We start from the raw sequence: 134,163 nt of genomic DNA, 5'->3' as shown, positions 1-134,163 counted from the left end.
CCAGGCACGTTCAAAGCCACAATGAACACAATAGAGAACTGAATGCTACGAGAAGACGAAGCTGAGTTGTATCTGTTGATTTGGTTTACACTAAAATCCGGGCGGTTCAAGACATCATGTTCACTTCCTGGAGAGTAAATCCGACATATATTAACAATGAGTGGTTCAAGGCTGAAAAAACGCTACTTCCTCAGACACAGTTAGTTTTCGCTTATACTCTCGAAAAGTCCGTCTGTCGATTCTGTAGTCTAGTTTGAGTCTAGTCTGCATAGTCTATTGAGTCTGCATATGTATAGATTCATTTCTATTCATGTGGAGGATTGTTGGAACCCAATATTAATAAGCATTTGGACTTGTAATATTGAGTTTGTGTGTGAATAAGAAATGAATTTTAATAAGCAAATGGGCCTTATAAATTTATTTGAGATTTGGGTTTAAGCCTATGGAAATGAAATGTTCCTATTAGGTATAACTAAAAGTGGAAGTTTAGTGGAAGTGTATTTGTCTCACATTGCTCACCAAGGAGAAAAATCTCTTGTATATATATGACTTTCTCACAATAAGGATCAACAACATTGTGGAAGTAAAAGATCATTGTGCAAAAACACCTACGCGCGCCGCCGTCGCCGGTGCCGATGCCGGTGCCGGGCTCGGGCTCGGACTCGGGCTCGTTGCATTTTTAGCTGGCTCTTAGGGCTCTTGGGCTCTTGGGCTCTATATAGCTGGGTGTTGGTCGTGGGCTTCTTAGTTCATGCGAAATATTTTTTGCATATTGAAAGGATAAATCTTAGGAAATAAAAGATTGCGTCCAGATACTAACGGAAGATATCCCGAATCCTTTTACTTGCGGGAAAATGAGAATATCTCGTGAATATTCCTTTTCGCCAAAGCTTATTCTTTGCGGATCAAGCTGAACCTTCCAGTATAAATAGACGCCATCTTCTCTCATTCTAAATGATCGAATAATCGAATTCTCGAATACACCAAACACACAACAAATAATTCTTTCCAGCAAATCCTTCTCGTCTTAATATCGTAAGTGTCTCGAGAGCTATAGCGTAGTAGTTTTAGTTAGCAGATTCTATTACGGGTGTTGCGTAATAGTCTCATCACGGTTGTATCCTGGATTCAAAATCGCATCATACGGTCACACATTACCGGCGATTTATTGAGTTAAGAAAAGAGATCATATCTCGACTCCGTGTTTTCGTCTGTTCTTATTTGGTTTTCAAACTCTCGTTTTAATCTCTTACTTTAACATATCGTTTATTATATTGCTATTTTCTATTCGTGATTTCAATTGGATTTTCGCGGTCCTACATTACTTTACAAAAAAATTCTGGTATTTTTGGTTGCTAGTTATATTAGGTTGTTTGGATATGATTAGTTGGAGACTATGAGTGGAAGAAGACTTATGATTACGGTGGCAAAGGCGCGATCGGGAAGGTTTGCCAGGTCATTGGTGCCATTGTTGATGTAAGATTCGAGGATCAGGAGGGATTGCCTCCGATCATGACATCACTCGAGGTGCAAGACCATCCCACGAGGTTGGTGCTCGAGGTGTCTCATCATTTGGGTCAGAATGTCGTCAGAACCATTGCTATGGATGGTACCGAGGGTCTCGTTCGTGGTCGATGCGTTCTCAACACTAGCGCTCCAATCACTGTAAGTGGTTTCTGTGAATGGATCCGTCCATCTGAGTCGTTGATCCGGGATTTCATAGGTTTTATGTTGCCATTACTAGGTCTAGATCTGTGAATTCGTTGATGGTATTTTGCTTCACCTTGTACTTTTTATCCTCAACGTTGACTTTGCTCAGATACAATTTTTTCTTCAAAAGTTTATTCATTTGTAAGAAACTCTATGTCCAAATGTAATGTGGATATTACTAATCATTTCCTTGATGCTGCCTTATTTTCTTCCATGTAATCTGACTAAGATTTGAAAGAAAAATATGACTTTTGGTTTGCTCTTATTTTTAAGGTCCCTGTTGGAAGAGCTACCCTTGGACGTATCATGAATGTTCTTGGTGAACCCATCGACGAGAGAGGCGAAATTAGTAAGTAGTCTAAGCCACACCTATTTGATGCCTCACTCTCTGCAAGCCTGTCATGACAATGTGTTTTTGCTGTTAGATCAAAATGGGTATATATAGTACGATGGATACGCTAGGTAGCAGTGTCAATTGGGCTGTTCATGTCCAAATGGGCTTGTCCAAATGGGCATTTTTATTTTCTGGACATTAATGGTCCACACCCAAATAGAACCATATCCAAATAAGACCAAATCCATTTTGGACCATGACCAATTGGACTGTCCATAAGTCCAAATAAAACCATTTTCAAAATTACTTAATTATACCAAAAAAAAAAAAGAGATTCAAAACATGAGTTTAACGTAATTGCAGCAAAAAAAAGAGATTCAGCTTACAAGATACAAGTTCAACTAAAACATTGTCATAAAAAAGATAGAAGGGAGATAGAGACATTAGACCATGTGCAACGGCGTATACACGTTGCGTCTCCAGCCATTTTTTAGCAATTAAATAAAACAAAAACACATAAAAAAAAGAGAGACGTCGCCAAATTAGAGACTGGAGAAACGTTTTTGGCGACCACGTGGCGTGTTGTTATTGGAACCAAAAAATAAGATGGAAGAAAATGCATTCTCTTTTTTTTACCCGATAACTTTGTTTTTTTTTGCAGTCTTCGTTCTCTCCGTCGGTGATTGTTCGTCAATTTATCTGGATTCTTCGTCGGCGATTTATCCGGATTCTCGTTGCGTATTGTTTCAGACAGAGGCGTCGATGTCCTCGCAACATCTGCTTGGCGGAATGAAGGATCAATTGAAGCTTCTGTCGGCGAAGGTAAGCAAAGCGTCAAGTTGAAATTGTTTTGATTTTTGTATTTAGATTCTATGTTTGGGATGAAATGGTTTAATAAAAGGGTGTAGATTTATCGGGTTTAGGTTGTGATTGGATCTATGCCGATTTAGTCTAGGATGATATGGTCTTCGACTTTGGCTTTGATATCGCCTTAATGTGGAATTTTGTTTTTGATTTGTCTGTTCTTGTATTGAGTTGTAATTCGACAAGATAGACAAGAGGAGAATTCATGCTCGACATAAAAGTCCATTGGTGTTTCAGTTAATCTCACGATTACATTTGGATCAGTTTTGGTTTGTTTAAGTTTGTCTTCCATCTTTGTATCAGTTTGCATATGTTTAAGTTTGTTTATAGTTTGACACGTTCATTAACTCTGCTTGTTTTGTTTAAGAAATAAGTTCTGAGCATTGGTACTTTATGGTTCCGGTTGTAAGCTAACCTGAACGTTGGTATTAGTTTGTCAAGTTCTTTATATTTGTTTGTTTTCTTTATAGTTGAACTTCATTAACTGTGATCGTCTTATCCATGTCTTGTTTGTGTAGTTGTAGTTCATTAACTGTTGTTTGTATAGGTTCTGTTTGCTAACTCTTATTTATTGTCGCCTTTGTTCTATGCACGACGAGTGAATGTTGCGGAATGACAGGAAGAGGAGAGAAGAAGCACATCTGCATAAAGGTAAGGTACAATCACTTACTAGGTAGTTGTATTAAATGGGTTTAGGTAGTGTTAGATAATAAATGGAATAAGGGATTAGTTAATGTAGAAGGTAGATATCTGTCTAGTCAAGTCTAAACCCTTGTGATGAATGCTTCTTGTATATGGTTGTGTTTAAGGTAGGCGTAGAATGATGAATGCTTCTTGTTTGTGGTTATTCATGCTTTTATAAATTCTTCTCTTTTTTGCATTTCTTTCATCTTAGTCAAATTGTCTTCAAAGCTCACAACCTGTTCTCTCTTTCTATTCTCTCTTTCTGTTCTCTCATTCTCATCACTTTCTATTCATCTTAGTCAAATTCTCTTCAAAGCTCACAACCTGTTCTCTCTTTCTATTCTATCTTTCTGTTCTCTCGTTGTTAACACTTTCTATTCAACCATTATGTCTTCTCGCTTCCCATTTAACAACCCCTCAAACTTTGTTGATCTTTTACAAAGTCAACAAGAGAGTGTAAACCCTTACCCAAATCCATACCCTTCATTCGAAAACCATGCCTTTGGTACCCAAGCTTCCATCGATGAAGAAGAAGAGGTTGGAGTGACGAGCAAGGTGATAAGACGACCTTGGAGCCCTGCGGAAGATACCCTTCTCATCAGCGCGTGGTTAAACACCTCGAAGGACCCGGTTGTAGCAAATGAACAGAAAAATGGAACTTTCTGGAGTCGCATAGCTTTGTATTTCGCAGCGAGTCAAAACGGAGGAGAAGTCCGAGAGGCAGGACAATGCAAACAAAGATGGCACAAGATTAATGATCTTGTGTGCAAGTTCTGTGGGGCTTATGAGGCTGCAACAAGAGAAAAAACTAGCGGTCAAAACGAGAATGACATTCTCAAAAATGCCCATGCTATTTTCTTCAATATCCATAAGAAAAAATTCAGTATGGAACACGCTTGGAAGGAGCTGAAGAACGATCAAAAATGGTGTGATTTGTCAGCCATTAAAACCAATGCAAGCTGTAAAAGGAGGAGACCCGATGATGGAAATGCAGAGGGGAATGAAGATGGAAACAAGAATGGTGCAGCTAATCAGGGAACGGTCAGACCTCCTGGTGTTAAAGCCGCAAAGGCTAAAGGCAAAAAGGTCGACGTGGTTGAGGCTGTTAATGTGTTCAGAAACATGTGGGGTATGAAAAGAGAAGAACTGGTTTTGAAAAAAGAAACCCAAAAGATGGCTCTTCTTGATTCCCTTATTGCGAAGGGACCCCTTTGTGAAGAAGAAGAAGCTCTGAAGATGCAGCTAATCTCCGAAATGATGCAGAATCAGTGACTTGGAACTTGTTAGATGGTCATGTTTGTAACCGTTATGTGTCTGTTAGGTGTCTGTTATTTTTATGATTTTCAAAATCATGTTTGTGTCTGTTATGTTTCAGTTTTAGAATTGTCTGTTATGTGTTAGATGTGTTTGTTATGTGTAATGTTCTAATGTTTTTTGGAGATGGTTTAGAAGTAACCGTTATGTGTAATGTTCTAATGTTTGAGGAGAATCTTTATTGACCTGGCTTTTAAACTTATGTCTTTGTATTTCAGTGTTCAAAGTGTGTTGTGGAGACATAAAGTGAAAAGATAGTCACGGGTGAAAAATTCAAAGCTTCATCAAAGTAAAGATGCAGCTTACACAAAGAGACAACAACATGTGGGTGAAAAATTCAAAGAGAATTATTGTTCTTTTGGGTCCATATTTGGCTTTGTCTTTGTATTATTGTTCTTTGTATTATTGTCCATCTTTCTAAGAGAAAATGATTCTCCATCTTTCTATATATATGTACGTCGTTTTTAATATACACAATGACCACAAACTCGGTTTCTCAATACAATCTATACTTTCATCTAATCTATACTCTCATTTTCATTCTCATTCTGCCTTCTCAATTCCAACCTCTCTAAATTACCAAATTCTCGTACTCACTTAAACCAAATTCTGTCATCTCTTCTATTTTCTTATGGCTTCTTCTTCCCAAAATCCCTTTGATGAAACTTATGATCAGATTTATGATCAGTTTTACGAAGACACATTCCAAAACCTCATAATTGATTTAGCTGATCAAGCAGAGGCAACCTCATCCAAGAAGAAAAGAGCTTTCATAGAAAGAAACCGAGAGGAAGGCCATATAAGATTGTGGAATGATTACTTCAGCGAAAACGCAATTTACCCCGATCACCTTTTCCGGCGACGTTTTAGGATGAACAAGGCATTGTTTTTGCGTATTGTTCATCGGCTCTCCAACGAAGTCACTTTCTTTAAACAGAAGCAAGATGCTCGGGGTAGACTTGGTCTATCGGCACTTCAGAAGTGTACAGCCGCAATTCGTCTATTAGCTTATGGCACGGCACTTGATACCGTTGACGAATACCTACGTCTTGGTGCAAGTACAGCCCGTTCATGTCTGGAAAATTTTGTTGACGGAATTATAAATCTCTTTGGCGACGAGTACCTCAGAAGACCCACAGCAGACGATCTTCAACGTCTACTTTATATGGGAGAGGAGCGCGGATTTCCCGGGATGATAGGAAGCATTGACTGTATGCACTGGGAGTGGAAGAATTGTCCAACCGCTTGGAAAGGCCAGTATACACGAGGTTCTGGGAAACCCACAATAGTCTTAGAAGCGGTCGCTTCATACGATCTCTGGATTTGGCATGCCTTTTTCGGACCGCCAGGTACCCTAAATGATATAAACGTTTTGGATCGGTCACCCGTTTTTGATGACATTATAAATGGTCAAGCTCCGAGAGTTAATTTTTTTGTCAATGGAACGGAGTACAATTTGGCGTACTATCTGACAGATGGTATATATCCTAAATGGGCAGCTTTTGTCCAATCTATACCTAAACCACAAGGTCCAAAAGCATGTTTATTTGCTGAACGCCAAGAATCTGCCCGTAAAGATGTCGAGAGGGCTTTTGGAGTTTTGCAAGCTCGTTTCGCCATTGTCAAAAATCCGGCTTTTTTTTGGGATAAAGAAAAACTTGGAAAGATTATGAGAGCTTGTATCATACTCCACAATATGATAGTTGAAGACGAACGAGAAGGATACCGACACTTTAATGTTCAAGAATTCCAACAAGGAGAAGGAGGCGGAAGTTCTAATGTGGATTACTCGTACTCCACAAACATGGCAACAAATATTATAAATATGATGGATACCCGAAGAAAAATTTGAGCACCAGATGTGCATCACAAATTAAAAGCTGATTTGGTTGAACATATCTGGCAAAAATTTGGTTAAGCTCAAAAATCAATCACAAGTTTAATGTATAATATTTTATGTTCTATTTGTTGTAATGTTTTAGTATTTCTTCTAATGTTGTAATGTAAAATAAAAACTGAAGTTTAATGTAAAATTTATGTTTTTATGTCAAATTGAAGTTTAATAAGAAATATAATGTAAACTTTATTTAAAACAGAAGTTTAAAGTAAAATAAAAACTAGATTTTTTAAAAAAGATTTTTAAGAAACCATTAGGATTTCTCCCATTGGATCATACAAAAATATAAAGTCTCTCTCTTAGGTTTCTACTACTAAAACCTGACATTTTATTAATAAAAAAAGGGATAGAGACTCTAAATGGTCTCTCCCATTGCACATGCTCTTAATAGCTTCTATGTTGTTCGGAAAAGATAGACATTAATTAATAGAAAAAAATAGACATTAATAGAAAAAGATCTAGAGAAAGTTACATCAGCTACTCAGAGTTACGATGATTATGCAGCTACCTTTCAAAGTGAAACCCTTTTTTCGAAGCTGAAGATGATTTCACCGACATGAAATACCAAATATCGACATTTTTTAATCAAAGGTAAACCCAGAATTTTTGTTCTGTATAACAAAAAGCCGACAAGTAATCAAGTAAATTAAACTTGGAACTTTGAATTGATGCATAAACAAGTAAACCCAAAATACTAAAATCCACAAAAATTTGAAATTCAACTTCAATCCATTTCTGTAAAAGCTAAGAGCTAAAAGAAATTTGAAGAAAATCGTCGCTAGGGTTTAAGTTAGTATCGACTTCTACATCGGTAAATTGGTGCCTAAGACGAGCTTTAAGATCGATGGCCCATTAACAAAATCGCTGTCTCATAACTGAAGAAATAGTCATGTCATGAGTATTTACACGTAAGATTAAAGATCGATCTATCAAAACTAATTAAAATGACACATTATTTCTTTTATTAATGACACGTAGAATAATCACCGTGGTGATAACACATCAGATTTTGGACCTCACAAATAATAGTATAGATAATAGATAATATATTACAGAGGCAAATTCGCAATGAATCAGATAACTGTAAAAACACTCGTACACACGAGAGAACACTCGTACACGCGAGAGAAGCACTTTTGAGTAGATGTAGCAGAGAGTAAATTACTGAGAGGAAGCAGGTAACATTGGGAGTATTAATCGAGGGTGGGTGATTAAGAACCAATTTTCATGAGGTAAGAGCAGGTCACCTTGCTGATGTGAAGATGATGGAGTGGAAGCTGCTTCACGGTCTAGACCAGCCAGCTTTGCCCTCATGATCTGATCGGATATCAATAAACTTTGTGATTGCAAGTTATATAATCTGCTTCACGGTCTACACCAGCCAGATATTGATCAAGAAACGTACTTCTTTTTACTAGTGCAACATTTGTTTAAAAATTTTTGTAAAATAACACATTTGCAATATTTTTGTTGTGTCTTATATTTTTGGTTTCGTTTGATTTTGGTGGTAGCTATAATTTGTAAGGTTTTTATGGTTCGATTTTATTGGCTAACCTTGCTTTCAGCCAGAGAATTTATATTGGTTTATGTTTGTCTTTAAATTTAGCTAAAAACCCATAAAAAATTGTTTGGTAAATAAATCAAAAAAACATTTAATTACCACACAGTAATTTTTAGAAGGTTGAAGTAGACAAATTTCTTTCATTTCCTCTTCTTACTTTGAGCTTTGTACTTTGTTTCATATAACCATTCTACATAACATCATCGATCGCAGTTGGCATATTTTAGTTATTAGTATTCAGACGTTAAAAAAAACAAAAAAAAAACTATCTGATTTTATTAATTAAAAATTTACATGTTCACGCTTTTGGGTGATCAAAGAAAATTAAAAGATGCATACATATAATCTGCATGAAATGAGAAACCTGGTAGTGCAATCAAATACATGAATCCTAAACACATATATTGACAATCTATACATATGCAATTATACATTTTATTTTCATATAAATTACTTCAACCTTCTAAAACACATAAGTTACGTCAACCTTCTAAAACATATGCAAACATACATTTTTGCTCAACATATTCGTTTATTTCTATTGGATACGACATCTTAGCATATATCTATGTGTGTGTTTCATAACATAACCTAGATAGGGGAATCGTCTCGTTATAAAAGTATATGAGCCATCTACATTTTCTTCAAAAATAATTAACTTGTGACAGCCGGACAGGATACCTCGTTTGCAGGGATATCGTCGCCGACCTAATAATTTCTCTATCACAAAATCTCATTTGCATTAGTTGTTATCCTATGTTCTTTTTCTTCTCTTTCTCATAAGCTCTCTCTCTCTTCCTTTTATTTAGGCAGCTTAGAAAACAAGCACACATTTGTAAATGGTGGTGATTTTTGGATAATTATACCATTAACAGAAAAGAAAAAAACCTTCGGACAGAAAAGGCATGACACAAAAAGATTTCATTATATTATAATGATAAATTGATGAGATAAGTAAGAACATAAAGGTGTTTAGGACGAATTATAATAGACTCTCATAAAAATAATATTACAAAATACATTTTTTATATAAGGTTAAACTAAATGTAAGTTTCTTAATTTAAGATAAAAAAAATAAAAATAATATATTTAGGATTAAAAGGTAATTAAGATTTTTCATAATCTTCCAGTTCCTTCTTGATCTTTATGATTTTCATAATTTTGATATGGTTGATCTTATGGATCTCTTAATACTTTCCCACATGCTCATATATTGTAACACATGTGAGATTGGATAAATTTTCAAAATATCAACGTTATACTCAGTCATTCAGTCATCATCACTGTGTTATACACAGCCGTTAGGTCAATCGGCAACATCCGACCATCAGGTAATTAATATTTATACCCGATCGTAGGGTTTAGTAAAAAAGACAAACTCGCAATTGCGATGTTCAGAAGTAATTCGCGTTGCAAAATAAACAACAACTCACGAGGGCGAGAAGTTGAATTAAAATAAGATGTCTTCGAGAGGGTAAAAACATCATCACCACCAAAAAAAATTAAACGAACCTACCAGCTGGTTCATATTCATAATACCACATTGTGGTCATCAATCTCCATTACGGTTGAGTAAAAAAAACCGGTGAAATCAATTCACCTCCACCAATAAATAAAATCCCAGCACAAACGTGTGCTTCGTCATATTTGTGCTCCAAGAAACGAACAATCATGTAGCCAATAGAGTATCAGAATTAGAGACTATCAGAATTAGGTTGACCAAGAAACGAACAATTAAAGTTTATCTTAATCTTCTTAGGGGTTGCTTGGTCTTACTTATAGCTTTGACTTTAAAATTAAACTATAAAAAAATGCTGCTGTTAAAGTAAAAACTATGAAACTGATAGTTAATAAGAAAAGGGAGAGAAACATGCAGTTAAGAAGTATGTTGAACTTGCATGATTAGGCGTTTTTTTTGTATTGTAGGTGTGGTGAGAAATACGTCAGTTATTGACCTAATTAAAGAAGCGAATAAGGCAGTCCACTGCAAAATATTTAAGATACAATTTCAGATCTTGTCAAATTTTTATTATTATTTTAAACTATGTAGTTTATAATTTGTTTTGTTGTATTGGTAAAAATACTTGATATTATAAGTAGTAAATATTTGTTTAATATTGTTAAAAGGAAAAAAAAAACACACTTGTAAGTAATATTTTTGTTGTATTTTAGACTTTTGGTTTGGTTTGATTTTCGTGATTAGCTACTAGCTATATACTTTGTACGGTTAAAATACATGGTTCGGTTTTATAGGTCAACCTTACTTTTCAAAACTAAATTTTTTTTCAGCCAGAGAATTAATTGGGTTATATTTAGCCAGCCCCATAAAATAAGAAATAAACTAAAAAATATATACCACATAATTTTTTATATATAAACACTACAATAGTATGATGTCTTTAGATTCATAATAATAATAATCCAAAAACAAAAAAAAATTGTTAAATATTTTTGCTTCAAGAAATGAATAATCTCATGATTTTTGTGTTAGTTATTGCTATGTTTTTTGGGTTGAGCCAGAGCCAAGATCCACAATTGTGCAACTTAAGAAAGTTGGAAATTCAAAACAAACTGGGTGATCATGGTCAGATTCTTATTGTTGGGTGCAATGATAAGTTTGAGAGTGGAAACAGACCCCAAAACGTCACCTTGAAATTCAATGAAAAACGTGTACTTACAAAAGACGGTCCTATTTTGGGAAAGGAAATGTGGCAGTGTTGGTTGTTAAAAGGATCGCCTCGGTTAACTCCAACGGATGTTTATGTTTATAAAGTAAAGGCTCAGTTATCACCTCGAACAACTCCATGTAAACATGGATTGCGCTCATGGATTGCTAAAAGTGATGGAGTTTACTTGGAGGAACATACAGTAAAACCTACATCGACACTTGCAGGTAGATGGATAAAAAATGTGCCCCCATATGAATTTAAAGAAAATTAATGAGATCTATGGAAAATCAACATGCATTTTCTTGTATTTTCTTTCCGTAAAACTAATTAATATTTTTATGAAATTAAGAGGTATTATATTATCCTAAAGTTTTTTTTTTCAACCAAACTATCAGTCTAGCTTGGTATTAGAAGATACACCAGAATAAAATATATGAATTAATTTGATAAGTATCTTATTTGTATAGTATATCAAATTTTTAATAAAATCTTAAGAATAATATTTATTTGAGAAATCAGGATATTGTAATAGCGATCGTTCTTCAACTCTTGTTTTTTTTTCTTTTTTTTCGATTGCTTTGTGTTTCAATGGTCAGGACTATGACTATCCCTCGATTTTGTACTTGTTGGAACCCAATATTAATAAGCATTTGGACTTGTAATATGGAGTTTGTATGTGAATAAAAAATGAAGTTTAATAAGCAAATATGTCTTATAATATCATTTGAGATTTGAGTTTGAGCCTATGGAAATGAAATATTCCTATTGGCTATAACTAAAAGTGGAAGTTTAGTGGAAGTGTATTTGTCCCATATTGCTCACTAAAAAGAAAAATCTCTTGTATATATATGGCTTTCTCACAATAAGGGTCAACAGCATTGTGGAAGTAAAAAGGCATTATGCAAAAACACCTACGTGCGCCGTCGCCGCCGCCGCTGCCGCCGCCGGTTTTTATAAACGGTTTTTTAGATAACGAGTTTTTAAAATCGATCTACAAAGTGTCTGCAAAAGTTTCTTAGCTATTTCGTAGAACTTTTGATCTGTTAAAGACGAATCTTCTGAAATAGTTTATGCGGCAGTCATAGACAGGTCCGCAAAACGTGTTAGGGTTTAAGAACGTCTTCAAAAGACGATTCTGGGAACACCTATTTTCGAGTTCTAAGAATACCTATTGGTAATATCTGTGGAAACTCAAAGCGAATCCTTTTCGGAAAATGCTGTTCATAGCGACTTAAACGTTTTAATCGCTGATTTGAATCTTGGTTCTCAATACTAAATTCAGTTATTTTCTGTGAACAGATTCAACTATGACTAACGGTGATGTCAACATGACTACCAATGGAAGCTCAGGTGAAGCCAGGATGCCAGCGTTGATAACCGCATGACTTCAGCCCGACAAGTTCGATGGTTCGAACTTCAAGCAGTGGCAAGAAAGGATGCACTTCTTTCTGTCGTCAATGCAGCTGAGCAAGTACCTCACAGAGGAAATCCCCCAACAGTGCCAGAAGGAAACAAAGATGCTACGATTCTGGCTACCGTTGAAGCATGGAAGCACTCAGACTTCCTATGCAAAGGGCACATCAAGAATCGCCTGGTGGACCAGCTGTTCGATGTATACAGTGAGGTCAAAACTTCCAAAGAACTTTGGGATGCTTTGGAAAAGAAGTACAAGTCGTACAATGTTGGCTCTGGGAAATTCGCTACAGCGAAACTCCTCAAGTTTGAGATGGTGGATTCTCGTCCCATCATGCCACAAGTGCACGAGCTGGAACTAATCTTTCAAGAGATTAGGACTGAAGGAATGAAGCTATGTGAGACATTCACATGAAGCTTCAAGAAGCAAGGTCAAGCACCCATGAAGAACAAGTTCCATGGGAAGTGCAACTACTGCAACAAGCTTAGACATAAGTCTTTAGAGTGTCGCCGAAAGGCTAAGTCTGAGAACAACCAAGCTCACTTGACTGAAGCTGACATGTGTGCAATGGTTACAGAGGCTAACTTGGTGGAAGAGAACCTCAAGGTGTGGTGGTATGACACAGGTGCTACCACACACATCTGTATTGACAGAGAAATGTTCAGTACCTATCAGAAGTGCAAGACTGATAATCAACTGAAGATGGGAAACATCTCCCAATCCAAGATTGAAGGTACTGGAAAAGTTGTGTTGAAGATGACTTCAGGCATTGAGGTTACTCTCAACAACGTGAAGCATGTTCCAGACATGAGGACGAGCCTGATCTCTGGTACTCTAATGAGCAAGCATAGTTTTTGCAATCAACTTTGAGTCTGATCAGCTGATACTTAGGAAGAATGGTGTTTTCATAGGAAAAGGTTATGTTAAGTCAGGATTGATCAAAATGTCTGTAATGACAATCCTGAAAAAAAAAAAAGTTGTACATGATTCCAAAGATTTAATTAATAAGAATCCAGTTGCTTATGTGGTTGAGTCTTATAATATTTGGCATGAACGTTTAGGACATGTTAATTACAAGTCTATTCAAAGACTGATGAATTTGAATATGATTCCAAAATGCAAAATTAGCAAAGACAAATGTGAAATTTGTGTCCAAGCAAAGCTCACAAAAATACCATCATCTCATGTTGAAAGAACTACTGAACCTCTTGGATTAATCCACACTGATCTGTGTAATCTAAAATATCTACCATCAAGAGGTGGTAAAAAGTATTTTGTGACTTTCATTGATGATTGTACAAGTTATGCTGCGTAGTAAAGATGAAGTCTTGGAAAAATTCAAATAGTACAAACTCGAAGTTGAAAAGCAATAGGCAAAGACCATCAAAATGGTCAGAACTGATAGGGGTGGAGAATATGATGGACCTTTCAATGAGTTTTGCCAGATAAACGGTATTATCCATCAAACTACAGCCCCTATTCACCTGAATCCAATGGAGTTGCGGAAAGAAAGAACCGAACTCTGAAGGAGATGATGAACGCAATGTTGCAGGAATCTGGGACACCCCATAATCTGTGGGGGGAAGCACTGCTCACCACAAATTATATCCTCAACAAAATACTTCATAAGGTAACTGGCAAAAGAAGGTATGAACTTTGGAAAGGTAATGTACCTTCGTACAAATACCTGAAAGTGTGGGGGTGCTTAGAAAAAGTCGCAGTGCCACCTCCAAAGAAGGTCACAATTGGACCTAAGACTGTGGACTGTATCTTTATCGGATATGCTCACAATAGTAGTGCTTATCGATTTCTGGTACATAAGTCAGATGTATCAGATGTCCAAGTGAATACTATCATGGAATCAAAGAATGCTTCTTTCTTTGAACACATATTTCCATATAAAGATAAGCAAACTACTAAACGCACTCGTGAAGAAAGAGATGCGACTACTTCTATAAATGAGACAGAAGTAGAACAGGTTGAAGATGAACCTAGACGAAGCAAAAAAGCTCGTAAGGAAAAATCTTTTGGTGAAGATTTCATGATGGTCTTTCTTGTCGAGAATGAACCGAGATCTTACACTGAAGCCATGTCTACACCAGAAGCTCCTTATTGGAAGGATGCTGTCAATAGTGATATGAGTTCTATAATGCATAATCATACCTATGAGATAACTGACTTACCCCAATGGTTCAAAGCACTAAGGTGTAAATGGATTTTCAAGACCAAGCTGAAAGCTGATGGTTCTATAGATAAGTACAAGGCACGCCTTGTGGTGCAAGGATTCAGACAAAAAGGAGGTTTAGATTTCTTTGACACCTATTCTCCAGTTACGAGAATAACTTCGATCAGAATATTGATTGGTGTAGCAGCCTTGTGAGGCTTGGAAATCCATCAGATGGATATTAAAACTGCCTTTCTAAATGTAGATTTAGAAGAAGAAATATACATAAAACAACCCGAACGTTTCGAGGTTAAGGATCAAGAGCGCAAAGTGTGTAGACTCGTGAAATCATTGTATGGACTGAAACAAGCTCCAAAACAATGGCACAAAAATTTTGACAATGTGATGATGTCAAATGGTTTCAGTATTAATGAATGTGACAAATGCATCTACTACAAATGTACTCTAAACGGATACATCTTACTATGTCTGTATGTAGATGACATGCTGATTATTGGCAGTAACAAAGATATCATTCAACAAACCAAGAACATGCTCAATGGAAAAATTTGACATGAAAGACATGGGACTTGCAGATGTCATTCTTGGGATTAAGATCATTCGGACTTCAGATGGAATTATTCTGTCTCAAGATCACTATGCTGAAAAGATCCTAGAGAGGTTTAAGACCTACTCGAATGGAACCGCAAAAACTCTAATGGATAAGCAAGCTCATCTAACCAAAAACACAGGTGAACCAGTATCACAGGTGGAGTATGCACAGGTAATTGGAAGTCTGATGTACTTCACCAATTGTACAAGACCCGATCTAGTGCATACGGTAAACGTGTTAAGTCGCTACACAAGTAATCCAGGTCATACTCATTGGAAAGCAATAACTAGGGTGTTGAACTATTTGCAGTACACTAAGAGTTATGGACTACACTTTGGTAAAGAACCAGCAGTGTTAAAAGGGTACAGTGATGCCAATTGGATTTTAGATTCTAGAAATTCCAAATCCACAAGTGGATATGTCTTTACACTCGCTGGAGCAGCAGTATCCTGGAAATCTTCCAAACAGACACTCCTGGCCCGATCAACCATGGAGTCAGAGTTCATAGCTTTAGACAAAGCAGCCGAAGAAGAAGAGTGGCTTCAGAACTTCCTTGAAGACATCCCGATGTGGGAAAAAACAGTGCCAGCATTACGTGTACACTGTGATAGTCAGTCAGCTATTTCTCGGGCACTGAATAATCTGTATAATGGCAAGTCTCGTCACATACGAAGATGACATAAGACCATTAGGCATCTGATCTCAAGTGGTGTACTCACAGTTGATTACATCAAGTCAGCGGAAAATTTAGTGGATCCGTTCACTAAAAGCTTGCCGCGAGATCAAATCATTAAATCATCTAAGGGAATGAGCTTTTTGCCTATCACGAAAGAGGATTTTTGATGGAAACCCCACCTACGCGATTGGAGATCCCAAGAGGTTGGTTCAAAGGGACAACTAAATCGAGAAGAATCTGAGAAAATCATTGTAAAATGCTCAATTTCCATGATGATAAACAGTGTTTCCTGTAATTATGTAAGGTTAAGCTTTATGGCTTTTAATGAGATAAGACCATAGCTTTCTTATACATGTATATAGAGTATAACAGGATACTTTCTATGTATATGACAGGTACTTGGCAATCACCTAGTGAGTGTGAAATGAGGCTGTTTCTAGGAGAACGAAGACAAGGCTATACTCTCCAAGTTCACTCATGATAAACCAGGCACGTTCAAAGCCACAATGAACACAATAGAGAACTGAATGCTACGAGAAAACGAAGCTGAGTTGTATCTGTTGATTTGGTTTACACTAAAATCCGGGCGGTTCAAGACATCATGTTCACTTCCTGGAGAGTAAATCCGACATATATTAACAATGAGTGGTTCAAGGCTGAAAAAACGCTACTTCCTCAGACACAGTTAGTTTTCGCTTATACTCTCGAAAAGTCCGTCTGTCGATTATGTAGTCTAGTTTGAGTCTAGTCTGCATAGTCTATTGAGTCTGCATATGTATAGAGTCATTTCTATTCATGTGGAGGATTGTTGGAACCCAATATTAATAAGCATTTGGACTTGTAATATTGAGTTTGTGTGTGAATAAGAAATGAATTTTAATAAGCAAATGGGCCTTATAAATTCATTTGAGATTTGGGTTTAAGCCTATGGAAATGAAATGTTCCTATTAGGTATAACTAAAAGTGGAAGTTTAGTGGAAGTGTATTTGTCCCACATTGCTCACCAAGGAGAAAAATCTCTTGTATATATATGACTTTCTCACAATAAGGATCAACAGCATTGTGGAAGTAAAAGATCATTGTGCAAAAACACCTACGCGCGCCGCCGTCGCCAGTGCTGGTGCTGGTGCCGGGCTCGGGCTCGGACTCGGGCTCGTTGCATTTTTAGCTGGCTCTTAGGGCTCTTGGGCTCTTGGGCTCTATATAGCTGGGTGTTGGTCGTGGGCTTCTTAGTTCATGCGAAATATTTTTTGCATATTGAAAGGATAAATATTAGGAAATAAAAGATTGCGTCCAGATACTAACGGAAGATATCCCGAATCCTTTTACTTGCGGGAAAATGAGAATATCTCGTGAATATTCCTTTTCGCCAAAGCTTATTCTTTGCGGATCAAGCTGAACCTTCCAGTATAAATAGACGCCATCTTCTCTCATTCTAAATGATCGAATAATCGAATTCTCGAATACACCAAACACACAACAAATAATTCTTTCCAGCAAATCCTTCTCGTCTTAATATCGTAAGTGTCTCGAGAGCTATAGCGTAGTAGTTTTAGTTAGCAGATTCTATTACGGGTGTTGCGTAATAGTCTCATCACGGTTGTATCCTGGATTCAAAATCGCATCATACAGTCACACATTACCGGCGATTTATTGAGTTAAGGAAAGAGATCATATCTCGACTCCGTGTTTTCGTCTGTTCTTATTTGGTTTTCAAACTTTCGTTTTAATCTCTTACTTTAACATATCGTTTATTATATTGCTATTTTCTATTCGTGATTTCAATCGGATTTTCGCGGTCCTACACTACTTTACAAAAAAATTCTGGTATTTTTGGTTGCTAGTTATATTAGGTTGTTTGGATATGATTAGTTGGAGACTATGAGTGGAAGAAGACTTATGATTACGGTGGCAAAGGCGCGATCGGGAAGGTTTGCCAGGTCATTGGTGCCATTGTTGATGTAAGATTCGAGGATCAGGAGGGATTGCCTCCGATCATGACATCACTCGAGGTGCAAGACCATCCCACGAGGTTGGTGCTCGAGGTGTCTCATCATTTGGGTCAGAATGTCGTCAGAACCATTGCTATGGATGGTACCGAGGGTCTCGTTCGTGGTCGATGCGTTCTCAACACTAGCGCTCTAATCACTGTAAGTGGTTTCTGTGAATGGATCCGTCCATCTGAGTCGTTGATCCAGGATTTCATAGGTTTTATGTTGCCATTACTAGGTCTAGATCTGTGAATTCGTTGATGGTATTTTGCTTCACCTTGTACTTCTTATCCTCAACGTTGACTTTGCTCAGATACAATTTTTTCTTCAAAAGTTTATTCATTTGTAAGAAACTCTATGTCCAAATGTAATGTGGATATTACTAATCATTTCCTTGATGCTGCCTTATTTTCTTCCATGTAATCTGACTAAGATTTGAAAGCAAAATATGACTTTTGGTTTGCTCTTATTTTTAAGGTCCCTGTTGGAAGAGCTACCCTTGGACGTATCATGAATGTTCTTGGTGAACCCATCGACGAGAGAGGCGAAATTAGTAAGTAGTCTAAGCCACACCAAATTGATGCCTCACTCTCTGCAAGCCTGTCATGACAATGTGTTTTTGCTGTTAGATCAAAATGGGTATATATAGTACGATGGATACGCTAGGTAGCAGTGTCAATTGGGCTATCGATGTCCAAATGGGCTTGTCCAAATGGGCTTGTTCAAATGGGCATTTTTATTTTCTGGACATTAATGGTCCACACCCAAATAGAACCATGTCCAAATAAGACCAAATCCATTTTGGACCATGACCAATTGGACTGTCCATAAGTCCAAATAAAACCATTTTCAAAATTACTTAATTATAGCAAAAAATAAAGAGATTCAAAACATGAGTTTAACGTAATTGCAGCAAAAAAAGAGATTCAGCTTACAAGATACAAGTTCAACTAAAACATTGTCATAAAAAAGATAGAAGGGAGATAGAGACATTAATAGCTTCTATGTTGTTCGGAAAAGATAGACATTAATTAATAGAAAAAAAATAGACATTAATAGAAAAAGATATAGAGAAAGTTACATCAGCTACTCAGAGTTACGATGATTATGCAGCTACCTTTCAAAGTGAAACCCTTTTTTTCGAAGCTGAAGATGATTTCACCGACATGAAATACCAAAAATCGACATTTTTTAATCAAAGGTAAACCCAGAATTTTTGTTCTGTATAACAAAAAGCCGACAAGTAATCAAGTAAATTAAACTTGGAACTTTGAATTGATGCATAAACAAGTAAACCCAAAATACTAAAATCCACAAAAATTTGAAATTCAACTTCAATCCATGTCTGTAAAAGCTAAGAGCTAAAAGAAATTTGAAGAAAATCGTCGCTAGGGTTTAAGTTAGTATCGACTTCTACATCGGTAAATTGGTGCCTAAGACGAGCTTTAAGATCGATGGCCCATTAACAAAATCGCTGTCTCATAATTGAAGAAATAGTCATGTCATGAGTATTTACACGTAAGATTAATGATCGATCTATCAAAACTAATTAAAATAACACATTATTTCTTTTATTAATGACACGTAGAATAATCACCGTGGTGATAACACATCAGATTTTGGACCTCACAAATAATAGTATAGATAATAGATAATATATTACAGAGGCAAATTCGCAATGAATCAGATAACTGTAAAAACACTCGTACACACGAGAGAACACTCGTACACGCGAGAGAAGCACTTTTGAGTAGATGTATCAGAGAGTAAATTACTGAGAGGAAGCAGGTAACATTGGGAGTATTAATCGAGGGTGGGTGATTAAGAACCAATTTTCATGAGGTAAGAGCAGGTCACCTTGCTGATGTGAAGATGATGGAGTGGAAGCTGCTTCACGGTCTAGACCAGCCAGCTTTGCCCTCATGATCTGATCGGATATCAATAAACTTTGTGATTGCAAGTTATATCATCTGCTTCACGGTCTACACCAGCCAGATATTGATCAAGAAACGTACTTCTTATTACTAGTGCAACATTTGTTTAAAATTTTTTGTAAAATAACACATTTGCAATATTTTTGTTGTGTCTTATATTTTTGGCTTCGTTTGATTTTGGTGGTAGCTATAATTTGTAAGGTTTTTATGGTTCGATTTTATTGGCTAACCTTGCTTTCAGCCAGAGAATTTATATTGGTTTATGTTTGTCTTTAAATTTAGCTAAAAACCCATAAAAAAATTGTTTGGTAAATAAATCAAAAAAACATTTAATTACCACACAGTAATTTTTAGAAGGTTGAAGTAGACAAATTTCTTTCATTTCCTCTTCTTACTTTGAGCTTTGTACTTTGTTTCATATAACCATTCTACATAACATCATCGATCGCAGTTGGCATATTTTAGTTATTAGTATTTCAGACGTTAAAAAAAAACAAAAAAAAACTATCTGATTTTATTAATTAAAAATTTACATGTTCACGCTTTTGGGTGATCAAAGAAAATTAAAAGATGCATACATATAATCTGCATGAAATGAGAAACCTGGTAGTGCAATCAAATACATGAATCCTAAACACATATATTGACAATCTATACATATGCAATTATACATTTTATTTTCATATAAATTACTTCAACCTTCTAAAACACATAAGTTACGTCAACCTTCTAAAACATATGCAAACATACATTTTTGCTCAACATATTCGTTTATTTCTATTGGATACGACATCTTAGCATATATCTCTGTGTGTGTTTCATAACATAACCTAGATAGGGGAATCGTCTCGTTATAAAAGTATATGAACCATCTACATTTTCTTCAAAAATAATTAACTTGTGACAGCCGGACAGGATACCTCGTTTGCAGGGATATCGTCGCCGACCTAATAATTTCTCTATCACAAAATCTCATTTGCATTAGTTGTTATCCTATGTTCTTTTTCTTCTCTTTCTCATAAGCTCTCTCTCTTCCTTTTATTTAGGCAGCTTAGAAAACAAGCACACATTTGTAAATGGTGGTGATTTTTGGATAATTATACCATTAACAGAAAAGAAAAAAACCTTCGGACAGAAAAGGCATGACACAAAAAGATTTCATTATATTATAATGATAAATTGATGAGATAAGTAAGAACATAAAGGTGTTTAGGAAGAATTATAATAGACTCTCATAAAAATAATATTACAAAATACATTTTTTATATAAAGTTAAACTAAATGTAAGTTTCTTAATTTAAGATAAAATAAAAATAAAAATAATATATTTAGGATTAAAAGGTAATTAAGATTTTTCATAATCTTCCAGTTCCTTCTTGATCTTTATGATTTCCATAATTTTGATATGGTTGATCTTATGGATCTCTTAATACTTTCCCACATGCTCATATATTGTAACACATGTGAGATTGCATAAATTTTCAAAATATCAACGTTATACTCAGTCATTCAGTCATCATCACTGTGTTATACACAGCCGTTAGGTCAATCGGCAACATCCGACCATCAGGTAATTAATATTTATACCCGATCGTAGGGTTTAGTAAAACAGACAAACTCGCAATTACGATGTTCAGAAGTAATTCGCGTTGCAAAATAAACAACAACTCACGAGGGCGAGAAGTTGAATTAAAATAAGATGTCTTCGAGAGGGTAAAAACATCATCACCACCAAAAAAAATTAAACGAACCTACCAGCTGGTTCATATTCATAATACCACATTGTAGTCATCAATCTCCATTACGGTTGAGTAAAAAAAACCGGTGAAATCAATTCACCTCCACCAATAAATAAAATCCCAGCACAAACGTGTGCTTCGTCATATTTGTGCTCCAAGAAACGAACAATCATGTAGCCAATAGAGTATCAGAATTAGAGACTATCAGAATTAGGTTGACCAAGAAACGAACAATTAAAGTTTATCTTAATCTTCTTAGGGGTTGCTTGGTCTTACTTATAGCTTTGACTTTAAAATTAAATTAACTATAAAAAAATGCTGCTGTTAAAGTAAAAACTATGAAACTGATAGTTAATAAGAAAAGGGAGAGAAACATGCAGTTAAGAAGTATGTTGAACTTGCATGATTAGGCGTTTTTTTTGTATTGTAGGTGTGGTGAGAAATACGTCAGTTATTGACCAAATTAAAGAAGCGAATAAGGCAGTCCACTGCAAAATATTTAAGATACAATTTCAGATCTTGTCAAATTTTTATTATTATTTTAAACTATGTAGTTTATAATTTTTTTTGTTGTATTGGTAAAAATACTTGATATTATAAGTAGTAAATATTTGTTTAATATTTTTAAAAGGAAAAAAAAACACACTTGTAAGTAATATTTTTGTTGTATTTTAGACTTTTGGTTTGGTTTGATTTTCGTGATTAGCTACTAGCTATATATTTTGTAAGGTTAAAATACATGGTTCGGTTTTATAGGTCAACCTTACTTCTCGAAACTAAATTTTTTTTCAGCCAGAGAATTAATTGGGTTATATTTAGCCCAGCCCCATAAAATAAGAAATAAACTAAAAAACATATACCACATAATTTTTTATATATAAACACTACAATAGTATGATATCTTTAGATTCATAATAATAATAATCCAAAAACAAAAAAAAAATTGTGAAATATTTTTGCTTCAAGAAATGAATAATCTCATGATTTTTGTGTTAGTTATTGCTATGTTTTTTGGGTTGAGCCAGAGCAGAGATCCACAATTGTGCAACTTAAGAAAGTTGGAAATTCAAAACAAACTGGGTGATCATGGTCAGATTCTTATTGTTGCGTGCAATGATAAGTTTGAGAGTGGAAACAGACCCCAAAACGTCACCTTGAAATTCAATGAAAAACGCGTACTTACAAAAGACGCTATTTGGGGAAAGGAAAGGTGGGAGTGTTGGTTGTTAAAAGGACCGCCTCGGTTAACACCTCCAACGGATCTTTATATTTATAAAGTAAAGGCTCAGTTATCACCTCGAACAACTCCATGTAAACATGGATTGCGCTCATGGATTGCTAAAAGTGATGGAGTTTACTTGGAGGAACATACAGTAAAACCTACATCGACACTTGCAGGTAGATGGGTTAAAAATGATCCCCTTATATATCATAAAAGAATTTAATGACATCTATGGAAAATCAACATGCCTTTTCTTGTATTTTCTTTTCGTAAAACTAACTAATATTTTTATGAAACTAATTAAGAGGTATTATATTATCCTAAAGTTTCTTCTTCTTTTCAACCAAGCTATCAGTCTAGCTTGGCAATAGAAGATACACCAGAATAAATTAGTATATGAGTTACTTTGATAAGTATCTTATTTGTATACTACTATATCAAACTTTTTTAATAAAATCTTAACAATAATATTTATTTGAGAAATAGGATATTGTAATAGCGATCGTTCTTTAACTCTTGTTTTTTTTTCGATTGCTTTGTGTTTCAATGGGTGAGGACTATGACTATCCCTCGATTTTGTACTTTACAAAAAATTTCTGGTAATTTTGGTTGCTAGTTATATTAGGTTGTTTGGATCTGATTAGTTGGAGACTATGAGTGATGATGAACTTTGTGACTGCCTAATTGGATCTGGTGGCATGTGTGTGCACTCTCTATTCCCTTTTGTTTTAAGTTTTAAGAGGATGTTTCGTATTTACGACCAGCGATTTGGTCGTCTCGAGCATGAAAAGACTTGTCAAAAATTTTGCATTTTGATACCTAAGTTTTATTGGAATCAAAACTCCGCCGATAATATAGAGAGGTAAAAAATACGCTAATAAAAACAAAAGACGATTAATGAAATAAAAATAATATACGAGGACCAAAATGAAATAAGACTAGACAAAAGAAAATTAGAGAGAGTCGTCCGTCGTCTCTCCAAACCAAACCCAGAAACTCCGTCCAGACGTGTTCCGGTGCAGCCAAGAACCAGTTACAGAGAGAGAGAGAGAGAGAGAGAGAGAGAGAGAGAGAGATGCGGAAGATCAGTTCCCTGTGCGGAAGAATTACGAGATTACCCCCCGAAAAACCAACGAAGCAATCTCATTCATTTTTTCTCGCCTCTCACTCTTTCGGTTTCCTTAGCGACGGTGGTTATGGCGGTGGCGCTGAGCCTCAGCAGAATAGCTCCAGGGTCAAGATCTTCGATCGAGACCTCAAGCGCATACATGTGCACTTTTCGAATTCATCTTTCATTTTTCCTTTCTCGTTCCCGATTCTTTTGTTTCTGATTTATTACTTTTCCTTCTTTTTTTTTGTGTGTGTGTTTTCGATTTGACTCCTGGATTGAAGCGTGACCGAGCGGCGTGGCTGTCTCGACATAGAAATGACACTTTTGTCGACGCTGTTGCAGAGAATCTGCTTGACCGCTTAGAGGTAAGTTACTCGAGCTCCGTTTTTTATATCATCGCTTTAAGACAAGTTAGAGAGCTACTAGTATTAGCAAAAAAAATGCCATAGGTGAGTAATGAATCATGTTTCTCGTCTTTAATTATAATCAAGATTAGTGATCTTCTTTTCTTTTTTTTTTTTCTTGCTATGCTCTTTCTCTAAGGATTGTAAGAAGCGTTTTCCCACTGCATTGTGTTTGGGAGGATCTCTTGGTGCTGTTCAGCGATTGCTACGTGGTCGCGGTTTGTTAGCTCTCTCTCTCTCTCTGTCTGTCTTTTGACTGTTCTGATTTGGATCAACATTTTTTTCTATTCCGATGCTGAATTTGGCTTTGTTGCGCAGGTGGGATTGAAAAGCTTATCATGATGGATACCTCATATGACATGATTCAGTCATGTAGAGATGCTCAACAAGATTCGCTCCTTGAATCCATCGAGACATCTTATTTGGTCGGTGATGAAGAGTTTCTTCCAATCAAAGAGAGGTAACAACAACACTAGTTTTTTTTTTTTTTTTTTCTTGCCTTTTGCCGCCTGAGTTATATACCTTACTAACATCTGCTCAATGGCTTTCTTCTGCAAAGTTCGGCTGATTTGATCATAAGTTCGTTGGGGCTTCACTGGACAAATGATCTTCCAGGATCCATGATCCAGGTTTTCCCCTTATTTATTATTTTTTTTTTTTTGGGGTTTTTTTGCTGGTGCAATGTGTATCCTCTGAGCGATGTTAATTGATGTGTGCTGGTTTTGGATTGAAATAACTGGCAGTGCAAACTGGCGCTGAAGCCTGATGGCCTATTCTTAGCAGCAATTCTTGGCGGAGAAACCTTAAAGTTTGTCCTGTCTTTCCATTTCGTATCAACAAGACTCAACATACTAAAAACATAATGTGTCCTTTCTTGTTATCCTTTATAAATTGAAAATTTTCTCTTTTATCAGGGAGCTGAGAATAGCATGCACTTTGGCTCACATGGAGCGCGAAGGTGGCATTAGTCCCCGGTTATCGCCTTTGGCACAGGTGTGTCTGTGTGTGCGTGAGTCTTAGCTTGAAAATGACGCCGATTGCAATTTTTGTGTAGATGACAGATTGGTTTCTAGTACTGAGCTCAGGAACATTGGCTTTCTCTCTCTCTCTTTTTTTTTTCTTCTTCTTTCAGGTTAGGGACGCAGGGAATCTCTTAACGAGGGCGGGTTTTAGTCTTCCTGGGGTTGACGTTGACGAATATGTTGTTAAGTACAAGTGTGGTATAAACTATTCCACTTTTTGTTCCTTCATCACTGGTGTGTGTATCTTGTAAGAAATTCTTCATCAAAGTTTGCCTCTTGTTTGATGTCTTTCTACTCAGCGCTGGATCTTATAGAGCATCTTCGTGCTATGGGTGAAACAAATGCTCTTCTTCAAAGAAACAAGGCTGGTTTCTTCTTCCTGCCAGAATTTATTTTGCAATTCTGACTACTCCATACATTTTCCTTAACCAAGATTCCTCTTCTTGACTACAAAAAAAAAAAACAGATTTTGAACCGCGAAACTGCACTTGCCACAGCAGCCATATATGACTCCATGTTCGCCACAGAAGATGGCACTGTCCCTGCTACTTTTCAGGTCTGTTGCTTGAACTTTAGAGCTATCTCAATAGCAGAAGAACCATTAACCCAGCTCCCTTATTTAAGTTGTTTTCCTATACAATCCTATATATAGCCATAGATATTATATAGCCGTATAGGCTTTTACCTGCACGGTACGCAATCTATAAAGTTTTGAGGAGCATTTCTATGTAGGTGATTTACATGACGGGATGGAGAGAACACTCGTCTCATCCGCAGGCCAAGCGGAGAGGCTCAGCCACGGTATCCTTCACGGATATCCAGAAGCAATTTGGCGGTGATAACCTTGAATCTTGATTGGTTGATTGATGAGGAGATCAGGGCCGTGCCCATGTTAAAGAGAAAAATAAACACTTCGCCTACGAGCTTTGTGAATATACATATTTTTTTGGGATACATTTTGATATTAAAAAGATTGGGACAATGATAAACTTATTCTAAACTATTAAACATAATAAATCGTATTCAACATATTTAAAACATGCTTTGGTTTTTTTATATTTTTGTTTTGTTATGATATCTATTTTGACTTAATTTTAGTTAATTAGAAAACATTTGTGACTCTATACCTGAAGTATACTATCATAATTTATTCTATTATATCATTCAAAAACCAAAAAAAAAAAATATTATTTGTATAAATTCAAAATGAATTTTATAAAAAGAAAAATTAAAAATATCTCATCGTTGAGTAAAATGTTGTATTGATAATATTTTTTTTCAGTTAAGAAATCTTTTTTACACATATTATGTTATATGCTTAGAAAGAAATACATGATTAACTTTCATTTTTTTTAAAGAGAGTTTGTGTGTCGAAATAATTTGTTTTATATACAATATTAAATACTACTTCCATTGTTTCAATTTATAGATCATTTTAGAATTAATTTTTTATTATTTCAAATTAAGTGTTGTTTTTGATTTTTAATGCAGAATTTTTAGATAAATTTTCATTTTTAACCTTATTGTAATGTATTAATAATAGAGAAAATTATATAGTGTATTAATTAAGAGTGTTATATAAATTTTAATATGTCATTTTTAATAATTTGTGCGGAACAATTTTAAACAATCTATAAACTGAAATGAAGAGAGGAAGTACTAATTAAAATAATATTAATCTGATAATACTAAATTATTTTTTGCATTAAAAATGTATAAAAATATTTAAATTATAATGGATTAATAAAATAATTATTTTAACTAAAATGCTATGATAGTTGCGAAATCTTAGAAAGGGCTCTGGATAAATGATAAATCAAGACTTTACGAATGAGACTGAGAGAATTAGTGACTTAACTATAGAGTACTTTGTGAGAAACTCTTCTAAGTTTGTCTCCAAAAATATGACCTTTGTCTGAGTTGTTCATTGCGCGAAAGCATCCCAATCATGTTGCTTAATGCTTAATGTATCTTGCATCGAATAATAATGGTGGACTAATTGACCAGATACATGTTCGACAATGGTAAATTCGTACAACTAACCAAAGTTTCTTGAATTGGCCCGACAGTGAAACATACTTGTATATATATTCACAACATTTTTTGTTTGCTTACTAGGATCCAACGATGCTTTCTTTTTTTTTTTTTTGTAGCTATATATATATATATATATATCTAAAAAAATCAAAAAGAAGATCAAACGTGATCGTGACCGTCCAGATAATCATACACTGATATGTTCAACGGCTCCAGTACTTCACCTCCATTCTCACAATACGCCGTCGTACCACCGTACACAGAGTTCCCGGACATGAGATCACCGCCGCCGTTACGGTGGACGATTAAGCCGGCGTCAACGGCCATTCCGGCATTGGAAGCAGCTTGCTGGATAGATCTCGGAGAAGTTTTGGAAGCGATCGAAGGAGGAAGCAATTGCGGGAAATTGAGAGTCTCGAGTGAATTGGGTTGGTGTAAACAGAAGAATGCCACGTCGTGTGCTACGGCGGCGCCTTCTGCGGTGGAGAATGAGCCTAACCAGAGACGCTCGCGAGTTCCCGGAACTCGTATCTCCGATACCCATTTTCCCCATTTCCGGCGACGGATTCCTTTGTACTTTGATTGAGTTTCACCGGCGTCGTCTCTGTTATCCATTTCTTGTATGTTTTGTTTGAGTTTTTGAATCTCTGAGGATACGGTGACTATTTATACGTTGAACTTTGAAAGTCAAAAAGGATTAAATAATATATGTACCATAATATTAGTTACGTTGACCAATCTAATCAAATTTTATATAATAATAATATTTTTTAATTCAACTGAAAAAATCAACGGGTCAAAGTATGACCCCTCTAGTGGTGGTATCAATTTGACATGCGGTGGATATTTGCTGGTTTCAAGTTTTATGAGAGTGAATATATTTTATTAATGTAATTAAAAAATGAATCAATTTTTTTTCTTCACAATTTAAACTATACGCATAAAATGCTTTTTAGGTTTTATTGCTTAAATAACATTTAAATTGTTTTACTTTTTTAGTCAAAACTAATTTTTTAACATTCAGATACTTTTGGCATCTATTTATTTTCAAAAAGATGTAGCTACGACTTCGTAAATAAATAAAAATTGGTCGTATAATTATTATTTTTTACAAATAAGTGTCTCTATTATTTATCGCTGTTGTTCAAATAATTTATTATTACAACATAGGGATGTTAGGTGAATTTGTGATTTTCTTTTTATATCATTGTTCATTTAGACCAAAACATTATTAAGACTAAAACATGATATTAAGGGGAAAGCAGTTAAAAACCCACAAAAAGTCGATTCAAACTTGAGAATCCAGATGAAGAGAACGTGAAATGTTGTCGTGTGTTGTTAACCACGTGGGGATAAGAAAACAACGAAGACTTTCTTTGCTTTTTTTTTGGTTTTGTTTTGTGTGTACATTTGCATCATGCGTGACGTGAGCAGCAGCGTCTAAACCGGGTCCCTTTATTTTTTTTTTTTTGGCATTTGACCAAAATCTATCAATGACTGACTCTCCACGGACTGACTACACACAGCCAGACCAAAACTAATTGCAAAAAGTTGTTTTTTGTATTGTTATGTAATTAATATATGCAGAGACAAATTGATATGGTGTCGAAATTAGTTCACACACAGCCACGCCCTCACACGGAATCACCCACGGAGGAAGGAACTAGTCTCGTCATGTAATCAATGTGGTTCACAATCAGATTAGTTGATTAGTGTACTTCTGGTCTATACACACATTTTTGGATCATTCTATTCTATTACACACCGACTCATTTTGATGATGTTGACATTTAGAACTAAGATATAATTTAGAAAGGTTTTACTATGAGTTTTGTCCGTGTTTATTTATAAAAATAAAACATTTTACTAGTATTATATTATTATATCATATATATTAGCATCATTTATAAACAGTATACACTATAATATTTGATGTTTCATTTTATAAGTTTAAAGAAAGAAAGAAAATAGCTTAGTGGGCTAAAATGGGTTAGAAATATAATTGGGTCATGAAGTGAATGATCTTAAACAAGAGGCCCAATTTCATCTGATTACATTTCACCAAACGAACAAAATTCAAAGGCATCTCTTTTCTTTTCTACAAAACCTTTGCCACCACTTCACGCGCGGCTTCTCCTTCTTTGATTCGTCCCTTCGCTCGGTGCTGTCTCCGGAACATCTGTCTTTTGTTTTTCTTCTTCCTACATGAGTTCTGTCTCCTCTCTTCTATGCTTCTATAGTTTTACCTCGTACTTCTGTGTTTCGACTGTGTACGGTATGTTTTGAGCACCACTTGTTTGATGATATTCCTCAATAAATCTATTTTCTTTTTTTTCTTTCTCACCTTTATTTTCTGCTTTGATTTTTTCAGACGGAGAAGCTAAATTGGTTGAATTTTTGCTTTCATGGATCAAACTAACATTGGAACAATAAACAAAACCGATTCTTTTCGCGAAACTCTTCTGGGTTTCTTGGGTAGACGTTGCGATCATATGCCCGCTTACTGTATATGCCGTCTTCTCCTTCCCGCTATCTTCCCAGAGGTCTCACCGTAACCGAAATTCGCAAGTTTATTCCCCAATCGTGGAAACACCCACCAAGAGAAGAAGAAACCCACGATGAATCAGTTCCGGATGCTCTTTTCAAATCACTCGGACATTTCATCTCCCATGGTGATTTGCACGAAGCTTTCAGAGCTTTCTCCCTCCTTCTCCGTCAGTCTTCTTTGCCTGGTTCTCATGAATTCTTTTTGCAATCAGCTGCTTCCCTTTTATCGTCCTGCGTGGAGTTCAACGAGTTCGTCCCGGGGCAGCAAATTCACGCTCATTGTATCTCCTCGGGTCTGGAGTTTGACCCCGTTTTGGTCCCAAAGCTGGTTACTTTCTACTCTGCCTTTAATCTCCTTGACGAGGCTCAGAGCATCACTGAGAGCTCCGACATTTCGCATCCCTTGCCGTGGAATGTGCTCATCGGTTCGTATGTCAGGAACAAACGGTTTGATGAGGCGGTTGCTGCTTACAAGCGGATGGTGAGTAATGGGATTCGACCAGATGCTTTTACTTACCCGTCGGTTCTCAAGGCCTGTGGAGCATTGCTGGATTTTGCATCCGGAAGAGTTGTTCATGGCTCCATCGAGGTTAGCTCTCACAGGTGCAGCTTGTATGTCTGCAATGCCTTGATATCTATGTATAAAAGATTTGGTAAAGTCGATATCGCTCGGAAATTGTTTGACGGGATGTCTGAAAGGGATGCCGTCTCATGGAACACAGTGATTAACTGTTATGCCTCTCCAGGCAAGTGGGAGGAAGCTCTTAAGCTTTTTGATAGAATGGGTCTCTCTGGTGTAGAAGCGTCTGTTGTAACTTGGAACACATTTGCTGGACGTTATTTGCAGGCAGGAGACTACGCAGGGGCTTTGCATCATGTCGCTAAGATGAGAAATCACAAAGGAAGTTTAGATCCTGTAGCTGTGATTAATGGTTTGAAGGCATGCTCCCAGCTTGGAGCGATACGGTGGGGAAAAGAATTTCATTGCCTTGCAATCCGTTGTTGTTACACTCGAATTGACAATGTTGGAAGTTCGCTGATCACAATGTACTCAAGATGTGGCGATCTTAGGAACGCCTTAATAGCGTTTCTGGAGATTGAAACAAATAGTTTGAGTACATGGAATTCTATCATTTCCGGTTATGCCTACAACGAGAGATCAGAAGAAACATCTTTCCTGCTTAAGGAGATGTTGCTCGCTGGCTTTCACCCAAATCATGTTACGCTTGCAAGCATTCTAGCACTTTGTGCTCGGGTGGCAAACCTGCAGCATGGGAAAGAGATTAACTGCTACGTCCTGAGGCGGCAAAGCTTCAAAGACTGTTTAATCCTGTGGAACTCCCTCGTTGATATGTATGCGAAATGTGGGAAAATCGTCGCTGCAAATCGGGTATATGATTCGATGACCAAAAGGGACAAAGTGACATACACGTCCTTGATATATGGATATGGCATACTTGGTGAAGGAGAAGTCGCATTGGCATGGTTCAACGATATGATCAGATCCGGTATCAACCCTGATCATGTAACTATGGTTGCAGTTTTATCAGCTTGTAGCCATTCCAATTTATTGCGTAAAGGACAAAGCATGTTTGAGAAGATGCAGCATGTGCTTGGTATACCCCCTCGCCTTGAACACTATTCTTGTATGGTTGATCTCTATTGCAGAGCAGGTGACCTGGCTAGAGCGAGAAATATAATCCGTAGAATACCTGAGGAGCCATCTCGTGCTATGTGTGCTACTCTAATAATAGCTTGCTTGAACCACGGGAACAAAGACATTGGTGAATGGGCTGCAGATAAGCTACTCCTGGAGATGAAGCCAGAGAACTTTAGGCACTATCTGTTGATTGCAGAGATGTGTAGAGTTAGTGGTTCTTGGAGCAATCTTGCAAAGGTGAAGGAGACTTTGATGAGTTTGCAAAAGGCTCATGAGTTTGCTTTGGTGGATACAGATAGTGGGTCAGATGGATTGAATAAGCCAATGATCGATACTGTTGGTTTGTCTTGCATCAGTCAAGAGCAAAGTTCAGATGAGGAACGTCTTGTAGAAATAGGATAAATATGTTATTTGACCCCTTCTTTTTCTGAGGATACAGCATCATCAATTTGTTGATTGTATACATAATCTCTATCAAAAAGAAGTTTTACATTTGCTTTATTTCCCCCACCGGATGCTAATCTCTTATTTACATACAAACTTTTGTTCTCAGGGAAACAGAATAAAGTTTTAGAACCTTGAAATCGCTGTTCAAAATAAAACAAAAAATTAACGAAAAGAACCTTGAAATCAATATGCAGGAAGCTAATTTTCAGTTTCTTTCTTTGGAGTATATAACCAAAAAAATAATAAGTAACTGATAATTGAAGTTCAAATTTTGCTCTGGATGCCTTTGAAAAATTATTCTGATCTATAAGCAAAAACAGCTTTTACATGAAAATAAAATTGAGCCCAGTAAAAAACCCATTTGATTATTGGCCCATTATTACTGATTTGGTTTAAGAGGGCTCTCTTTCCCCACACACAAACCCTAAAGAATCTTTCCAAATTCCTAAAAGCTCCAAAGAAGCGAGATCCGTGTTCATTTTCTCTTGTTGTTTCCCGTTCCGTTGCCGGCGAAAATGGCGTCGTTTGACGAAGCACCACCAGGGAACCCCACGGCCGGTGATAAGATCTTCAGGCTCAAGTGTGCTCAGTGCCACACCGTCGAAAAAGGCGCCGGTCACAAACAAGGTTACACGCAAATCCATCTCTGATCTCGTGGCTTGTTTTTATCTATGTTGGATTTAGAGTTTATCTGGATTTCGTATCATGTCGCTTCGGGACCGATCTGTTCATGCGTTAGCTTATAGATCTCCGATTGCGAATCCGTCGGTCGATCAAATAATCATAGATCCGATCCATGAACATTGATATCGCGTTGTTGTTTATCCTTGAAACATTTCAATGTTTCTGTGACGATTACGAATTTTCTGGCCTTGTCTCACTTGTCTTAGTATTTGATTTCGAATCCTAGATAGTGAAATAATATAACAATTGATCTTTGGCTAGCTGGATCATCATTACCCATTGTTGATCTTACGTTTTGTGAAAATGGTTTATAGGACCGAATCTAAACGGTCTCTTTGGAAGACAATCGGGCACAACCGCTGGTTACTCTTACTCTGCTGCTAACAAGAACAAAGCTGTGGAATGGGAAGAGAAGACCTTGTACGATTACTTGCTTAACCCTAAGAAGGTATCCCTCTGTTATCATGATACATGCCTGCTTGTTTCATGATTCGTCGTGAATAACATTTGAGATTGATATTTTCTGATTTGGTGTTGTGATATGCAGTACATTCCCGGAACGAAGATGGTCTTCCCTGGGCTGAAGAAGCCACAAGACCGCGCTGATCTCATCGCCTACTTGAAGAATGCTACTGCCTAGTGAATCAATGGTGTGGGACGTGACGATTTCGATTCCCGAAGATTGGATATTCTTTTGACAAATAAAAATCTCAAAACTTTTGTTTTTGTTTTTTTGGAAATGCCCTCATCTTCAATTACGTTTTGGTGAGAATTTGGCTGTCGAGTTCCAAACGCACTCGAGTACTTCCGTTTTTATTTGAAACCATTGTATCGCATATTCTTGTTTCTTTTTGTCGAGAAAAAATATTATATTATCAACTATGAACAATAAGAAGGCAATATTAATGTCATCCTAGATAAACATTCAACTTTGGTACATTGTTCTCCTTACAAGTCCTAGAGTGTTTAATCTTTACCCAATGGATCCAAATCCAATCACTGGCCTGTTTCATTTTCTTAGTTTGCAGTTCTCTACTTATCATCATCAATATCTTTTATAGCATCCTGCAACACCCGACAAGCATGGGATCAGTATTGGGAGGTTAGAGTCAGTTGTTCTTCTGACATTAGAAGAGTTTGCACTATGCTGCTTACTGGTATGGTGACAGTGAAAAGGCAGGCCAGAGAAAAAGGAAAACAATTACTAACAAGTACGAGTTACCTTTGCAAGGCGTGTCACATATGTTGCAGCCAATGCAGTTACCAACAGACCCAACCCGAGTGTTAAAAGCTGGCCGTTTCCTCCAGGCAAGCCAACATTAGATTCTTCTTGCTGAAACAACATCGATAGAAGATAGCCATTTGATGAATTAATGATGCTTGACAGAATCACAATATATTCACAGCCCATCACATTCATGAAAGCCACACAACACAAGTCGAGCAGACACATAATTTCTTCGATTTAAGTTAAATTGCATAAGTAATGACTGTCTTCCTATTGTCGAGTATTTTTGTCTTTTATTCGATATCAGTCCCCTTTTTCATTACGTCAAAGACAATAAAATTTTGATGTGATCCCACAGGTTGATGATCTGTAACCTTCTTAACCCCCTGCTTTTCTAAGTTAGCTTTCACTGGTAGTTCTACATAGACTACTGCTGATCAACATGGACCTATTGTACACCTAGCAAAAGAAAAAGCTTGGTGGATCCTAATGTACCCTTACACTTGACATGAGAAGAAATGCATGTTTCTGTGCAGTTACATTTTTTTTTTTTTTGGTCCTAGTGTCTACACTTTGGAGGGATAAAAAGAAATAGATTATAAAAAGACAACAAAACTCACAATAATTGCTCGTCCAAAAGCGCCAGCGCTGACATAAGCCCAAGATCCTGGAAGCATACCCAACCAGCTGCAAAAATAGTATGATCCATGAATATGTATGTAAACTCAGAGTCACCTTATCAAGTTGAACTCTTGTTCTTAAATGCAAAACAAATTGACCATAGGGCAATAGTATAAGAAGTTGCACTAACACAAACCTTCCAAACACGTAAGGCACAAACTTCACAGATGTTAACCCGTAAAGGTAATTTCCAAGAGAGAAAGGAAGCAGAGGGCTTAGCCGAAGGAGAGTAACAACCCTAAACCCATTTTCACCAATCGCTTTATCAATGGCGAGGAACTTCTTGTTGCCTTCAACTAACTTAAGGATGCGCTCTCGGGCAAAGTATCTGGCAATTAGGAAAGCAACACTAGCAGCCATCTAACCAGAAGTAAAAACCAAAAAAAAAAATCAGACAACCAAAGATATATAGAACTTGGTAAAGGTGACTTGATGAAATGGATATTGAGTTTTCTGTGTTCTGGTAGAACAACTTACTGTTCCACTGATAGAAACTATGATAGTGCCAACAACAGAACCGAAGAGAAGACCAGCCGACATCGTCAGTGGGAGAGCCGGAATGGCTAGTATCTAAGCAGAAGACAAAACAAAAACAAAAACAAAAGCTTGAAGCTGAGGCTACAGAGTCTCAGTGGAAAATCAAAGTTGGATTCAAGCAATGGAGCAAAAACATCAAAAAGAAAAAGCTTGCCTCAAGACCAGCATACACGGCAATGAACAGTGCATACCCAGCCGGACCATAACCTGTTATTGATTCGAGAACACAGGTCAACTTCTGAAAATTGATCAAAACTTATCCTAAATGCATCGGTTAACTAGAGGTCTATTGTCATTGAGCTCAACATACAACCAGAAGGCTAAACCATACAATCAATCAACCCTATTGCAGACCATATGCACATAAAATCGAATCGGCCAAGTAGTAGAAACCTTCGATTAGAGTTGAGAACTGAGTGAGAAACGTATTGATCTGGTCTCTGTAGACGTAGCCAACGCCGGCGAATCCACCAACAGAACCAATCAACAAAACGCCGGCCAAAATCGTGCCCTTGATAGCAGCATCCCCTTCCGATCCGCCATCGTCATCGCTCTCAGCCGCGGAGGATTTAGCATCGTCGTCGTTGTCGTCGTCACTGGATTTGGGATTGAAGAACCACCGGAGACTCTGGGGAGGTGGAGCGGTGGACGGAGGGCGAAGAGACTGTTGCTGCTTCTTCTTCTTCGTCTGCTTGAGAGAAGAACATGGCTTGAGGAAATGGAATCGCCTGCAGAGCCTGAAGGAGGAGTTGCAGATGAAAGGAAGAGAAGAGGATCTGAGACCCAGAGTGAGGCTGCGCATCTTAAAGCAGCTTTTTAACCAAGATTGGAATTGAAGCTGTTGTTGTTGTATCTGTGTGCCATCCAATTTTTTTTCTTCACAGTTTCTTTCTCTGTTGGCGCGGCATTTTTCCTACCGAAGAAGACGCATTTCGGATGGGGCTTCTGGCGATCTCGAGTGCCACGTGTCCTTCGCTCTAAGGATCACGAAATTAAATTCATTTCCTCCATAACCATTTTTTTTTCGTGGTATATTGCCTCGTAATACATTGAAAAAATGATAATACAGTAATTCGATCGTTTATTCGCATCCAAAGTCGAAACAAACAAATTCAATTTATTTGATATTTCGTCATATAAACATACTCTATGTTTTTTTTTTAATACAGTTTATACGTTTGAATTAAGGCAAAAAAAAAAAGAATTAAGGCCAGAAATCATTTCGACAATGCTTATGGTGGAACAAGAATATCAAAACATGTAACAAAACCGAAGAAATCGAATGTAGAATCAAAGAAAAACACGAAATTGGAAGCAAATCAAAACGGAATAAAGATGATTTCCGCTCTGTTAATGAACTGAGTTAGTCTCTTAGTTACAACTTTCAATTATTTATGCTATCGGTTAGTCCGGTTTAATAACAAGGATAAACATCATTGCTAAAACGGCCCCGTTTCATAGCTTTGAGAAACAAGGATAGTAAAGTGTAAAAATTCTAAAAGTGTTGTTGTTATTAAGAAGTCAAAATGGGAATTCGACGTGTCTGATGACTCTTTGGTCTTACCGGCATTCGTGACTGATCGCCGGAGTTTCCAATCGCCATTACTCTTCTGCTCAAAAATTCCGGTCACTGCCACTGTCTTCCTATTCCTGTTTTAGGTCAGATGGCCAAATCTCGGGCAGTTGTGGAGCTTACTGCCCGTTTCGATCTCGGCGGCGACGATAAGATCCGAGCCCTGTCTCTCTCCCCTCACTCCGATTCCCAAACCCTAGTATACGTCGGCACTTTCTCCGGATCCCTTCTTCTCCTCTCCATCGACACTTCAACCAATATTGTCGCGCGTCTCGGAAGTGTGTCGCTGAGCGCTTCTCCAGTGGAGTCTGTCTTCGTGCTCGGCCAGGAAAGAGGGAAAGTTCTAGCACTCTGTAATGGGTGCTTGCACTTGGTGGATTCGCTTCTATCTCAACCCGCTAAGAGATTGGGTGGTTTATTAAAAGGGATCAATGTTGTTGCTAGGAGAGTGAGAGGACGCGACTCGTCGAGTACTGACTTATTGCCTTCCGATGTTTCAGCTGATTCCAGCTCGAGCAAGAAGTTTCTTCAGATGCTTGGCGCTGGGAATCGGGTGAGTGACATCAAAGGTAAGGATTCCCGACATGAGCGAGTCCACCAAGGTCATTATGTTTTCGCTGTTGCAATTAGTGAGAGAATGTTGCTGATCGAACTTCAATGTGATGAGAAAGATGGGACAAGTGCTTCCTTTGTTGTCTTGAAAGAGGTTATGGGAATTGGTGGGATTAAAACTTTGGTTTGGCTTGATGATTATGTTATTGCGGGAACCGTTAAAGGGTATAGCTTGATCTCGTGCGTTACTGGTCAAAGTGGGGTGATTTTCACGTTGCCTGATGTGTCTGCTCCGCCACTGCTCAAATTGCTATGCAAAGAGTGGAAGGTGTTGTTGTTGGTGGACAATGTTGGAGTTGTTGTGGACACAAATGGTCAGCCTATTGGAGGGAGCCTTGTGTTTCGGAGGAGGCCTGATTCTGTTGGAGAGTTGTCTTTCTATTTGGTGACGGTTGGAGATGGAAAGATGGAAATTCATCAGAAGAAGTCGGGTGCTTGTGTTCAGTCAGTTAGTTTTGGTCCTGAAGGGTGCGGGCCTTCATTTTTGGCCGTAGATGAGGCAGGAGATGGAAACCTTTTGGCTGTTACTACCTTGTCTAAGGTGTTTATCCCGATAATGGCTATCTTCACTTCTCTCGAGTATATCGTGTTGATCATGAATTTTCTTTCAACTCTTTCATTGTGATGTTTCAGCTTCTTTTTTACCGGAGAGTGCCTTATGAAGAACAGATTAAAGACCTTATGAGAAAAAAGAGATATAGAGAAGCCATCTCCCTGGTGGAGGAGCTTGATTCAGAGGGGGAAATTTCGAAAGAAATGCTTTCTTTTCTTCATGCTCAGATAGGGTATCTACTACTATTCGATTTGCGCTTTGAGGAAGCGGTGGATCAGTTTTTAAAGTCAGAAAAAATGGAACCTTCTGAAGTTTTCCCTTTTATCATGCGGGATCCTAATCGGTGGTCTTTGCTGGTATGTTTTTTTATTTCCTGGCAGCTGGAATTTTATGATGTACTCTAAAGTTGTTTCTAACAGCTCACTATTTCCCTTGCCAAAAGGCATTTCCTAACATGTAGTGAACCTGATTTATGATGCCTCAAGCCTTGTCCAACTGCTCTCTGCTTCACTAATATTCTTACTTGCTTTCAGGTTCCAAGAAACAGGTACTGGGGACTGCATCCTCCCCCTGCTCCATTCGAAGATGTTGTAGATAATGGGTTGATGGCCATCCAGAGAGCCATTTTTTTAAGAAAAGCGGGGATGGACACTCCGGTTGACGAAGAGTTTCTCTCAAATCCTCCAAGTAGAGCTGATTTATTGGAGTCAGCAATTAAAAACATCACCAGGTGATATAACTGCTCTTTTTATGCATTTTGCTCTCCTCTACAGAGGTATATTATTGCTTTCTATGGTTCAAATTGGCATATAACGAGGTAATGTTACCCTTTGCAAAAGGTACCTCGAGCTATCACGTGAGAAGGACTTAAGTCACCCAGTAAGAGAAGGAATAGACACGCTTCTAATGCTTCTGTACAGAGCTTTAAACCGTACTGAAGATATGGAGAATCTTGCATCTTCTGATAATAACTGCGTCGTGGTATGTCTTTCTAGTGAATATATTATACACATGCGCATATTTGCATAGCCAAATCGATAAGTGGCACCACAAATTAAGAGCTGAAAGATGTAAGAAATCTGTAATTTGGACCTAATAATCTATTTCTTTGACAGAGCTAGTTGAGTAAGATAGTTATGGCTTGGGTAAATAGGAGAAGAAATCAAGTTTCCAGTGCCTAGGAGACTCTGCGTTTTTATATTGTTGTACTTATAATAGTTTGGCAGTTTTGTAGCTGAGAGCTAGTTTAGTAAACTACTATGGCACTGGACCAGTGATAACCATTGTGTGCTATAGTATGACTTCCCTAAGAAGAGAAGCTACACTGAACCGCTGTTAGCTGGAAATTACGAACAGTGGACTGTAGTACTCTAGGATTTTATGTTAATGTACCATGAGGAGATTAAAATTTAATGGATCCTTAAATTACAATTGAGAGTTTGTTGTCAGAAGGCTGCTTGAGGAATGACTTTACAACTTGCGTGGGCGGTGCAGGAGGAGTTGGAGACTGCTTTAAATGAATCTGGACATTTACGGACACTGGCATTCCTCTATGCAAGTAAGGGGATGAGTGCAAAGGCTCTTGCTATTTGGCGTCTCTTTACAAAGAATTATTCATCTGGTCTATGGCAAGACTCAGATGACTTGGTGCCCTATTTACACGACAACGAGCTCATTAGGTTATCAGGTAAAGAAGCTGCTGCCGCAGAAGCAGCCAGAATTCTTGAGGAACCCTGTGATACAGAACTGACATTGCAGCATCTTAGTTGGGTATGACATTTAATATATTATAATCCCCAAGTTGTTTTGGCTTTGTACATTAAAGATTTGCATCTTGTGAATATAATTGATGATTGCTATATCATTTTTCAGATTTCAGATATAAACCCATTGTTTGCGATCCAAGTCTTGACGTCTGATAAAAGGACAGAAGAGCTTTCGCCAGGTGGGAATCAGGGTTAACAGGACATTTGTATTTGATTGTGAGTCGGATGTTGATCTCTTTTCGTTATTCTCAGAAAAAATTTGCCAAGTGTTTCTTAGGTTTACAATTGTTATCTATTCTGGATTTGTTTTGATGAACAATGGCTTAGTTGAAGTCTGGGATGACTAAAGTAATGCAAGAAGCTCAAGGCTGCTTTGGGTTTAGGGTAACATCCATGCTTATATTCTCATGTCTCTAGTGTGTTTTACATCATTACAGTTAAGAATAAAATTAGAATAGACACTATCCCATAACTGCTGTAAAAAACTACAGTATCCAAATTGTTTTTTTCCTTAATTTGGCTGGATTTTGAGTGTCTTGCATATGAAATTAGATACACAATGGTGGATAAGCACTAAACTTTTCTTATTGATGTAAGGGTATGTGTTTCGTAATATTGCAGAGAAAGTAATTCAAGCTATTGATCCCAAAAAGGTGGAAATCATACAGAGGTATAGTTAGTTACAGCATACATAAATTTCATAAAATTGAGTTTACTAAAACCGTACTAGTAAATACTAGGAGGAAGGTCCACGGGAGTTTTTTTGTAGCAAAGTTGGGAAGTTTATAAACTACTATTTTATTGCCGAATTTACATATACTGGTTAGGTACCTCCAATGGTTGATTGAAGAAAGAGACTACAATGATCCGCAACTGCATACATCCTATGCTCTCTCACTTGCCAAATCAACACTTGAATGTGTTGAAGTTCAAAATGGTATCCAAGAAGCTGATTCTGGAGGCAGAGAGGCACACGATTATAATGTTGGAAGTATTTCTTTGTTTGAAAGTGATGTACGGGAAAGATTGCAGACTTTTTTGCAATCTTCAGACCTATATGATCCTGAAGAAATCTTGGATTTGATTGAAGGATCAGAACTGTGGTTGGAAAAGGTTTGTCTGTCACATTTGTTACCTTCTGTTTATGAATGGTGCTAAAAAGTGACATTTTGTTGTGTATGAGAATTTATTATGTTGGTACACCGATGGTTGTTCGATAAATTTTCTACTGTCAATATTTTTGTGCTGTTTTACCCAATTGACATATGTATACATTTTTTTTGATAGGCAATCCTATACCGAAGGATAGGGCAGGAGACATTGGTCCTCCAAATTCTAGCACTGTAAGCTCACATTTATAGTGATTAGAAGTGATAAAGAACGGACCGGAATTGTCTATATGATTGTTCTGGAAACCGAAGATTTTGAGAGCTTATGAAGTGAGCAGATACAGTTTATGGTGAATTTGAATGTGTGGTTACTGATAACATTTTCTGTGGTGGGCGCAGGAAGCTTGAGGATTGTGCAGCTGCAGAGCAATATTGTGTAGAGATTGGAAGACCAGATGCATTTATGCAGTAGGTTCTTTTCCTTTATTTCATCACTTTATTGTGAATGCCATCGCATGGTTGCACTTTTCCTTATTCAATTCTTATAACAGAAAAATTATCTTAGGTTACTTGATATGTACCTGGATCCTCAAAATGGTAAAGGGCCTATGTTCAAGGCTGCTGTCCGTCTTCTCCACAACCACGGGGAATCACTTGATCCTTTGCAAGTTTTGGAAGTAAGAAACCCCAGTCCTTCATATGAAGCTGATGTTGCTTCTTATCCTAGAGCTTTTTCATTTGCTAGTTATTTGATGATGGAGCTGATATCATGTTTTATTTGGCAGAAATTGTCTCCTGACATGCCCTTAAAACTGGCATCGGATACTATTTTGAGAATGTTGAGGGCTCGGGTTCATCATCATCGTCAAGGCCAAGTAAAAATTCACAATCCCTTTGCTCTCTAATCAGTGTATTCTATATCTGCTACTGTTGTGAATATCTCTGTTTTGAGAAGGGAAAGGAGTGGGGGAGGAATATTGTGTGTTTTAGTTGTCAAATCTGCCATGGGTAACAGTAATATGCACAGTTAAATGCCAAGAGGAGATCATTACCGGAAGTAACATTGATAAAGTTATTAATACTTGGAACAGTGCTTTATCTTCTTGAATCTATAATGTGGTGTGGGTTGTTGAGCTTTAGTGTCTGAATGTTCTTAAGTCAATGGTTACAGACGGTACACAATATATCTCGTGCATTGGATGTGGACTCAAGGTTGGCAAGATTAGAAGAAAGATCACGACACGTGCAGATAAATGACGAGAGTCTCTGCGATTCCTGCTATGCTCGCCTAGGAACCAAGCTATTTGCTATGTACCCTGATGATACCATTGTGTGTTACAAGGTTAGTCCACCGCCTACTACATCTCTTGCAACAAAGCAATGATGCATGCCTTGTGTGTTTTTTTTTTACAACGAGCATGAATTCATTGCATGTTTCCTTTCCCTGAGGCTACTTTTGTTCTTCTTCTTGTTCCCAGTGTTACCGACGCCTGGGTGAATCAAAGTCAGTGACGGGCCGTGACTTCAAGCGAGATGTTCTGATAAAACCCGGTTGGTTAGTGAACCGGTAGCAGAAACCTCTTGTTCGGTAACAATGGCGTCTTTCACCTGATCTCTAACCTCTCACAAATACAGAGAAGCCCGTACAGTACACAGATGATGAAGAACGTAATGAACAGCATAAGAATCTGAATTCGGATTGCCATAGCTTCATGAAGTTCGTCTCTTAGGCTTGTGGAGACATATTCAGTCGGAAACATTTCAAAGGTTCTTGACGTTACCGCAATGGTGGAGGGCATCGAGTAGTTTTCTTTGTGACAGACAGTTATGGGCAAAATGATCTATTAAATTTATCTAATGCCTTGTAATCTACTTTTTACTCAAGACGGAGGACCTGTTTGGGTAATAAATGGAAATAATAAATCCTGTAATAAAAACCAGAAGAAAAAGGTAACGAGTGAGAAAAAGATAAAAAAAAAAGGGAAGAAAAATCAAACAGACAAGTCCGTCGCTGGAAAGAGGGTCTCAGGGGAAGAAGACGATCTTCGAATAATATCATTTCAGGTTTCTGCTTCTTTCTGATCCATCACCTTCCTCTTCGACACTCAGATTTTCGTTTTCCTTTCTTCGTCGAAATTCGGAAAAAACGTTTGGGAGAAAAATAAAAAATGTCGATTAATATGAGAACGTTAACCCAAGCTCTGGCCAAGACGGCTGCGGTGATCGAGAAGACGGTTCAAACCACAGTCCAGGAGGTTACAGGTCCCAAGGCTCTTCAGGACTACGAGCTCCTCGATCAGATCGGCTCCGGTGGTCCTGGCCTCGCCTGGAAGCTCTTCTCCGCCAAGGCACGCGACTCCACGCGGCCACAGCAGTATCCCACCGTCTGCGTCTGGGTACTTGATAAGCGAGCCTTGTCGGAGGCTCGTGCCAGGGCCGGTTTATCCAGGGCTGCCGAAGACTCGTTCCTCGATCTGATTCGCGCTGATGCTGGGAAGCTGGTCCGGCTTAGACACCCTGGTGTGGTCCACGTGGTTCAGGCGCTTGACGAGAACAAGAATGCTATGGCTATGGTTACGGAACCGCTTTTCGCCTCCGTGGCTAACGCCCTCGGGAATGTGGAGAATGTGGATAACGTGCCGAAAGATCTCAAGGCCATGGTGCGCTTTTTTCCATAGTAATCTCTGAAGCTCAAGTGAGAATTTGACTGAGAAAATGGAAGATAGTTGGTTTACTATTTCATATAATTGTGTTGCAGGAGATGAGCTTGTTGGAGGTGAAGCACGGTCTCCTTCAAATTGCCGAGACATTGAACTTTCTCCATAATAACGCCCATCTCATCCACCGTGCTGTTTCCCCGGAGGTTGCTTTTCCGAATCTATAATCATACTTGTTGGAAGCTGTCGTGCTTTCTAAACCTGTGGATCTGAAAACGTTATTGCAGAATGTTCTTATTACTTCGACTGGTTCCTGGAAGCTTGCCGGATTTGGATTTGCTGTTTCAGAAGCACAGGCTGGGAATTTGGATAACATGCAATCGTTCCACTACTCTGTGGGTACTTAAACTCATATGATCGATTACAAGATTGACGTACAATATATTTTCTGTTCAACTATGGCATCTAGATTGATTTCCTATGCATGATATGATGACTGTTTTTTTTTTTTCTTCATATGGATGGACCTGTGCAGGAATATGATGTTGAGGACTCAATTCTACCACTCCAGCCATCTTTAAATTATACAGCACCTGAATTGGTGCGGAGCAAAACTCCTTCAGCTGGAGTTTCTTCAGATATATTTAGCTTTGGATGCCTCGCCTATCATTTAGTTGCACGGAAACCATTGTTTGATTGCCACAACAATGTCAAGATGGTAATTCTAAAACCCAAGCCCGTTAGTTTAATCTTCAGGCATAGACACACTGTCTGATCTTTTTTTTCCTGTAAGATGAAACAACCTCAGAGGTGTAGTTTCTATTGTAGATGTATTTTCAGATTATCCTGTAAAAAAAGTAGTATAATATCTGTCTGCCCCATAGCTGATAATGGTTACCTTGCAATTTTCTTGCAGTACATGAATACGTTGAACTATTTAACAAATGAAACTTTCTCTTCTATACCCTCGGAATTGGTATCTGATTTGCAACGGATGCTGTCAACGAATGAGTCCTTTAGACCAACAGCATTAGATTTCACAGGTTGGAATACTGAATTCTTTCTGTTTTTTGTGTTAAGTTTTACCTCAATAATTTTTGCACTTACATCTTGGACTTGGACTTCACCTACAGGATCTATTTTTTTTCGAAGCGACACAAGGTTACGTGCCCTCCGTTTCCTTGATCATATGCTTGTATGCGTCTACACTTCCAATCATCGTTTCAGACAAATGTCTTTTAGATAGTGGGAAATAGATATAATTTTTTTTTATTGCAGGAAAGAGACAACATGCAAAAGTCTGAGTTTTTAAAAGCATTATCAGATATGTGGAAAGATTTTGATTCCCGTGTATTACGGTATAAGGTAGTCACTTTCTGGCTTCTTTCCATTATTCTGTTAATAGAAGAAAAAAAATCAGTTGGTCAAGTGATTTGCCTTGTAACAACTAATCAAACCAGATTTTGTCACGCAGGTGCTTCCGCCTCTTTGTGCTGAACTTAGAAATTTGGTTATGCAGCCAATGATTCTTCCGATGGTTCTAACTATAGCAGAGTCTCAGGTGCCTTTTCTAATCTGGGGTAGTTGCATTCGGTCAATCAGATTTCCATGTGTTTTTGCCCTCCTCTTTTGTTTGAGATATAGATACCAGCGGTTTCTATAGAAAAATTGTCTTTTTATTACTTGTGTCTTATGACCTATCACAGGCACATATACTTAGACTTACTCAGTAGTACTAGTTACTCTTTTCAACTGTACAAATCGTAATTGCACAAATAGATACCGGCTTTATATTAAATTGTCATCTGTATAATCACAATGACCTTTGACAAGGAATTCTTTTAAATCTTTATCATGTTTTAATGAACGCTGTCATAAATTAAAATTTGCAATTTGCAGGATAAGAATGACTTTGAGTTGATAACGCTCCCAGCTCTTGTTCCTGTTTTGAGTTCTGCTACGGGTGATACTTTACTGTTGCTTGTAAAGCGTGCAGAGCTTATAATTAACAAGGTACATCTCTAACCTATATGTATGCATATTTAGTGTCTGCGAAGTTCTACGATTTGACACAATGGAAAAGGGTTAAGGAATTAATGTGTAAAGTATTGTTACCTATGACATTTCTAGTGCCATTACTTCAAATTTTAAATAAATGGCAGTGCCAAAACTAGTCATTCTTTCTTATGCTGCCGTAAACCAATACAAGACCTTCATTTTCAATAAGCTGGCTCATGTTTCTCTCTTGACTTCTATTCCTAACTGATTTGTTTCTTTACTCCATTCTAGATATGCTTAAATTTTCCCTTATTTTGTTTATCATCTTATGCCTGCGGATCTTTTACTAGCGTATTTTTGTTTAAATTTGCAGACTAATGCAGAGCATCTTGTATCACATGTCCTCCCTTTGCTTCTCCGAGCCTACAACGACAACGATGTCCGGATACAGGAGGAGGTTTTGAAAAGATCCACATCTGTTGCTAAACAACTCGATGGTCAGGTGATGATTGATGCTTTGTGTTTTATATATTATTGGATGAGTTTCATCTGAATGGACGATATAAGCTTCAGGATTTATGTGTGGCTTACACAAGCTTAGTGTCACATGCGTTTTAGTTTTTGTTCTGCGAAGTTACCTCAGTCAGATGCATGGCTAAGTTTGTTCAGTTCTTAATAATTTTTTCAACTTGTTTTTGCAGGTTGTAAGGCAAGCAATTTTGCCTCGCGTTCATGGCTTGGCTCTCAAAACCACAGTTGCTGCCGTATGTTAGCCTTGATTAGTTCAATCTTTGTGTCTTTTAAAAAACAGAGAGATTAAATGAAGAGCACGATCTTCTTAACCAAATTTTTGATTAGAACGTTCCTGTGGTGCAGGTCAGAGTGAATGCTTTGCTCTGCTTAGCAGAGCTAGTTCGAACGCTTGATAAACTCGCTGTTACTGAAATTCTTCAAACAATTCAACGCTGTACTGCCGTTGATCGCTCTGCACCTACCCTTATGTGTACTCTTGCAGTCGCAAACGCAATTCTCAAGCAGGTGTACTTTTATTAGAAACATTTATACTTTCTCGCTTTATATTTGTGTACTAGCTTATAACATGACTACTTGTCTCATAATGCGCTCTCCATAATTTTTTCTGTAGTATGGAGTCGAATTCACTGCTGAACACGTGCTTCCGCTGATTATACCGCTTCTCACTGCCCAACAATTGAATGTCCAACAGTTTGCCAAATATATGCTATTTGTCAAGGATATTCTCAGGTATGCCTCCAATCAGTTATGTCCCTGTTTCCAAAGCCCTTATTCCCTTTACAACTGCACACCATTGTTGTTGTTTTCAACATCTGGTTTGTCTATCCTCTTGTCTCGGAACAGGAAAATAGAGGAAAAAAGAGGAGTTACACTGAATGATTCTGGAGTCCCTGAAGTGAAACCAGGCTCTGTCGCAGATGGGATCCAGTTTCAAACACCAACCCCAAAAACTGAGACGGTTGCTTCTGCAGCAAAGAACAGTCCTGCATGGGATGAAGACTGGGCTCTACCGACCAAAAGTTCTGCTTCGAAAGATCCTGGACCCGCAAACGCTCAGTTCAACAAATCTACAGTTCAGTCACAGCCATTGAACCGGACAACATTACCAACAACCTGTCCTGCAGTGGACATAGAGTGGCCACCAAGACAATCTTCCAATGTCACTGCTCAGCCAGCTAATGATGAGACACGGCTAAACGCTGCAGGAACATCGTCAACTCCAAGTTTTGATGAACTAGACCCTTTTGCTAATTGGCCACCACGGCCCAACGGTGCTTCCATTGCTTCTGGGGGTTTCTACAACAGTACTGCCACTCGACCTCCACTGAACAACAGTGGTTCTGGTTTGAGCAACAATTTAACAGACAGTACGCAGTTTCAGACAGCAAACAACGACTTCTGGGCCTCTGGCAATGCCTCCCTATCTTCTTTGAAATCACAGCAGCAAGATGGTTCAGGTATCAGCGCAAGTAACCCAGATCCTATGAACTCTTTCGGGATTCAGAATCAGAACCAAGGAATGCCGTCTTTCGGAAGCAGTTCACTCAGTAACCAAAAGCCGGCAGCAGACATCAGTTCCATATTCGGTTCAAGCAAAACCGAGCAAGGTGCAATGAAACTGGCACCACCGCCTTCAATAGCAGTGGGAAGAGGAAGGGGAAGGGGAAAAAGTGGGACATCTAACTCAAGGTCAAGTGGTTCGAAGCAGCAACACACCGAGCAGCCATCGCTGTTGGATCTATTGTGATCTCGGTCGAGACATTGTGCAGTACATAATATATTAATGTCTCTCGCCAGTTTGATATAAGTTCCATGGGAAAAAAACATTCCTGTCTTTTGTTGTACATAAATATCTTCCTTTTTTATAACATTCGTTACAAGAGATTAAATGATTTGATTTTAGGGTTATTAAATTATTCACGATAAATATTCATTCGATCTACTGGTAAAATCAAAAAGATCAAGAATGGTAAACAATGGTTGATCTTGTCAAGTAAATTGGTTTACTCGAAAACCGGATTGTTACCAACAAATTAGAAAATGGTTTGTTTTTTTTTTTTTGGGATTTCAAGTAATTATAATACTTATTCAACGTATCATAAGAAGGGAACAATCCAAGCTGGCTATCACGTTAACGTGCCGCAGCCGCACAAATCACAGCTCATCGATGACCTCGTGGGCCCATTTTCCCGTATATCTGCCTTCCTTCCTTCTCCTTCTTTCCAGTTTCCACTTTACTAACCTTTTTTTTTTTGGCTTCTTCCCTTATTTCCCACCAAATCAATTAACATTATTTATTGTTGTCATCTCGTGGCATTCCCCAATCAGAGTAGTTCACACTCTTCCCACGCAAAAGAAATGTTTTTGTTACAAAGGAATTTAATACTACTTTATTATATGCTACAAAACTTGTTTCACAAATTGAGAAATGCCCTGAAAAGATCATCTGGTTTTGTTAAAGCTTTTTTTTCCAATCAGGCCTGTTTCCAATATAGTATCCATCGTTCGTTGTGTAGTTCTGGATGTTAAAGTTGGTAGAAAATTAGAAAAAAATCTAGGCAACTGGGCAAGAAAAAATATTACATTAATGAACATAGTATAGCATAAGCTCAAAGTTTTGGGAATTGCAAATTTTCAGGGAAAAAAAATGTTACTAGTGTACTTTGTTTTGGAAAAAAAAAAGAATAAACCTCAATAAATTGCAAAATTCTAAACTATGGACCAATAATCAATCCATCTTCCTCGACTCGCTCGCCGATTTCAATTTGAAGTCTCTTTGACTCTTCTTCTCCCCTTTTACGGTTTAAACTTGGTGTAATTCTGCGTGGCTTCCCTAAACGTATTGTTTCCCAGAAACAGAGACAGAGTTTGTTTTTTCCTTGCTACGACTCTTCTCGCTGATGCGGAAACCGGATATGCTACCGGAAAAACATTCGCCTGGGTTTAGTCGATCGGATACTAATCGGCGGCGGCGACGACGTTAAAAAGTGATAAGCGTACCGAATCCTCTTCTGGGTTTGTCTTCTTCCTCAATATTTCTTTGAGGAAAAAGTCGTCGTTTTTTTTTTGCTGATCATATCTCCTCTAAGGTGATTCTTTACTCCGATCAATTCTCCGGTCAATTGTAGTCGTCTTTCTGCGTATTCCGCGCACCCGAAATTACAATTACTCTGTTTCTCTCTTGAACGCGGGATTTGAGCTCTGGCTCGTCGAAATGATCGGTGTATATACTTGATTACCTTCAAATACTCATCAGATCTTGCTTCGTTGCCCTTCTCGTTATCGAACAAACCCTCATTTTTTTCCAGCTTGAGATATGCTGTTTCACAGTAGTTACGTATTATTGTCTTTGCTTGAGCTTAATACAGGCCTTTTTCCGTATTAGAAGTCGATTTTTACTTGCACATCTAATAGGTATTGGCTAATAACAGGGCGTGTGATCTGTCCAATCGTGTTAGTGGTCCTCTCTTGGCTGGATGTGCAATGCAAAGGCCGTGTCTTCGGGTTAGAAGAAGAGTTTCTGAGAGCAGCAATTGTAATGGAAGGAACAGCTTCTACAAAGTATCTCTGTCTCTGGTTTTTCTCCTTTGGCTACTTCTCTTCCTATCCACCTTGTTGATTAGCCATGGAGATGGTGGCAAAGGTAACTTTTTTATGGAATGCAAACAATAGTTTAACAAAACCCCACTTTTAACGGTGGTTACTGTGAATGATCATTGTGTTCTCTACTCATAAATAAATTTACCTTTTAGCATCTTATGAACCAGCGCTTGTGTACTTGCAGATGCGGCTTTGATTGACTCTGTAGGAATAGCTGATCCGTATGATGGTCGGACAGATGAGACAGCTGTGCCCTTGGATGCACCGCCATTAGTAGAGCCTGATTCTGTTCATCGTGTTACTTCTGATTTGAGCCGGAATGATGGTATAACCCCGTCTGAGGAAAGTGAAGACAAAGAAAAGTCTGTGAAGCAAGCAGAGATCAATAGCACAGTTTTAGGGAATGATACGGAAAGCAAAGACGATCACTTTTTGAAACAAAGTGAGATAAACAAGACAGATGCAGGGAATGACGCAGAAAGCAAAGAGGATGATTTTTCGAAGCAAATAGAGATGAACAAGACAGGTACATGGAATGACGCAGAAAGCAAGGAGAATGAGTTTTTGAGGCAAAGTCAGATGAACGTGAACGAGACAGGCACAGGGAATTATACAGAAAGCAAAAAAAATGAGTCTTTGAAGAAAAATCAGATGAACAAAACAGATCCAGGGAATGATACAGAGATCAATGCTTCAAAGGTTGATCAACTCTCTCGTGCTGTGCCGATTGGCCTTGATGAGTTCAAGAGCAGAGCGTCAAATTCTAGAAACAAATCGTTATCAGGTCAGGTCAGTGGTGTGACTCACAGGCTGGAGCCTGGAGGGAAAGAGTACAATTATGCATCTGCTTCAAAAGGCGCAAAGGTCCTGTCTTCGAACAAGGAAGCAAAAGGGGCTACAAGCATCCTAAGCCGGGACAATGACAAGTATCTCAGAAATCCGTGTTCTACTGAAGGTAAATATGTCGTCATAGAACTTTCAGAGGAAACGTTGGTTAATACCATCAAGATCGCGAATTTTGAGCATTACTCTTCCAATCTGAAAGAGTTTGAGCTTCAGGGCACCTTGGTTTATCCAACTGATACATGGGTTCATATGGGAAACTTCACAGCTGCAAACGTGAAGCACGGTCAAAACTTCACACTCGTGGAGCCAAAGTGGGTGAGATACTTGAAGCTAAACTTTCTAAGCCATTATGGTTCGGAATTCTACTGCACCTTGAGTTTAGTAGAAGTCTACGGAGTGGATGCCGTAGAACGAATGCTGGAGGATTTGATATCCGTGGAAGATAACAAAAAAATATTCAACACCCGAGAGGGAGATTTTGAGCAGAAGGAGAAGCCAGTAAAGCAGCAAACAGAGTCCACTGAAGGCGATGAAGGAGCTGATAGGAGCACGCAGAGAGGGAACGAGCGGGAAACCGCAGCAGAGAATATGGTAGCAAAAGCTGAAGCATCAATGGCGAAGAGTAGTAATAAGCTTACAGAGCCAGTGGAAGATGTAAGGCGTCATCAGCCAGGAAGCAGAATGCCAGGGGACACAGTGCTGAAGATACTGATGCAGAAGTTAAGGTCATTGGACTTGAACCTATCGGTTCTAGAGAGATACCTGGAGGAAGTGAACACGAGATACGGGAACATATTCAAGGAGATGGACGGTGAAAGCGTTGTGAGAGAGAAGGCGATTGTGACTTTGAGACTTGACGTGGAAGGTATGAAGGAGAGGCAAGAGAGGATGGTGAGTGAAGCAGAGGAGATGGAAAAGTGGCGAAAGAGAGTTGAGACAGAGATGGAGAGAGCTGAGAAAGAGAAGGAAAACGTGAGTGAGAGGCTTGAAGAAGTTTGGCAAAGACTGGAGTGGATGGAGAAGAAAGGCTTGATGGTGTTCACAGTGTGTCTAGGTTTTGGGACTATGGCTGTTATTGCAGTTGTGGTCGGTATGGGGACAGGTCGAGCAGAGAAAACCGGTGGTGGGGCTTGGCTCTTGTTACTGATTAGCTCAACATTCATTATGTTCGTTTTGTCTCTTTGATGAGAGTTTTGATCTTTCTTTTCCTTCTGTTTTTTTTTTGTACACTGTAGAGTCCATGTTTACTAATTTAAAGTCAAGTTCGCCTTGAGGTTCAATAACCGGATAGACACTGGCGCGACTCAATCTTGAACCGGTATATGGAAATGAACCATGAAACTAGAAAACAGTACGTAAAGACACACAATACGTAACCTCGAAGAAAGGAAAAGGAAAACTGTTTGTATCTCTCTCGATACAAGTCTTCCTATAGTGAAAAGAAAAAATTAAAAATGGCATAGAAGTCCTATTTTGCGGACGTACATAAAAAAGTGAAAGTAAATGCGTTTGAGTGGAAATGTAGTAGGTGAGTATTTCAAGTTTTCAACGATGCTTCATTTTTATTTTTTATCTATATAATGAGGGTAGATGTTAAACCTAATCACTGAGATTTGTAGAAAACCGAGTATTTTAGTCATTTAATTTATAATAGCTAAGAAAAAACCACATTACGAATCATCTACCCACTCGAAGAGACCACTGAATCACGTTATATATAACATGAGTTCGCCTTAATTATTATGTATGGAATTGAGTGAGAGCCGAAAGTTTGCTTTAACTTATAATGGCTATAAAAGCAACACATGTATTTGGTTTTCTTGTCTCTCTGCTTCTTCTGCTCTTATTGATCTCCTTTCAAGTTGGAGTCTCCGAAGCTGCCAACCGTAACCAACGTTAGTACACATTCAATCTCTTGCTTTGCTATTTAGAGGGTTTTTTTTTTTTCTGAAAGATCATACATATATAATATGAAACTTACCTCCCAATAATTCACTATGATTGAAGTTTCTCTTGGATTACAGTTTCTATTCTTCATTAAAATCTCTCAATTCTGAAGATTAATATATTTTCCAGTTTTTCTTATAAATATCTTTGTGCGGGTTTGTAGATTAGTATTTATTTTAGCTCGTGGCTATATCAAAGTTATAAAAAAAAAAATTCCGAGTAAAATTTATGGTAAATATAATATATATAATGTCAATTATTGGCAGGTCAAGGACCGGGCTCGCAGTCGCCTCTCCCTCCTACTGCCCCTATATATCTGCCGCCCTCTAAATCGCGCAGAGGAAAGGGTCCATAAGCAGAAAGAAACTGTAATGGTCAAGACGATCAAGACTATTGTTGTTATGATCTTATATATTCTTTTATAAGTAACCTTTTCGGATCATATCAGAAATTTTTATAAGATCATCTAATAGTGTTTGGTAATATATATGACCATATTGTACGCTATATAATGAAGCTTATTTTTGTCTGGTCAGAAACTTATTATATATTTTTATAGGACTCGTGGTGCAGTCGTTTTTTAAGTTATCTACACACCTTGACACAACAACAACAGTTTTTAACAAATTAATTATTCTCAAATTACAATAAATAAAATCCAAAATAGTTAATGCAAAATGAAAACGTTGTACTCGACGACGGCATCTAAACCATCAAGCTTATAATTCTTGGCCTGTGCATAGCCTCTAGCGAACCTGAAGGCACCGGTGCCTCCAATGATGGGCATCTCTCTCACCTCCAACATAACCGAGTTCCGTCCATACATCGCGACGGTGCTGCCGTTAAACTCTCCTTCCGTGAACACCAAGTTAAAGACCATCGTGAAGGTTAAGGCATTCATGTCGGTCGATGCGTACATACCCTGACCTCTCCCCACTTCCTTCGAGGTCCGGTCGGGTCCCTCGGTCAACAGGTTGTCGGCGATCACAACCACACCAAATGATGAGACGGCTGAAGAGTTTGTGACGGTGGGTTTGGTGACTCTGATGGCGGTGGGTTTGTCACCGGAGATGACGTCATGGAAGTAGAAGTGGAGGTGGGTGTGTTTCTCCGGCTTATGTCTTTGAAACGGCGTCGTTGTGGAGTAAGCTTCGGATTCTGTAACGGTGACGGCAAGAAGAAGAATAGCCAAGAAGAGAGGACGAAGAAGAATAAGAAGAAGGAGACGTTTAGCCATGTTCGTTAGTTGTGTTTTTAAGCTACAAAGTCAAAAATATGATATATACTTTAGGCTATTGTATGGAAATGAAGAGATGTGATTCACTTATTTATACACAAAACAGTACGTAACGACATGAAAGCATGAATTTGTTAGTTTATACTATAATATTTGTATATATCGTTAGTTGATTAGTCAGTGACAACAACATGTCCGTTGACGAGGATGTAAACTAGGGATCAGATAGAATTGTATAAACAAACAACTACAAAAAAAAAAAAAAAAAACTTTATATTCCCACCCGTACGAATACTTGTGATATATAAAATATGTAAATCATAAGGTCTAACAAGACACCATGAGAATATATATATATTGCGATGACTCTATATATTTATAGATGGGATTGTAAAGACTGATCCAAATGCAATAACAGTAGTGTTCTCTAATGAGTGATAATTACAATATTCTTTTTGTAGACCATGAATGAGCCATCCACTTTACAAAGAATCGCGATGGCCTAGATTCCTGATTGATGAGAGAAATCTTCCGACTCCTCTCAAGAATTGGGCTGGAATATACCATGCGTGGATCTGTGCTACTTCGTTACATTACGTCTTGGTTGAGTAATAATAGGTGCAAGTGATTCCTCCCATGGAGATGATTTATATATGATCTATTGAACCAAGCGAGCTTTCAAGGCTCAATTTACCCAATGGGTTTCCAAGATTTATTGGTCAGTTCCAAACCTTTTTCTTTAGGTACATTTTATGAAATGTTCTAGAAATTTAATGCAAAATGGCTTTCAATAGAGAGTGTAAAAAAAAAGTTTGAGAGGATTTAAAAAATCAATTCCTACCGTTAGATCGATTCTCCCATCTCTACCAATCATTTTGGTGATGAAGTTGTAACAAAAACAAAACTGTGGGTCGTTCAAAAACAAAAGAGCAACTAAACATTTTTATAACAAAATTTAACTTCTATTTTTTTTTTTCTCCTTAACTCCCTTAAAATATAATTGAACGTAACGCAGGAGATGATGCTACTGATACAATAAACAAGAATAAGCAAATGCCTCTATTCTCACGCGCATCTATCGCACGTCAAGTCGCCAACACCACATAACCTTTGTGTAGAGGCTGCGTGAGAGACACGAGCAATATCGGAAGAAGGATAGAGAGGATGTGGGGGGAGTGGGGGGCAATACTGTCTAATACAGAATTCACGTCCAATATCTTTTTCCCTATGTAACTTTTTAATTATTTTTATTTTCGCTTTTTTTTCTCTCTTACATCTTCTTCTTCTTGTTCTCATTACATATCAATCAACCCTAAGAAGAAAAAAAAAACTTTATCCTATGAATCTTACTAAGTAGATCTCTAATCTCTTTCCTACTATTTATATAGACTCCTTTGTAGCCTATTTCTAACTTTTTCATCTCTCTCAAGTGAAACATAGAGATAGTAGCTAAAGATAAGATAATTGTGTTGTAACTCTAAACATACACATACTCTAGAGAGAGAGAGAGAGAGAGAGAGAGAGAGAGAGAGAGAGAGAGAGAGGGGTTTGATCGGAGAAAAGAAATGGCGGGAGGAATAATAGGGATGGGAGACACGACGTACACGAAGGTGTTTGTGGGAGGATTAGCTTGGGAGACGCACAAGGAGACGATGAAGAAGCACTTTGAGCAGTTTGGAGATATTTTTGAAGCCGTAGTCATCACCGACAAGGCCTCCGGCAGATCCAAGGGCTACGGATTCGTATATACTACTCCTTGTTTTTATATATAGAGAGTGATATAGATATATACTAAAAAAAAAGGGAACTGATTAGTAAAGTGGTGGTGATCGATCAGGTGACATTCAAGGAGGCAGAGGCGGCGAGGAGGGCTTGTGTGGACGCTACTCCGATGATCGACGGCAGAAGAGCAAATTGCAACCTTGCCTCTCTCGGTCTTCAAAGATCCAAACCCTCCACTCCTAATCATGGTTAATATAGCATTTGTATCTCTTTCTCTAGATAATATTATTCTGTGTGTGTATACTTATGCAATTAATTAGATGAAGAAACAAAAGGGACAATTCTTAGTGAATATATGGTTGGTGTCCATACAAAGCTGGTTTTATTGGTTAGAAATTTGTGGCCAATTTAAGTATTGGAATTACATTATATATAGTTGGTGATTTGACGTTAATGGACCATATATAGAGATGTATATCAGTATATATAGCTTTGTGTTGATAATCAAAATGATGTTGTTGTTGATGATGGAGGATCGATGAATGTGTTAGGAGGAGGAGGAGGAAGAATTAACAATATGAGAGTGATGATGAGTACAATGCAGACTGGTTTTGGACCACCTCATCCACCACCCACTTTCCCTCACTATCCCCACCTCCCTCTCAATCTCTTCGGGTAATTTACTCTCTCTCTCTTTTTCCTCTCTCTCTTTTTTATTTTCCATGTAATGATCATGATGATAGTACCTGCATGTATACATGCATCAACATAACATGCATGCATGATACCATACAACTCATATATATTGTCAATTCAATGGAACAAAACAATTTTGCATATAACATAGCTGGCTGTCCTCTAATGTTTCCATTTTGATTGTGGACCGACACTATTAATATTCATTCATAGTATAATAGATCAACTCTTTTGTTTTTGTTTTTTTAATTAAATTTTCACAGTCTTTCGATAGACTAAATTGACTGACAAAGTAGTCAACGGACAGCTTGTAAAAACGAACTGATTCCCTCTTTCACCAATCATTTTACTCTCTCTCTCTCTCTCTCTCTCTCTCTCTCTCTCTCTCTCTCTCTCTCTCTCTCCTCACATGCTTTCCTTCTGTCTTGTGTCTCATGCTCATGTGGTGCCACGTGCATGCATATTTGTTGTCACTCTTAAAGTGTAAAAGAAAAACAATGATTTGATATTCGCAGGTACGCTCCATACTCGTCAGATTACTCTCCATTCCCTACGGTCCGTAACTTTTATTTCTCTGACATTAAGATAAAAAGTACTTGTATAACGAATCCAAGATTCTTTTCTGTCTCAAGAATCTAACAGTTATATAGTAATTCAAGGTCTAAGATAATTAATGTGTTACACATGATACAGAGCTTATACGGCGTGTACGGCTGCAATTCAGGGCCAGCAGGGCAATACGGAGTATATGGAAATGGAAACGGTGGAGGCGGTGGACTAACCGCAGCAGCCGCATCCGCCGCTCCTTTTTATCCTTGCGGTGGTGGTGGTGGAGTCCAATTCTCTCAACCACAACCATTTTATCATCATCACTTCTCTTCTTATAACAACCCTCACCATTACTCTCCTCCTACCATTTCTCTTCAACAAGGTTCATCTATGAACTATGATATTAGATAATATACAACAAAGCCCAAAAAAAAAAAAAAAAAGAGAGATACATTATTATAGATGACTAATATTGTTGACAGTATGTTTTGCTTTGTCACAGGCGTAACCGGCTTTCCACTTCAAGCACCTCTCATTCCTTACCGTTGAAAAGAAGCTTAGAGTCTTTGGTAGCTATCAAGTTTCACATCATCATCATCATCATCTTTCCTTTCTTCTACTCAAGTCCAGAGTCATCTATGGTTAATTGGAGGCTCTCTGGCTATCTCAACACTTTTTTTTTTCACTCCCTCTGTTCTAAAAGCCACCCCATGTTATGGAATTTGAGGTGGCTTTTATTTGCAGATCCCCCTCCCCAATGGGATCTTCAATATCAGATGGTGATCATGTCGTATTGTCATCTCTCACCTTCTTGCAATTGCATCTTCTCGAGAGATAATGGTTCTCTCTTGAGAGATAGTGATATTGCTAATGGAGCAGGATCATCAATCACTCATCATGTGCCAAACTTAAAGCTGATGCCTGTATCGGCTTATATTTGTTATCTTGTTTAGCCTAGGGATGGCTAATCAACAAGACAAACAAAAATGTCTGTTAGGATTAATGTAAAAAGAAAAATGAAGCACCCAAAACCATGTGCTGTTTTAATGACTGGAAAAATGTTTAAGCAAAATATCAGCATAACAACCCTGCCAGCCTTTTTGTTGCATGTTTCATGTACTTAGTCTTTGTAGCTTTAGTCATTCGGCAGATCAGTGACCACTGTAGTCACAATGTACTCCGTTATCCCAATGTATGCTTTTCAGTTCAGTTTTCACACAACCTTCTATTGCTGTCTTGACATAACCTTAATGACAATAGAGGGCTGAACAAATCTAGCGAGAAAACATGGTGTATCCCCATCCACGTTCATCTAAGGTTGTTTCAATATTTCACTTTTTAATTAAATGTCTTATGAAAAAATAATTTAAAACGCGAACTACAAATATAATATATTTTAGGAAAAAAAATAAGCTTTTTTGAAAACAGCCCTTTTGAAAGCATACCCAAGAAGGCTGAAAAAAAAAGAAAAAAAAAAAGAAGCTTTTTAGAAGTATTTTATTAAAGTCAGCCCCTAAGCCAATGTTTGCCAATCCATAACATACATACTGCCTCATAAACCGGGTCAAAAGGGAAGTCAATTGCGCAGACAAAAACAAAAGAATATCAACTTCACGATGTAATCATGGGCTCTGGATCCGATGGTTCGCTTGGAGGTTTGTTGGACTCACGAGGGGAATTGAACAAGATGTCTTTGATCACCTGTGCACATTGATGGGTGAAAAAATCGAGAGTGAATCACATGGATTCATGAACCAAAACGGAATAAATTACAGATTGTGTTTACTCACCTGTGACATTAGTCCATGGACCTGCTCGACAGTTATCTTTGCACTATCTCGAGTTATCTTAGCAAGTGGAGACTCGTCCTGAAAGTGATCATCCACAACACACACACATATATGTTAGGCTTTGAAATCTCCCAAACAGGTGACTCTAGAAAGTAAACAAGATTGAAACAACACAACTCTAGAAAACCAACGCAGACTATTGACAGCGACTTGTTGACGAATTGACACATCAAAGTCTTTCAATTTTTACTTGTTCAAACTTTAACAATTCTGTAATATGTAGACTAAACAAACACGCAACTGTGAAATCCTACAAACAGAAAAGGTGAACCATATTGATGTGCAGGTAAACTATTAGTATATATCTAAGCATCATACAGCCTAATAAGAATAAAGAGAGGTTGCAAATTCTGATAGGCAAACAAGATTTTCTACAAACTATCAATCCAAGTAGCTAGATGTTGATAGTAGCACTTAATTTCTAGATAAGAAAAAGCTTGACAAGTGGCATGTGGAAGAGCTCAAAATCATGGTCCTCTGTCTCAGACAGCCAGGAAACAATAAGAACATAAAAGCCACCACTTAGACAAACCTCTTTTTTCCTCTGAAGAGTGGCCGGTATCCCTCCAAACCGGGAGTGAGCCAGTTGACTCTCGGCTTGCTCAAGCTTCTCAGCTTCATTGGTAAAGGATTAAAATGATAAGAAAAGGGAAATTATTAAACTAGTAAAAAAAATTAACTTGGTCTTGCATATCCTAGAATTTACCCAAATCTGATATTTGTCCGGCAACATAGTCTCCATTGCCCAGCAGCGGGGAAGAAGAAAGAGTGTTCACCCAGTACTTGTTCCAAAGGAGATCCAGAAGGTGGCTATCAAGAGATGACTTGAAGTAAGTGATGTCCAATGAATAGTACTGCAACATCAAAAAGACTAATCATAAGAGCGATGATGGAAAAAAGCCTCCAAGATCAAAAATTAAGAAATGAGGATCCTAACAATTACCTGTTTGCAATGAACACCAAAGTCCTCGATCTTGTTTAGAGGGATAGTCTGGTACTCTGAAACATGATCATCTGAGATCTTATGTCCCTCTGGATATGTTCTGAATGCTCCGATCTCAACCTTACCAGCCGAAACAGTCCTTGTTGGATCAATAACAACAGCCAAGAAGGGTTCCTGATACTGCTGGTTAAGCATCTGTGTTGAAACATCGATACCCGAGAGCCAGCATCCATACCCAGGATGAGAGTGATACCATCCAACAACATTCTCCAACCGCCCAGCCTATCGTTCAAGATTATACAAATCACCAATCAAACAGTTTGAATTCTTGAATAACAGAGTTTAAAGAAAGCTTGAAGCTTCTGCAGAAATATGATAACACCAGCAAAAATTTGCATAAAGATCAGAGCAAGTAGCAACTGATTGTGATAGCCATCAAAGGTCACTAAACAAGAATAACTAAGAGGGCATTCCTAAAACCCAGAATGTCACAAAGATAGACACAAGGAGCATAAGAATCTCGCAAAGACGCAGCTTTGTGAGAGATAAGGAGCTACAGAAAGAGATACATTACCAGCTTGTTGGTCTGTGAGTATTCAACCATGTACTCGTACGCATCGGCCTGAGCATTAACCCTAGTCTCGGTACCTTCGACAGGCAAAGCAAAAGCGTCCATAACGATGATTGTATCACCATCGGTTTTCCCCTGCATAAGACCCATAATCTCGATTGTGCCACCAGAGCGCGCGTGTACAACCATCTTGAGAAGAGCGAGCGCCGAGATTTGAACGCGCTTGAAGTAGTTAGGATCGGAAGCCCATGGCTTATCCTGCTGGACCTTGGCCTGCGCGGTGTCGTCGTAGTAGAATATGCCGTCGGAGGATGAATCCGGAGGATCCACGGTTAGAATGTTGTTCTCGAGCTCCCATGTCTTCCTCGCGATGGTCGACGAACCCTCCATTCTTCACTCAGCTTAGCAGCGGAAATCTAGGGTTTTGCTGAATCGCAAGAGAATCGGTATTTAGGGTTTTTTGAGTAACGAAGAAGAGCCGATCAAAATGTCGAATTGATTGTTGAGGACTCGTGTGTGTGTATATACTGAAGCGAATTTTGGGCTCTGTGCGTTAAACCCAACGATATGCGGCACCGAGATTCGGAGGATTTACACCGAAAATTTATAAATCCGAAACATTTACCATTTTTATATTTAAAGTTTTTGATTTTATTTTATCTCTTTAAATATCAAATTTTGATTCTTTAACTTTTTTTGGTAAGAAATTTATGTTAATTCATTCCGGAAGAAAATATCTTCATTCATATTAAGGAAACTAATCTTTATAAATGCTACATAAATAAAAAATGTAATCTCAAAAAATAAAATAAAAATATATAAGACTATAGAAGATAAGAAAAAGAGATCACTAAAAATTTCACCAAGCAAGAAGAAAATTGAAAAGCCACAATTTTGGTGATGTACTATGTGAAGATTCGATTAAGAAAGCTCTAAGAAAATGAACTATAGTTTAAGAGTGAACATAACTCAACGGTAAATGGGCTATTAGCCTATTACTAAATAGTCTAGTACTGTTCTCAGGCTTTGATTAAAGTTTAAAACCTATAAAGAATTTGCTTATGGGTGAGAAAAAAAAATAAGTATACAGTGCGGGCATCATTGTAATGCTTTCATAATTTGCACTGGTTTAAAAGATTCAACAGGTGCTATCTGCCTTCCTCTTGGCTATATACATGGAATCGCCTCATAACCCAACCCATCATACATGAATGCATCAACTTTCTTTCTTTAACATCAAAATTACCAATAAACTTTCTTCTAGAGAGAGCCTCTTTGCTTAATCAATCAGAATGGATTTAGCATGACAAAAATTATCAATATATTGAGTTTAATATTATTTATAGCCTCTTTGTTTTTCGTTATACAATTTATCGTATATGGGTGTATAGTGAAGAATACTACCATCGAGTTGTTTCTCGTGTTCATTTGCATTTAACTATTTAAGAATACTGTATTTAATCCTAGATTGATAGATTAGAGTAAGTTTATCCATAATTCATATATTTTTATTGATCAATTTATACATATGCTAAGAAACTACACTTGTTAACTTCTACGTAATTAGAGATAATTTATGCTTTTATAAAGTTGGTCTATTTTATTTTCTCAAAAAGTCTAGAAAAGTCTTTGAAATTGAAGCGTTACAATCTTTATACCACGTGCTTCCAATCAAAGGGAGAGACTAAGGTGTTACTCAAAGGCTCAAAGTAGTGTCTTTAGATAGTGTCAATTGTTGGAATAACCTTTAAAGCCAAGTTGCTGAATAATTTCCTTTCTTTTTCAAAACATTATTAGAGTTTTGGTTGTGTTCCCGTTCATAAATTGAGTGAATGGTATAGATCAGAGGTCCAAAGAATTAATAGGACCACTTTAGTATTTTCTTCGTCGACATTGAAGGTTACAAGTTTATGGCTACTCTAGTTATCTTAATATCAAGTAAGTTGCTAATCTTAATCTATCTCAAATTTTCTCTAGGTCTTCGACATTTTGATGGTGATATCAATTCAATGGCGTACACTGCTCATTTAGAATGCAACTGTCTATTAGAAATTCAACTTCATCATATTAATTTGTAATCCTAAAAGAGACTTTTTGTTTTGTATTTCTTCTTGATTGAATGGAACTAGATGTTGTGCTAACATTAAATAAACAAAATTATTGATGACAATAAAATAATAATAAACAAAATTATTCGTATAAATCATAAATGCAATCGGGTTAGTTGTTAGCTTAGCGATTCTACCCTAGTTTCAAATTTTCATTTTCCACAAAATACACCTTTTGTTTGATTGTAGATGAAACCTTTTCAAAAACTGTAATATAAGTAATTCTAAATATGCGTTACGATCAGTAGATTATTATAATATGTTAAGATCTTCTTATAAATGATCGTATTGATAAAAGACGGCACTAATAAAAAAAAAATTCCGAATATTAACGTAAATGGTATGTTACATGCCATTAGAAGTTTATCCAACGACTTTTCTGGTTTACTTGGTTTGGTTTTTTTTTTGGTGTGTCGCATATCTTATAACTATGTTTTAAAATGCAACACTTTTTTTGTCGTAAACGAAAGGAGTGGAACTTGATCCACGTTGATATATCATCTCTCAATCTGAGTCTAGCTGTCGATTATTTACTTTTTAATTTCATTCTATTGCGATTTTAAGATCATGCGAGAATGTGGGTAAAATAATACTACTATTTATATTCGAAAACTTTCTACAGAATTATTTATTTGGCTGCCTGAAAGAAGGAACCAAAATAAATAAAAATAAAAATCATACGAGAGAGTAGGTAGCGTCAGGAAATTCCGCTGCAACAAAAAGGGTACTATCGTCAATTTAATTAAACAAACACGGTTAGGTTCCTCGCTGACGTGTCAAGTTCTCAGATAACCTTAGAATGAAAAAAATACGCTTTTAAGTTTTTCGATCCACAAGGCAACGCTTTGTGACCAAACAAACAGTCTTTTTTTTTTTTTCCTCTTATTAAAACCAAAAAACGAGAAAAACAAAACCGAATTTCTTTGGCACACAATAAAGAAGAGAAGAAAGAAAAACACAAAGCAACTCCAATATCTCTTCTTCCTTCTTCAACTTTCATCTCTGAAAATCACTTTTTCTCTTTGTTTGTTGAATCCATAAGATTTCAGACCGAGATTGTTTACTGATTTGATCGGAAAACGATGGAGAATGATCGAGGGGAAGCGATCGCTCTCGAAATCGCGACGGAGATTCCACCGTCGGTGACGAGAGTTCCTCGGAGGATTCGTGAGAGGCTTTTGCCTGACTGTAGTAAGAAGAAGACAGTACCTTCTGTTCAAGATATTGAAGACAAGCTTCTCCATGCGCATCTTCGAAGACAGGTTCTTTCACTTTTCTTACCCGATTTATCCCTTTACCCTGAAATAAAACGACCAAGTCTTTGAATTCTCCAATTTTCCATATTTAATTTGCGAAAGCTTTTGTCTTTTCTCCGGTGAAAAATCTGTAAACTGCAGCAATTCTATCACAACGTTTCGAGAAAGGCTCGTGCGAAACCCAGAAGCCCATCACGATCGTCCGATGAAGAGCTTGGCCAACGAATCGAGGCAAGGCTCCTTGCTGCTGAACAGAAAAGGTAAGTTAAAGTCAGAGACTTTCACTGATCTCTCTCTCTCTCTCTCTGATTGTATGCTTGAATTGTAGGTTGGAGATTCTTTCAAAGGCGCAGATGCGTCTAGCGAAACTGGATGAGTTGAGACAAGCAGCGAGGACGAGCGTGGAGATTCGGTCTGAGAGGGAACGCGTGAAGCTTGGAACTCAAGTGGAGTCTCGTGTCCAAAAGGCTGAAGCCAATAGGATGAGGATTCTCAAGGCTTCGCATCAGAAAAGGGCGTCGGCGAAAGAGAGAACATCTCAGTCGATGATGAGGAGGATGGCGAGGGAGAGCAAGTACAAGGAGCGAGTTCGTGCTTCGATCAATCAGAAGCGTGTAGCTGCTGAGAAGAAACGGCTCGGGTTGCTTGAAGCTGAGAAGAAGAAAGCACGTGCTCGCGTCCAGCAAGTACGCCACGTTGCCAACTCTGTTTCTAACCAGCGTGAGATGGAGAGAAGTAAAATGAGGGACAAACTTGAAGACAAATTGCAAAGGGTAATAAATATATATGTAGATGCAGAAGCTTTGATCTTTGTTTTCTCTTGTTCTGTTCTGTTTCTTGATCGTAAGTTTTTTGTATTTGACAATTCAGGCAAAAAGACATAGGTCGGAGTTTCTTCGTCAGAGAAGAAGACAGCGTGATTCCATTAGTCTCTATTGCGATATGATGCAGGAAGATGCTGATCTTCTCTCTAGGAAGCTGTCTAGGTAATAAGAAAGCATTACACAATTTTTCTTTTCTTTATTGGCCTTAAGTTTCACAGATTTTGTTCTTGGGTTGTTTATTAGGTGTTGGAGGTGCTTTGTGAGACAGAAGAGGACAACTTTGGACTTGGCCAAAGATTATGATGGTTTGAAGATTAACGAGTTACTGCCGTTTGAGCAGCTTGCTGTGCTAATCGAGTCTCCTGTTACTATCAAAGCTGTTAAAGCTTTGCTCGATCGCCTTGAAACTCGCTTAGAAGCTTCTAAGAATGTTACCGCCGCTTCTAAACCGTCCATATTGGACAACATTGATCACCTTCTTAGAAGAGTTGCCACCCCAAGGAGAAAGGCTACGCCAAGTACTCTGAGGATGAGAAAAGGAAAGAAAGTCTCTCCCGGTAGGAGTGTGGCCGGGACATCTGTGAAGATGTCTAGGTATCCTGTCAGAGTTGTTCTTTCTGCCTTTATGATACTCGGTCACCCGGACGCTGTTTTTAACGGACGAGGTGATCAAGAGGCTGCTCTCAATAACTCAGCGAAAGGGTTCGTGAGGGAGTTTAAGTTGTTGATAAAAGTTATTCAAGAAGGCCCTGTTAAGTGCTCTGGTGGAGAATCAAAACTTAGGACCTTGAGATCTCAGCTGGAGTTATTCGATAAGGCATGGTGCTCCTTTTTGAATTCATTTGTGATTTGGAAAGTTAAGGATGCTCGGTTGTTGGAAGATGACTTGGTGAGAGCAGCGTGTCAGCTTGAGCTCTCTATGATTCAAAAATGCAAGATTACTCCAGAAGGGGATGACACTATCCTCACTCATGATAAGAAAGCAATTCAGATGCAGGTTTGCTTACTCAGCTCTCTGTAATTCCCCTTTTTTTTAATCTTTGGCATTTTATATCTCTTTGATCTTCCACCTTTTCCATTTAAGACGAATTTTTTGATAATTTGCAATGTAACGTGAATTCTTGTTGTAGGTAACACAAGATCAAGAACTTCTAACTGAAAAAGTACGGCACCTGAGTGGAAATGCAGGAGTTGAGCGCATGGAAAGTGCGTTGTCGGAAACACGGTCAAAGTACTTTCAGGCCAAGGAGAATGGAAGCCCTTTGGCTCATCAGCTCGCCTGTTTCTTTTCTCCAAGCCCAGCTTCATCTCCAGTTCAGTCTGTGTCTAGTTCAAGCAGCAGAAGTAAAGATAGCGTAGGTGTTGGAGGGTCAAAACCCGTAATGCGTTCTTTATTTAAGGATGATATGCCACCCTCATCTGGACTCTCTAGGGTCAGTAATGACACTGTGGAGGAGGTTTCAAAAGAGAATGAGTTGATTGTGAACGAGCTCCTGCATGATTGGAATTTCAAGTTTTCGGGTGGATCCAGTGTCAAGGATGAGGAGGACAATCTTAAGGTTTGTTTTCTTTGCATTGAGCTTAAGTACTTTTGATGATATTTGACTTCTGCAGTTCTGCACTTTGTCGTAATTACTACGAATTTCTAAGCATTGATACAGTGATAGCAATTATAGGAGAATGTATTAAGCATTGGTTTTTAAATGTGTGCTGCAGAGAAAGATAAAGGAGACTATGGAGAAAGCTTTTTGGGACAGTGTCATGGAATCCATGAAACTGGAGGAGCCAGACTATAGTTGCATATCTAACCTCATGAGAGAAGTGAGGGACGAACTTTGCCAAATGGCGCCAGATAGCTGGAAAGTAGAAATAACTGAAACTATTGATCTGGATATTCTCTCACAGGTTTGGCTCATCTCTTCTGGTCCTATATTAAGTGACTAATCGTTTCTATGTATTTCAGTTCGTAAAAAAGATGTGGTTCTCATTTCTTCTTTTATTGGTAGTTGCTTAACTCCGGCACCTTGGATATCGATTACCTCGGAAAGATGCTTGAGTTTTCGTTGGTTACTCTGCGCAAACTCTCTGCTCCAGCTAATGACCGTGAGAATGAAAGCACCCACCAGAATCTGCTCGAGGAACTTCACAGGTTGTGTCAAGCTAAAGATGAATCTGGTAACCTCCGCGCCGTTGCAATAGTCAAGGGCATCCGCTTCATTCTTGAGCAGATTCAGGTCTGTATCCACCAGCTTCTTCTTTTTAAATCTCATCCTCTTCATCAGCAATGGCTTGTCCCTTATCAGCTTCTTCATATTTTTTTTCTTTTCAATATCCAACAGGAGCTTAAGCGAGAAATAGGCATAGGTCGCATAACAATAATGAAACCCTTTTTGCAAGGGCAAGCAGGCTTTGATTACCTTACACAAGCTTTTGAAAAGCATTATGGACCTCCCACTCAAGCCTACGATTCACTACCAGTAACCCGAAGGTGGATTTCAACGCTCTTGTCCTGCAAAAACGAATGGGAAGAGCACACCAATATGCTTTCTGCCTTGAATGTGGTTGAGAGATCCTCCATGGGAATTTCTCTTAAAACGGGTGGAAGCTTTTTAACCCCAGTCAATAGCTCGTCACAATCATCTGTTACGGACGCTGCAGGTTTGTCTTGATTGAGGAACCAACTCTGCAAATGTAAAATTTTTTATATTGTAGCACTTATGCTTTCTTATGCTTTGGTTCAGAAGGTAAACTGGTAGAATGCAAGGGAGAAAAAGTTGATTTGGCAGTGAGGCTCGGATTGTTGAAGCTAGTGAGTCAAGTATCTGGTTTAACTCTACAAGTATTACCAGAAACATTCCTGCTCAACCTCTCTCGCGTGAGGGGTATTCAAGCTGAAATTCAGAAGATAGTCGTAGTATCCACAAGGTATGAATGATGGTTATATATTAAAGTTACAAGACTCAATTACAGAAAGTTTTTTTTACCTGAAATTAAAAAAAGATTTGCGATATTATGTGTTACGCAGCTTGCTCATTTGGCGACAGATGCTTGCAAGTGAGAGAATGGTGAAGAGCGAAAGCGAGACAGAAGCCATGGCAAAGAAATTGTTGGATCTGTTAGATGGAAAGGAGGAAGCAGGACTAATGGAGATCGTCGAGACAACAATGAGTGAAGAAGGAGAAGAGAAGAAGAAGATGATGGGAGGATTGTTGCGGAAGAGTTTGGAAGAAGGTAACACGGTGTATGAGAGAGTTACAGATTGTATATACAAAGCAGTGAGAGGAGTTTTATTGGCTGGGAATGGAGAAAATGGGAAGACATTGGTGGAAAGAGAGTTGAAGAAAGTGGGAGGAGGAGGAAGTAGTGGTTTGAAAGAGAGGGTTTTAGAGACTGCTCGAGTCCTTGGGGTCGTGGCTAGTGTCTCGGTCAGAGTTCACGGTCCATGGCTGACTCAGCTCATGCAAAACATTGAAGCTCACATGTAAGTGTAACGCAAACAGTACCACTTAGGTAAATTGTATAGCTTCTGTATATAATCTATGATAATAATATATACACTTACACGTTTTAATGTAAGCTGCTTGTGATTTGATGATGATGATGCATATGCTGATTTGTAAAACGAAAACAGCTTTGGCCTTCCTCTTTAGTTTTATGGATGTGTCTGGAATTAATAAAGTCGTTTGAATAGCTTGTGATTGTAAGTATTCTGAAACGTTGTTGTATATATATCAATTATATAAAGCTTGCTTTCAAATTTATCAATGTATTTTATCTTTATTCCTTTTTTCTTTTGTGTAGACCACAAGTATCAATGTATCATACACAGATTTCTTATGCCTAGAGTAAATATACTTTTTTCATTTATCAATTCATAAGATTGCGGAATTATGAAGATTATGAAAATCGATGGAATTATGTATGTAATATTAGAGATAATCATTAAGCTAGATTGCTTCTAATTTACCTATTTTGTTTCACACAATAGAAAATTAAAAAAAGAATCTACTGTTTGATCAAAAAAAAAAAAAGAATCTACTTTAGTTCAATAAAATAAGAAAATATTTGGTCATGGGAGTAAAATAAAAAGCAAAAAAAGGAAAGGAGCGAAAATGAATAGCTTAGGAGGAATTAGGAGTTGGCCGGCGAGTTGGAGAAGCGCGACGAAGACGACGGCGTCTATGACGACACCGGAGACCGTTACAAAGGTTGCACAGGTTCTGACTGTGGCGGGATCGGATTCCGGCGCCGGAGCTGGAATCCAAGCCGACCTCAAAGTTTGCGCGGCTCGTGGTGTCTATTGTGCTTCCGTCATAACCGCCGTCACTGCTCAGAACACTCGAGGCGTACAATCCGTTCATCTTCTTCCTCCGCAATTCGTCTCCGAACAGCTGAAATCTGTTCTCTCCGACTTCGAATTCGACGTCGTAAGCTCTTCTTCTTACTGATTAGAGTCCTCTTTCTCTCTTCTGACTCTGAAGATGATCAATTGGAGTAATAGGTGAAGACTGGGATGCTTCCTTCCCCTGAAATCGTCGAAGTTCTTCTTCAAAATCTTTCAGATTTTCCAGTCCGTGGTAGGAAGCAGAACACCTCGATTGTTGTATTTTCAATTGTGTCTTTCAATGCTTAATATAGTTCGTTATCTTAAGGCAGCTTTGGTTGTTGATCCTGTGATGGTGTCAACAAGTGGGCACGTTCTGGCTGGTTCTTCTATTCTCTCCATCTTCAAGTAAACTTTTAAGCAGTTTAAGTCTGTAATTCTATGTGTTCTGACTTCAGTGATTGGTGTGTTCTATATGCGTCTGACTATGTTTTCTAATTGCAGAGAGAGATTACTGCCAATTGCTGACATAATAACCCCAAATGTGAAAGAAGCATCTGCTTTACTTGGTGGTGTTCGGATTGAGACTGTTGCAGAAATGCGGTCTGCGGCAAAATCGTTGCATGAAATGGGTCCTAGGTTTTCATTTTTCTCTCATTCTTCTGCAACCTTCACTCCTTTTTATTTTCATTCCTTAAACTTAACCTAGTGTGGATGAATTTGAGACGAAACCTTCTGGTGGTTCATTGGCAGTTGTATGGACATAAAGTTCTTTCTTTTAAGTTTGATTGCTATGTGGTCCTGCTTGGTCTGGAGCATTACTGTGTGATGTTGATCCACTTCTTTTTTTTACTTAATCAGATTCGTACTTGTCAAAGGTGGTGATCTTCCTGGATCATCAGATTCCGTAGATGTTTACTTTGATGGTATGAGAACTCATCAGTCTTTCCCAAAATAAGATTCTTATACTGGCTTTGTTGATGAAGCTTGATGGACTTGTACATTTGTTGTTAAAAACTTTAAAAACATGTGTAACTTTTTTCTTAGGCAAGGTGTTTCATGAACTCCGTTCTCCTCGCATAACTACGAGAAATACTCATGGGACTGGTTGCACTTTGGCTTCATGTATTGCAGCAGAGCTTGCAAAAGGCTCTTCCATGCTCTCAGCCGTGAAGGTATACTTCTTTTCCCAAAACATTTTTACGCATAATGTTCAATGCTCATGGCTCTATGTGATATATACTAGTCTCTCCGAAAGAGCTATTTAATAGTGGAATTGATTTAAAATGGAACACTGTTTTTAAAAGTTCAACTTTTCAGCAGACATGTTTGGAGGATTGATGCTAGGGAAACGTATTTGGGGACTGAGAATATCTGTTTTTGGATTAGAAAACTGTATTAACAAGGCCAATCTCAAGTCCCAGACCTCTCTAATGTTGGCAGGTGGCTAAACGCTTTGTCGATAATGCCCTAAGTTATAGCAAAGATATTGTGATTGGCAGTGGGATGCAAGGACCCTTTGATCACTTTTTGGGTCTTAAGAAGGATACTCAAACCTATCGACGCAGCACATTCAATCCAGATGACCTGTTTCTATACGCTGTTACAGATTCTAGAATGAACATAAAATGGAACCGATCCATTGTGGATGCCGTGAAAGCTGCTGTAGAAGGAGGAGCCACAATCATTCAGCTGAGGTTTTAACATATTTAGCTATAATAGAACTTCGTTCTAGATTAAATTCTTTGTGTATCTCTGTATTATGGATGCCCCTTATGACATCTCAGTGGTTCTGCAGGGAGAAAGAAGCTGAAACTCGGGAGTTTCTCGAAGAAGCAAAATCATGCGTTGAAATATGCCGGTCACGTGGAGTTTGTTTGCTGATAAACGACAGGATCGACATTGCCCTTGCTTGTGACGCTGATGGAGTCCATGTCGGTCAATCAGACATGCCGGTTGATCTAGTTCGGTCTCTTCTTGGCCCGGACAAGATCATTGGGGTCTCATGTAAGACACCAGAACAAGCCCACCAAGCATGGAAAGATGGTGCGGACTACATTGGGTCAGGAGGAGTTTTCCCAACAAACACTAAGGCCAACAATCGTACCATAGGACTCGACGGTCTCAGAGAAGTATGCAAGGCATCAGAATTACCAGTGGTTGCCATTGGAGGCATTGGAATCTCAAATGCTGAGTCTGTTATGCGGATCGATGCACCGAATCTAAAAGGTGTAGCGGTTGTGTCAGCTTTGTTCGACCAAGAGTGTGTTTTGACTCAAACTAGGAAATTGCATAAAACGCTTAAAGAGAGCAAAAGGGATCATTGAAGACCCCCCAGAATACTTCAGCAATGGCATTTTTTTTTTTCTTAACCGGTGTTACTTGTCAGCTCCCACGGTTACAAAATGTTGAGAATTTCTTAGTTCAACTAAAGAGAAGTTCGTTCTTCTTCCTTTTCGTTAATTTTTGCATCTCTCCAAGCAGTCACATCATGTATCATTTGTGTTTAGTTTGCAACGTGTTTTTGATTGCATCCAATTATCTAAGAAATTTATTGTTACAGCAATCCTGTAAAATGGAACAAAATTTACCCTTGACAAAGATATTTCAATGAGTACAAACAAACCATTTCCCTTGCCTCTATATACATAGTCACTGAAATGATACAAAGACGACAGGATTTTTTGGCATATCCCAGTTTAATTTAGTTGGCAGATGATCTTGAAGCGAGCTCAGCAAGCACCTTCTCTGCTGCTCTCCTCTTCAGCACCTGCAAAATCGCAGAAAAGAAAACGAAACAAAAGCAAAACCACATGAGTAAAAGAAAACAATTGCTTGCAAAAACATCATCCATAATGCAGCATTGATATACCTCTGTAGTTGCTTTGATTGACGCTTGCTGCCTATTCTGTCTATCACGTTTGCATCCTGGGCACCACCCTGAGAACTCTGTTTGAAAATTCTTCATATCTCGAAAAGTTGAGCTACATGAGAAAGACAGGGGAACATGAAATCCAATCAACAGTCTTACCACTTTTGAAATGGTTCATGAAACAGATGTGAAGACATTGGCTGATGAAGATATCTAGCATTCGTGTAGAACTTTAGTTAAATGGGGAAACCAGTGTGAAAAGGCTTTACCTTCTACACCACAGAATCAAGTTGACTCGGTGTCCAGCAGTTGTAGCTCTAGCACCATGGCGGTGACGCCCACGATGAAGAACAGCATGACCAGGTACATGAGAGTAATCATAAACTTCCTACAGAAGAATCAATGAGGAATCTTTTGAGTGTTGGCTATACAAACTATGAATGTGCAAGTAAGCTAATCAGTTATTAACCCACATTATAATCATAGAGATAAGAGATCACATCACTAAATGCGCACAATTATAAATGACACTGAGTGCATGATGGTTGGTTTCACAAGTACCTCTTCAATGCTTTCGGAATTCACATGGTTGTCGCATCTCACACCTCGGAAATACAGCTCCCCACCAGAAAATTGTTTACCCAAGCAGACATTCAAAGTAACCTCTGCGTCATCCACGTGAAACCCTAAAAATCAAGACGCAAGCTTTAGATATTCCACCAGTTCAAATCTAACCAACCAAGGAAGAGACTATTGTGGAGCTTACCAAGATCAACATCCCTATCTTTTCCATATTCAACAATAAAGCCATGGTGAGAATCTAGAGAGGTTCCACAGACTTCCGGGAACAAAACTGACAGAAGATCAAAACCAAACCCATGAGCACATACATACCATATCACAACAACAAACTTTTTGCAACAATACCCAAAATCTACAAAATGTTAACCTTTAGCTATAGGACTAATGAAGTCATCAACCAGCTTCTGGAGCATGCTTTCAAAGCCAAAATCATCAAGGACAACACCAAATTTGTTCAGCGTGTTGGGTCTCATTATCGTGGATCTTGAATCATAGACCCATCTCTCCATATGTTCAACCTGAGAAAAACTAGTTAGAATCTGAAATCGAAGACCAGCTACAGCCCAAAAATTATAACTTTAACTCATTCATCATACCTCTGCTAGTAACATTTCACAAAACCGTGGCTTAAGCATTTCAAAAGTGAAGATCCCCGATTTGGATTGAACAAATGTGTTTTTAAAACTCTCCTCTGACTTCCCACTAACAGCTTCAAGAAACGAAGGCGCGAAGAAACTAGAAGCGTCAAGAGAATATATCTCTTCATGCAGACGCTGGAAAATCAGATGAACAACAATCAAGAAAGATTCAATGAAACAATCGAGACAAGACGCGTTTGCCCAATTCGATATAACTAAAAAACCAAAAATTACCTGGTAAGAAGACACGATTTTCTGCCTGTATTCTCTATGCCTCTGAATCTGTTCACAAGAAGAAATGAGGAACAAATCCAAGCTCAATTTCAAGAAACGGAAGCTCGAACAAAAAAGAAGGAAAGCTTACCCGGACTCGCTCAGTGACAGGGCAGTATCGGTGAAGAATGTCCCTCATGTAACGAGCCTTGTCGAGGCGGGAGGAATTGAGGAGCTGCTCGGGAAGGTGGCGCTCAAGCGAGCTGTACAGAGCCGGGTCAAAATCCAACTCTAGATCCTCATAGCTTTCCGGCTCATGCTCTTCGTTAGGGATTCTCCGGAGCTTCAATCCCGCCTCGCCGATTCCGGGGGCGACTCGCGGTTGTTGCTGCGGCTGCTGCTGCTCGGATTGTTTGCCGGAAGAATCGAGAGCCATAGATCTTAGACGACTTAGGTTGCACATTCAGGTCAGAGAGGCGATGCGCATTCTAGGGTTTACGTTTGATGCGTGAAAGAGATGATGATGGTTTGTCTGGGGGGTTAGGGTTTCGGATTTGTATAGAACCTCCCGAAAGAAAATTTGTTGTGGGACCCACTCGGACATTTTTAGAAACGCTGATTTTTTTGGTAATTAATCTTAGTGAATTCAGGTCAAAAAAAAATTTCTATCTGAATTGTTTGTAATTAGCAAATGGATAAATGTTGTTGTTAGTGGAAATTTTGCTTTACGTTATTCACTATTTTTTATTTTCTTTACTCCAAATAGATAAAAATAGATTCGCTTGATTTGTACAAAATAAATTACTCACTGATGTATTATGAGAGATAGAGAAAGACACAGAAAGAAGAACGTGACAGAGAGCTTACATAAGAGAGAGAACTAATTCTAATGTTTACCTAAAACATGCTTAAGAGACTAGCGAGAAGCAGAGCCTTGTTGCTTTCATCTTTCTTCCCAAAAATGTCCTACAATGAAGTTATATGTGATTCACACTTTCTCTCTTCCCCAAAAATTGTTATCCAAAGAATTAAACAAATACACAGGAATCTTTCTTCCCCGAGTGTGAACTTCTTTTGCAAACACCACTTTTTATGTGTCTTCTTTATTCCTCCTATTCTTCTTTGTCTCTGCTGTGTAGTAACTTGCAGGTAAGAATGAGTTAAGCTACAAGTAAACGAGCTTCAACAACATTTGATCGATTCTGCCCATAGCTCAGTGTGTGTTTCCCCCTGCAAAGGTAGCTGCATTACAATCTAATATCTACACAGATAAATGCACGACAAGTAGCTGCCTTGTGAAAGCTGAGAGAAGAATTTCTACATACCAATCAAGCTGAGCCATCAACTAGCTTTTGTGCATAGTAATTGTAAATTTGACCATATGCTCTGAGGGAAAGAAAACCGGCTAGCTCCAAACATAAATATGTATCATTTCAAAAGTCACCACCTTTGCTTCCTAGTCAACTGCGTATTAACTTTTCAAGGAACTCGACCTCTCGTGATCTGTGGTCTTTGTCCAAATACTTGAACAAGGCCCAATGTGTATACGCATCTGGCTCGATTTCTTTATCTAGCATCTCTTTATACAACTTGACAACCTCTTCCCATTTACCGAGCTCAGAGTTCTTGTTTATTAGCAACGTGTAGCTGTATTTATTCGGTGGAATCCCATTATCTCTCATCTTGCAGAAGTATCTGTAAGCTTCATCTATCTCACCAGCTTTGCATATGCCATGTAAAAGAGCATTGCACGTCATGACGTTTGGACGAACCCCTCTCTTTTTCATCTCGCTGGAATACTGGAAGGCTTGTTGTAGCCTTCCCACTTTCGCATGACCATGAATCAACACAAAGTAAGTAATCACAGAAGGAGATAACCTTTTCCTCAGCATTTCTTGATACAAGACTTTGGCCATCTTAAACCGGCCCTTCTCTAAATAAGCACGAATAACCGTGGTGTAAGTAACACGATCAGGGACAAGACCGTCTCTATAAATCTTACGCTGAAACTCAATCGCTTCTTCCAGATTCCCAACCTTGCAGAGTCCATCTATACGAACGTTATAGGTGATCAGATCTCGAGCATACTGATCCTTTACCACCATCTCTTCCTGCAGACGAAATGCTTTATCAGAATCTCCAAGCTGCAGTTCACCCACAATCCTTGTAGTGCATGCATATCTATCAGGTTTAATCCCTTTCCCCAACATCTCATTATAAGTTACAGTAGCCATGGATAGATTCCCGTTCTTAACAAATCCTTTTACAAGAGTCGTGTACGTCTTCACATCAGGACTGATATTTTGGCTGGCCATTTCTTCTTTTAACCGCTGAGCATGTTCCAAGTTCCCTGACTCGCAAAGACCATCCATTAGAGTATTGTAAGTGACAACACTGGGACGGATATTCCTAGCTCTCAACTCACCAAACAAGAGAAAAGCCTCTGCAATCTTCCGCACCTTGATGTATCCATGCATCAGTGTGTTATAAGACACAACATCAGGAGCTGCCATACCAAGTAACAGCCGTCTAGCATCCTCTATTCTTTTAAACTCACAGAGCGCTCGTATATAGATATTATACGTAGATGTGGTTGGAGGAATACCCGCGTTGAGCATATCCTCCGTAACTCCCCAAGCTTCATTGAACAAGCCTTGTTTGCAATACCCTTCAATCAGCGGATTAAACGAATAAGCTGTAACAGGGAATCCAGATCTTCGCATATCTCCATGAAAGCGCTTAGCTTCCACCATTTTACCATTCTTGGAGAATCCATTGATCAGTATATTGTAAGTCACCTCAGTAGCATCAACCTCTCTTCTCTCCATCTCTGACAAAATCCTGGGGACTTGCTGCAAATCTCCAGCCTTGAAACAAGAATCCAGCATGGTGTTAAAGGTAATAGCCGTTGGCATAACTTTCCTCTCCATCTCTGATACAATCTCCGGGACTTGGTCCAAATCTCCAGCCTTGAAACAAGAATCCAGCATGGTGTTAATGGTGATAACAGTGGGCATTATACCGTGTTCGACCATCGTCCTATAAACCTCTTGAGCCTCATTCATCATCCGTTTATCCCTAAGAACCCTCAAAAGTATGTTACAGTTTCTAACACTAGGCAAGAAACCTTTCCTAATCATCTTCCCAAAGCTCAACAAACACTGCTCCGCCATAGATTTCTTCGTGTAAACCCACAACAAGAGATCCAGGAGCTTAAAGGCAATCTTTTTATCAAAGCCCCCTTCAATCAAAAGATCATCAATTCCGTGCATACCAAGATCGATGCTCCTCTCAGCAACCCAATACGCTTTGTTCATCAAATCATTCTCCGCTAAGATCTCGAGCACCGCAGCGAAGGCTTGCAGCGACTGCTTGACATCTCGCTGATGCTGGAGCCACTTGAAAAAATGATAAGCGATCTCTGGCTTTTCTCGAATCATATTGAGGACTCTAATAAGCAAATCTGGGTCAGTGAGGAGGAGACGAAACTGATGGGTAGACCAGTTGCGATTCGGATTGTACCCGTGGGAAGTCAAAATGAGATTAGCGAAATAGGACTCGAGATTGGAGGAGGAGGAGGACGAAGCAGGAGGAGGAGGGAGATTAGAGGATTGAAAGAGGAGGCGTAGCTTAGAGACAGAGACGCTGTTGTTGGCAGTAGAAGAAGTAGAGAAGAAAGATCTCGAAGCTCTGAGACAGAGACGGAGACATAGGATCATTGAAGAAACAGAGAGGAACACATAGGAACGAAATCGAATGGATCAAGAGAATTGTTTTCTGGGTTTTCCAAAGAAGATCCGAGAGGAGAAGGAGGAGCGGCCATTAATTTTCCACGAAGCCTTGTGCCATCTCTCCCCTCCCGTGGGCGTCGGCGATCATCTCCCGGAGCCTACAAAAACAAGGGTTTATCTCAATTGTTCTCTTAACCGAACCGGTTCCATTGCCATCTACCATCCGGTTTGGATTTTATCCAAAGCCATTAAACCACTGTTAAAACCGTTTAATCCGGTTCTGTGCTCAACTCTGCTTTCTGAAGTCAAACTCAAATTTACGTACAATATAAGTAACAAAAAAATAGAAAACCAAGGTTCCAACCGGTTGAACCACGACCCCAAATATGTCACCGGTTTGCTAATTGGATCCGGTTTTGAAAAACATTATCATGTGATATTACCTACTTGTCCAAGTCTCATGAAGTTAACAACTTTCACATGATCTTGTCTATACTCTATACTCTATAGAATGTCCGAAATCTATATTCTCAATATCCAATTTCCAAAATGAAATGCTTATTTTTTGCAAGTGGGGTAGATACGAAAAACAATATCTAAGTTACATATCTATAAAATTTGGGAATTGTATGCAAGACACTGAACAATACATATCATGAATGTTAAAAGACACATGCCACTTTCCGACAGAACCTGAAAGACAAAGATGAAACTCAAAGAAACCTTACAAAATCCAAACTTTCTCTAACTGCCAAGAGTAACATTCTGCATCTCAACAACTACTTCAGCTTCACATCTTTTGTCCAATTCAGTTTCCATGTTCTTCATCGAGTTTCGAAGCTTTATGCAAGCTCCGGAAAAGGCGTCTGAAGAACTCTTCAAACCTCCAACTTCAGCCTCAACTTCATCGAGATTTTCTTGTATTATCTTCACCGTTTGCTGCATCTTGTTTATCTCCTGCGGTGGATAAACGCAAGCTCCAAGCTCATCGATTTGTACTCCTGTTCCTTGACACAGCTTTAGTATCTTCTCAAGCGAGTCCACAAACCCGCTATTATCCTTTGGATTCTCCAGCTTGATCATCCCAGTGATAACTCGGATGAGTTCTTTCATCACCATGAGCATCTCAGAAACAATCTCAGCAACCATTTGAGCAACTTCCATTTCTTCAGGAGACAAATCATCGCCTAAATCGTCGTCGTCATCATCATCTGTGTTATTATCACCAGATGCCTCAAGCTCAGGTGAAGGACAAGCTGGCTTCACTTCTTTCATCTCCCTAAGAACATCCTTCATGGAAACCGCAACCTGCGTAATAGCTCTCCCAATTGCGATGATGTTTGTTGCAGGAACCTTCTTGAAACCCGAGCATGCTTCCCAAACTGCTCCTGAAAGCTGTGGAATAGAAGGCTTCTTGTCCTTTTCATATGATCCCTCTGGTTAACAACAGATTCAAACACACCAGACAAACATAAGAAAGCTTCAACAAGCAAGTCAATCTTAATTACTCACTAGAATTCTAGAAATACCTCCAGAAGAAAATCAAACTATGGCTATACAACACTATAAGAAAAGAGTTTAGAAATTGACAGTTGTTGGCAACCACAAGAGAAGAGACGTCTTTACCGTATAAGGAAACAGAACCCTGCAACAATCTGAAGCTGGAATCAACGATTTGCTTGACAGAGACATGTATGATTGAAGAAAGTGTAGGCCCAGCTCCAACTGTGCTTCCATGGCAACAAAGCAAAAAGCCTTGAAGAGCGTTGAAGTAAGACTCCATAGTCTCCTTGAGTGATTCAGCTTTTGGTGCTTCTCCAGTCCATAGCATTCCCACTAAAAATTCGAGAAATGTAAAGAACGAAACAAAGTTTCAGCATCAGCGCAACTAAAAAGAAACCGAAAGGAGAAGTCTTTATTCTATAACCTATGGTGGCTTGTTTAGAGAGGTGATCAGACATCTGAAGAACATCGTTCCAGTTAACTTTCTCCTCTGTAGGAGACGCTGTTCGATCGAACAACTGCAAAAAAAAAAAAAAAAAATTTACCTTAAATTTGTGTCTAATTACGATTCTAATTCATCGCGGAAACATGAAACAAAGAGTAATTACCTGGAGAGTATCGTAGATGGTGTTGAGATGAGCAATCAGAAACTGATTCAGATCTTCTCTCTTTGATTTCCCCATATTTCGTCTTCCTTCAACTCTTGTCGCCTCTCTAGTGGTGTTAAGCTAGGGGTTTTGCACGAAGCTTTACTTCGGTTCCTAACGACGTCGTTTCACTACTTAGGAGACTAGGTATTTATTACGGAGAAGCCCTTCAAGAATTTGTCTTGCAAGGTTTCAACTCATTTACCGAAAAGAGAGGGTTTTCATTAGCTGACATAAGTTGTGACAGATCCAGTTATAGAAAGTTGCTTTTATATGGTTTTGGTTCAAAATTAAGTAATGACTGTTAGTACATCACCTGAAAATTGTAATCTTCAGTCTGTTCTGATGGTCTTGTGAACTAGCTTTAGGTTACAATGATTATATGGTCATGGTGTATCAGCTTCGGTCTGATTTGGTATTGACAAAGCTTTCTAAAAGGGATCAAATCTTTCTAGTTGGTGAGAGTGACAATTAGACAAAGCAGAGAGACAGGATCAACAAGAAACGCTCATTAAGATCAATTAAGTTATTATCACAGATTATGAACTTGGACGAGGTGAAGCAGCAGCTAAAAGAGAGTTGAATAAGCAAAAGAGCTCAAGATATTGAGCCAAGTAGCAAAAGTGTATTTGACCTATAAGATACAATAATCTGCTCCTGTAAATCCAGAGGAACAGAGGAAACTGATCGTGAACAAAGAGAGAATTGGATTGTGCAAGTATGAACGAACTAGAGACTTCAAAGAAACACTTTTTAATTTTAATTAAGCTTCCTTGACGGATTAAGGCAAAAACGATATGGAAATTCAAGCATTAGTCATTCCAAATCTGCTCCAATTTGAAGAAAACATCACCAGATCATCACAATGTACAATTATATATCAAGAATCTGGAATGAGAAATTAGAACTTAGAAACCTGTACAAGAGGGCTTGAAGTTAAGAAAGATAATCAATTTACAAAAGATGGGTAAGGTTAAACAGAAGAGTCACGCCTCCTCCTCTTCCCGAGAAGCAACGGAGGCACCAGCATCGGAATCCAGCTTCACCGCCGGCAATTCCACCTTGGGCCGGCCGAAATTAGTGGGCGCGTCAGGCCCAATAAGCTGAATCGCGGCGTTGTCGTAAGCGAGAGCAGCTTCCTCGGCGGTTTCAAAGGTCCCAAGCCAGAGACGGACAGGTCTTCCCTTCCGATCACCACCGCGAGCTCTGCCGCATCTGATCTCCGCCGCCCACTTACCCCAAGGCCTCTGCCTCACGCCTCGGAACTTCTTCTTCTTCCCCGTCGCAGCTAGAAGCTTCGCCGGAATCCTGATTTTAAACCGCGTTTTGCTGACCTCGAGATTATTTGGGGAATCGGGTGAGTCGATGACGATCTCCTTGACGAACTTCTTCCCTCGGCGGCGCGACGGCGATTCGCTCTTCGTCTGTTCGTCTTCGCTGCTGGAAGAATCGGTGGCCTCTTCGTCGGTGAATGAAATCCTTACAATTCGCTTCATCCTCGCCGGGAAAGTTGGAATTTGACGGTGGAGAGAGTTGGTGCTAGGGTTAAGTCCGGTCACTGAAAAGAACGGAATCAGCCTCTTTTCAAAACCAGGATTTGTATTTTTATCTCGTGAGAATATCTAATTATCCTGGCTTGTGCGTTACTTAATCCATTATCAAGTCGGTTTTGAACAAATCTTAGTAGGTCGGTTGAACAAATATTATCAAGTCGGTTTTCAAACAAGCGACAGCAACAACAACAAAAAAAAATAGCAAAAAAAAATATCTTGATTTTGAAATTTATTGCAAGATTGATTTTTACCAGTGTGAAAATATTTTTTATTTACTGATTAGTAAAAGAAAACATTGGATGTTTTAGATTGATTTTTTTTTCTGTTTTTGTAGGTGCAAATGTTTTTGGAAAAACCGGCATAGTACACTTTAGAGTAATCTAATCGTAAACATTATTATAAGAAAACGATAATCTTGTGTACATCAGTTCAGCGATCATTTTTTAAAAAGAATGAGTAGTTACATTCTTACAGTTTTCTTTTTTTTTGGTCGTTATATAATATTTTTCTTTTCCAAGACAGTTTTATTTTTGTCTGTAAGAAAAATAACATATAGAAATAGGTCCGTTTGATTTGAGACATTCAAGTTTTCGGTTGTGATGAAAATATTATACATGTATGTCCAAAGTCCAAACTACCAACTACCAAGCTACACATATTTGTGGTTCGGTTTTAGATCAAAAATAGATAAATTAATAAAATTCTTGTTCGATTCGCTTCGGTTACACCAAATCATTTGGGATTGTATTGGCCTTTTGGGCCTTAAACTCTAGGCTTCAGTGATCCTATGATTATGTTGAGTATGATTGTTATTTCCATAATTTGACATTCTGACTATTATCAAAGACAATTTAAATCCGCAAAACATGATTAGATCGTGTATAATTGTGATCAATTACTGACTGAACTGTCTACAAGCTATAACATTTCTAAAACTCAAAACTTAGGATATTTGCAGTATTTTTCTGATAATGGCAAATACAAAATGCTCTCTCATGTGACCACTGAACTAGATGCGTCGATAAAACTTTTATGAATATATAGAGCTGTTGTGACCTTTTACATGATGAGAAAATTATCAAAAGATTTCAAAAACCTATATGTATATGTGTAATCTGCACTCAATATAGTTGCTTAACCCTGAATGGCTGAATCCTAGTCAACAAGAAAACGTACTAGTCGTTTTGCAGACTCTGAGTTCTTGACAAGTGGTTTCTTGATAAATTAAGTATATGAACATCAAATCATCAACCAATTAATGTAAAACCCATGAGGTCATGTTTGTAACCTAAACGATGTCGAATACTGGGTTTGTAACAAATTTTGAATAGGATCGTTGTCGTCAAGAGAATTGTCAATCTTTTCGTATGATTTCAAACTATATATTAAAAAGGACCATATATTACTTACAACTACGAAATTATGTTATTATAGTACATATTTGGATATATTTTATGCACGATACGATACGATTGAATTATTAATAATTCGTCTCCGCAAGTTACTGGACTATTAATAATTCGTGTACACATGTTGCATACTAAATTTAAGTATATATAAGAGAAGATATTACCAAACAGGTAAAAGGGACGTTTACCAAAATTTCAACCTAATCTCCCCAAACCCCTTTTGTCCACATAAGTTAAAATTACGCACAATCAACCCAGTAAGTTTAAAATATCCGGTGACCACTGATTACTATTGTTGGTATATAATTAAATAACACATTATATAAGAAACGTGACATAAGAGTCTATATATATATATATATGGAGATATTGCAAAACGTCGGAAACAGAATTATTTTTTGTAACCAAATAAAAAGTATATCCTTTGGCACGACAGTTTTGTTAAACAGGTCAATTTGGATAAATTTTCTAAATCAGAGATGTGTATGAAAACAAAAAAAGAATTTAACAATTTGTATCTTCTTACTTCTTATGCGTTTAAATTATAACTTTCCAACATTAATTAATCTATTAAACTAGTAAGTATTCATCGTCAAATTTGCGTAAATAATGCCATGAGTTCTACAGGTTACAGATTCACAGCAATGACAGAGTAAATCTATATGGTTATTTTTTTTTCAAGTACTAATCGACTATGTGGACATATGCATAAACTAAACCGATTTCACTTCATACGGAACCTAATCACAGGGTACTTAATTTTGGATGATGGTCTAAAATGTAAAGAACCGGAACCCGGAAGGTATTACAGACTAAGAGGGAAGTGGGTCTATTTGACAATTATACGGCCTGAAATGTGGTTCAACGTACATGTATTATCTCAAGTCATACATGAGTTACGAACGGCGCATTAGAAGGTAGCAAAAGCTGTTTTGGACAAGACATTCTGCTTAAAGCCCAAATTCATGTACGAATAAAGGTTTATTGAGGTTTGGACTGGATTACATGTCCACTCACTTAACGATCTTTGAATGCTTTATACGACGTTATCCTGGAGAGACTCTAATTTCTTGGAAAACAATTTTAGTTTGTACGCATAAACCGAGCATTCTGCAATGGCGGTCGCTACAGGGGAACTGAGGTGGATAAAAACGTTTTTAGCTGATCTTGGAGTACGATCATCTTGAACCGACATAATCTTTTAGCGATAACCAAACAACTATATATATATACTGCAGTCAGTCCGGTTCATCATGAGAGAGCATAGGGACAAAAGTTGTTATTTAGTTCGTAAGACTTTGCAAGATAACTAAAATTTAAAATCGTATGCATGTTTCAGTGAAGTAATATCAATGTCAACGTTTGTTATTTGTAATTTACGCGCATCAATTCGAAAGTGAGAGTATTATGAATAAGATATCCTATTCAAAAGTGAATATAATATGAATCATGTGTAGATAAAAATAGGGAATATATATATTCTAAGTCGTTTAGGAGTTACAGTATCTAGTTTCATATGTTAATAGTACTTTAAAATATTTCTCTTTACAATGTTTCATATGGACAATTTAAAAAAAAAAACTTTTTCTACTCTTGCTAAACCTAAGAAAGAAAAGTTACGTTTGGTCATATGGACAAATCAAGATTAAAAACCTAAAAAACAACAACAACTATCCTGATACATTTAAATGCAACAAGATCTTTGGATGAATTACTATGACAAAAGAAATCGCGATAGAATAGGAAAAAATGTAAAATGCATGCATCTCCTGCATTGGTTGATAAGTTTCCAGATATATGAATTTTAGTTTTTAAAATCGGGAGGTGGGCTCCATTTTGTTTACTATATATGTGTAATGTTTCAATTATTTTGTATTCGTGTGGGTCGCAGTTGCCTCTTGCATGGTATACCAAAAGGTCCAAAATAATATCGATCCTAAGTTAAAATTAAAGTCAAAGAGCAATAATTACATACTCGATATGTTTTTCCTTCATAGTCTTCATAACATGTTTGAAAGATAATTAGAAATCCATACACTGTCTGTCTCCACTCTCCAGTTCCAATCGATTTCAATTGGTAACTTAAAAGTTGACAGAAATGATTTTTAAACAAATAAAATGTGTCAAAAGATTATTCGGACTTATTTGGTTTAATTGACGGATATTTTTGCATTATATTTGTTTTCATCATCTAAATCGCCTTAGTTTCTTTGCAACTCAAAAATCGCTTAATTTAAGTAATGGTTACTTTAGTCTTTTGAAATTTTGTATCACCGATCTGATTTATTGATGGACTGTTTTCAGCCAATCGGTAGATAACAGTTTATCAAATTTGTAGTATTTTTCACCAGATAAATGACATAAGTTGAAGCTATATAGTAAATTCCATAATCAAATATTTCTTTAAACAAGTTTGCTTTATGTAGTACAAATAATTGACCATGCATCAGAAAATGACCTGATGATGAGTGAAAGGAAACGGCCTCATTGTCCGCCTGGAAATATTTTGAGGAGCACATCAATATATATACATATAAATATATAAATATCTTTCCACACCTCCAAATTTAAATAGTTATATCGTTACACCTGACCTAATAACAATTATTAATGTTCAACTCATCAATAAGTTAAATAATGTGTGTTTGCTAATTCTCGGAACATAATACTCACCACCCAAACTTCCCTATATATATATATATATGTATATACTATACTCCCACAGGATCCATTACTAGCTCTCTCTCTCTCTCTACAAATCTCTCTCTCTAAAGATATCTCTCTCTCTCTCTAGGACAGTAAACATGGGAGCTTTGGATTTTCTCTCCGACTATCTATCAGACCATTTCTACGTTTCAATAAGAAAACGGAAGAAGCATAAAGTCATGCAGGTAGCTAAAATCCCTAAACGACGCCGTTTACCTGTTGTTAATTTCCTCGTTTATTAATTGTTTAACCTTTTCAAGCAGACGGTGAATATAAAGGTGAAGATAGACTGTGACGGATGCGAACGCAAAATCAAGAACGCTGTTTCCTCCATGAAAGGTTCGATCCTCAAGTCAATGCTCCTCTAGTCAAAACACCACTCGCCTTTCTTGTTAATATTGAAAAAAAAAAAAAAATATATATATATATATATATATATTGTGTTACAAGTTAATTATGATCCACACGTAATTATGCATACCACATACAAGAAAACTACTTATAAACTTATACTGTACCGTAGTAATTAACAATATCCACGATTTATGTAATCTGACGTGTCCAACGTAATTCCCTTTCCAAATCAGCCAAACACGGCCTTACTCACCACTCCTTTTTTATTGTTTTGGTTTGAATAGGAGCAAAATCTGTGGAAGTGAATAGAAAGATGAACAAAGTGACGGTAAGTGGTTACGTGGATCCTAAGAAAGTGTTGAAGAGAGTGCAAAGCACTGGGAAGAAGAAAGCTGAGTTGTGGCCGTACGTTCCGTACACAATGGTGGCTTATCCGTACGCAGCTGGAGCTTACGACAAGAGAGCCCCACCGGGTTTTGTGAGGAAATCGGAGCAGGCTCAGGCGCAGCCGGGAGGTACAGACGATAAGCTCATGTCCCTTTTCAGCGACGAGAACCCTAACGCCTGCACCGTCATGTGAATGAGTTTAGCTAGCTAGTACTTAAGTATTGAACGGTAAGAATTTGTTAGTAAATGTTTTTTCTTATAAAGTTTGTATGTAGACTTTTTTTTGGTCTTGTGTAGAGTCATAAACAAAGCAACTTATGGAAAAAAAAAATATGTACTGTGTTATTCTCACACTTTGCGTTTAATTACTTATAAGGCTATTTAATTCTCAATAATAGAAATTGCTTTACTGTGTTTTCTACGGCATGCAAGCACAATTTTAACTTAAGATTTATGTCGGAAACATTCGATTGAGATGAACTTTATAGAACTCTCGATAAACCAAACTGATTTGATGCGAGCTAGAAGAAAGAACATTAGCCCAAGTTTTCATTAAGTTAAACTGGTTATTTAAATATCCATAAAACTAATAATTAAATCTAAAGTTCTAAACTACATCGGAACAAAGATAATATCATTAATCTATTTTGAATTCAAACATGAATTCAAACATGAAGTTAAATAGATATGTAACTGGATCAACCAAAATATTATTATTATATTTTTTTTGTTACGCTAACGAATTTAAATTCAGATGTGACAGACGGATAGTGATCATGCTAGCATAATCGAATGATCATATTCAGTTTTATTTGGGTTACTAATATCTTAAAGCTTAAAAACCCCGACCTGAATTCAATGGTAAGCAAGATTAAACACGACCATATTATACGAATGAACTGTGAGATGTTTTGTTAGTTCTGTGTGAAGTGTCATTAACGGTGACACTCTTCTTTATCCGAAAAAAAAAATCCGTGATTAAAGGATTAACATGGCGGTGGATAATTATAGTATAATTAATGCCCTGTCGAATAAAATATGTATTTAAATAACTATACTAGACCAGAATTTTGCTTTCACTCGATTAGCCGATACTAGTAAAAGAGTCTTGTGGAGGCAGTGGTTGGTTAACAAAAAGTTGAAAGATTCTATGACGCTGGAGAAATCCTTGGCAAGTAAAAAGCCAGACAACAAACAATTTTATTCCATATTTGCATTAGTTTGACACGTGTAAGATCTGACGGTGTACATTCGTTCAATTTCATGGGTCCCATTGTATATCTACGTAATTAATGGTATTGTTCCTCGGTGGAAAGGATGTCGCTGATGAAGTCTTTGGATAAGAAGAAGATAAGATATTTGATAGTGAATAAATATTTATTGGAAAGTAGTAACTACAATTCAAAATGCATGCAATTCAATTGCTTATTATTGTATGTGATTATTAAAATTTGGAACATATCATAGTTTGCCGACCACCAGTAAGGGGACAAGTTTTATTAGTTGTATCTTATAATATTGCGTGGTTGGTTAAGAAAATAATAAACTTATGTGATTCGTTTACTTTATTGTAACTAAGAAAAAAAATATCTACCTCCCTAGATAAATATTTAACATTTTTGCGTGGTTGGTTAGAAATATTCAGTTTTATTGATTGATATCAAAGGTAAAATCCTATATGTAATTAGTTTATATATATATATAATAGAATGTTTTCTTTATCACAAGTTAATTATAAGTTATTTAACCACTATAAAATTCAAGACTTTCTAGCTAGTCGGCATAAGAACATTAGCAAAAGTACATATGCCATTGACCGCTGAGTCGCAGACAACGTGTACAACGTATCCGCATATGTCGGAAGTCGGACGAAGTAATTCTATTTCTGATCGAAACTAACAAAAACAATATCGTTATTTCCTAATTAGAACAACTATCGAGTTGACAAAATCATAACACCTGTAACTCGATAAGTATCCGACTTATATCAAATTCGATGTAGCACCAAACAAGTATCGTAGGAACATTCAAATTACAGCGAGAAAATAACTAAATATGTCATCTTTTTGTTTGTTGTCAACGAGAACGAAAAAATACACACTCTAACCACACGCACACACAAAAAAGAACTAAACATGATAATACGGTCATTGTCGGGTGATGACTTGACTTATTAATTACGACCCCAAAATTCTAGAAAATCTATTGTGACATGTGAAAATGTAAAAAAAGACACAAAAAAATGGACAGACGAGGAGTAACACAGCAAACGCGTGGCATAGAACATAGCTAGACATTGAAGACTTGAAAACTGAGAGTCAAAGTTTCGTTGATGCTGATAATTAAGATGTTTCGACCAGGTAAGGCCCAGGGGTTAAGAAGTTTTTGTTCAATTGCAACGTGTATGGTGTTTGGGACATTAACGGCGAAATGATTCATGTTGAAACACTAATCACGGCAGAGTATGAATATCCACAAGAAACAATTGATATAATATTGAAATGGGCAGTTTACATCAAGAGTTATGTAATGTTGGCTAAGTGTCTAACAAAATCATGTGATCAATACGAATCATCTGAAAGTGATTTTTTGGTAACTAGGTTTTTCGTGAAAGGAACGTATATTGGACTATTGTATTGGCTCCACATATATATTTTTGATATACGAGTGGTTTATATAGTAATTTTTTTTAGTTATGTATTATAGACTTATAGTTAACAAAATGTTGTAGATTATGATTTCGAGTTTCATATGAAATTTCTAAACATAAAGAAAGAAAGATGATAGTTGCTATATGATGGTCATATGTATTTCAAATTAGTATATTTATTGTGGACGGTTTTTGCTTCTTGTAGATAATTTTGTATGATAAAGAAAATATATATAAACAGGTCGTGCCTATGTTAGTCAATAAGAGGTATTGGCATACGGGTCCAACTTTTACAAAAGAAATAGAATGTCCAAGATTAGTAGTACTAGCATAAGTAGCAGCAATAGATTTTAGTTAAATATTGGATCCAATTTTTAACTAAAAAAAATTACAGTAATGAACTAATGACAATTTAGTTGGCCGCTTATTAACATATACAATACTTTTTTTTAATTTTTTTAAAAATCTGACAGTAAAATATATACTTCTTTGTAATATTATATATAATTCTCTATAATTTCATCTCACTATTCATAATACATTATTATTAAAACGATAGTCTAAATATTTTTTTTACCTTAGAAAAGGTGAGATCTAGTGTATCGCAGGAGATATTAAGTGACTTGGTTATCTTATCTATCGAAAGAGAGTTAGTTAAAAAATTTTATTATCTTTGAAAAATTATATTTTAAATTTGTTATCTTTATTTTTATTTTAGGATTATGATTTTTATTATTGTTTTATATGAATTGAGACGATGATAGTTATTATTTATTCAATACGATATAAATTTGTGATAATGAGAGTTTTTTTTTTAGTTCGCTTACGGGCTTCATATCTCTGGGCACGGCTCTGTATATAAAGGTGGCAGAGTTCGGTTGTGTTGTTCTTACTGATGATCAAGACAATAGAATGAATTCCGCCATCTACAGATATCATCATTGTGGGTTTTGAAATAGCAAAAGTATTTTCTTAGCAAAAAGGAAAGAGCAAAAGTCTTTGGTTTTCTACAAGTTTCAGGATATGATGAGTTTCAGCCCATAACATATCAAGGTTAACAAAATATTATTGTGATTCTTTTATTTGACTGAGGGATAAACAGTGAGGTGGGTTCAAACTTCAAAAGGAACGACATTGATCAGACAAATCATACAAATCCTGGGCCAATACGGAAACGGAACGGGCATTGGTTTTCACTTTCGGCCCATATTATATTTATCTAAGGGCCGAAATCTTAAGACAGTGTATATCGCGAGATCGTAAAATAGCATAAACTTATTTAACTAAAAACAAAAATAAAATGCATGCAATGCCATTTTTTTTCTAAAAACAAAATCAAATCAAATTCATAACATGGTGGAAAAGAGAAAGAATAATAGAAGAAAATGTTGCACGCGGGGAATAAATAGATAAAATAATAACTGAAAAGATTGTAATAATATAATATTTAGAAAAAAAGAGAAAAAAGTTGGGGAAAGAGAGGGAGAAGATCGAGAAGAGTGTGGGAGAAGGCAAACACTGACTAGACATAGACCGTTGGGCCCGACTCTTCATGCATGCATTCTTCTGACATTTTTTTAATTTCTCTAATTAATACTAAGATAACTTTTAACTTTCATTAATATTATAGTTTATGAATACTTGGGACTTGGGAGTACTAAAAAAAGTATGTAATATGCCTAAAAAATAATGATAACCTTCAATTCAAAATGCCCTCTTAAATGTTATTTTGGTCGAATGCAATTTTAAACTCCAAAGTTCAGAAATTTAATGAGGGAAGTGGTCAGGTCGCTGTTACTTTTAGGTGTCAGTCTCACTCACTCATTCAACATCGTTTCAGATTTCAGAGCAAAAGTCTCTAAAACCCAAAGCCTCCACTCAATTGCCTACTTCGAAAATTCCAGCTTCTTCTTTCAAAGCCTTCAAAGTTATCAAAATCCCCTTTTCTTCACTTTATACATTTCTCTTCCTCTTTCTTCTTGAACAATGACTAAAGATGAAGACTTTAAGCTCCTAAAAATCCAGGTACCTTCTTAATGAATACTTTCCCCACTGTCTTACCCTCGTTTTCTTTTTAACGGTGCATTAATCTTTCCATAGTATTTGTGTTGATTAATGGTTCTGTTTCTTGTAAAATACAGACATACTCCCTCAGAGTCAACATTCACTGTGAAGGTTGTAACCAGAAGGTTAAGAAACTTCTTCAGAGAATCGAAGGTTTCTCCTTTATCTCTCTCTGAAACTTTATCCACACATGCAAACATCTTTACTTACTTATCTTGGATTCTTGATGTCTGGCTTTGACCAAAACAGGAGTTTATCACGTTAAGATAGAAGCAGAACATCAAAAAGTAACCGTATCAGGCTCAGTTGACTCAGCCACACTCATCAACAAGCTCATTAAAGCCGGCAAACACGCCGAGCTCTGGTCCCCAAATCCTAACCTCAACAACCATCCTCAGAAGCCCAAGACTAATGACGTCATCAAAAACGCAAATCAAAAGGGTCAAAAGCAAGGCTCTGCCAAAACTGGCCTGGAAGCCTTCAAGCCCAAGAACAACCCTAAAGGTACCGCCTTTATGACGGAGGATGAAGATGAAGACGGCGGAGAAGAGGAAGAAGACGGAGAGGTTCAGCTACCAAAACCGGCTAATCAACAGCAAAAACCCGTCGCCAACTCGAAGAAAACCGGTGGAGGAGGAGTTCCATTGAACAATGGAAACAACGGAGTCAACGCATCCAAGAAAGTCAACCAAAAACAGAGCAGCCAAAACCAGAACAGTCAAGCAATGGCTGCGGCTATGAGGATGAGAAACGCCGGGAAAGTGAGCTCTGGTGTTGAAAGCAACGAGATTGGAGCTCTCATGGGCCTTGCTGGATTTAACGGCGCCACAAACGCTGCCGTGAATCCCCCAAATGGGATTCAACAACTTCATCAAGCTCCACCGTTGAACAACATTAACGGTGTCACTAATCAAAACCTAAACAATGGCAATGGACTAGGAGGCATGATGATGAACATGAATGGATACAGCAATCTTCATCCGATGAACATGCAGAATAGGCAGTTGATGCATCATCACCAGCCTCAACAGATGATGTACCAAAGATCAGCTTTTGTTCCAGCACCAAGCAATGGGTATTATTACAATTATACCCCTAATCCCTACAGTTATTATCCTTATTACCCTTATCCGACTGAGAAGCACCAGCAGCATCAAAGTAGTCATTCGTCTGCAACAAACTTCTCTAGTGATGAGGACACTAGCAATAACAATAGCTGCAACATCATGTAAATGTGGTTGCTTGGAAAAGAAGTTATCTTTTGTGCTTTGAGGAGCAGGGCTAGAAAGTTTCATCTTTTGTTTTGTTAATGGCTAATGTGATATATTAACAGTGTTTGAAGTTCTTTTTATCCCCTCTAAATCACCTATGGCTTCTTTTTGTGATTGTGTCATATAGCCATTTTGGATTGATATGGTAGTAAGAAATCGCAGGATGTTGTCATTCTCTTAATGGTGTGTTTGAATTTGATAACCCATTTTTGCATTGGTATGAAGTATGGTGGTAATGTTTTAGTAGTGTTACCAATTACAAAAATGGAAGCATATTAGCTAAAAAAACGTACCAGTATATTTATTTCCAACTGTTTAATGTTATCTTTAACCATTATATCTTTCTACTGAATCTGTTTTGTGTCATCACTCACCTATCTGAAATGCTTTGCGTGAAGTCTTGGTTTATGTTTGTTATCACGAGTGTAGCTAGTGAAGTTCATGAAATGCGGTTGGTGCGTTGCCACCATTTGTAGAGGAGCGTTTAGAGCGGTTGATTTTTGTCATAACGTGGTTTGTGTGTATCTCTCGAAAAGATATTCTCTCTATCCACTCAAAAGTTATTCCACCTGCTGGCTGCTTCTCGGTAGGTATCTCGTTATACGGGTCACCTAAATAATTTAATGCGCGACATGATTCGAATTTTTAAAAATTGGACTAGTAAAATCAATGTCTTAGCCAGTCATGCGTCAATCAATTTTCTGTTTAAACTTTGCGATTTATAAGATACACCGATTGATTTTTTTTTTTTTTTGGGAAATTGAGTTTTACAATCTGATTCGAACTTTGTTTTCATGTTTTGGGCCACATGAATTTTGTATATTGCCCGGGCCTAAAAATAGTACCCCAACTTGGTTTTCACAAGTATGATACATCTCCTCCAGATGAAACCAACACCGTATATATATATATATATATATATATATATATATATATATATATATATATAAATGGAGATTCTGCATAGGAACCTGCTTTTTGTTCGAAAATCCTAAGTTTTTTTTTTTTTTTTGTAAAAATGGGCGCGAAAACCCTAAGTTATATGTCTATTTTCTTTAAAGATAACTTCTGTACTGCAATAATGTTTTGATAAAGAAAAGACACATTATTTAAAAATAGTACTAAAACCGCATGAGAAACATAATCAATGGTCAAGATGATATGGTTTTATTTTATTTTTTGCCAAACTTATGCATATTAAATTTTGTATACAATATTATATGCTCTAATATATTCTATACACAGAGAAAATAAAACTTATAAAATAAAAGTTTTGATTGAGAGAATAAGAAATTATGTTAACTGAAAATTGATAAAATAAACTAATAAGAATAATATAATAGAATAAATAAGTAAAAATAAAATCTTTGCCGAAAAGTAATGGTAAGGCAGGACACCAAAATTAGAGGTATCTAAAAAACATTTGGTACAATAGCTTTACTTGATGATTGGTTATACTAATGTTAATATACAAATACAATGTGGCTTGTGCTGTTGTGCATTATTATGGATTACCAAATGAACACTTAGATGTAAAAAGAATCGAGGTTAGAATCGTGGACCCATTTTTCAAATTCCTTTCACACTTGAGTTCCTACTTTTGGCGACACGAGCCGTGAGATATGTATTATGCCTTTGTTTTTTTTCATGTGTACGAAGTTACGAACTACGGACGACGCTGTAGCGATGAGTTCAAGTAACTGGAAAAATTGCTATCTATTGTTATGAGAAAAGATGACAATGAATATACATATTATGTGCGTGACTCGATCCACCAGAAATATTATCTAAAGTCCTCTCTTAACATCAAAAATAGTTATGGATAATTTTTGTGTAAGTACCCTTTCATGAATAGTTTATTTGACAAAACAAGTGGGTTCGATCTAAATTAAATTATGAAACCTAATTTTCAAACACTTTTTGTGATGGTCTATAGTTTTACTTTTTAGAAAAATATATAATAACAGATTCAATTTGAACATGTATTTTTTCGGTCACTTGAGCTATAAGGTAATTAGGTGAATTGCTAAGGAGTCTGGGATAATAGAGCTTACGTATTTATAAAATCTATTATATAAAGACTCAGTTAAGTTTCACAAGCTTGACACTTGCATTTATTTTTTTGACACATCAAACTAAAAAAAAATTATGAGAAAATCAAACAATTAAATTATACTAATTTCATTTTTAATTGAACACAAAATCCAAAAGATAAGTACATATCAATTTATGGTTCATAATAAACTGCAAATTAGTTTTATTTTGGAAATTGGAAAGATAGAATCTCAAACAATCTCCAATACTTTCTAATATCGACTCAAAATTCCACAAGTCAATAGGTAAAATTTTTTATTCTTTGTCTCCTCTTTAATTTATGGGGTTTTGAAAATTGTATTATATTTCTTGTATTGAATTCATTCTGGTTTTGTTTACATAGACATTGATTCATTTTCTTTGTATAAAGATATATCCACCGATGACAACCCTACCACTGGGACAAAGGATTGAGACTTGAAGTCTCGGGCAGAAAACAAAATACGATTTGGCGAAGATATTAAATTTGTCTTACAAAATATATATTTTTATCATTAAAAATTAACTAACAAACAAAAAAAACAGATTGAAAAAAATAATAATAAAGATATATATGGTTAGGTACAAAAATAAAAAGTATTACATCTACAAAAAATAATGACTACATTTTTACGAGTTCATATCATATTCATATTACCAAATTTTTTGCAAAAAATTAGATTAAACTTATAAAAAATGTCTATTAATAAATTATATTAAAACAAAAAAATCAAATTTAATGACTATATTTTTACAAATTTGGATGATATTTTATATTATCAAAAATAAAAAAATAAATTAATTTTGTAGAAAAATAGAATTTTATAATGTATATTAAAACAAACAAAACACCCACATGTACACACAGGTATTCATCTAGTATATATAAAAGTAAAAACTATTAACGTTAACTCTGGTATGGATTTATTAATTTGTAAGTTTTACGAGATTTAAAGCAATAATCTGACCTATAATATATTTGGCTATAATAACAAAAACAAATTTCTTAATTTATTAGTTTTACGAGATTTATATATTTTGCTTTTATTATTAATTATAGCCAATTTTTTGTATTTTTCTCATAACTGTTCGCTTTCGATGCCATTATATTTGTAATTATATATATGTCGCCTACTAGCTTTTTCACCTGTGAAGGTGAAGCCCATACGAACATTTTTATTTTAAAAAACAAAATTAAACAGAGATTCTGATCTCAGAGTCTTAATGACTTGGAACTGATAACCGACAACCAAACTAACGAGTTTACGATCTATTCTCGATCACAAATTCATTGTTATACTAAATTAACCTAACTACCTACCTCGAAGACAACTAATGCAAATATATAAAGATGAATCTTCGAGTTAGGCTCACATTTATCATTAAGCTTATTTTTTTAAGAGTTTTTCACTAGTAACAACTTTAAGCTTTGCATAATCTGTGCAACTTTCATTAAATGCGTACTTCCGAAAAATCCGATACATAAAGACTAAAAGCATGAAATGAATTTTCATAAAATATATAGAGATAAACAGAAAAACCCAAAATAAACAGATTGAAAAGAAAGGTCATTCAATTGAATAATTAAAAAGGAAAATGACATCTGCACACCATGCAAACTATTTGAAAAAAAAAGAGAGTAAAAGTTATACTTCAAATTAGACTAATGATAGAATAAAGATGTAAAAATCTCCTATACTGTGGAATAAGACTTAGGGCTGTGAACCATAGACCACCACGTTTTCTCAAAGACACACCCTCCTATATATATCTCTATCTAAATCTAATGATCAAGAACTTAATTTCTCTGTGACGAAGTCAAATAATTTACTCGCACAAACACATACACACACATAATTTACTTGAGTTTGTCAGAAATGGAATCTTTACTGTGTCGGAGGAGGAAAAACATAGCCATGGTGCTAATAATAACGTTGACGTGGCTCGGTGGCACGTGCGGGGAACTCGAGGAACAACTATTCGAAGTTGGGAAGCTTAAGATGTTCGTTGACGACCTCCCAGATATGCCCAGGCTCCGTGGCTTCCACTCTGTTCATGGCGTCCTCAAACCCATTTCTCTTCAAATCGGCATGTTCTACACCAAATGGGTATATTCTTCTTTTCCTCATTCAACATTTTTTTTTCGTTTTTTGAAAAGAATCATCTGGTTAGATTCTTCTGGATTGGTGAGAATAATCGTATTTCACTTGTTTACGGCTAATCGTTGATAAAATAAAATGATAAGATTCGTTTATGTGTTTACTCTTGACCCTACGTAATCCTCTTTACAGCTCTCTTAAGACAAAGAGTTTCAGCCTATATATTGTCCGAGGCCCGAAATTCCAACTCATTTTTATTTCCTACGAAGAGTTTTGACTAAAAGCAAGAAATTTAAGAAACTACATATATGACACTTGAAAACATATAATTTCTAAAAATAATTTAAAACAGTGCAAAAATACAAATAGTTACGAAAAGTAATTAAGTAATATATAAAAAATCTCTTTTAACGTGTTATAAGATGAAATGCAAGAAATATTTTCTAAGTAGTTTGCAATAGTGTGGTTGATGATGTGGCTTTAATTTAAATCTATGATATTTTTATATGCGCACAGAAATTCCATAGAGATTTGCCTCCGACGCCTGTGTTTGCATACGGTACATCGCGGAGCAGAGCAACAGTTCCTGGTCCAACAATCGAAGCCGTCTATGGAGTAGACACATACGTGACGTGGCGAAATCACCTCCCTTCATCTCACATACTCCCTTGGGACCCCACAATCTCCCCCGCCACCCCCAAAACCGGTGGAATCCCAACGGTGGTCCACTTACACGGCGGAATCCACGAACCGTCCAGCGACGGGAACGCCGACGCATGGTTCACCGTCGGTTTCAGAGAAACCGGACCGAAATGGACCAAAACGACGGCGCATTACGAGAACAAGCAACAACCTGGTAACATGTGGTACCACGACCACGCCATGGGTTTGACCCGAGTCAACCTTCTCGCCGGTTTATTAGGCGCCTACGTACTCCGCCACCACGCCGTCGAATCTCCTCTCCGGTTACCCACCGGCGACGAATTCGACCGGCTGTTGGTCGTTTTCGACCGGAGTTTTCGTACCGACGGTTCGATTTACATGAACGCCACCGGGAACAACCCGTCGATTCACCCGCAGTGGCAACCGGAATACTTCGGCGATGCGATCATCGTCAACGGAAAAGCTTGGCCGCGATTATCCGTTCGCCGCCGGAAATACAGATTCCGCATTATAAACGCCAGCAACGCCAGATTTTTCAGGTTCTTCTTCTCCAACGGTCTCGATTTCGTCGTCGTGGGCTCCGACTCGGCGTATTTGTCGAAACCGGTGAAGACCCAATCAATCCTCTTGTCTCCGTCGGAAATCGCAGATGTTATCGTCGATTTCTCGAAATCGCGGTCGCGTACGGCGGTGCTCGCCAACGACGCGCCGTATCCTTACCCTAGTGGTGACCCAGTCAACGAAGAAAACGGCAAGATCATGAAATTCATCATCAACGGTGAGTCTGAGGCTGACACGTGTACGATTCCGAAGAAGCTTATAGATTATCCGTCTGCTGACGTGTCAAACGCCGTTCTTACGCGTTACATAGCTATGTATGAATACGTCAGCGACTCGGACGAGCCAACTCATTTGTACGTTAACGGCTTGCCTTATGATGCACCTGTCACGGAAACTCCAAAATCAGGAACCACCGAGGTAATTAACTGTCTATATAATTCGAATTAATTACGTAAAAATTTGAAGGTTTAGTAATTACTAATCATTATGAGATTTCAAAGGTGTGGGAAGTGATTAATTTGACGGAGGATAACCATCCGTTACATATTCATCTGGGACTGTTCAAAGTGGTGGAGCAAACGGCGTTACTAGCTGCGGGATTGGAGGAGTTCAAGGAGTGTATGACGGAACTTAATGACGCCGTTAAGTGCCAGATCAGCAAATACGCACGTGGGAAAAAAACGGCGGTGACGGCACACGAGAGGGGTTGGAAGAACGTGTTCAAGATGATGCCGGGACATGTTACGAGGTTACTGGTTCGGTTTTCTTATATACACACTAACGGATCTTACCCGTTCGACCCGACACAAGAACCGGGTTATGTCTACCATTGTCACGTAAGTAGGAGAGTTTTGAAGATTCTGAAATTGGTAATCAAGTGATCAAGTGATTTTTAAAACAACATATGATTTTGCATTGCAGATATTGGACCATGAGGACAATATGATGATGAGGCCGCTTAAGGTCATCGAGTGATGTATGTCTAAGTCTAATTATGTTTCCCCCTACAAGGTTTTTGATAGTGCAATGTAACTCATCAAAATATACAAACGAATTATATATGATATGGGGCTAAATCATAAAATGAAACCCATTGAGAATGTAATATAATCTTTACCTTTATTAACCCTTTGTAATAAGAGTGCCAAAACTTTAGTATTGGGCTATGTTTAACAAATCATTTTTTTTTTCTACATTTGTATGGTTTTTAGGTTTGAAATCAGAAATCTGAAGACTGAAGTTCATTTTCACTTCGGAAACAGTCTCATTAGCACTTCGACTACATAAAACTTCAAGCCCAAAGTATGAAAGCCCTAAACTGATAACAAATTTTAAAGCCTGATATATAAGGAGCAAGCTTTCTTACTAGAAAACCACCATCTACCTAATTTATTTTTTGGTCATCATCTGATATTCTGACTAATCGAAACTCAAATATACAGACAACACACAAACTGAAAAATCAACATGAAGTCAACACTTTTTTTTTTTCTATTGCACATATTTTTTTCGTTTTTTTCTACAAGACACGAATTTAATTATTAGATATACACGATACCGTTGATTGTCAAGTGGGGTCTTGCAAGTGGTTCATCGTGTTTCATTCATGACTTTGCCTATATCTCTATATCTGGAGCACGAACAACGAATTCTCTGTGTCGAACGAGATATTTTGGAAGTCATTAAATAGCTCTTGTTGTCATTTGTCGATTTATTGTTATTTTTGTATGTTTTTGATAGCTTACGGAAAATGATTTTGTTATTGCATTTGATATTGGACACAGTGTTGCTATTATGGAATAATTAGGAGTTCTTCCCGACCTGCTTGAGATTGCCTCGTCACTGTTATTTTAACGACTGTATATATTGTACGACCTTGAGTACTAAGTAGGAAAACATCAATCTCATTTGCTTTTCACCAATCTATGTACATTTATGATTTGGGTTGTCACGTTCGTGTAATTAAATGAAAGGGCGTTAAATTCATGTAGATTGGGAGTTTTACTAGTCTAGTCCTGGGTACTTTCTAGAGTTCTGTTTTCTAAATCTTTGTCACCTAAACATGAGTGATGAAAAGGAAAATGGTACAAACTTTCAATTTTGTATGAATAATAGAGAAGATTACCTACCCTAAGATAACCTTAATTTTAAAAAAAATAAAACATAGCTAGAACTAGTATATCAATTAGTGTTCGAACTAAAAACTACGTGGAAAGTAATTGTATTGCGTATGAGGCTGATACTATATCAATTAGTATGACTAAAAAAACGTGGTGTAATTATGTAGAACAATCAAATAAAATAGACCAGGACAAGTACCATAATGGTTTGTGTTAATGCTGTCGATATATCACCAATCACAGCGGTTTGTGTTTAGTGTTGTGGATGTATTCACAATCACACTTATGTTTTAGCTTGTATAGGGCATGTTGTTGATAAAAAAAAAAGTAAATAATATACAGAATTTCAACAATAGTGATTAGAGTTCAAACCAACATTGCTAAAAGTTGTGACATTCTGTTCGATCAGTCCCAAATCTAAGTGAACAAATGACTAATAAGAAACATTTTGGAATGGTTTTGCTGACGTGCGATAGTTCGTGAAAGTCGACTGTCATAACGCACAATGATCGAGTTCGTTTTTGGGAACAAATCAAATGAGATAAGGTTCCAATTATCAAATGATTTTGTAAAGAGATAAGTATGATTTGGACTTTGGAGGGTGAGTCTTTCTTAAAATTACCTCTTTTTTTTACATCTAATCTTAAAATTACTTTTTTTATTTTCATACGAATTTACAGATAAATTGTTTTAAACAAAAACGAAATAAATTTAAACAAACCATGAAAAATACATACTCCAATCAATGATTGATGATGATAATCTTTAAAAATTTCATAATTGCTTCCGGCCAGAACAAACAGGTAACTAATTCTAAAATATTAAGGTCCATGTATTTATTAGATTGACCCATTCTGTTTATATATTATAAAAACCCATTATAATTTATTTTAAAAAAATAAAAACAGATGATAATATAAAGTCGGCTTTACAACGAAGCAAGAAAAGAAAATGTAATTAATTAAAGCGTGTGTGTGGTTCACTTCCATTATATGTTTTGGTTGCATTATAAACCATAATATTCCACAAGCCAACTGTATCCTCCTCCTTGTCGTCGTCTTCTTCTCCTACATCACACACCGCCAATCTCGCTTGCTTTTTTTTTGTTTTCGTATATTTTATTATATTTTTCAGCACTTATTTATTTATCTACTCATTCGTACTAATTTGAAATGAAATAATAGAGTATTTGCATTATATGATTATGAGAATGGGTATATAAAGAGTGCATTTTTTATATTTTTGGCGATTATTATGATTTTTATTTAATTTGTACAAACATAATTTTTTTTTACTATATCATGTTATTTTACACGTAAACACCCCTTTTTAATCAAATTGAAGTTATAGACCAATTTTAATTTTGTTATTTAAATGTTGTAAATTTTCATTTTATCATATAAACATAATTTTAAATTTTCATTTTATCATTTAAAAATATAATTTATTATTGTAAACATTGTCTATAAATAGTTATGCATTCATTGTATAATGATATAATAGCAAATGAATATATATAGAAATAACATTCTAGCTGTACTATTTTTTTCCTGATAAATATTTATTTCTGTCATTTTCCAAATAAAAAATATTTAATTATATATTTACCTAATTAATTTTAATAAATAATCGTTGGGTAGCAAAAAGAAAAAGAAATGGACTGAGAGTCTTCTTAGACGTAGGCCCTCTAAAACGGTGCCGTAACAGCGACCTCTCTCTTGACAAAAATGGTCGCGTGGATAAATAAAAGCGATGTTAGTCGCTTCTGAGCAAAGAGCGAATCCCAAGTTGATTTATTCCTCTTCTTTTTTTTGTTGGTTTCTCTGTTCTCTTTTTTATTCTCCGATTAACGGAGGTTGATCGGCGTAATGGCCGGAGTAATCATCTCACCCGCCTCTCTGCTCGATCTTATCGCCGAGATTGTTGAGATGCCAGTAAACTCCGGCGTGTTTAAGAAGGATTGCGCGGATCTCACTCGGCGAGTCTGTCTCTTGACGCATTTGGTAGAGGAGATTAGAGACTCTAAGCCGATCGATTCCGCCGCTTCTTCTTCGTTGGTCTCGTCGGAGAATGATTGGTGGTCTGATCTCGTGGCGGGGGTTCAAGCCGCGAAGCGTCTTCTGTCCTCAGTCACCCGATTCCAAGCTCGCGACTCCTCCGTAAGCAAAATCTAATGACTACATTTTTTGTTCGAGACCATTCAGATTACGAATCCTTGGCAAAATTTACTGAGAGAATCCAGCCATTAATTGCACATTACAGTGTGTTTGTTTGCTGTTCTTCGATTCTAATCGCATTAATTTCCCAGATTCAGATTTTCAAATCCTTCGTGAATGTAGCTCGTAATTAGGAATACTGGTTTATTATCGGTTAAATGTATTTGAACCCCTGATTATAGTCCGGTTTGGTTAACCGTTGATATTCTCGATTGAAGGATGGTGCTGCGATGCCGAAGAGAACCTCTTTCCAGTTCCAATCCGTTGCATGGAGGCTGGAGAAAGCATTGAGCAATCTTCCATACGATCTATATGAAATCTCTGACGAAGTTATAGAACTGGTAAAATCTCATATGCACAATTGTATATTTCGTCCATGATTGGGGTTTTGATATGAAGATACATTTTTTCTAGTTCTCGGAGTTTTAAGCGGTTTCCTGACTGTATATCCAGGTGGAGTTGGCGAGATCGCAGTTTGGAAGAGCAATGCAGAGATATGGGTCATTGAATTCGGATAATTTCTCGTGTGCTTTATCTGAGCCAATGGAGTGGGACGCTTTTAGCAATATAAAGATCAAAACTGAGGAAGAAAAGCTTGAGAGTGTTTCAGAAACAGTTCATTTTGCTGAGGAGAAGAAACAGCTGCGGAAAAGCTCTTCCATTTCTTTGGCTTTCTACTTATCGAAGGATGCGGATACCGATAGATTAGACAAAATGGTCACCAAGAACACTGACGAATCGAAGAAATCTGACAAACTCACGATTCCAGTCGATTTTCTTTGTCCGGTATCTCTGGAACTGATGAAGGATCCTGTTATTGTCGCCACAGGACAGGTCTGATTTCAAGATATATAGTCTTTTTTAAATACTTTTTTCTACTCTCGTTGCTTGGTTATTGATAATTCTCATTACATTGTCAGACTTACGAGAGGGCTTACATACAGAGATGGATTGACTGTGGGAATCTAACATGTCCAAAGACTCAGCAGAAACTGGAAAACTTTACGCTTACTCCCAATTATGTTCTCAGAAGCTTGATCTCTCGGTGGTGCACTGAACACAACATTGAGCAACCCGCAGGTTACGTCAACGGCAGGTCAAAAAACCGTGGAGACATGGCTGTGATCAGGGCATTGGTTCAGAGACTCTCAAGCCGGTCCACGGAGCTACGCAGGAACGCGGTTTCTGAACTCCGGTCTTTGTCAAAGAGAAGCACAGACAATCGCATTCTGATTGCACAAGCAGGAGCGATCCCTGTTTTGGTCAACCTTTTAACCTCAGAGGACGTCGCAACTCAGGAAAACGCAATCACCTGCGTTCTCAACCTCTCTATTTATGACAACAACAAAGAGCTTATAATGTTTGCTGGTGCAGTCACATCCATTGTTCAAGTCCTAAGAGCCGGAACCATGGAAGCAAGAGAAAACGCAGCAGCGACACTCTTTAGCCTTTCGTTAGCCGATGAGAACAAGATCATAATAGGCGGATCAGGTGCAATACCTGCCTTAGTGGATCTGCTCGAGAACGGGACTCCAAGAGGGAAGAAAGACGCAGCCACGGCTCTGTTCAATCTCTGCATTTATCAAGGGAACAAAGGCAGAGCGGTTAGAGCCGGTATAGTAACTGCATTGGTTAAGATGCTAAGTGACTCGAGCAGCCACCGGATGGTTGATGAAGCTTTGACAATACTCTCTGTTCTCGCAAATAATCTTGACGCGAAATCCGCGATAGTAAAGGCGAATACTTTACCAGCACTGATAGGTATTCTCCTAAAGGATCAAGCTAGAAACCGAGAGAACGCAGCAGCGATATTGCTTTCGCTGTGTAAGCGAGACACTGAGAAACTGGTCTCTATAGGTAGGCTTGGTGCGGTTGTGCCATTGATGGATCTATCGAAGAACGGAACAGAGAGAGGCAAAAGGAAAGCGATTACTTTGTTAGAGCTTCTTCGTAAAGCATGCCAATAATAATTAGTGGTCTGACAAAATTATTAAAAAAAGGTTCGTCAAGCTCTCATATTTTTGGAAAAATTGGCTGGCTATTTGTTTGATTATGTTAATATTTTGTTAAAATTGATTTGATTTTTTGCTGGGATACTAATTCCATTTGTGGAACCGGATTTGGAGATGGTGAGCCAAAAGGGTTTTCGAGAATCGAACTCTTTTTTTTGGTTCGCTGTGTATTTATTTGTTACATTTGTAATAAAAATGGTAAAGAATAAGTATTGAAATTGATCCTTTTATTTCTGGTTCATGTTCTCCATTATTGTTCAATGTCAACTCAAAAACTTTTGGATATACTATCAGTACATTACATATGATGATGATATGACGAATGACTTACTTCACGGAATCTGTTCACGTGAAATTGGTTTGGTGACTCTTCTGATCAACATTCCTTTTCAAGAGAAGCAACAGTTAAAAATTACCTTCAAAAGAAATGAATTTGCTGGATTATTCGTTAAATGTCAAAATTTCAGTTGCTTCGGTAGGCAAGTAGAGACCACATGTCCCTAATAAACCGGCGTGATTACCGGAGGTGTCAATTTCTTCGCTGGAGGTATCAAACTATCAATTACGGGTACTTCACATAATGGTCAGGTGATGAAAATGACGGATTAAAGAATTCAATGATTAAAATTATTTTGACAATAATTCTATGCTTTTTGTGGTTGTTTGAAGGTTTCTTCAACACCGAAAGCGAAATGAGTCATATTAGTCTTTCTCATTGCTTTGTGGTTTTTGTGTTGGATTTGACTTTTTGTTACCAAATTGGTATATTATATCATCTTCAACCACCCATTAATCCCGCATTTTTTAAAGGGGGTGGTTAACTTGGGAAGCAAGAAATCAGACAGGTCGAAGATTAGTCTGAAGGGCATCAAGAAGGTCAGAGCCAGATCACTTTGAGCCTCACAACAACTTGGTAATCCAAATGGCTTTATTTCATAGCTAAGCAATATCAATTTGCATATTACTAATGAATAATAAGTTTTAATCCTGTTTATATCCCCAAAGTGCAAATCAATTGAAGAGTTATTAAGAGTCGAACTACAACGAGATTGAATAACACACCAGAAAATATAGAATACAAAAAACTACTTAAAAACAAGCAAATGATTTATTAGGAATGCACAATATCACCAAGGCTTAGCTGAGGAATCTGAGGAACCAACATGACAACATCCGAGCCTCACCAGGCATGTGAGATGCCGAAGAGATGCATTTATAGGCATTAAACCGACAATTAGCTGCAACATTTGTGAGAAATTCCTCATCGCATTCGATACGTGGAATGATCTAAACCTTGAGAAATCTTTTTGGGTCCCATCTCGTGCCCGTAATGCTGAATTAAGTGGATGAGCACGTAATGGCCTCAGAGGAGGAGAACTAAGCGAATTTTTTTTTCATATATCTGAAACTGTCTTAGTTTTCTCAATGTCTTTGTTATCAAAATTACTAATATTTACTGATCTACAAAATAAAATTTCCATATATTATTAATCGAAGTCTTCCATAGGCCCAACCTTTTTCTTTTATCCTTAAATAAACTTGTTGGCGCAGATAAAATTATATTGGTTTACTCTTCAATAACGGGCCAAAGCCTCAAAATCCTATTCGCAGGCCAACTTTGCGTCTTTGGAATATCATTTTACTTGGTCACTATCTATGAACCGGCATCTAAACGATGCACCACTTTTTATAATCAATTTTTGGACCAATATAGACTTAAGATTCTCCGTTGCATGTTCGATGTCCAATTGGCCACGAAAACCAGTTCTCTCTTGTTATATATATTTTTTTACGTACTACGCGGTTAAATTTTCTGACACGAATTATTGTTCAATCATACGAAAGTATATATATATATATATATCCATTTTTCTCAATCATACGATACCATAAGAAATATTTTCCGCTATTCTCTCTTTAATGTAATTGAACAACTAAAGCAAAGTTCCTTCAAAAGCAATCACTTACGCGTTAAGCAACTACACGCACTCGCATATATACGGTTATACTGCCATATAACTTTTATTAAAGGATTGCTTTCAAAAATATATTATACATAATTTTTCAAGATCATAGACCATTAATAAAAACAAAATTACGGATTTGAATTTTCAATTAATATTTTTTAATATATATTAGTGTTAGTTTTATGCTTTTGTTTTTGGTGGACGACGGTGGGATTTTTTAATCACTTTTTAATTTCACAACTTAAAAAACTTCATGACGAGGAAAATTGAAATAGCTCATGTGAGCCCCACCTCACATGAAAAATCCAAACACTTCGTGGACCGACGAGTACTCCTTAACCAACCGTAGTCTTAATTTTCTTATTAGTATTCATACTAGAGTATATACCTATTTAATTATTAAAAATAAGACTAGAAGTTTATAGAAATAGTGTACACTATTTAATAAGTCTATTGAGTCCCATGCACTTAGCTTAGCTTACGTAACGAGAACGCATTCATCATCACCTCTCATTTTCACGTCTCCTCTCTTAACTCTTTACTCTCTAACTCTTTAAGCGTATTATCTCCACAAACTCTCTTTTTTTATTTCTCTTTCGATTCAAAAGTCATCGATCACAAACATGCCGGGAAATTCACACCGCCGGGGATCCGACGAGTCAGTCCTCTTCTTCACGGTGATGATCACGTTGCTGACGTGTCCGATAGTCATCAACGCATCATCATCATCAGATTCTTCTTTAGCTAGCAGGAAGCTCGAGGAGGTCGATCCCATAAAGTGCTCTCCAAGCTGCATCCAAAACCCTCCTCCGCCTTCTCCACCACCACCATCTCCGCCGCCTCCGGCATGTCCACCTCCTCCGGCTCTCCCTCCACCGCCTAAGAAAGTCTCACCAAACTGCCCACCTCCGCCGCCGGCTAATTTCTTGTACATAACAGGTCCACCGGGAAATCTCTACCCCGTTGATGAGCAGTTCGGAGCGGCCGCCGGAAAAGGTTTTACGGTGGTGAAGATCTCCGGCCTAATCGGGTTTGGAATTATGGGTTTCTTGATTCTTTGAAACATGTTGGGAGGAGAAAAAAAAAGTGAAGATTTGTGAGTATGTCCTCAATACTTTTTAATTAGTTATTGATCGTTGGTTAATAATTTTTCTAACTAGGATTATATAAGTTTCATCATATCTTCCTATATCCAAATTTTCTAGTGGTTGTTAAAAATCAGATTAATAAGGTGTGTGTGTGCCGCATACGTAGACCAAAATTCTGTTTAGGGAAATATGTGAATTCTTGAAATGTATTCTCTTTATGTGATTTATGTTCTCTTTTCTGTGTCAACTTGACGTTCGAATTGATTCTCGTCGAATCTGGAAAGTTTACTTTATACGGAATAGTTTCATACAAAAGCAAATTATGCTTAACAAAGCTAACTAGCTAACAAATGTACAGTTAAACTTATCCGAAAAAAAAAAACAAATATGTACGAAGTTAAAAGGTGGGTGATGAAAAGACTTTTGTTCTTTTTGGTTTTACTTTTTTTTTTTTTGTTGTTAAAGTTCTTTTTGGTTTTACTCTTCACGCTTCTACGTATTTTGTTGTTTTACATTTATAATTTACGGTTAGCTTTACCGTTATTAAAAAAAGAAATTGTCTCCTGTGATAACACAAGACGGACCGGTATGTCTTAATTTAAGTAAAGTAAATTACATGAGTTGACCAAAATATATATTGGAGAGGAATGAAAACACGTGTCAAAGGTAAAAACACGTGTCGATGATCTGATGTGAGAGAGAGATGGAGAAAGGAGATCAACTTGGGTTTCAACAAAAAATGGGCCCTTGACGCCGACGGCCGACCTCAGACATGACATGTGCTGATGTGCATTTGTTTCGCCTAACGCTATATTCTCCACCAAATCCATCTCACCTACGTTTTTACTTCTTTTTCTTTTCTTCATACATAATGAATGATAATACCGAGTATTTACGAGTGTAGTATTTAAATTTTAGATTCGAAAAGACTAGAAAGACAGTGTATATATATCTACATAAGAAACTGATATATATACTACACTAAGTGTAGTATTTAAATTTTAGATTCGAAAAGACTAGAAAGACAGTGTATATATATCTACATAAGAAATTGATATATTTGGATTATATATTTTTAAAGGGAAAATCACATAAAAAACTTTCAAAGTGGCAGCGACTGACACTTTAAACCTCGAAGGTTTATAACTAGCATTTTAAACCTTCAACGTAGGAAGTTTAGCATATCAAACCTTGAAGGTGGTTCTTTGTTACGCGCCGCCAAATTTTTCAACGGAATAGTTAACTCCGTTAACGGCTTTCCTAATTCCATCGAGAATTCATAATTTTCCGTTTTCTGATTTCGAAAACGTGATTAAACTAAATAAAAAAGTAATTTCTGTAATTTATTTAATTAAATAAATCAATTAATCAAATAATTATATAACAATAATCCAGCATAAAAAAAAAGGCCGTTAAATCCAGAAATACCCAATTCGATTTAGGGTTCTTCCTTCGTAAAAAAAAAAAAATTCTGAAGCAAAGCGATTGAGAGAAGTAAATCGTGAATCAAGTTGCTTAATCTGCTGAGCTGTGAATCGATACTAGAATTTGAGCTTTGGGAGCTTAATTTTAGTGCTGGCACCAAATCGAAATGAGGTAATTAAATGTTTTCAGGATTTTTTCCGATTTTCATTTGTGGGTTAAGGGTTAATTACCATAACTTTCGGTTTCAATTCGTGGGTGTAAGGTTATTAAACATAGTTTTCCGATTTGAATTGTGGGTGTTGGGTTTATGAACCGAAACCATTATCTCGGGTTGGTGTGTGACGAATCTGACTTCGTTTGCTTTTTTTACAGTCAAAATGGGAGACTCAAACTCGTAATCCCCTATGGTGGTAGTGTGAAGAAAGAAAATGAAGATTACAAGTACATTGGTGAGTTGGGTTGCGTGGGTGTGATCTGGAAAGTGTCTGAGATTAGTTGGCAGAAATTTCAATTATTTCTCGGTGACCATCATGTCGGTGCACCAATGGTTTTGATTTGGTACAAAGAGCTAAATGATGAGATGAAGAAGTTAGAATATGTGTTTGGCCACACAAATGAAGATATGCATGAGCTAATTTTTGTAGGATTAGCTTCTGGTTTTTTAGAGGTCTTTGTTGAACATGATTGCTCAGAATCTATTCCTGGTGTCATATATCTTCCAAGTAGTCAGCAGGAAGATAGTAGGAATTGTGTGAATGATGCTGATGATGAAGATGGCAACAATTGTGAAGATGATGAGAAATCTGAGGAGGGTAATGATAGTGATGTTGAAGACGATGGAAATGAGGCTGACGAGGAAGACAATGATGATGATGATGATGACGAGAGGCCAAGAGAATATGAAGAAGGTGAGAAATCTGAGGATGAAACACCTGCTGATGAAAATGCAAACGAAGAAGTGGCAAAGCAGAATGAGGTTGATGACGGAGATGAGGTTGTTGTAGATGCAGGAGATGGTGCTACTGATGAGAGGTTTAAGGTTCTCTTTGAGGAAGGTGAGAGAATTAAGAAACCACATAGCCAGCAAGAAGAAGAAAAGGACGACGCAGCGAGAGAAGCAGAGGAAAGTGATGATGACTACAAAAAATATATGAGAGGGGATGCGGAGTATCCAGACACTCCATTATCATCAGATGAGGAATGGGATCGCTGGGCTGATAAGAAAAGAGCAAGAAAAAGAAAACAGTTTCATGGAGATTTTGAGAAGCCATCATATCTGTGGTTATTTCAGAAGTTTAACAGTGGGATGGAGGTGAAAGACCAGCTTCTGCGTTACTCACTAAACACGCAGTATGACATCAAAATGGCTAAGTCTGAAGCATCTAGAATAGCCGCCATTTGTTGTAAAGAGAAATGCAATTGGAGAGTTTTCTGTTCGGTTGAGGTTCCTTTGAACAAGTGGATGGTGAAGGTTTGTCACAATGAGCACAATCATGAGAAATCAAGTAGAGTCTCTATGCTTAAGCAAGGTGTCATAGCAGGGTTGTTTAGAGAGGAAATAAGAAGGAATATCAACTTACCAGCAGCAGAGATAAAAGACACAATCAAAGAAAAGTATAACATTGTTGTTCCAATGTCGAAGTGCTATAGGGGGAGGAGAATTGCTTTGGACTCAATCCTGGAAGCTCAAACAATACAATTTGGTAAGTTATGGGATTACCAGGCTGAGCTCACGCGAAAGCATCCTGACATAACCACCGAGTTATCCACGGTGCCTGAAGGACAGATGTTTGACTGTTTGTACATCTGTTTTGCTGAATTTGCTCGATCTTGGAAGAATAATTGCAGACCGGTTATAGGTTTAGATGGGTGCTTCTTGAAGTGGGAATTAAATGGAGATGTCCTTGCAGCTGTTGGTAGAGATGCAGACAATAGAATGTTTCCAATTGCTTGGGCAGTGGTTCGTGGTGAGAACAAGGATACTTGGGGTTGGTTTATTAGGAAACTCAAGGCAAACCTTGACTTGGGATTAGGAGACAGTTTAACTATCATTTCTGACAAGCAAAAGGTAAAATTATGACTTTTTAAGAAGGCTTTCTAAGTGTTTACATTTCTTAATCATGTGTTCAAATGTATTGCAGGGACTTGTTATTGCCGTAGGGGCTGAGCTTCCTAATGCAGAGCATCGTATGTGTGCAAGGCATATATATGCCAATTGGAAGAAGACTTTCTCAAGGTCTGAATATAAAAATCTTTTTTGGGGAGTTGCTTACAGGTACAATGTAAGAGAATATAATGAGAAGATGGCGATGGTAGAAGCATATGATCCAGCTGCACATGCGTCGTTGTTGTCACAAGAACCACACAAATGGTGTAGAGCCTTCTTCTCTCTAGAGTCACGCTGCCATGATGTCCACAACAACTTGTCTGAAGCTTTCAACAGAACAATCAAGATAGCTAGATCGAAGCCTGTGCTTAGCTTGTTGGAGGATATCAGAAGACAAGCAATGAGAAGGATCTCAAGGAGACAACTAAAAGCAGCTAAGGTAAACACAATACTGACACCGATCACTATGGGAATTCTAGAGAAATCACGGGTGGACAACAAATATTGCTCAACACTCCGCAGTAGTTCTACTGAGTATGAAGTTCAGGAGTTTGATTGCAGCTACACAGTTAACACAAGTACCCACCAATGTGCTTGTAGACGTTGGGATCTAACAGGTGAACTTTTTTTTTAACTCTTTGTTTTCATGAATTATTGTTTTTTATCGTGTGCTCAATGTCTTTGATTACAGGTATTCCCTGTAGGCATGCAATATGTGTTCTTGATGACAATCAAGAATCCCCTGTCAACTATGTGTCTCATTATTACTCTACAAGTCTTATGAAAGCCACATACGCTGAGAACATTAAACCTATGAATGGTGAAAAGCTATGGCAGAAGGTACATAAGCCTCCAATCCTGGTTCCAGAGTTTCGAAAGCCACGAGGGAGACCTAAAACCCGTGATAGAAGAAAAGAACCATTTGAAGACCTCCAAAACAAGGGCAAAGTAACCAGACATGGGAGGACAATGCACTGCAGCAACTGCGGTGAGGCTGGACATATTAAGAGTGGATGTAAAAATGAGAAAGTTGTTGTGGAGGGACCTAAAAACAGAAGAGGCAGACCGCGTAAGAATCAAGATGATGTAAGTGTCTAATTCTTTAATTTGGTTACATTTTTTGTGTTGTGTAGTTAAATCATAATTCTCTGGTGAGACTTTTATCAGGTTGTCCCTAAAAGACCAACAAACCCAAGGAAAAAGAGGAAGACTACTAAAGCTGTTTCAAGCTCACAACTATTGTTGCAAGGAGAACCAGTTGATGTATTCCCTGCTGCATCTACTGCTCCTGAACCATCGGTCCCTGCCAATAAGAAAAAACCCCGAGTTAAAAAGCCTAACCGTGGAAGACCATTACAGATAAAGAAGTCCGACAACAATCATCGAGTGACTGCAACACTAATGAGTCCTTTCACTGACGGATCATTTGATGTCTTCAAGCACAGTGCTTCTCGATCGCAGCCTCCTTCGGAACCCCATTGACCTTGTTTTGCCTGTTTGTTTTAACTGTTTTTGGTCTTTGATGAATTTGGTTATCTTTGTTTTTTTTTCGTTTTTGGTATGCATGTGTTTTGGTTGAGACTGCTTTTGTCGTTTTGGAATGCTATCATTTTGTTTGAACCTAATTGATGATGGATTACCTTTATGAATGTTTGTTTTGGATATCAGAGTCTATATTCTTTCATATAACATAGGTACCTCAACTTCATATAACATAGATATTCTACTTCAACAAACAAACTGAAACATAGACAGGTCTTTCAACAACAACTTCAAAGGTTTTAAACTAAACTTAAAACATACCAAAGACCCACAAACGTTATATTAAAGCCAAAAGGGGAAGACCTAAACACACATTACACTAACACGAACTCTAGAGCTTTGACATGGCAAACATGACTCCCAATGCCACTGTAAAGCCAATCGTTGAAGACAACAGGACATTGCGGTAAATGGTGCTTCTCTCGGTGAGTACCAACACCTCTCCCTTCAGCGCTTCACACTCTTGATGGGTTTTCATCAACTCATCCTCCAGATGACTTGGATTTTCGATCACATGTTCGATCTCACGGCTTGGTTCCCTTTCCACTTTCTTGAACTTCATAATTTCTTCTTTCAGGTCACGGATAACATCTCTCGCCTCCAGCAATGCTAAATGTTGCCACCCGTGAGGCTTCTCAACATCATACCAACGAAAAAAATTGCAAGACTCATATCCATGACCAGTTCTACAACCCGTACAAGCATAAAACCTCCTCCCAGGATTGTCATTGGTCCAAGCTTTCACAATCTTAGCTGCCCGCTTACAATTACACAACACACCATAATCGTTCTTGTATTCCATGGTTGAAGAACTTGAAATCTGAGCCATCTGCGAATTTAGAGTTCACAATGGTTATACACGAGTTTAATCTGATTAAAAAAACGATGCAATCGATGGAAAATGATAATGAGGTCACAAATAGAGGACAATTCCGACTTACCGCTTTTGCGCTTTTGATCTGCCCCTTCGTGCTTCAATTTAAATTTTCTGGGTAAAAAGGACGTAGGAGGAACCCTAAATCGAATTGGGTATTTCTAGATTTAACGGCCCTTTTTTTTTATGCTGGATTATTGTTATATAATTAATTGATTAATTGATTTATTTAATTAAATAAATTACAGAGATTACTTTTTTATTTAGTTTAATCACGTTTTCAAAATCAGAGAACGGAAAATTATGAATTCTCAACGGAATTAGGAAAGCCATTAACGGAGTTAACTATTCCGTTGAAAAATTTGGTGGCGCGTAACAAAGAACCACCTTCAAGGTTTGATATGCTAAACTTCCTACGTTGAAGGTTTAAAATGCTAGTTATAAACCTTCGAGGTTTAAAATGTCAATCGCTGCCACTTTAAAGGTTTTTTATGCGATTTTCCCTATTTTTAAACTTTGATTTAATCTTTATTAAGCTTCGACCTATGATTAGTTTTTAGATAGAATCCACTCTTAGTCTCTTACATTACTTTTCTGTGTTTTTATTCTACTATGAGATAATCGTTCAAGTTGAAACCAATTACCGATCTCCTTTTCATGTTTCTTGCTTTTTAAAGAAAATTGAAGGAAACTTTAAATTTTCCAAATTAGTAACGAAATATAAGATAAAAATCAATGAAAATGAGTTATTCGCTAAAAAAAGAGTATCTGTTCTTAGAGGTTGCAATAGACAATAGTTATGGAATGGACCTGAAGTATGAATGTATGATACAACTGTGCACCACATGGCCGTGCTTATGCTTTTGTTACCGAAAAAGGCAACACAACACAAATTCATTTGCAATATCGTGGAAGCACCCTTAGTATGTATAACAGACATGTAAAACGTATATTTCGTCATTATAACGTCTAATTGCGATCATGATTACTTTTGACTTATTTTGGTAAGAGGAAAAGTCGGGAGTTGTAGTAGCAGCTATAACTACCGCGCGCACCGACTTTTTCCCCTATTTTTAGGTTAATTTATCCTTTATTTGTTACTCCTTTTCTGCTTATACTATAATACTAATGTTATTGTTTTAATATATATATATACAGATCGATATTAATGATATGAAACATGTTTTTTTTTTCATAATCTTTGGGCATAAAATTTTTAGTCCTCTAATCATAAAGGAGACGATTAGGATAGAACATTGTAACTAAAACAAGGATTTAACCCTAAACATGCGAGATATATAAACTAAAACAAGGATTTAACCCTAACTCACTTCCCCCATTTATAATTATAGTATTATAGATATATTTCAAATACTGTATCTCTTTATCTATTTATTTAATTTATTAGACCATACTTAAAAAGAAAAAACATTCCAAACACAAAGAGTTGAAAGAAAAAAAGTGCCTTTATTAAGTTTTTATTTTTGTAATTTTAATCCTCTATTCAGTTCGGACGACTTGTTTTGTATTCTTCTCGACCATGTCTATCATCAGTTCAAATGCTATTGTTTGAACTCACAAGTGACTGTCAAACACGTACAAAAATGACACTACTGGTGCGGTATTCGTGTCCTAGGATTAACAGAGAGAATTGACATTAGATTGTAATTAATTAATTTTCCAGTTACAGTAAAGAAATACTTATCGATGCAATATACTAACCTCGAAATATGTAAAATGTAAATAACTATGATGTGCCTTTTAAAGCCTTCAAGTTCACTCAACGTGCAGCCTTTACAGATATGTCTCGAAAATTCCTCGAATATAATCATAAATCATAATAAGTACAATTTTCTTATAATCCGAGAAAATTTTTAGTTCGATATGATTATTTATAAATGAGAAAATTTCCTACAAGCATCAATAATACTTTTGGAGAGATGCTACATGCTAGTATGTATCTATCTTCTCTTTCGGGAGGATTAAACTATTATATATCCCATCTACCACTTTAAGCATCAATGACGCATTGATTTCTTTAGAGGACATAATTAGGTCATCGTAGTGGTTGATGTGTAGAATATTCATCTAATTTTTGTCGTATTACAAAACGTTTTTTATTTATTTTAATTTTTATAAAATGATTGCACTATATTTCGCTCTTTTTTAGTACAACGCAAAGCAGGCATGTTCTTCGAAACTTTTCTGGGTCAATAATAACAAATAATTAACCAAAACATCTGTACACAGTCAGAGCGCCGCAAAGCCTGTTTAGCAAGTATAATCAAACCAAGATTAAAAAAATGACATATTAACATAGTGTAAGCTCATTAATCGAAACTTATATAAACTTATTACATAGTGTAAAGTTATTAAATTTAGATAGACGGCCAAATGGATCTAATCTTATCGAGTACTTTACATCATTATATATGACATGCTAACTATAGAAGTCAACACTAACAATAACAATAACGACTAAAGTCAACACTAACAATAACAATAACGACTAAAGTCAACAACTAGTTCAATACAAATCCACAGGACCACAATTTACAAAGGAAATTCATTTTCTAACGATGAGTAATTAAGACTAACTAAAATCGAATGATTAGTGGTAAATTAACACCATTGATTAATTAAAGTGATTAAAGAAGACATATATTTTGCTACTATTATAGTTCCAGTAAGTCACAAGACAAGTGTCTTCTAGCTAAACTCCACACCTTCCAACTAAGCTTTTTTCCCAAAACTTATCTTTACTTTTTCGCTCTTTCTCTTATCCAAAAAAATATTTGTTCACCATTTAAAGTAAAAAGAACCATTTATATCATCAAGAAAGGTAAACAAGAAAGGAAAACATGAACACAAACAATCATGGCCTTCTCATAAGGAGCTTAGTCTTCGTATTTTCACTTCTTTACTTCCCCTACTTAGCCATATCGGAGACTCCGTGCCCGTACCCGTGTTACCCGCCGCCCATTGGCGGTGGCTCCTCCACGCCGTCAACAACTCAACCACCACCGTATCCTCCTCCAGCCGTCAACTACCCTTCTCCGGCTGGGTATTTACCAAATAACCCTTCTCCACCATACAACGGTGGAGGCGGTAGTGGCGGCAGCTTCTATGGCCCTCCACCGCCCGATGCTATATTGCCTTACTTCCCCTACTACTATAGAAAACCTCCTCACCAAATGGATCAAACGTCGTCGTCTTCACTCGTGGCGGTTCCAGGGAAATTGATGGTGAGGATAGTAGCCGTGGCAAATCTTGTAGTGGTTGGAGTTCTCGGTAACATTTGGTTTATAACTTAATTAATTTCTAGTGGAAAATTTTCATATGTTATATAAGTATTGTAATACTTTATAATATACCGCAGAGGAACTACAGCAGAACAAAAAATATGTTGATTCTAGAGGTTAAGAACTTTATTTGTAATATTTCTTTTATGATTATAATTACTCATTGTCATTATATTAATACTGTAGATTTAATAAAATGGTGTCTTTGAGGGGAAAAAAAATACTGTAATACAGATATACATTTTTAAAGTTACGTCATATCATGGATTGTCGCGATCCTTGAATTAGGATAAGTACGAGCAATGTCAATAACGTCACTTTTCGTGAGTGACTTCGTGTGGACAATGGAGGTTAATTAACTAATGGAAAAAGATTAGTTAGTATTGAATGGAAATGTAGTTTCACATTTTTAAGGTGATTTTTCCATATAATTTATCCTTTACCAAATCTAATATATTTTTTGTTGAAGGTCATTTTTAATTAATGGTATATTAGAGATAAAAATATTTTTTCATATTTAAAATATTTTTAACAGTGGTGAAATATATCAAAACGTTATAACGTAGAAATTAGAAAGTAATACAAATTTTTGAAAACGGTTTAAATGCACCACTTACAAATCTAAATAGAAGCCACCCTTGACCATGATCGGATAGTAAGTGGTAATAAGCCTTTGAAAACTTAATTAAAAAAAAAAGCCTTTGGAAACTTATTAGTGGAATAATTATTCTAACATTAGCTTACAAATGTTCTGATTGTACTTATTTGTATTTTTTTTTTATATGTTATAATACTCTAATCATCATTACACAGAAACACAGAGAAACAATTGATTCCATAGTACTAATTGCAGCTGAAGTTGAACTTTAAGAACAAAAGCAAGAACGGTGAATTGCTCACAAAGCAACCTCAACCGCAGAACGCCTAACCGCTAAACTCCTTCTGTTTGCGTTGTTTCTCGCTGTTTGATCGCTGCTCTTTGGCCGAAGAATACCATTTAGACTCTTCTGTATATCCACCTTCTTTTTGTTAATATTGAGTTTACTCTTGGCCGTTCCATTTGCCATTGACTGATCACTACTAGCTTTAGATGAGTGTTCTTTAGCATCTTCTCTTGCCTTTGCTTGACCTTTTGACGTGTGTTGAGGTCGAGCTTGTATGCTTTTAGGCATTGGTCTTGCTTTAAAGTTGAGAGCTTTAGACACTAAAACTTCCACCTTTTCCTGCAGCATCAGAAAATGTTCACTCATAAAATCAAAAATTCAACTGTGAAATTGGAACAGAGTAAATGAAAGACAGGTTAGTTATCTCTGTACCCCTTTCTTCTTCTGGTCTCGTTCTTTAGTTCTGAAACTGAAACCATTAGCAGCTGTTCTCTTGTCTTTTGTAGTCGCCAAAGGAGTTAGGCTCTCAGTTTTCTTTGATATTGGAGCTTGAGATGCAATGGATTTAACAGTCCCCTTCGGCTTCAATTTTGTTTCTCTGCCAGACCCCATATATTCTTAAGAGTGGTAAAAAGAAAACAAAAAAACAGATATAAAGTTGCATGAAAAGAGAGAGATAAGATTAAGCTATACCTCTTAGAGTCAATACTGCTTTTTGTTTTACATCTTGGAGATTCCTTTGTTAGCACAACATGCTTCTTGGTAGAAGCTTTGGTGGCCACAGAATAAGTACTAGCTTTCTTAACCATTTTCGAAGGCTTCGATGTAACTGCAGAGGAAGATGTCGTTTCTTCTTTGTCCTCAAGACTCATTTCACTATGACCAATTTCAGTTTTATCCAAAGCAACAGAATGAGAACTGTGACCATCTTCAGAATTCACCAGATTATCTTCATAACTCACACAAGAATCACCAAATGGGCTTTTTTCTTGATCATATTTGTCTTGTTCATAGCTGTTGTGGCTACACTGACTCGTGCTTTCCCACAGATTCTCATCTTTCTCATTACAAGTTTGATGATGATGATGATGCTGATGAACAACTTCTCCCCATGTTTGAGCTTCTTGAGAACTTGGAAATCGGATACCTTTTTTCTTGAAATGAGCCTCGAAATGAGCTCTCATCTGAGTAACAGAGCCTGGTTTAGAGAACTTCTCAGCCTCTTCTAGATATCTGTTGTGAGAGAAGGATGATCTCTTCTCCCATGATAAATCTTCCTTCTCAAATCTTCCAAATGATATCGATCCTGAGTGAATAGAATTCTCCTGCAGCCCATTTGGAAACACGTCAAGCCTTCTATAGTTTCAAACACAATTTTGCATTTGTGTTTGATTTTACGTTTTTTGATATATAAAAGATTTTCAGTTTTTTTCATAAACGTTTTTGACAAAATTCAAACGCAAAACGCCAAAATGAAAAACAGAAAGTTGTGGATTCAGTAAAAAAAAAAAAACACTAAACTTAAATGCATATAATCCCAGACGCAAACACGAACAAATAATCTGAAAATTAGAAGAAGACAAAAGTAGTTAAAAGTTGCGGAAATAACCAGAAGGCTTAGGTTAAACGGTTCTTGAATCTCTCCCGCCATCATATCAAGTTTGATAATTTCCTGTTAATTGAAAAATATCAGCCAACGTTTTTAGTAGTTTTGTCGAAATATAAGCATACCTGAAAGAAAAATCCGTATTTTGTGACAATAGAGCATGAGAAGCAGAGAGATGTAAACGGAATTGATGAAGTAACTTGGAGCACGAATGAGGAACTTCGTAAATAAAAGCGTCCAATTCAATAATGATGTTCATGTCATGTCACATGTGCTTTCTTTTCTTCCTTTTATTTTTTGTCTTGTTCTTGAACGGACGCTTCTCACATTCTCCGTTATCACGGCCGTTTAATTCGGTGGATCATGATCAACGGTCGTGAATTTACAGTGTGATGGAGATTATTCTTAACCGTTCGATCGTTCTAAGATATCGTTGATCAAATGGATGGATATTCACGGAGCGGAAGTATATCAACGTGGGTAATAGTGCAAGAGCTTCGACATGTTCAAGTGTTGCCAAATCTAACGTTAGGCCTCTACGCAGCATTAGATCTTTTTGTGATGTATTAAACAAAACCAAATTTTGACAATATGCTTTATGTAATACATTCAACTATTTGATTTTTTTTTTTGTTTAAAGACTATTTGATTTAGTCATATGTATATAAAAAATTTATAGACTAATGAGAATGAGATACTGGTCAAATTAATATCAAGGCTATGTGAATTTAAGGTTATACAGTAGAACTTCTATAAATTAATACTCGATAAATTAATAATCACTATAATTTAATAAATTTTGTTAGTCCCAAGTCGGGCCAGTGTAAAAATCCATCAAATTCGATAAAATAATAAGATAATAATTTTTTTTAAACTCTTATGTAAATAAATGGTCCCAACAAAAACATAAATTAATAATTACATAAATTTATATAAATATATGTAAATAAAATATTCTAAAATATGAATAGTGTGTTTGTTTTTACTTAAAGTTGAAATCTTGTTAGTTATCATCTCTCTAATTATTATATCAGTAGCTCTTATTGTTGTTTTACAATTTACATTCAAAATTTATGATGATTTTTTGATGTGATAGTTGATTTTTTTATCTGTAAATGTTTTTATTTGTATTGTAGTGTTATCTTCAATTTTATCATCAACAATACTGATAGTAGCCATGGTTTTTTTTATAAATTTTAAACTTATGAACATATATATTTTTACATGGACAATCTAATATAGTGTTAAAAAAAAATCATTGCGATAATTAAGATTGTTAATCATAATTTATATTATGAGATTTGTTAAAATTTTAAAATATAACATTATTCCAAAAAAAATTTAGAAAGTTATATGCAGAAAGCAAATTTTCTCTATAAATTAATAATTATTAATTTATAGTTAAATTAATATCACGATAAATTAATAAAATTGCATGGTCCCACCATTATTAATTTATAGAGGTTTTACTATATATATATATATATATATATATATATATATTTATTTCTACCATGTACGTTTATTTGCGTAGAGGCTTATATAATAAAGATGATGAATAAATGAAAAATGAAAATCATTTAGGATTAGGTCTCATATCAATACCATGGAGAGTAAACAAGGAAACATAATAATTGAGATCTAAGAGTCCAAAAATCATGTGATAATAACATTAATAAGAAATATGTAGTTTATGGTAAGAGACCATGCATGATAATTGCATGTGACTTCTCCCGCGGTTGCAGGAATAAGTCGTCTCCCATATTTAGCTCATCTGCATATGTTTCCCACTCTTTTATCTTTCACCAAACGTATATGATTTAAATGAAATTATTATAATATAAATACGTTATACAAATGCTTATACGAAACTTTATTTCTATAATTAATTTCATACTAGGATTTTTTTTTTTCAAAGCATATATTCATGTGCGTCTGAGTTCTATATCATTTCTATTTGTTTATACATAACACCGTGAAAAGAATCTTGAATACTAAAAGTTTGTGTAAAAAGATAACTTGACTGAACGGAACTCGAGAGAAGAAGATGAACAAGAAAAAAAGGTTCAACGGAACTCGAGAGATTTGGATTAGCTTAATCTTTGGCAACTCCACACCTGTTTTCAATAACATAAGTGGCCATAAAAACAATGGAATCCAAGAAGTGAACCTCGGCAACGGCTTACTATTGAATTTGAGAAGTTGCATATATTATAAATTTTCTTACTTCTAAAATATTGAACCCGGTCGCGTGTAAAAATATATCAATTTTTGATAGATTCTGACAATGAAATAATTAGACAAGTTAGAGATATGGCCCGAAATAAAAGTAAACCCCCCTTTATATTTAGAGAAAATGGAAATGGTCATGTTAACAGCCCAATCACTATTTCTTCTTTGATTACCTGTTTGAAAATTTAAGAGCCATATACATGCATTGAAAGTTAAGCCCAAATTAATATTACAATAAGGTTCAAAATCCATTGTCGGATCAAACCAATAACTTTTGAAGTTTAGTGTTGCTGATGCATCAAACGTATGAGTGAGGAGTACATATGAACGGAAATGAAGGAAAATAATGTTGATACAAAATGATAAGATGATATGCTGTTTTTCTTATATTTGAGTATTAAAGGTATGTATTCTATATATGTTTCGTGAGGTCAGATTCAATGTTCCCTCTTTATGAGAGTTTTGAAGTGATATTTATAGATTTTTGATCTCAATTAGGTTTAGATGCCGAGTTAAGACTTGGGAGTTGGGACGGATAGGTTGTCTACTTCCGGATCAACAACTACGTATCTGGAGAGTAGGTTCGACCCGGCTACTTTCTCTAGAACAAGTTATGATAGCAAAAATGCATATTAGATATATAGAAATAATTATAATGTCTTCTGAAAAACAAAAAAAAAAAATAATGTTTTCTGTATCGTCTCAAAAATGTTGCATGATCTATTTGTTAGCCTCTTTTGCATTTGCTAGTTCTAATTCCTTAAGATGACAGATGATGAGGGTGAGTCTTCGTGATTCCCTACTAGTCCGAAATCCATGTAAGATGTTATGATTGGCAAAATATCTAGTAAATGAAATTCATCCTCAATGTTGAGGTGGTTGCATTGTAAAATTAATATAGTGTTTTCTTCAACTTCAAACTTTCTACAGATTTAGATATCAAATGAAGCAAAAAAAATAGTTGTTGTGACTAAACAGCATTACAAAATTACACTTTTAAGTGATAAACTGTGGTTTTTTTTAAAAGGCATCAATGATATATATGATCGCATTCTGAGAATTTTGTGTGGGCATATTTACCCATGTAAAAAAAACATAGGCATATAACTCTATGATGTGTTCCGATAAATTTATTAGTTTTTTCTCCCTAAAAAGAAAAGTCTGACCAAAAAAAAAAAAAAAAAGAAAAATGGCGTTGGCATGGGTGTCAATGTTGTAATACGGAAAGGAGTGTGAAACTACCATTAACCAACGGTTCACTTGTCGGAGACTTCGAACCGGTGGTCCGTGGATTCGCCGACACCCACCATCACCTGTTTATTTCTCTTTTCTTTTTTTTAATAAAAAGTAAAATATTACTTCCTCTGTTCAGAATTATTTGATGTTTTAGAATTTTTTCAGAATTATTTGATGTTTTCACTTTTCAATGCAAAATTTAATAAATTTTTATAGTTTTTGATCTTTTATATTCTGCAAATTGTTTTTTATTGGCTGAATAATATTTAAATGAATTATAAATAATATTTTTAGTACAAGAAAAATTAAAATTAAATAAATCTTTAAACTGTGTGTAAAAACCTTAAACATCAAATAATTCTGAACAGAGGGAGTATATTTTTCGTTTTTTGCCAATAGAAAGCTTAAAAAAAATGTATATTTAGAATAGCAATAATTAGTATGGTGGTGTACCACGAGAGAATGCAGCCACGCACACGAGGATACCACCATTCCCTCGCAATCCTAATCACTAATCAGTCTTATTATATCTAACTTTTTTCCATAAATCTTTTATCTAACTAAACTTGTCCACTTATGCTACTTATTGAGATCTACTGTTCTACCAGCTTTCTTTCTCTTAGTCTTGTTCACGTTGGATTTGATGTGCGCAAGAATCGTTAATTTTTGTTCAAACAAAAACTCACATACAAATCCTAAAATTGTTGACAAAAAGAAGGAAAACGTATGCAGTTGGAAAACGTAACTAAAACTTTAAATCTAAACTTGTTCTTAGATAACTTTGTTACTTATTTTTTATTTGTTTATACCCATATATCTGACTTATATTAACACGTTACTTTTCAGTGTATGGAGCAAGGATATTAGTAAAAATCACATACGAATTAAATGCATACGAGGAAGGCAAACGGTAGGTACTAGGCAATGGCAACGTTAATTGAAATAAGAGGGAGGGTTTTTGGCCTCTTCGATCACTCTTTGTGATGAGGGGAATTAGGTATAACGAAATGGATTAGTACTTCAATATAATTAACGACAGTGCTTTCTTCTTTTGGGTCCATTTTTTGTTACTACTTGATTTCAAATGCATGCACACGATCTATTGTAGATACTGAGATACATACACCTCTGACCTCTCAATTATTCGAATTAATTATCAAGCGGTTGCTACCTCAGTGACCTCATGATCAGTGGCGGATATTGTCGCAAAGAGACAAGGAGCTCACTTCGCCAGCTGAGACTGCATATATTGTCGATATTTGTTGGTTTCGGTATAATTATAGCCGGAATATTACGGTTTATCTCGGTTATCAATTAATTTTGGTGTTTTTTTACTACAATTCGGTTCAAATCAGTACTTCAGTTCATTTATTCGGTTCGATTTTTGGATTAAATCCATGTTCAAATAGCGCTAGGTGTTAGTCAGGGAAATCTTTTGATTTGTCCCACATCGGCAAAATTGGAAAATTGAGAAGGGAAGCTCCACTATAAATAGGAGTCTTACCACAGCCTTGCAGACATTTTATTGTTACCCCGTAGCGAATCCACGCCAGTTTGGCCTGCACAATATTAAGCATAATATTAAGATATCTCTGATTTTAAAGTAAGTCACCGATTTTTTTTTCAAAAATCGGGATTAGGCGGAAGAAATCAAAAATCTGAATTCATCTTGGATTAACATAGGAAGTATTGAAAATATCACAACCCTTAAAAACCCCAACGATTGTTTATGATTTAAGATGTAAAAAACACAATGGTCAATTCTGACAGAGAGATGATAGAGTTTTCGATTTTTATTTTATAGCAAGTAAAAAGAAAGAGGAAATTAACTTGATTTTTACTTATTATAATATTATATTGAGAAAGTTGTTCTCTAACCACGGATTCCGTGGCGAATATATTATAATAAATAAATACGAATATTTGATGAAAAAGTTTGGTGGGATGAATAGTCAGGAACTAACAGAAAATACTGAAAATCTGACCCCAAAAAAAAAACTGAAAATATTTAACTTGGTATATTGGAAGGAACTTATATTTTTTCTTTTAATAGTATAACTCTTAGAGATCAAAGGTGAATCGAAGAATACGTGTCGGCTGGTCGTCTAAGGCCGACCTTACCCAGGCACCAAAGTAATTACCAATTTCCTTTATATGGAGTTAAAGAAATAGCCTCCATGAGATTCCAGTCAAAAAGAATGAGAGAAAATAAATGAAAGAAGGAAATATGTTATTTTTCTTATTTAAAAAAACACAGTTTAAAAAGGAAAACTATATAATGAGTAAATCACTGATATATATTTGATAGCTAACCAAACAGAAAACAATAGCATAAAAGTTTCTGTGTATTAGGGTTTTTACTTCCGTCACGCTGAAGGAAGGTTTGGCCTTCAATTGTATGATCGTATTTGTGAACCTGAAACTTGATAAGATTATAGAGGTTTTTTTTTTGTTTTTCGTTTTCTTTATATATGGAGGAACTACTATGTTGACTTTTAACTAATTTTTTTTTATGTTCCAGCGAACAATCTTCATTATGAGAAATATCAACGAGTTGCCTGACGATTTATTGGTGAAGATGTTGTCACTGCTTTCGACAAAAGAGGCCGTGGCAACAAGTGTTTTGTCAAAACGATGGCATTGTCTTTGGAAACAACAGGATGTTGATTATGTAGAGCTTTGTGGTCAATGCTCTGCGTTTTGGCCAGTTTATATATTTGGAGAATACTCCCCTGGGTTTGTTCCAAATCATCCGGTGACCTTTCACAGAGTTTTTGATGAGGAACTTGGATTGTTTGTAATGGATATAGCTCCCCCCCCCCCCCCCTCCACGGGAGAAACTTGGTTTTGTTAGTTTGCTGTCGAGCCTGAAAGCTGAAATTTGTATCGAGTGCAAAGCAAGAACAAATGCAGATAAAAGAGTGACGATTTTCATCTCATATAGTAAGGGGCGGTGGGCAAAGACACACGCTTTTATATGGACCAGGTTGGAAGAGAAACAGCAGATGCAGCTTGAGTCGGTTATCAATGGGAGGACTACTATAAACTATTGCCTCTCACTTTGCTACTGAGAGTTTTGTGCTTTGTTTTCAACTTTGTCTGTCTTCTTTATCATCTCTTTTAAGTTGCTTCTATTTGGAACCTTTGCTACTGTTATCAACTTTGTCTGTCTTCTTTATCATCTCTTTTAAGTTGCTTCTATTTGGAATCTTTGTTTAATTTCCTAATCGATTAATCAATGAGAGGCTAGGATGATTTTCAACGACAAATTAAATCCCCTTGATTTTCGAACAAATGCAACAGCAATTCTTGGTGTGGTTGAGAATCATAAATCTACACACTTTGTACGCTCTTGTCAAGAGCTAAACCATCCCTAAACAATCAAAGATGCAAAACATTTGCAATATAATCAAATACGTTTTACTTATGGATTCAAACATTTCTTATTTAATTGTCATGTGGCAGACAACCAATCTTCTTCTTTTAACTTTTATAATCCTCGCCTTCTGATGGAAGTCACCTTCTTCTACTTTGATGGAGTTGCAAGAGAAACAACCAATGTCATATTCGATTGGTTAACAAGGGCAATATGACACCAATGAAATCAAACCTGTAGCAGTAGTAGCTTTCTTGATTCCCTTAAAAACGACCTGAAGGGATCAATTACGAAAACGTGGTAAATGTGGTTGATAATCTTAGCAATTGTTGATTTTTTTTCGGTTATTCCAAAATTGGCAAGCGATGAACGATGATGCGTTGTTGTTGACTTCTTTTGTCATTGAACTCTGTTTCTTTCAAATTTTGAAAATTTTGGATCCTACTAAGACTTGGCTCAACTGAGCCCATGCGTTTAGATTAACATTAGAAGAGTTTGCAAACTTATAACATGGTTCTAGCGCAGTCATAACATTGTTTTTTTTTAGTTACAATTCGGTTTGGTTCGGTTCAGTTCGGTTCAAATCAGTAGTTCAGTTCAATTATTCCTTTCGATAGTTTGGATTCTATAGAACCGAAAGAAAAAAAAAATTAAAGTTTAAAATCATGTAGTACAAAACTGTGGTTTTGTTTAATTTTCTACTAGATTTTACCCATGAATCTGTATGGAAACTTTTGAATAAAAGTTTATAATGTAATTTATAGTTTTTTATAAATATAATTTTTTAATAAGTAATAATAATTTATTTTTGTGTATAGATAGAATTTTTTAAATTTTTTTTATCATAAACACATAATTTTAATCCAGTCATTCTATTAATAAAAAAATAACCGTTACTAGAAAAACATATTTCTAATTCGCTTATTCTATTAATCAGAAAATGATAATAACTATAAAATTATATTACTATATAATATAAATATTTATATATTTATCTTAATATTTATATGTTTTGATAATCTAACCTGTATAAAATCATAATTTTTTAAAAATAAAAAGAAACATAACTCGTCTATCAAAATTATTTAAATATTAATATTGATTAGTTTTCAATATGTAAAATTTTTGTTTGATTGAATATGATAAAAAAATATAACAATATATTTGTTAATTATATGTGTTATTTTGAAAATATTATTTGAATTTCAAATATTAAATCTTTAATAAACTAAAGTATAAGTCATTTCACCAATTACATAATGACATGTGGTAAATCATCTAAATAAAAAAAAATAATTTTATGTAAAAAGGTAAAATAAAGACATAACTATTACGTTAACTATTATCAGCAGGAAAAAAAGGAAAAAAAGAAAGAAAAAAAATATAAAGATATTAATTTCAGAATAAAAAAAATATATATAAAAGATATTGTATTTTAAAATTATATTACAATAAATTGAAATAATCTTAATTTTTTTGTTTAGAAGTATTTGGAAGCAACATTTAAAGTGATTCTGTTTTAATATAATATTTTAATAAATTTTTTTTTTAAATTAAAAAGAAAAATCAAATAAATTATAGTAAATCCCCTTACTCAGGCCGTCAGGCGTTGAAGCCCCACCTGTAATCGCTGGATTTTTCGTCACTGATAGTGCTTTAACTTCCTTTTCCAATTTGGGATTTTAATACTTGTGAGTTGTTTTCTCCTTTCTGGTGAACCCATTGATTTTTCTAATGAGTTTCCGATGCTTTATCTTGTTCTTTTGCTTGGTAGGGTTTAGATGATTGTGTGAGGTTAATGCTGTTTGATTAAGGATTTAATTGGGTTTCTGTTAAGTCCAGTTTCATCGTCGGTGACTTGAAAAAGTCTGTTTACTTTTGAAAAAAATCCCAGTAATTTCAGGTTTGCTTGACTAGATTCTAGTGCTAAAGATATCGTTTCAAGTTTGATGTGATTTGGTTTATTTACAAGTCTTTTTATTATACTATCTGAATTTTACAGTTAAAGAGGATCGTTGATCTTTGTTTTAAAACTGTCTACGTTTAGGGATCAAATTGTTTATCTGCAAAGCTGTGCTGAGGCTAAGATTAGTTACTAGGTTTGTGTCTCGTCGTTAATCAAGAGTCTCTCGATTAGCCTCAGTGATGATACTTGAAACGTTGTTCTCTTTTCCATCTAGAGGAATTTTTGCCTCTGCGATCTTTATGTTGAATTGTAACCAATTCTTGTTTGAACTGTAACAGAGTACAGATTTCCATACAGGAAATATCAGCCAGGCAGATGAAGATGTTGTCACTGCTTTCGACAAAAGAGGCCGTGGCAACTAGTGTTTTGTCAAAACGATGGCGTTGTCTTTGGAAACAACAAGATGTTGATTATGTAGAGCTTTGTGGTAAATGCTCTGGTCAGCTTATATATCTGGAATATATTCCCCTAGATTTGTTCCAAATCTTTGTCGGAGGCACATCTTTTATAAATCCACTAACATAACATATTAAAACATATTTTTTTTTAGGGTAGATTACTCAAGTATCCTCCAAATCAATGTTTATTAATAGTTTGACACACTTTTATTTTTTATGTTAGATTAACCTCGTATATCGATTTTGCCCTTTTAGGTTTTGTTGAAAAAAACATTATTACAAAAATGTTATTATTTTTTATATGCCACGTAAGCAAAAAGTAGCACGACATTATGCATAAGTCTACCACTATTTGTAGCAGATTTGTTTAAATTTGGTCAACGCAAATTTTTGTTGGTAGATTTATTTGAGAGTTGGTAGATTTGTTGAAGCTTAGTAGACTTGTTTTGGTAGACATATTTTTATAGCATAGTAGACTTATTTTTTGTTGGTAGATATATTTATTGTTGGTAGATTTATTATCTTTAATGATAGACTTATGAAAATATCGTTGACTTATAGTAAGTGTTTGACTTTTTTGGTAGATTTAAATAGTAATGACGACATATTTATTTGTAATAGTGACAGATTCATTTAGTTTGATGTACAGTAGACTTATTTTGTTTGGTAGACTTATTGCTATTAATAGTAGCTTTATCAGGAGTTGGTAAACTTATTTGTATGTATGGTAGACTTAAAACAGTCGTATTTTAGAAAATAATGTGGTAGATTTAATTATAAGTATGATAGGTTTATTAAATTTTGGTAGATTTAATATTTGTAATTTACAATACTGGTAGACTTATGTTTGTATTTTGTTCTTACTCAATTAACCTGCACTTTGAAAAATAATCTTCAGTTTAGTAGACTTATAATTATTTGGGTGATGGTAGACTTATGAAGCTGGTTTATAGTAGACATTTGACTTTTTTAAAATTTGAAAATACATTTTTGCCCAAATTTGTTCGTAAATATTAAAAAAAAAAACCGATTGTGTCATCTTCTTCGATTAGGGTTGCAGCCGTCGAAATGTGATACTTGAAAATTTATATTTTATGGTAGACATGTTATTTGAATAACCACTTGTAGTATACTTATTTATATTTTATAGTAGACATATTATTTGAAGTAGCATTTGTAGTAGACTTATTCACATGTTTCATAAGTAGATCAGGGTTGAAGAAGTCAAACTTTTGGCTGTGCAAGTTATTGACGCATATCAGTAAGAGGTTATTGGCACAACTTCTGCCCATGTTGTCAATTTGAAGGAAAAAACATGTACCGGCCGTCGGTTTGATCTTGATAAAACCCCTTGTGTACATGCCATAGCCGCTGCGGAAGCAAGAAAACTTCACGAATCTCCCTATGTCATCCCTACTACCAAACAAATTACTTGCAACATGCTTACGCAGGAAGTGTAATGCCAAGAGATATAGCACTACCAGTGCCAGAAGAAGTGGCTAACAACATTTTTCATCCTCCTTTCGTTTGCAATCCTCCAGGCAGACCAAAGAAGACACACATTAAGAGTGCATTCGAGATCGTGACATCGAACAAACGTCCAAGACAGATGCCTAAATGCTCTACTTGTGGTAAAAGTGGACATAATCGCATCACATGTAAAACCTAAGTTTTATACTCTCTTGTAATAATCGGTTTGTTAGACTTGTAACACTTGCTTCATTTTTGTACTCTCTTCTAATACTTGTATCGTCGTACTTTTTTAAAAAAATTGTTGTCGACCTAATTGATGCAAAATATTCCAATAATTAACCGTTTTAACATTAAGTATACCAAACTTTCAAAGAACCAACATCATGCCAAAAAAAAATCATGGTCCTTTTAAAGTCTAGTTCATCAACAAGTCCTAAAAGAGTCTGCCATAGAAGTCTTCCGTCGTTAGGGTTCGATGTACAAAACAATAAAAGTCTACATTCGTTAGGGTTAGACATAACAAGTCTACCGTCATAACTGTTTGACATACAAAATAAGTCTACCACTCTCAATCATTTATGGAAACTCTTCTTCTGCAGAGGTGATCTCCCAGGCGAAAATAGTGTGGATGGGTACTCCTTCGTCTTGCTAGAAGAGGCCATCTCTGCATATATGTAATAAGAATTAGTTTACCATTCTTAATCAGTTACAAACAAGTCTACCATTCTTTATACGAATATGTCTACCACTCCTCAATCATTTACGAACAAGTCTACCACTCACTATACGAATATGTCTACCACTCTCAATCATTTATGAACAAGTCTACTAAACTAAACTCTATCTTTACTGAACATGTCTACCACTCTCAATCATTTATGAACAAGTCTACGTACTAAACTAAACTCTATCTTTACTGAACAAGTGCACTACTCTTTCTGCTTTTCTAAACAAGTCTACTACTCTTTCTCATTTATGAACAAGTATACTACTCTTTATAGAAACAAGTCTACTACTCATTTTATATATAAATAACAAAAAATCCGCTTAATTAACAATAAATCGACCATAATATAACCCTAACTCACCGTAGATCTTCACCCTCACCGGATTTCCTCTAACCCACCAGGAATTTCCCTAACACCTGCAAACAAAAAATTAGGGTTAGATTTTACCGAACAAAAACGGCGCCGCAAGGTAATTTTCGCTGTCTAATCCTTACTGTCGAATACTAAAACGGCGCCGCAAGGTAATTTCGGAAAGTAATTCCGGCAACTCCTCGAAATCTGCAGACGACTCGAACCCTAGAAGTCGTCGTCGAACTCTGCAGATGCTTTGAACGGTGCAGAAACTTTTGTAAACAAAGAGGAAAGAACATAGAAGTGTGAGGAAGAAGATCTTAACGAAAAACCTTCAATCTCCGCCGGAATCTGGTCGAGAAAGTTCGTTCGTTCCTTTTCGCCTTCGCCATCGCACTCGTCGCCGCTATCGTTCTTTTTTTTCAGAAACCAACAAGACTCTCCAATCTTAACTTAACCTATTTCTATTTTTATTAATATCTCTTTAAAAATAAAACAATATAATTAAAAATGGCAATTCTGTAATACTGTGTATCCTCGGGTTAAAATGAACATTGACAAACTTATTAAAGATTGTCTAGCAAGGTAGACTTATCCAAGAATACTCTGGCAATAAACTATGCTTAGGAGGATAGTTTCATGCATTAACTCTTTTTTTAAAGTTTATTGAATAAAAAAATAAAAAAGAGTAGGGGGTACATGACCCCATATTCACTCACCTGCATCCACCCCTGCTCACGATACCTGTTTGGCAGTTGCTGGTTACATCAGTTTAGTGAACTTTATCGAAGCCTATGACAATTTCGATATAAGAAAATGTAATGTTATTACAAAATGTATGTATGAATTGGGGTAAAGTCCAATGAAGAGAGTACTGTCGCAAAGAGACAAGGAGAGGAAGGTCTATGATTTGTATAGAGAGCACATGAGATGATGGAGTGGGCCGAGAGAATAATAGAGGCATTAGACAGAAAAAGAAGAAGAAGAAGCTACCAAGCAACAAGCAGACAATTTTAGACATTGTCTCTTTCCTTTCTCACAAGTACACTAGTCACTACTCACTAGTCATTAGTCACTCGTCACACTTCAACATATATCTTCATGTATGGCTATGATTTGTTGCACTGTACAAACAGATAATCAAGGGCAATAAAAAAATTAATATATCAAGAAGTGGAATGACGAAATCAGTAAAATAAAATAAAAACTTAACTTAAGTACAAGACTTGCGAAAATGAAAAATTTCTTCGATGTCAGTGGTTTTATGGAATGACGTAATGATTAAATATATTTTTTTAAAAATGAAATTGATGGTGCACGGAGTTCATTACAGCTTTTGTGCGAGGCATGTTGGTCTTAAGAAGTTAAGATTGCGTACAAGTTTGTTGATGACGAAATATGTTAATCTCGAGATCAACCACATTAATTATTTACTTTTCCAATGGCTGGTTTAATCCTTGATTGTAGGTTATTTGTTAAGAAAAAGACCTCTCCGATTTTCTAAAAGGAAAAGATAAGCGTTGAGTATGTTCCCTACTACTTCGACATCCAATTCAATAGATCTATGGTTACATATTTACGGAACCCAACGATCATTCACACCCACCAATATTTATAAGACTTGAATAGAGCTGCCTGAACAAATTATCTGTCATAATTGGTAGAATTCAAGAAAATTTGTTTTCATAGAATTTAAAATATGACAGTCTGGGTTTGGTCTTTGTTCACCGCAAAATAAGGAGCAATGGTCGGAGAGACTACGTAATTAATTAATTTATTAACATAACCTAATGGACCATTTTAAAATGACACATCACCGTCGAAAAAAAAAAAAAAAAAAAAAAAAAAATGACACATCACCGAAAAATGGGTCATTTTCAATCGTTTTCCTATATCTGAGAACATACCCAGAAATACTTGAAAGAAAAAAGTAAGAAAACAGTTAAAGCAGTAAAGCACTTTACAAAAAGGAGTAAAGAAGCTTTTATACTACCTCTTTTTTGTTTCGGCTTTTCTCGTTTATATTTTATTTTGCTTTTTACTTTTATATAACTTTTTGTCTCTTAATTTACCTTTTTCTCTTGATATTGTGATACATCACACACGGTTTACTAAACGACGACACAAAAAGGTTTGAGTGCAACCCATTTCTTCCCACTCATGATGGCAAACCATTGCTCTAAATGGTAAATAGAGACTTCTCAAGTGGTGTACTTACTTCCACCTCGTTATTTCCATGTTTTAAGTTGATTTTCTTCATTTTACTCAGGTTATGTCTTAAAACAACAAATATTAAACTGTTAAGGTGTTTTTGATGTGGATGTAGACTGCTGGACACGTAATCGCTATAGTAGAAAAATTATTCTAATATAATTTAGATAATGGTAACTGGTAATTATACATCACCAGATGTGAAAGGATAATATACAAAAAAAAAAACCACACTTTACGCAAAAACGATCAACACATTAGTAAAAAGCTGAAGCGTTTTAACACTAGCCCAATACCTACCTAATTCAAAACAACACATCACAAGTAGAAAAAAAAAGTTGCAAAATCAAATACTATATCATAATAAGGTTTTATCCTCTATTGGTTGCATCTGTCCTTGTTTCCCTTGTGCTCTTCTTCTCTCATTGTCATCCCCTTCTTTCTCAAATAATCTTCTAGAAATTATAGACAAGAAAAAAGAGCTTTTCGATCTTTCAAATCAAAACTTGGTACCCTTACTAAACCTCTTGTGTTACATTTCTCTAGCTTTGTTCCACTAATCTTGGAACTCTCTTGTTTCTCTTTATCCGGAAGCAAAACTTCTCTATTATACAGAGCTTATAGCCCGAGTAGAATGTAGTAAACAAGTGTGATCGGTAGTGCGATAAGCATTCCGAATATTACCCTGCAATATCAATCCACATAAGTCAATAACATATATTAGTAAACCTTATCTTATGAATGAAATTTATTTTACTTCCGATCCGATATAAAATACTTACCCTGTACTCAAGATTGCTGGATGAACATTGTACTCTTTTGCAAACACAAACGGCACGATTCCTTGAGGCAATGCAGCCTAACACAATGGTACCACAAAACATTCTATTAAATGAATTTTTAGCAGAGATTGCTTAACAAAAAGCGGAATATATTTTAATTTACCTGAACAATGGCCACACGTAATAGATCTCCGCGTAATCCGATACCCATGGCTGCAACGGCCATTACTGCTGGTCCTGTCAAGAACCTCACCGCCATTGCAAAAGTCGCCGTGGAGTTTCCGCAAGCGATTAACTTGGGTTGCAACGCCATGAACAACCCTTCACCATTTGAACAATCAATTTACTAATTAGTATTTTTTTCTTCCACTCAAAAACAAACAAAAGATGGTCCATATACATCATGTAAAATGTAATCTAAAATCCAATAAATGCTGATAGCAATAGCATACACGTTAAATGTAATGTAACTCCAATCAGCTTCCACTTAATAATATTTGGAGGGAGCATGACAACAAATTAAAGAGACACGAGCTTTGTCCTCCCACCACGACCACTTATATAATACGACCTCGCTTCATCGACCCTACCTGTCGGATGGTCCATCCCGTAAATGGGCCACCCAACAAAATCTAAAAAAAATACTAAAAACCATTTTCGACTATCAACCAAAAAAAAATATGCTGAATTTCCGTACGAATGCGTATACTCACCCAAACTGAACATTGCCATACCAAGACCAGCATCAGAGAGAATTGAGATTGATTGCTGAATGATTTTAGGCATCGCCACATTCCACCTTCATAATCCAATCACCAATAAGTTCTAATCACATAATAGTTTTGCATATTGATTGATTTTGTTTATTTAGTTACCGGAAAGCGACGAGGGCCCAAATAAGGCCAATGAGACTAGAGTAAGTGTTTGGGTTTCTGATCAGTTTTCTCCACACCATTATCAGTATCAACCGAGTCATCACACTCGCCGGCGGCATATGTTTAACCGGTCCGGTTTCGTTGGCTTCTTTAGGGTTTAGCTCCGCCGTAGAGTTACATCGAAGCTTGTGTAGTCCGTTTGGTCCTTCCTTCGCTCTCTCCGACTCTTCTTCGCCGCCAAAGTCTCCGTTCGTCGGACCAATAACTGTCAAATTTAAGCAATTTCGTTTGAGATTTTTGTCTCACTCTGGTTCTAGAGAAATAAAGTTAACCTTAAATAAAAACCTTTGCTTTCTGCGTTCTGAGGAGGATCAGAGACCAACATTCGAATCTCTTTAGCGCCTTGGTCGGATTTTCCAGCTTGTTCGTTAGCTCCGCCGAATACTTGAAGACCCGGTCTATCCGAAACGGGTGACCCGTTGGATCCCCACACGAACATATGGAGCTCCTTCGCGTCATGACTATTCGATTTTCCTCCGGCATGATGATGGCTTTTGCTACCGGTTTTACTAGCGGCGGAGGAGAATTCCGGGTTAGGAGCTGGGTACGACCCGGCTGGTCCCGGGTAATACCCGAATCTCGGCGACGAAGCCATAGCACAATTCTCATCGAAATTCGACGGTCTTGGAGTTGGTCCCCTCGACGACTGAACGGAATACATATCCGCCGGTCCAAAATTCGATAACCGGCCACCGGGAAACCCCATCATAGAGTAGAAATCGGAGTTATTGAAATTAGATCCTCTCGGAGTCGTGCTGAGACTATAAATCTCAGCTCCGGTGAGATTCGACGGACGAGGAGTCATGTTAGGACCACAAAAAGATCTCCGAGAAGCGTTCGATTTCCTAACGGTGACGTGTAACTTCCCGTCGTCTCCGATCTGAGCGTCCGTCTCGAGGAAATCGTGACCGTCGAGCGAAACGACGTCGGATTCGAC

At 36.8% G+C, this 134,163-nt stretch overlaps 29 protein-coding genes across 37 annotated transcripts in view; 18 read left to right on the top strand and 11 right to left on the bottom strand.

Moving 5' to 3' along the window:
* Window positions 1-3,979: 3,979 nt before the first annotated feature.
* Window positions 3,980-4,864, top strand: LOC18992671 (glutathione S-transferase T3). Its single transcript, XM_024152276.1, has one exon. It carries the CDS (start codon window positions 3,980-3,982, stop codon window positions 4,862-4,864), a length of 885 nt encoding a protein of 294 aa, XP_024008044.1.
* Window positions 4,865-5,537: 673 nt separating this feature from the next.
* LOC112084025 lies at window positions 5,538-6,758 on the top strand. Its single transcript, XM_024152275.1, has one exon. It carries the CDS (start codon window positions 5,538-5,540, stop codon window positions 6,756-6,758), a length of 1,221 nt encoding a protein of 406 aa, XP_024008043.1.
* Window positions 6,759-23,758: 17,000 nt separating this feature from the next.
* Window positions 23,759-26,351, top strand: LOC18992670 (putative methyltransferase At1g22800, mitochondrial). Its single transcript, XM_024152499.1, has 11 exons — window positions 23,759-24,056; window positions 24,179-24,262; window positions 24,441-24,519; window positions 24,620-24,761; window positions 24,861-24,930; window positions 25,045-25,109; window positions 25,216-25,294; window positions 25,434-25,521; window positions 25,623-25,687; window positions 25,790-25,879; window positions 26,056-26,351. Exons 1-11 carry the CDS (start codon window positions 23,862-23,864, stop codon window positions 26,176-26,178), a joined length of 1,080 nt encoding a protein of 359 aa, XP_024008267.1. The 5' UTR covers window positions 23,759-23,861; the 3' UTR covers window positions 26,179-26,351.
* A 1,168-nt stretch (window positions 26,352-27,519) lies between these two features.
* LOC18992669 (ethylene-responsive transcription factor ERF019) lies at window positions 27,520-27,975 on the bottom strand. Its single transcript, XM_006416090.1, has one exon. It carries the CDS (start codon window positions 27,973-27,975, stop codon window positions 27,520-27,522), a length of 456 nt encoding a protein of 151 aa, XP_006416153.1.
* Window positions 27,976-29,504: 1,529 nt separating this feature from the next.
* Window positions 29,505-32,062, top strand: LOC18992668 (pentatricopeptide repeat-containing protein At1g22830). The gene is made up of 2 exons (XM_006416089.2): window positions 29,505-29,635; window positions 29,732-32,062. Exon 2 carries the CDS (start codon window positions 29,870-29,872, stop codon window positions 31,967-31,969), a length of 2,100 nt encoding a protein of 699 aa, XP_006416152.1. The 5' UTR covers window positions 29,505-29,635; window positions 29,732-29,869; the 3' UTR covers window positions 31,970-32,062.
* Window positions 32,063-32,429: 367 nt separating this feature from the next.
* Window positions 32,430-33,635, top strand: LOC18992667 (cytochrome c). Its single transcript, XM_006416088.2, has 3 exons — window positions 32,430-32,641; window positions 33,013-33,146; window positions 33,246-33,635. Exons 1-3 carry the CDS (start codon window positions 32,530-32,532, stop codon window positions 33,336-33,338), a joined length of 339 nt encoding a protein of 112 aa, XP_006416151.1. The 5' UTR covers window positions 32,430-32,529; the 3' UTR covers window positions 33,339-33,635.
* On the bottom strand, window positions 33,532-36,051 carry LOC18992666 (TVP38/TMEM64 family membrane protein slr0305). Its single transcript, XM_006416087.2, has 7 exons — window positions 35,538-36,051; window positions 35,299-35,351; window positions 35,085-35,177; window positions 34,744-34,967; window positions 34,547-34,613; window positions 33,921-34,031; window positions 33,532-33,763 (listed from the first exon to the last, which is right to left on the bottom strand). Exons 1-7 carry the CDS (start codon window positions 35,944-35,946, stop codon window positions 33,731-33,733), a joined length of 990 nt encoding a protein of 329 aa, XP_006416150.1. The 5' UTR covers window positions 35,947-36,051; the 3' UTR covers window positions 33,532-33,730.
* Window positions 36,052-36,688: 637 nt separating this feature from the next.
* Window positions 36,689-42,694, top strand: LOC18992665 (transforming growth factor-beta receptor-associated protein 1). 2 transcript variants are annotated; one of them, XM_006416086.2, is made up of 14 exons: window positions 36,689-37,870; window positions 37,963-38,238; window positions 38,416-38,612; window positions 38,722-38,863; window positions 39,377-39,652; window positions 39,755-39,827; window positions 40,270-40,318; window positions 40,476-40,761; window positions 40,936-40,991; window positions 41,157-41,225; window positions 41,323-41,434; window positions 41,543-41,632; window positions 41,929-42,099; window positions 42,236-42,694. In XM_006416086.2, exons 1-14 carry the CDS (start codon window positions 36,809-36,811, stop codon window positions 42,326-42,328), a joined length of 2,952 nt encoding a protein of 983 aa, XP_006416149.1. In that variant the 5' UTR covers window positions 36,689-36,808; the 3' UTR covers window positions 42,329-42,694. The 2 variants fall into 2 exon arrangements, 1 of the variants encoding a protein (XP_006416149.1); XR_002898004.1 differs by having other exon boundaries at window positions 36,809-37,870; window positions 41,309-41,434; window positions 42,236-42,458.
* Window positions 42,695-42,925: 231 nt separating this feature from the next.
* LOC18992664 (SCY1-like protein 2) lies at window positions 42,926-47,859 on the top strand. 2 transcript variants are annotated; one of them, XM_006416084.2, is made up of 14 exons: window positions 42,926-43,417; window positions 43,516-43,620; window positions 43,702-43,809; window positions 43,950-44,132; window positions 44,331-44,457; window positions 44,548-44,609; window positions 44,693-44,779; window positions 44,889-44,975; window positions 45,314-45,427; window positions 45,786-45,914; window positions 46,114-46,176; window positions 46,289-46,450; window positions 46,557-46,675; window positions 46,790-47,859. In XM_006416084.2, the coding sequence occupies exons 1-14, from the start codon at window positions 42,926-42,928 to the stop codon at window positions 47,691-47,693; spliced, it is 2,742 nt and encodes a 913-aa protein (XP_006416147.1). In that variant the 3' UTR covers window positions 47,694-47,859. The 2 variants fall into 2 exon arrangements, with proteins under 2 accessions (XP_006416147.1, XP_024008233.1); XM_024152465.1 differs by having other exon boundaries at window positions 43,192-43,417; window positions 43,702-43,813; window positions 46,790-47,693.
* Window positions 47,860-48,678: 819 nt separating this feature from the next.
* LOC18992663 (SUN domain-containing protein 3) lies at window positions 48,679-51,684 on the top strand. 3 transcript variants are annotated; one of them, XM_006416083.2, is made up of 3 exons: window positions 48,679-49,035; window positions 49,378-49,589; window positions 49,731-51,684. In XM_006416083.2, the coding sequence occupies exons 2-3, from the start codon at window positions 49,430-49,432 to the stop codon at window positions 51,575-51,577; spliced, it is 2,007 nt and encodes a 668-aa protein (XP_006416146.1). In that variant the 5' UTR covers window positions 48,679-49,035; window positions 49,378-49,429; the 3' UTR covers window positions 51,578-51,684. The 3 variants fall into 3 exon arrangements, with proteins under 3 accessions (XP_006416146.1, XP_024008458.1, XP_024008459.1); XM_024152690.1 differs by having other exon boundaries at window positions 48,686-48,961; XM_024152691.1 differs by lacking the exon at window positions 48,679-49,035 and having other exon boundaries at window positions 49,042-49,589.
* Window positions 51,685-52,154: 470 nt separating this feature from the next.
* On the top strand, window positions 52,155-52,694 carry LOC112084078. Its single transcript, XM_024152694.1, has 2 exons — window positions 52,155-52,287; window positions 52,606-52,694. The coding sequence occupies exons 1-2, from the start codon at window positions 52,179-52,181 to the stop codon at window positions 52,692-52,694; spliced, it is 198 nt and encodes a 65-aa protein (XP_024008462.1). The 5' UTR covers window positions 52,155-52,178.
* Window positions 52,695-53,006: 312 nt separating this feature from the next.
* On the bottom strand, window positions 53,007-53,634 carry LOC18992662 (dirigent protein 2). Its single transcript, XM_006416082.2, has one exon. It carries the CDS (start codon window positions 53,574-53,576, stop codon window positions 53,007-53,009), a length of 570 nt encoding a protein of 189 aa, XP_006416145.1. The 5' UTR covers window positions 53,577-53,634.
* A 1,236-nt stretch (window positions 53,635-54,870) lies between these two features.
* Window positions 54,871-57,651, top strand: LOC18992661 (probable RNA-binding protein ARP1). 4 transcript variants are annotated; one of them, XM_024152693.1, is made up of 6 exons: window positions 54,871-55,318; window positions 55,414-55,546; window positions 55,832-55,973; window positions 56,510-56,549; window positions 56,688-56,925; window positions 57,026-57,651. In XM_024152693.1, the coding sequence occupies exons 1-6, from the start codon at window positions 55,142-55,144 to the stop codon at window positions 57,049-57,051; spliced, it is 756 nt and encodes a 251-aa protein (XP_024008461.1). In that variant the 5' UTR covers window positions 54,871-55,141; the 3' UTR covers window positions 57,052-57,651. The 4 variants fall into 4 exon arrangements, with proteins under 4 accessions (XP_024008461.1, XP_024008460.1, XP_006416143.1 ...); XM_024152692.1 differs by having other exon boundaries at window positions 54,873-55,318; window positions 57,046-57,651; XM_006416080.2 differs by having other exon boundaries at window positions 54,876-55,318; window positions 55,850-55,973.
* Window positions 57,652-58,026: 375 nt separating this feature from the next.
* On the bottom strand, window positions 58,027-60,424 carry LOC18992660 (COP9 signalosome complex subunit 5a). The gene is made up of 6 exons (XM_006416079.2): window positions 59,911-60,424; window positions 59,337-59,618; window positions 59,100-59,247; window positions 58,926-59,008; window positions 58,334-58,411; window positions 58,027-58,244 (listed from the first exon to the last, which is right to left on the bottom strand). Exons 1-6 carry the CDS (start codon window positions 60,295-60,297, stop codon window positions 58,155-58,157), a joined length of 1,068 nt encoding a protein of 355 aa, XP_006416142.1. The 5' UTR covers window positions 60,298-60,424; the 3' UTR covers window positions 58,027-58,154.
* A 2,486-nt stretch (window positions 60,425-62,910) lies between these two features.
* On the top strand, window positions 62,911-67,793 carry LOC18992658. Of its 2 annotated transcripts, none has more exons than XM_006416077.2 (11): window positions 62,911-63,277; window positions 63,413-63,531; window positions 63,600-64,044; window positions 64,142-64,257; window positions 64,339-65,092; window positions 65,226-65,654; window positions 65,812-66,000; window positions 66,102-66,329; window positions 66,435-66,753; window positions 66,840-67,020; window positions 67,121-67,793. In XM_006416077.2, exons 1-11 carry the CDS (start codon window positions 63,098-63,100, stop codon window positions 67,578-67,580), a joined length of 3,420 nt encoding a protein of 1,139 aa, XP_006416140.1. In that variant the 5' UTR covers window positions 62,911-63,097; the 3' UTR covers window positions 67,581-67,793. The 2 variants fall into 2 exon arrangements, with proteins under 2 accessions (XP_006416140.1, XP_006416141.1); XM_006416078.2 differs by having other exon boundaries at window positions 66,837-67,020.
* A 385-nt stretch (window positions 67,794-68,178) lies between these two features.
* Window positions 68,179-70,950, top strand: LOC18992659 (thiamine biosynthetic bifunctional enzyme TH1, chloroplastic). Its single transcript, XM_006416074.2, has 8 exons — window positions 68,179-68,522; window positions 68,597-68,672; window positions 68,752-68,827; window positions 68,924-69,058; window positions 69,281-69,345; window positions 69,467-69,594; window positions 69,863-70,116; window positions 70,218-70,950. The coding sequence occupies exons 1-8, from the start codon at window positions 68,208-68,210 to the stop codon at window positions 70,744-70,746; spliced, it is 1,578 nt and encodes a 525-aa protein (XP_006416137.1). The 5' UTR covers window positions 68,179-68,207; the 3' UTR covers window positions 70,747-70,950.
* A 32-nt stretch (window positions 70,951-70,982) lies between these two features.
* Window positions 70,983-73,218, bottom strand: LOC18992657 (uncharacterized PKHD-type hydroxylase At1g22950). Its single transcript, XM_006416075.2, has 9 exons — window positions 72,876-73,218; window positions 72,746-72,793; window positions 72,470-72,646; window positions 72,241-72,391; window positions 72,058-72,144; window positions 71,853-71,977; window positions 71,561-71,679; window positions 71,292-71,403; window positions 70,983-71,189 (listed from the first exon to the last, which is right to left on the bottom strand). Exons 1-9 carry the CDS (start codon window positions 73,185-73,187, stop codon window positions 71,124-71,126), a joined length of 1,197 nt encoding a protein of 398 aa, XP_006416138.1. The 5' UTR covers window positions 73,188-73,218; the 3' UTR covers window positions 70,983-71,123.
* Window positions 73,219-73,505: 287 nt separating this feature from the next.
* Window positions 73,506-76,580, bottom strand: LOC18992656 (pentatricopeptide repeat-containing protein At1g22960, mitochondrial). Its single transcript, XM_006416073.2, has 2 exons — window positions 74,050-76,580; window positions 73,506-73,954 (listed from the first exon to the last, which is right to left on the bottom strand). The coding sequence occupies exon 1, from the start codon at window positions 76,441-76,443 to the stop codon at window positions 74,185-74,187; it is 2,259 nt and encodes a 752-aa protein (XP_006416136.1). The 5' UTR covers window positions 76,444-76,580; the 3' UTR covers window positions 73,506-73,954; window positions 74,050-74,184.
* A 472-nt stretch (window positions 76,581-77,052) lies between these two features.
* Window positions 77,053-78,707, bottom strand: LOC18992655. The gene is made up of 4 exons (XM_006416072.2): window positions 78,567-78,707; window positions 78,383-78,476; window positions 78,082-78,291; window positions 77,053-77,891 (listed from the first exon to the last, which is right to left on the bottom strand). Exons 1-4 carry the CDS (start codon window positions 78,639-78,641, stop codon window positions 77,200-77,202), a joined length of 1,071 nt encoding a protein of 356 aa, XP_006416135.1. The 5' UTR covers window positions 78,642-78,707; the 3' UTR covers window positions 77,053-77,199.
* Window positions 78,708-79,420: 713 nt separating this feature from the next.
* Window positions 79,421-80,253, bottom strand: LOC18992654 (ethylene-responsive transcription factor ERF069). Its single transcript, XM_006416071.2, has one exon. The coding sequence runs from the start codon at window positions 80,099-80,101 to the stop codon at window positions 79,592-79,594; it is 510 nt and encodes a 169-aa protein (XP_006416134.1). The 5' UTR covers window positions 80,102-80,253; the 3' UTR covers window positions 79,421-79,591.
* Window positions 80,254-84,256: 4,003 nt separating this feature from the next.
* On the top strand, window positions 84,257-85,365 carry LOC18992653 (heavy metal-associated isoprenylated plant protein 22). Its single transcript, XM_024152985.1, has 3 exons — window positions 84,257-84,458; window positions 84,537-84,612; window positions 84,912-85,365. The coding sequence occupies exons 1-3, from the start codon at window positions 84,372-84,374 to the stop codon at window positions 85,205-85,207; spliced, it is 459 nt and encodes a 152-aa protein (XP_024008753.1). The 5' UTR covers window positions 84,257-84,371; the 3' UTR covers window positions 85,208-85,365.
* Window positions 85,366-89,491: 4,126 nt separating this feature from the next.
* Window positions 89,492-91,083, top strand: LOC18992652 (heavy metal-associated isoprenylated plant protein 37). Its single transcript, XM_006416069.2, has 3 exons — window positions 89,492-89,689; window positions 89,806-89,881; window positions 89,978-91,083. The coding sequence occupies exons 1-3, from the start codon at window positions 89,651-89,653 to the stop codon at window positions 90,958-90,960; spliced, it is 1,098 nt and encodes a 365-aa protein (XP_006416132.1). The 5' UTR covers window positions 89,492-89,650; the 3' UTR covers window positions 90,961-91,083.
* A 3,717-nt stretch (window positions 91,084-94,800) lies between these two features.
* On the top strand, window positions 94,801-97,572 carry LOC18992651 (multicopper oxidase LPR1). Its single transcript, XM_006416068.2, has 4 exons — window positions 94,801-95,180; window positions 95,688-96,812; window positions 96,896-97,231; window positions 97,317-97,572. The coding sequence occupies exons 1-4, from the start codon at window positions 94,950-94,952 to the stop codon at window positions 97,368-97,370; spliced, it is 1,746 nt and encodes a 581-aa protein (XP_006416131.1). The 5' UTR covers window positions 94,801-94,949; the 3' UTR covers window positions 97,371-97,572.
* Window positions 97,573-100,303: 2,731 nt separating this feature from the next.
* Window positions 100,304-102,980, top strand: LOC18992650 (U-box domain-containing protein 11). The gene is made up of 4 exons (XM_006416067.2): window positions 100,304-100,674; window positions 100,950-101,072; window positions 101,185-101,565; window positions 101,652-102,980. The coding sequence occupies exons 1-4, from the start codon at window positions 100,384-100,386 to the stop codon at window positions 102,696-102,698; spliced, it is 1,842 nt and encodes a 613-aa protein (XP_006416130.1). The 5' UTR covers window positions 100,304-100,383; the 3' UTR covers window positions 102,699-102,980.
* Window positions 102,981-105,186: 2,206 nt separating this feature from the next.
* Window positions 105,187-106,045, top strand: LOC112084082 (leucine-rich repeat extensin-like protein 3). The gene has a single exon (XM_024152770.1). It carries the CDS (start codon window positions 105,334-105,336, stop codon window positions 105,769-105,771), a length of 438 nt encoding a protein of 145 aa, XP_024008538.1. The 5' UTR covers window positions 105,187-105,333; the 3' UTR covers window positions 105,772-106,045.
* Window positions 106,046-111,203: 5,158 nt separating this feature from the next.
* Window positions 111,204-111,701, bottom strand: LOC112084024. The gene has a single exon (XM_024152274.1). It carries the CDS (start codon window positions 111,699-111,701, stop codon window positions 111,204-111,206), a length of 498 nt encoding a protein of 165 aa, XP_024008042.1.
* Window positions 111,702-114,491: 2,790 nt separating this feature from the next.
* LOC18992649 (extensin) lies at window positions 114,492-115,220 on the top strand. The gene has a single exon (XM_006416066.2). The coding sequence runs from the start codon at window positions 114,608-114,610 to the stop codon at window positions 115,058-115,060; it is 453 nt and encodes a 150-aa protein (XP_006416129.1). The 5' UTR covers window positions 114,492-114,607; the 3' UTR covers window positions 115,061-115,220.
* A 616-nt stretch (window positions 115,221-115,836) lies between these two features.
* LOC18992648 (protein WVD2-like 7) lies at window positions 115,837-117,719 on the bottom strand. The gene is made up of 5 exons (XM_006416065.2): window positions 117,664-117,719; window positions 117,542-117,604; window positions 116,626-117,257; window positions 116,365-116,530; window positions 115,837-116,271 (listed from the first exon to the last, which is right to left on the bottom strand). The coding sequence occupies exons 2-5, from the start codon at window positions 117,584-117,586 to the stop codon at window positions 115,945-115,947; spliced, it is 1,170 nt and encodes a 389-aa protein (XP_006416128.1). The 5' UTR covers window positions 117,587-117,604; window positions 117,664-117,719; the 3' UTR covers window positions 115,837-115,944.
* Window positions 117,720-131,649: 13,930 nt separating this feature from the next.
* LOC18992647 (auxin efflux carrier component 7) overlaps window positions 131,650-134,163 on the bottom strand; it is a 3,391-nt gene continuing 877 nt past the window's right edge. The window contains exons 1-6 of the mRNA XM_006416064.2: window positions 133,512-134,163; window positions 133,167-133,431; window positions 133,005-133,090; window positions 132,455-132,612; window positions 132,292-132,368; window positions 131,650-132,194 (exon numbers count right to left, since the gene is read on the bottom strand). The exon at window positions 133,512-134,163 is cut by the window's right edge and continues 877 nt beyond it. Of these exons, the coding sequence (XP_006416127.1) occupies window positions 132,128-132,194; window positions 132,292-132,368; window positions 132,455-132,612; window positions 133,005-133,090; window positions 133,167-133,431; window positions 133,512-134,163 (1,305 nt within the window). The 3' untranslated portion in view covers window positions 131,650-132,127. The remainder of the gene's footprint in view (window positions 132,195-132,291; window positions 132,369-132,454; window positions 132,613-133,004; window positions 133,091-133,166; window positions 133,432-133,511) is intronic.

The sequence above is a fragment of the Eutrema salsugineum genome, unplaced genomic scaffold (genome assembly GCF_000478725.1).
Source record: "Eutrema salsugineum unplaced genomic scaffold, Eutsalg1_0 scaffold_5, whole genome shotgun sequence".
In the NCBI taxonomy this organism is placed as follows: Eukaryota; Viridiplantae; Streptophyta; class Magnoliopsida; order Brassicales; family Brassicaceae; genus Eutrema; species Eutrema salsugineum.
The sequence above is the reverse complement of the archived record's forward strand: the minus strand, read 5'-3'. Positions and strand labels throughout refer to the sequence as shown.

Bases quoted from the DNA above. Each gene is read 5' to 3' on its own strand.
- LOC18992654 (XM_006416071.2), bottom strand. From the start codon at position 80,101: ATGAAGCGAATTGTAAGGATTTCATTCACCGACGAAGAGGCCACCGAT.
- LOC18992668 (XM_006416089.2), top strand. From the start codon at position 29,870: ATGCCGTCTTCTCCTTCCCGCTATCTTCCCAGAGGTCTCACCGTAACC.
- LOC18992671 (XM_024152276.1), top strand. From the start codon at position 3,980: ATGTCTTCTCGCTTCCCATTTAACAACCCCTCAAACTTTGTTGATCTT.
- LOC112084025 (XM_024152275.1), top strand. From the start codon at position 5,538: ATGGCTTCTTCTTCCCAAAATCCCTTTGATGAAACTTATGATCAGATT.
- LOC18992653 (XM_024152985.1), top strand. From the start codon at position 84,372: ATGGGAGCTTTGGATTTTCTCTCCGACTATCTATCAGACCATTTCTAC. The intron at 84,459-84,536 runs GTAGCTAAAATC...CTTTTCAAGCAG, and splicing joins AGAAGCATAAAGTCATGCAG to ACGGTGAATATAAAGGTGAA. The intron at 84,613-84,911 runs GTTCGATCCTCA...TGGTTTGAATAG, and splicing joins CGCTGTTTCCTCCATGAAAG to GAGCAAAATCTGTGGAAGTG.
- LOC112084082 (XM_024152770.1), top strand. From the start codon at position 105,334: ATGCCGGGAAATTCACACCGCCGGGGATCCGACGAGTCAGTCCTCTTC.
- LOC18992659 (XM_006416074.2), top strand. From the start codon at position 68,208: ATGAATAGCTTAGGAGGAATTAGGAGTTGGCCGGCGAGTTGGAGAAGC. The intron at 68,828-68,923 runs GTAAACTTTTAA...TTCTAATTGCAG, and splicing joins TCTATTCTCTCCATCTTCAA to AGAGAGATTACTGCCAATTG. The intron at 70,117-70,217 runs GTTTTAACATAT...GTGGTTCTGCAG, and splicing joins GCCACAATCATTCAGCTGAG to GGAGAAAGAAGCTGAAACTC.
- LOC18992664 (XM_006416084.2), top strand. From the start codon at position 42,926: ATGTCGATTAATATGAGAACGTTAACCCAAGCTCTGGCCAAGACGGCT. The intron at 43,621-43,701 runs GTTGCTTTTCCG...ACGTTATTGCAG, and splicing joins ACCGTGCTGTTTCCCCGGAG to AATGTTCTTATTACTTCGAC. The intron at 44,976-45,313 runs GTGCCTTTTCTA...TGCAATTTGCAG, and splicing joins TAACTATAGCAGAGTCTCAG to GATAAGAATGACTTTGAGTT.
- LOC18992656 (XM_006416073.2), bottom strand. From the start codon at position 76,443: ATGATCCTATGTCTCCGTCTCTGTCTCAGAGCTTCGAGATCTTTCTTC.
- LOC18992649 (XM_006416066.2), top strand. From the start codon at position 114,608: ATGAACACAAACAATCATGGCCTTCTCATAAGGAGCTTAGTCTTCGTA.
- LOC18992661 (XM_024152692.1), top strand. From the start codon at position 55,142: ATGGCGGGAGGAATAATAGGGATGGGAGACACGACGTACACGAAGGTG. The intron at 55,547-55,831 runs GTTAATATAGCA...TTGATGATGGAG, and splicing joins ACCCTCCACTCCTAATCATG to GATCGATGAATGTGTTAGGA. The intron at 56,550-56,687 runs GTCCGTAACTTT...CACATGATACAG, and splicing joins ATTACTCTCCATTCCCTACG to AGCTTATACGGCGTGTACGG.
- LOC18992670 (XM_024152499.1), top strand. From the start codon at position 23,862: ATGCGGAAGATCAGTTCCCTGTGCGGAAGAATTACGAGATTACCCCCC. The intron at 24,762-24,860 runs GTAACAACAACA...TCTTCTGCAAAG, and splicing joins TTTCTTCCAATCAAAGAGAG to TTCGGCTGATTTGATCATAA. The intron at 24,931-25,044 runs GTTTTCCCCTTA...AATAACTGGCAG, and splicing joins TTCCAGGATCCATGATCCAG to TGCAAACTGGCGCTGAAGCC.
- LOC18992650 (XM_006416067.2), top strand. From the start codon at position 100,384: ATGGCCGGAGTAATCATCTCACCCGCCTCTCTGCTCGATCTTATCGCC. The intron at 100,675-100,949 runs GTAAGCAAAATC...TCTCGATTGAAG, and splicing joins TCCAAGCTCGCGACTCCTCC to GATGGTGCTGCGATGCCGAA. The intron at 101,073-101,184 runs GTAAAATCTCAT...CTGTATATCCAG, and splicing joins CTGACGAAGTTATAGAACTG to GTGGAGTTGGCGAGATCGCA.
- LOC18992655 (XM_006416072.2), bottom strand. From the start codon at position 78,641: ATGGGGAAATCAAAGAGAGAAGATCTGAATCAGTTTCTGATTGCTCAT. The intron at 78,477-78,566 runs GTAATTACTCTT...TTTTTTTTGCAG, and splicing joins CCATCTACGATACTCTCCAG to TTGTTCGATCGAACAGCGTC. The intron at 78,292-78,382 runs GTTATAGAATAA...TCGAATTTTTAG, and splicing joins CTCTAAACAAGCCACCATAG to TGGGAATGCTATGGACTGGA.
- LOC18992657 (XM_006416075.2), bottom strand. From the start codon at position 73,187: ATGTGCAACCTAAGTCGTCTAAGATCTATGGCTCTCGATTCTTCCGGC. The intron at 72,647-72,745 runs GTAATTTTTGGT...CTGATTTTCCAG, and splicing joins AAATCGTGTCTTCTTACCAG to CGTCTGCATGAAGAGATATA. The intron at 72,392-72,469 runs GTATGATGAATG...AGTTTTTCTCAG, and splicing joins GTGAAATGTTACTAGCAGAG to GTTGAACATATGGAGAGATG.
- LOC18992663 (XM_006416083.2), top strand. From the start codon at position 49,430: ATGCAAAGGCCGTGTCTTCGGGTTAGAAGAAGAGTTTCTGAGAGCAGC. The intron at 49,590-49,730 runs GTAACTTTTTTA...GTGTACTTGCAG, and splicing joins CCATGGAGATGGTGGCAAAG to ATGCGGCTTTGATTGACTCT.
- LOC18992665 (XM_006416086.2), top strand. From the start codon at position 36,809: ATGGCCAAATCTCGGGCAGTTGTGGAGCTTACTGCCCGTTTCGATCTC. The intron at 39,828-40,269 runs GTGGGAATCAGG...GTAATATTGCAG, and splicing joins GACAGAAGAGCTTTCGCCAG to AGAAAGTAATTCAAGCTATT. The intron at 41,633-41,928 runs GTAAAAATTCAC...CAATGGTTACAG, and splicing joins ATCATCATCGTCAAGGCCAA to ACGGTACACAATATATCTCG.
- LOC18992669 (XM_006416090.1), bottom strand. From the start codon at position 27,975: ATGGATAACAGAGACGACGCCGGTGAAACTCAATCAAAGTACAAAGGA.
- LOC18992652 (XM_006416069.2), top strand. From the start codon at position 89,651: ATGACTAAAGATGAAGACTTTAAGCTCCTAAAAATCCAG. The intron at 89,690-89,805 runs GTACCTTCTTAA...TGTAAAATACAG, and splicing joins TTAAGCTCCTAAAAATCCAG to ACATACTCCCTCAGAGTCAA. The intron at 89,882-89,977 runs GTTTCTCCTTTA...TGACCAAAACAG, and splicing joins ACTTCTTCAGAGAATCGAAG to GAGTTTATCACGTTAAGATA.
- LOC112084078 (XM_024152694.1), top strand. From the start codon at position 52,179: ATGGCTATAAAAGCAACACATGTATTTGGTTTTCTTGTCTCTCTGCTT. The intron at 52,288-52,605 runs GTTAGTACACAT...AATTATTGGCAG, and splicing joins AGCTGCCAACCGTAACCAAC to GTCAAGGACCGGGCTCGCAG.
- LOC18992660 (XM_006416079.2), bottom strand. From the start codon at position 60,297: ATGGAGGGTTCGTCGACCATCGCGAGGAAGACATGGGAGCTCGAGAAC. The intron at 59,619-59,910 runs GTAATGTATCTC...CTTGAACGATAG, and splicing joins ACTCACAGACCAACAAGCTG to GCTGGGCGGTTGGAGAATGT. The intron at 58,412-58,925 runs GTTTGTCTAAGT...GATCACTTTCAG, and splicing joins CTCTTCAGAGGAAAAAAGAG to GACGAGTCTCCACTTGCTAA.
- LOC18992658 (XM_006416078.2), top strand. From the start codon at position 63,098: ATGGAGAATGATCGAGGGGAAGCGATCGCTCTCGAAATCGCGACGGAG. The intron at 64,258-64,338 runs GTAATAAGAAAG...GTTGTTTATTAG, and splicing joins CTCTCTAGGAAGCTGTCTAG to GTGTTGGAGGTGCTTTGTGA. The intron at 67,021-67,120 runs GTATGAATGATG...TGTGTTACGCAG, and splicing joins ATAGTCGTAGTATCCACAAG to CTTGCTCATTTGGCGACAGA.
- LOC18992651 (XM_006416068.2), top strand. From the start codon at position 94,950: ATGGAATCTTTACTGTGTCGGAGGAGGAAAAACATAGCCATGGTGCTA. The intron at 95,181-95,687 runs GTATATTCTTCT...ATATGCGCACAG, and splicing joins GCATGTTCTACACCAAATGG to AAATTCCATAGAGATTTGCC. The intron at 96,813-96,895 runs GTAATTAACTGT...GAGATTTCAAAG, and splicing joins CAAAATCAGGAACCACCGAG to GTGTGGGAAGTGATTAATTT.
- LOC18992667 (XM_006416088.2), top strand. From the start codon at position 32,530: ATGGCGTCGTTTGACGAAGCACCACCAGGGAACCCCACGGCCGGTGAT. The intron at 32,642-33,012 runs GTTACACGCAAA...AATGGTTTATAG, and splicing joins AGGCGCCGGTCACAAACAAG to GACCGAATCTAAACGGTCTC. The intron at 33,147-33,245 runs GTATCCCTCTGT...TGTGATATGCAG, and splicing joins ACTTGCTTAACCCTAAGAAG to TACATTCCCGGAACGAAGAT.
- LOC18992662 (XM_006416082.2), bottom strand. From the start codon at position 53,576: ATGGCTAAACGTCTCCTTCTTCTTATTCTTCTTCGTCCTCTCTTCTTG.
- LOC112084024 (XM_024152274.1), bottom strand. From the start codon at position 111,701: ATGGCTCAGATTTCAAGTTCTTCAACCATGGAATACAAGAACGATTAT.
- LOC18992666 (XM_006416087.2), bottom strand. From the start codon at position 35,946: ATGCGCAGCCTCACTCTGGGTCTCAGATCCTCTTCTCTTCCTTTCATC. The intron at 34,968-35,084 runs GTAAGTTGTTCT...ACTTCTGGTTAG, and splicing joins TAGTTTCTATCAGTGGAACA to ATGGCTGCTAGTGTTGCTTT. The intron at 34,614-34,743 runs GTTTGTGTTAGT...CTATTTTTGCAG, and splicing joins GTGCCTTACGTGTTTGGAAG to CTGGTTGGGTATGCTTCCAG.
- LOC18992648 (XM_006416065.2), bottom strand. From the start codon at position 117,586: ATGATGGCGGGAGAGATTCAAGAACCGTTTAACCTAAGCCTTCTG. The intron at 117,258-117,541 runs GTTATTTCCGCA...AATGGGCTGCAG, and splicing joins CGTTTAACCTAAGCCTTCTG to GAGAATTCTATTCACTCAGG. The intron at 116,531-116,625 runs GTATAGCTTAAT...GGGGTCTGGCAG, and splicing joins AGCAGTATTGACTCTAAGAG to AGAAACAAAATTGAAGCCGA.